The 121,912-nt window shown below is 40.0% G+C and overlaps 5 protein-coding genes and 1 pseudogene across 7 annotated transcripts in view; 4 read left to right on the top strand and 2 right to left on the bottom strand.

Annotated features, from left to right (window-relative positions):
* Nucleotides 1-4,360: 4,360 nt before the first annotated feature.
* Nucleotides 4,361-24,584, bottom strand: smpd1 (sphingomyelin phosphodiesterase 1). 2 transcript variants are annotated; one of them, XM_088321564.1, is made up of 9 exons: nucleotides 24,419-24,584; nucleotides 20,338-20,551; nucleotides 12,821-13,141; nucleotides 11,397-11,677; nucleotides 10,055-10,228; nucleotides 8,394-8,565; nucleotides 8,244-8,320; nucleotides 7,345-7,490; nucleotides 4,361-5,065 (listed from the first exon to the last, which is right to left on the bottom strand). In XM_088321564.1, coding segments are annotated over exons 1-9 (1,767 nt in total). In that variant the 5' UTR covers nucleotides 24,421-24,584; the 3' UTR covers nucleotides 4,361-4,685. The 2 variants fall into 2 exon arrangements, with proteins under 2 accessions (XP_088177690.1, XP_088177691.1); XM_088321565.1 differs by lacking the exon at nucleotides 20,338-20,551.
* LOC148349361 (U2 spliceosomal RNA) lies at nucleotides 21,912-22,082 on the top strand (annotated as a pseudogene).
* Nucleotides 24,585-27,395: 2,811 nt separating the features above from the next.
* On the top strand, nucleotides 27,396-61,110 carry nectin1a (nectin cell adhesion molecule 1a). The gene is made up of 10 exons (XM_088321346.1): nucleotides 27,396-27,720; nucleotides 43,627-43,739; nucleotides 47,899-48,157; nucleotides 50,648-50,765; nucleotides 50,846-51,027; nucleotides 53,193-53,310; nucleotides 53,374-53,525; nucleotides 53,809-53,941; nucleotides 56,512-56,575; nucleotides 58,166-61,110. The coding sequence occupies exons 1-10, from the start codon at nucleotides 27,663-27,665 to the stop codon at nucleotides 58,460-58,462; spliced, it is 1,494 nt and encodes a 497-aa protein (XP_088177472.1). The 5' UTR covers nucleotides 27,396-27,662; the 3' UTR covers nucleotides 58,463-61,110.
* A 2,275-nt stretch (nucleotides 61,111-63,385) lies between these two features.
* Nucleotides 63,386-87,890, top strand: vsig10l2 (V-set and immunoglobulin domain containing 10 like 2). Its single transcript, XM_088321681.1, has 12 exons — nucleotides 63,386-63,434; nucleotides 64,585-64,956; nucleotides 70,399-70,674; nucleotides 71,528-71,803; nucleotides 73,676-73,918; nucleotides 74,524-74,781; nucleotides 76,184-76,474; nucleotides 78,575-78,919; nucleotides 85,338-85,460; nucleotides 85,531-85,555; nucleotides 85,629-85,714; nucleotides 87,757-87,890. Exons 1-12 carry the CDS (start codon nucleotides 63,386-63,388, stop codon nucleotides 87,888-87,890), a joined length of 2,478 nt encoding a protein of 825 aa, XP_088177807.1.
* A 4,216-nt stretch (nucleotides 87,891-92,106) lies between these two features.
* On the bottom strand, nucleotides 92,107-103,394 carry chek1 (checkpoint kinase 1). The gene is made up of 13 exons (XM_088320848.1): nucleotides 103,031-103,394; nucleotides 102,849-102,963; nucleotides 102,659-102,767; nucleotides 100,315-100,379; nucleotides 99,363-99,432; nucleotides 99,112-99,300; nucleotides 97,342-97,446; nucleotides 96,537-96,620; nucleotides 96,387-96,444; nucleotides 95,793-95,961; nucleotides 94,052-94,183; nucleotides 92,475-92,576; nucleotides 92,107-92,412 (listed from the first exon to the last, which is right to left on the bottom strand). Exons 1-13 carry the CDS (start codon nucleotides 103,093-103,095, stop codon nucleotides 92,317-92,319), a joined length of 1,359 nt encoding a protein of 452 aa, XP_088176974.1. The 5' UTR covers nucleotides 103,096-103,394; the 3' UTR covers nucleotides 92,107-92,316.
* Nucleotides 103,395-107,350: 3,956 nt separating this feature from the next.
* The window catches only part of map7d2a (MAP7 domain containing 2a), a 17,445-nt gene continuing 2,883 nt past the window's right edge, over nucleotides 107,351-121,912 (top strand). Inside the window, exons 1-12 of one of the 2 annotated variants that reach the window (XM_088321566.1) lie at nucleotides 107,351-107,578; nucleotides 109,642-109,713; nucleotides 109,942-110,016; nucleotides 110,099-110,176; nucleotides 112,032-112,195; nucleotides 114,433-114,529; nucleotides 115,063-115,146; nucleotides 119,329-119,435; nucleotides 119,500-119,615; nucleotides 120,962-121,146; nucleotides 121,214-121,325; nucleotides 121,449-121,560. In XM_088321566.1, the coding sequence (XP_088177692.1) occupies nucleotides 107,548-107,578; nucleotides 109,642-109,713; nucleotides 109,942-110,016; nucleotides 110,099-110,176; nucleotides 112,032-112,195; nucleotides 114,433-114,529; nucleotides 115,063-115,146; nucleotides 119,329-119,435; nucleotides 119,500-119,615; nucleotides 120,962-121,146; nucleotides 121,214-121,325; nucleotides 121,449-121,560 (1,233 nt within the window). In that variant the 5' untranslated portion in view covers nucleotides 107,351-107,547. The remainder of the gene's footprint in view (nucleotides 107,579-109,641; nucleotides 109,714-109,941; nucleotides 110,017-110,098; nucleotides 110,177-112,031; nucleotides 112,196-114,432; nucleotides 114,530-115,062; nucleotides 115,147-119,328; nucleotides 119,436-119,499; nucleotides 119,616-120,961; nucleotides 121,147-121,213; nucleotides 121,326-121,448; nucleotides 121,561-121,912) is intronic. The other variant, XM_088321567.1, reaches the window with a different exon arrangement.

The following is a 121,912-nucleotide window of genomic DNA, read 5'->3' as shown; positions in this document are numbered from 1 at the left end:
TAATATGGAAAAATACTTTGCTAAAGAGTACGGTATTTTATGAAAGCGGCCCTTAGTCTGGAAAATACGGTGAAGGAGTTTTTACAATTTATGCAACCCTAGATCATTGGGTTGTATCTATTATTAAAGTCGGTGAAAAAACGGAGAAAAACATTAACCAAAAAAATATCAAAATTGAAGGCTCCTCATATTGGACAAATGTGTAATATTTAAATATGAAATGTCTGCATAAATTATTTTGAAAGGGCAAGTTAATACAGGGAAAATTATTTCACTGGTGTAAAAATTCTGTAGATAGGAAAAACTAAAAACTATGCAAAATTTGTGTTTTCGAGTGACAAAACATTTCCGGGGTTGATAGTTTCATTTCTTGAAATTCTGTGTTGCCCGCTTGCAAAGTTCGTTTAGTGCAGGAGTGTCAAACAGGCGGCCCGCGAGACAACGCTCAGAGAAGTGCAAGAGAAAAATGAGCTGCAGGTTAAAATATGTCCACTTGATGTTGCCAAAGCCAGATGCCTCTCACAAACGCTGTACTTGTTTTGCTTTCACTCTCGCTCCCTCCCCTTTTCTCTCACTCTCTCTCTTTCACTCTCTCTGTCTCTTTCTCTTTGTATCTTTGTACCTTCTTTTACTCTCTTGCTTTCCCCTTCTCTCTTTTTCCTCTTCTCTCTTTCTATTTCTCTGAGGATTTATTTTTCTCTCTTACTATTTCTATCTTTATCTCTTTCTATTTGGATTTCTTTTTCTCTCTTACCCCCTCTCTTACTATTTCTATTTTTTATCTCTTTCTATTTGGATTTCTTTCTCTTTCCCCCTCTCTCACTATTTCTATTTTTATCTCTCTTTGGATTTCTTTTTCTCTCTTTCCCCCTCTCACTATTTCTATTATCTCTTTTTCTTTGGATTTCTTTCTCTCTTTCACCCTCTCACTATTTCTATTTTTATTTCTTTCAGCCTCACCATTTTTATCTAATTGTATTTCTCTTTGGATTTCTATTATGGTCCTTTTATCTCTCCTTTTTTTCTTTCTCTCTAATCTACTAGTCCGGCCCCTGAGAGAACGTTTGTTCTATCGTGTGGCCCCCTAGTTAAAATTAGTTTGACACCCCTGGTTTAGTGGCTTTTTTCCTAATAAACAATGTGGTCGAAATGTAGTACAAGGCTAAAATAGTTGTAAGTTCATCAAGTGCATTACAAAAATAATCTGTGTTTACTTGTGCTTTAAAGGGACAGTGTGTACTATTTAGTGCCTCCTAGTAGTACAAAAAAGTTAAATACCAGGCAAAAAATACATGAACCATCATACCAATGTAATTTTTTTTATAAAGATCAGATTTAGGAATTTGTATTTCTTTTACATAGAGGAATCCCTACCAAGATGATTACCTGGCATCATTCTGCTACGCTGTGCTCTTGACACTAGTTTTTGTTCGTATTTGCCAACAGTGCCATCTAATGGTCAAATATTGCACACTAGGGTTTTGAGTAAAGATATATTATAAATAATACTACTTCCGAGTATGGCAGCACGGCGGCGCAGTGGTTAGCGCTTGTGCGGCACAGTTCATGTCATGGGAACCTGTCGTGGGTTCAAATCCAGCTCCAGACTTTCTGTGCGGAGTTTGTATGTTCTCCCCGTGCTTGCGTGGGTTTCCTCCGGGCACTCCGGTTTCCTCCCACATTCCAAAAACATGCATTTCAGGTGAATTGGCCAGTCCAAATTGTCCCTAGGTGTGAATGAGCGAATGAGTTGTCTGTCCCCGTGTGCCTTGCGATTGGCTGGCAACCAGTTCAGGGTGTCCCCTGCCCACTGCCCGAAGATGGCTGGGATGGGCTCCAGCCCCCCGCGACCCTAATGAGGATAAGCGGTACGGCTAATGAGATGAGACTACTTCCGAGTTAAATGGTGTTACTCCCGGTTACTCCTGGGGATCTTGTTGTAAACACAAGACTCGCACTATAGTTGACTTGATGTTTGCATGTCCAATCTGTCTCCATCCATGGTGCTGAATGTGTAGTCCAGGCGTGTCAATATACAGCCCGCGGGCCCGATCCGACCCTTTGGATGACTTAATCTGGCCAATCCGAAACCTTGGGGATAAAAAAAGTGCCAGGACTGTAGATCAGCTGTGTGCGGTAAGTGGCTGTTTCTCCAATATATTACACGTTTTTAGTCCATAAATGATGTCTATGTGATAACACGTGTTTTTGCTCATTTTCCGAAATAATGTTTAATTCAGCAGCACGGCGGCACAGTGGTTAGCGCGTGTCCGGCACAGTTCTAAGGTCTTGGGAACCTCCTGTGTGGGTTCAAATCCAGCTACCGGGCTTACTGTGCGGAGTTTGTATGTTCTCCCCGTGCTTGCGTGGGTTTCCTCCGGGCACTCCGGTTTCCTCCCACATTTCAAAGACATGCATTTCAGGTGAATTGGCCGGTCCAAATTATCCCTAGGTGTGATAGTTGTCTGTCCCTGTGTGCCCTGCAATTGGCTGGCAACCAGTTCAGGGTGTCCCTTGCCCACTGCTTGCTGGGATGGGCTCCAGCATCCCCGCGACCCTACTGAGGATAAGCGGTGCAGCTAATGAGATGAGATGTTTAATTCAGGCATCTCAAACATACAAGCCGCCATAAATATCTGAGTATGTAAAGAAAAAAAAAAGTCTTTTGGTCATTTTGTTTAAAAGTTATGATTTTTTTTTTTAAATAAATGCAAACTAAATACTCTCTCCAACCACTACAGAGCAGTGTAGTTTGTATAGTGTGGTGAGTAGGTTTAAGTGTAAAACTACATCCACTCAACTGTTATTCAATGCCATACGTGAAAATATTTCTTCCCTATTCCAACGTATACATGCTTTGAGGGTTGATGGTTTGCATTTATATATCACTTTTCAAGTCACTGTAGACTTCTCAAAGCGCTCCACAATGTGCTTTACACTTACCCATTCACATACACACTCACACACCAATAGCAGCTTCAGCATATACTACAAAACTTATACTATTAAAATACTGCAAAAAAATATACTATGGAAATAATTTAAAAAAAAAAAATCAGAAATAATTCAAAATACGACAAAATAAAACAGTAATATTACAAAAATACTACAGGAACACTACAAAAACTTAATGGTAATTGTAATTAAGGGGAAGAAAATTGGCTGAGAATGAAACGTATGGCCTCGATTATATTGTAAGGTATTCATTAGTAATACATCAGTATGACAAAACTTTTTCATTGTCACTAATTGAAATTGTTTCAGCACTTTTAAAATAAATTATGGATTTGTTCACCACTAGATGTTGCAAAATAATACATCCCGTTTCATTACTTTTACTGAAGCTAATGGAATAAAACAAAAGCATAAAATGCTTCTCAATAATGTGATACTTACGAGTGCTCCAAAACTAATGTGCAGTAGCTCAGGAGGTAGAGCGCTCGTCTTGGGATCAAGGGATCCCAGTTCGAATCCCGGCTCGTCCGTGTTACATGTCGAAGTGTCCTTGGGTAAGACACTGAACCCCTAATACCCCCAATAAGCAGGTTAACGTCTTACATGGCTGCAATACAAGGCCGCTATTGGGAAATGTGGAGCACATTGTAAAGCGCTTTGGGAAGTCATTGACTTAAAAAGCGCTATATAAATGCAGATCATTTCATTTCATTTCAAAGGTGCAATGCTAAAGTTGAAGGCGGCTAGCTAGCGATAGGTATTTATAACATGTTTTACCCTGGAGTGCTATGTCTAATCTCTTTGCATACAATGTTTCACAATGTTAATATCAATGACAATAATGACAATTCTAATTCTAACTCAAAAGCTGGATCGGAGAAAAGAACGATTAGCAAAAGCTAGCGGCTACGACACAGACGAGTGTCATACAATAACATTGTGAAATGCAAAGAATTGTGTTGCCCAGGAAATGTTAGGCCCACCTTTTGACACTAAAATGAAGTGTTTTTTACACCATAAGTGGAAAACTTTAACAAAGAAAAATCTAATACGATTCTTGGAGCAGTTTATTTATGCATGAAGACACTTCAAAATAAAGCAGCCGTGGACTAAAATAGTAGCTGAGTCGATAGTTTTTTTTGTTTAAATGGCAAAAACAGTGAGTAAAAAAATAAATACATCTGTAGGCGTTTTAGACACTAGGATGCATAGGTGGATGCATGGGTTGTTATTCTTCATTATTTTTAAGAAAAAACTAAGTTGTAATAGTGTCATACTCCAGATAGGCTTATTTTTCATAAAACATGTTTAGGACATGATTCCATTAGCATTAAAAATCCTAAGATTTTTGACCCCACTCATGGATATGTCATGCATCCAAGGGTTAAGGGAAGAAAAGCAGTCCTTGGGTGGTTGACACTACAGTTGTGATGCCACTTTATTTTGCAAACATGATTTTATTTTTATTCACAATTCATACAATCAGTAAACTATATGTCGATGAAAACGAAAATACTGGATATGATGTCAAAAACGACATCAACGTATTGAAATTTGCTACGCTTTGCTAACATTAAAGTGCAGACAGTGGGTTTTTGGTTGATTGTGACCAAATTTGGATTTCAAGTAAACGGAAGACATTTGAATAATTAAAGCGAGGAAACAATCATTTTTAAAAAATGTGACTGATATTCCCGTAAAGAACCTGGTAACGACGCGCCTCTCCGATTCTAACAGAGGGTTTTTCTGAATTTTACGCTATTGACCGAGTCACAGCGCTGCAGCAAATCGGATCTTCCGCTCTGCAGAAAGCAAACCATGGCCGTCTTACACATCTCCTTACACGGTTCCGAAACGTGGCCCTTGTGTCGGAGGAACCAGAATTTCTGGAAAAGGGCTTCGTTCCTGATGAAGCTTTTCAAAAGTCCGTCTAGGTCCGACGGGAAAAGGCTGGCGAGCCCGTAAGCTTCGGTGGCGCGATAGAGCAGAGTCCATTTTGGGTGTTCTGATTTGTGATTGGCTTCTGTTAGGTTGAGGATGAAGGTCTCGTGGTCCAGGACCAGACGGGAGCTTCCTTGGTAGTTCCCGTCCAGGTAATAGACACGGTAACCTGGAGGAGAATCATCCATATTGTTATGATGCTAATTTAAAGTGGTATCCTGCAATAGAGTAGTCACAAAATGCCGCAGCGAGGCTTTTAACTAGGACAAAAAAGTACGATCACATAACACCGATTATGGCTAACCTGCATTGGCTCCCAGTTAGCCAAAGATGTGACTTCAAAGTTCTCTTAGTATTGTACAAAATCATACATGGACTTGCTCCCTCTTATCTTTCAGATCTGATCTGCCACTATGTCCCGGTCCGAAGCCTACGATCTGAGAGTGCTGGTCTTCTGATGATCCCGAGAGCAAAGAAGTCCTCGGCTGGTTCGAGAGCGTTCTCCATTCGGGCACCGGTGCTGTGGAATGCTCTTCCCCCTGAGATTCGATCTGCAACCTCAGTGGAAATGTTTAAATCTAAACTTAAAACTCACTTCTACTCCATTGCATACGAATAACCTACTCCTCTTGTCGGTTGAAAATAGTTTGTGTAATATAGTGTAACAATCTGTGAAGCCCTTTGAGACTCTTCGTGATTTAGGGCTATACAAATAAAAATGACTTGACTTGACTTGACATCATTCTCCACAGGATGTGCTGCATCCAGTTTAGTCATTTTTATAGAAGGCTAACATAGCATTGTGTTCCACCCCGAAGAAGATATCCGGCTTCCTCTTCCTAGTTCATGTGTTAACATTCTATACTGTATCTCCAGAACTTTGACATTTTTATTGTTTAATATCTCGTGCATCCATTCAATATGGTTGGTGTAAAGTGTAAAGAAGAAGCGAGCTGTTTCTTTTGAAATGAAAGTGGAATAAGAAAGCTTGATGCGGTTGAGAAAATGGTTGGATCGCTTTTTTTTCAGACATTTTCTACGACGGAAGAGGACCTCTTGAAGCTTATCTCCCAAAAGTAAGTTGAACTTAACTTTAATCATCTTTATAGAGGATATCATTTTATGAAATGCTTATTTTTTAGTACAAAACAATACAGGTTACTTCTACAAGCTTTAAACCTACTTGCAGTATATAAACCTTAAACATACAAAATATAGCACTGAAGCAACTTCCGAGCGATCGTCCGAAACCTACCTCGTTTGTAAGTAAAGCAGAGTCTGTATACACAAACAATTACTGGTAACCCTGACCGAGTGGAAACATTTGTTGGTCTGGAGAGGGCTGGCCGCCACCAGGCTGTATTTGCCCAAGACACACAACAAGAAATGGTGCCCCTACCACCCTAGTGGTTAAGGGATCCAACCAACCAACCCTGACCCATTATTGACAAAGGGACTATTGAATGCATGCCATTAGAAGAAAAATGTATATACAAGTCACTAGCAATACTTTTATACGTTTGAAATGTATTTCCCTTCTTTTGTAATTTCCCTTTGTGGGTTAAGGTTCTTTTTTCTTGTTTTTGTTTTGAATATGTCTTCAAAGCAAGGAAAAATAAACGTAACCAAGGTTGGGCACTTAAACCCTCAGCTTTCGCCTCCTCCCTTGGGCAAGTTTGGACTCATGTTTATGTGTAATATTATTGTATTGTTCAGCTGTTTTTAGGTTGTTTAATGCAAATGTTTTATTGTTCCCTTTTGGCAATTAGTAGTTGTTGTTTTTATTATTTTAAATTTGACATTCCTTTTAAAATTAAGGAGGGCAAAAATAATTATTGAGCTGACAATTATCGAACTGATAACAGTTTAGTACGAGGTCACAGTTGTCGGCCTAATAAGAAGAATATACTCAATAATTAGTCACCTTCTCCCACACTTATTTAAATTTCATTGAATTTTTTTGTTTTGATATTCAGAGCACTTGGCAGATATCACATCAACCTCCGCCTGCAGCTCTCGCAATGCTTTGTTTTAAAAATACACTTGGATTCCCCTGGTCCGCACCAGTTCTAAATCAGCTGGCAGGCGCCCTGCTGAGGACATGCTGCCGGACGGGGCATGGAAGTCGGGCCCCAATGGGCACCGCAACTGTGGAGTTCCACGGGTAGGGCCCAGTGCAGGTCCAAGGTCGCCGGCAACACACACCCAAACATTCGCCTCACTAAATATAATAAGTCGTATCATATTGTAACACGCAGTGTTTAAAATGTGGAATAAATTCAACTTTTAGTCCGGAATTTACAGTGAAGCCCTCTCTGTTGCATCTTTGAAAAAGCTACGAGGAGCCACTAAGGTGGCGCGAAAGAGCCACATGCGGCTCGACAACCACAGGTTTCTGACGTCCGTTGTAAAAAAAAAAAAATGACAAGCGCTCGATCACAAACTCACCTGGGTTTAAATCAACGTAGGTGGTGACGCTGGGAGAAAGGAAGGCCACACCCAGCGGGCGTGTCAAAGTCTCCTGGTCGTAAAACATCTGGAACTCATCCAAGTGCGTGTGCCCGAAAAACTGGCCCGTAATGGTGCTTTCGTATCTAAGGAACAACACGGTTATTAGCACCGCCTTTTTATACAGTGCAGTGAAAAAGTATTTGCCACCTTCCTTAATTCTGTGTTTTTTGTAAATCACTAAGGGGTCAACACATTAAATACATTTTAACATCGCATTAATAATTAATTGTTGATTCCATTTATGAAAGAAATTAAAAAAATAAATAAAAAGATTGAAATCTATCGGTCCGAGAAAGCCACAAGTCAAGAAGCTATTTCCAAGGCTTTAGGACTACAGCAAACCACTGTCAGAGCCATTATCCACATGATTTATGTATTAAGCTTGAATTGTTTTAGCACCAAGTCCCAAGACTTGCAGTGATGCTAAAGGGAAAAGCAAACACACGATAACCATGGTAACAAAGATTTATTATGCTTGCGAAGATGCATTGTTGTGACCAGCCAACTATTGGGATAAACATAAAAACAAGGAGGCTATTAAAGCGAGGAAATCTAAGCGCATGACAATCCTCTGCATCTGCCTGATACTCCACTGTACCAGCTTAGGTAATTTTTCTTTTTCGTGTATTTTTCTAATGTTATTTACAACATACATGCATAATTGCATGGTTAGAACTTGCTATATACTACTGTATTTTGTTATTTCCATATTTTCATCTTGCGTTTGGAGCCAATTAGCATAGGTTTCTATCCCCGCTTTACAGCAATTTCACTTTGCAACCTTTGAACAGATTCATGCTGTACCCCGGGGGCACTACTGTAACTGCACTCGGTACCTGTTGATAATGTGATAGTAGTTCCAGCTCCAGCTGCTCAAACACAAACCAGGTGGAATATGCCCGATGATGTGAACCTGGCCAATCACAGAAAGAAACACTTAATGACTTCAAGCTCCACAGAAGGCGATTGACCGATTTCCCAAGGACCTTCTCGCCCTTGTCCTCGCTGTCCTGGAGAATGTGAACCAGCCACTGCAGCTGATTGGCCGGATCGCTGGAGTTGACCATCAGCCAGAAGTTCTCCCGAGCGCAGAAGTTCATGTTGAGGGACACCAGACGAAGGCCCGGCTGCACTAAAGCTGTGTAAAATCCTCCATATCTGCAATACAAATACACCAATTAACTTAAAACTTGACTCAAAGAGTCATTAGAGTTAAAGCGTTAACGAGACTGAGACAGCTTTCACTACAGATTTTGAAGAATTGGCCCCTCTATTCCAAGATTCAGCTCCTTAATTAATGCTACTATTCTTTGATTTAAAGTTTGAACTCATCAATCTTAAAGCTTTAACTTCTCAAAGAATCAACCACTCAAAGAATGCATCAATTAATTAATTTGAAGCTTCTACTCCTCATTTAAAGCTACAACTCTTTCATTTGAAGATTTAACTCCTCAATTTTAAAGCATTAACTTTTCAATTTCAGTTTCAATACCTTGATTGCAAGCTACAACTCTAAAGCTACTACACTTCAGTTAAAGTGACAAGTCTTCGATTCAAAGCTTTAACTTCTCAAAGTTTTAACCCAGGGGTGTCAAACCGGCAGCCCGCGGGCCAGATCAGGCCCGTTAAGGGATTGAATCCGGCCCACGAGACTATGCAGAGGGAAGCGCAGGAGAAAAACGAGCTGAATGTTGAAATATGTCCACTTGATGTTGCCATAGCCAGGTGACTCTCACAAAGACGCTGTAGTTGTATTTCTCTCCCTTTTTCTCTCACACTATCTCTGTCTCTTTCTTTGTTCTTCTTTGTCTCTTTCTCTCTCTCTTACTTTCTCGTTCTCTTTCTCTCTTTCAATTTCTCTATGGATTTCTTTTTCTCTTTTTCCTCCTCTCTCACTATTTCTATTTTTCTCTTTGTTCCTCACTTTCCCTCCCTCTCTTCTTTCCTCTCTCTCTCTCTCACTCACTCAGTCTTTCTCCATTTCTCTCTTTTCTTGTGCCACACACTCTTTTTCTCTCCCTCTTTCTCTCATTTCTTTCTCTCTTTTGCTCTTTCTCCTCAATCCACTAGTCCAGCCCCCGAGAGAATGTTTGTTCAATCGTGTGGCCCCCCCGAGTTAAAATGAGTTTGACCACCCTGCTTTGATCTGTCAATTAAATATTTAGATAATCAATTAAAGCTTTAACTCCTCAATTTTGAAACTTCAAATCCTTGATTTTAAGCTTCTACTCCTCAATGAAAGCTACAATTTCCGTTTTAAAACTTCTCAATTAAAGCTAGAACTCTTCGATTTAACGCTACAACTCCTCACTTCAAAGCTTTAACGCCTTATTTTAAAGCTTAACTCTTTAAATACAGCATTAACTCTGAAATCAAAGGATTAACGCTTTAATTCTAAAGCTTCCATTCCTCAATTTTAAAACTTCCATTCCTCAGTTAAAACTTTTGAGAATTGAGAATTTAAACACCAGAAATGTAGGAGTCAAATCTTTAATTGAGGAGTTAAAGCTTTGAATTGAGAACTTCCACTCTTCGGTTTCAACAGAACTTCAGAACTATGTCAATGCCGTATGAATTACTGGTAAGACGCGCATTAATCGAAGACACACTGCGTTAAAGAGTTAAAGTTAATCGAAGGATGGCCCACCTGAGAGTCTTGAGTGCCGGGGCCGGCAGCCATTTTGCCCACTCGTCCGCCATGGTGTTGTAAAGCCAGGCGGACGATCTGTTGCCGTGGATGAAAGGCGGCGGGAAACTGTTGACCGGCGTGCTCTCGTGGTTGCCGATGGCCGGGTAGACCGTGACGTTCGGGCCCAAATGTCTGAGGGAATCATCGTCATTCACTCCTAGAGACTACTATAGACTAGGGCTGCAACAATTAGTCGAGAAAAATCGATAATAGAAATAGTTGACAATGAATTTCGTTTTCAACTGCAGTCGCCAGACACGTTTTTCTAACAGAGTGAGGCATCTCCACATGAATATAATCTCTGTTGAAAACCGCCTATGCTCAAAAACGTCCATCTTGATCAGTAACAGTAAAATGAGAGCGTCAATATCAACTACACGTATAAAAACCTCAAGTTTTTGAGCATTTTAGCCTGGATATGGCGGGAAATAAAAACTACTTGCAAAGTTTGCAACACAGACCTTGCAAATGAGTGACACACGAACATTCAAAGAGCACGTCGGACTGTTGAACAAAAAGGAGTCTGACTCGCCTCGGTAAGACTTAACTAACATTCAAGCCAATACGATTTTAATGACATGCATTGTACATTTTATACACTTGTATTTGGCTATAAAAGAGAGCTTGAGCATTATGCTAGACTGTGCCTGACAAACATATTTGAAATTAAATGCATGCAGTCTGAAGAACTTACGTCAGTTGTTATAACACTTAAAAACATCAGTTGGTAAAACTGTTTGGTTTATGATCACTCAATGTACACTAATGTATGAAAGTTTGGGGTCGCTCAGAAAAGTTTTTTTAAATTATTTTTTAAATAAAAATCACTATTTCTAACATTCTCAATGCGTCATCTATACTTTCTTTTTATTTTGCAACTCTTTTGATAAAAAAGTGTGACTTTTATTGGAAAACAATTGTCTGGGTGGCCTCAAACTTTTGAATAGTACAGTAGTGTATTTCACAAGCTCAACATATTTTTTTTTTACGCTTTTAGCACTCCTTATAATCCTGTTCTTGGTTTACAGGGATAACAATGTCGAGTTGATTTGAATATAGTATTTAATTGCTTAGGTTTTAGATTTTGATCTAATATTTGTAAAAATTTGTAGTACAGTACGTTCAATAAAAGATGTATTTTTCACTGTACCCACTTTTCGTGTGTTTATCATCATTTTCCAAATAATTTAGGAAAAAAATGATCTAATCGCTTCAATATTTGATGATTAGTGGACTATAAAAATAGTAGATAGTTGCAACCCTACTAAAGACTTTAAGGATCGGTTGTGAGGAGTCTCACTTGTGGATGAGCTCGGTGATGACTGTCAACGCCGATAGCTGCTGCTTCCTGGTCTGAGACCAGACGTTGTGGGCCGGTATGTCCCCGGTCCAGTAGACCCAGTCCCAGGGACCGGCGCCGGCCACGTTTTGCAGGAGGTTCTCCACCGTCCGGAGAGGCAGGTCGCATTTGCCGTAAGTCCCCCAGTAGCCCGCCTGCCTGCGCCGACGTTTCCTCGTCTCAGAGTCTTTGCGGCAACAAAGAGGTTCCTTGCAGTCGGCGGAGCTGCCCGCGGCATATTCCTGGTACACAAAAATAGACCGACGATCTTCAGTTAGAACTACAGTGCCGTGAAAAAGTATTGTTTTTTGCATATTTATCACTCACAAAGGTTTCGGTTTATCAAATCAATTTTAAACCAAAAGGTTTACGATAATTGGTAATGAGTCTATCACAACGCTGAGGAGGAATTTTGGCCCACTCTTCTGTGCAAAAATGTTTGAAATCTGCCATATTGGAGGGTTTTCTGGCATGATCTGCTCATTTAAGGTCAAACACCAACATCTCGATTGGATTTAAATCTGGACTTTAACTTGAAAAACCCTTATTGTGTTTTATTGGAGCCTTTGAGAGGTGGACATGCTGGTGTGTTTCGGACCGTTGTCCTTCTGCATGAGCCAAGACCACTTGAGTTTGAGGGCACAAACTGATGGTTGGAAGTTGTCCTCCAACCACAGTAAGTTGTCCTGGTCTCGAGGCACAAAGCAGCCCCAAACCATCGCACTGCCACTACCATGTTTTACTGTTGGTATCATGTTCTTTTTGTCAAATGATGTGCCATTTTGAAGCCAGATTTGACGGCTTCACACCTTCAAGAAATTGAATTTTTGAGCATATACTAGATCAGAGGTCTCAAACTCAATTGGCTTGCGGGCCGCCGCAGCTGGTGTCTGGATGACGAAGGGCAGAATTGGGTTTTCCACAATACCTCTGATAAAAATTCTCCACTGTTAATTCAAGTCAAGTCATGCTTTTATGTGACGCACTTAATCACAAGGAGTCTCAAAGGGCTGCACAGATTGTTGCAAACTACAGACTATTATTACACCATCCCCTGATCTAAAACCTACATGAGGGCAAGGAAAAACTCAAAAACCTCAACATGAGGAAAATGAAGAAACCGTGAGAAGGGACCGGTCTGGCGTCAAATAATATATATATATATATATATATATATATATATATATATATATATATATATTTTGTTTTTGGCTGAATAAATGAAATTGGCATTTTAAAATAGCATTTTCTATTTCCTCAGGTTGTCTCTGTGTGATATTAAAATTGGTTTGATGATCTGAAACCTTGGACAGTGATAAATATACCATAAAACCCCACAGAATTTAATAAGTGGCCAAATACTTTTTCACGGCACTATAGCTTACTTGGTCCCAGTGGATATCAGTGAGAAAAAGCACCCGGCTCCTGGGTGAGCCCGGTTTGGGTGGTGCCAGCGGGGTCACCGGGGGTTTGGGACCCTTGGGCAAAGTGACGTTCCACGGCGAATAGATGTCGAATTTTCCGCAAGAGGGCCCCACCAGGAGGCCGCACGCTTCCGAGGGCCACAGCAACGAGCGCTGCAGCGCTCGGATGAAGTCTTCGCGGAAAAGCTCAGTGATGTCACGGCAAACCTGCACGTCTGCAAGGTGTAGTCGCACACAAGCCTCGCCCACCGCGTGGGCCACTCGCTCTTCGTTCATGTCACTCTGGAGTAAACAACAACAGAAGTTTTTTTTTTTTTTTTTTTTAAACTGCAAATCGAATACAGTAATCCTTCGTTGTATCTTGGTTTATCTTGGTTTCGCTACTTTGCCGATTTGCAAAATTTTCTAGCCCTGCCCCTTTTCTGCCTGTGTCTGCCTGTACATCAATAACGTTGCGGTATGTACAGGTTAAAAAGTTTTGTTTTTTTAAAGAAATGGAGTATTTTCTGTCCTAAGAGGCGCACTATCCAAAACAGTATTTTATCAATATTTTTCATATGTAAGGCGCATTGGACTACAAGTCACATTGAATGAAAACCACTGGAAAATCAAGGGTTGCATTAAAAAAATCAGAAACCAATGAACTTACTGTATTTCATAGAACATGAATTAAAATGATCAAAAACTGATTCATCTCACATTAGCTTCAATTTTGTTTTGTTTTTAGAACTTATTTTCTAGTAAGCTTTTATTTTTATATCTTATACAGGGTTTTTCCACAGATAAACAATATTCTCTAGACAATAAGGAGCACCAGATTATAAGGTATGCCTTCCAAAATAGTTTTCATCCATCCATCCATTTTCTTCCGCTTATCAGGGGTCAGGTCGCGGGGGTAGCAGCCTCAGGAGGGAAGCCCAGACCTCCCTATCCCCAGCAACGGCATCCCGAGGTGTTCCCAGGCCAGCCTAGAGATAGTCTTTCCAGCGTGTCCTGGCAGGTCCCCGGGGCCTACTGCCGGTGGGACATGCCTGAAACACCTCCCGAGGGAGGCATCCATGGGGCATCCTTATCAGATGCCCGAACCACCTCAACTGGCTCCTATCAATGTGGACGAGCAGCTGTTCTACACTGTTTTCCTCCCAGATGCCTGAGCTTCTCACCTTATCTCTAAAGGAGAGCCCAGCCACCCTGGGGCAAAAACATATTTCAGCCACTTGAATTAGAGATCTTACGTTCCACTGGATGCTAACGTTAGCATTGCGTTAAATCTCCGGCTCGCTGCTATCAATAAACAGCAGCTTGCACACCCCGACGGAGCTTTTATCGTCGACGGCGACTTCAATCAGGCATGCTTAAGGACTGTCCTTCCCAAATTCATTCAATACGTGGGCTGTGCAACCAGGGGGGAAAAACACTGGACGGTGTGAACAGTATCATCAAACATGCGTACAGAGCCCCCCCTATGCTTACTTAACACAATGTTGCCTATTTTGCACTACCGCATATTGCACTAATACGATCCCAAAACTGTATGTAAACACCTAATGTAAATATCTTTTGCCTCTACATACTCACACTTTCTTGTGTAAATACTGTGTAAATTAACTTTTATCTTTTTGTTTGTATTTTATTCTCTCAGTAAAATGTGAATCTGGAGTGCCACGTCCAATTTCGTCATAACAATATGTTCAACCCATTTTGTAACAATGATAATAATGGTATGTTCTTTCGATCATGAACCACAGTTCATGCCCATAGGTGAGGGCAGCTATGTAGATCAACCGGTAAATCGAGAGCTTTGCTTTTCGGCTCAGTTCTTTCTTCACCGCAACGGACCGGTACAGGGTCCGCATGACAGCATTAGTCAAATAATTTTTCACATTTAAGGTGCACAGACTATAGTTCACATTGATTAAAACTACTGTAAAAGCAAGGGTTTCATTAACAAAAACACAAGAAAACAAACATATTTCATAGAACATTAGCTAACATGATCAAATATTGAGTCATCTGACAATAAATCCATTTTTTTCCTCTCATTTCTTTCTAATAGGCTCTTATTTTTTTTTTAAATAACAGCGAGCAGATGATGGAGGTACTGTATCTGAGTAAGATCAGGAGGCTTCCTTTACTACAGCCAACCATGGAAACCAGTTCTATTTTTTTTCATGTGGGGGAGCAAACCTTAACCCCCCAAAAAAGACGGCCTGGGCGCTGTACTTGCCCAAGACTCACCACAGGAAGTGGTGCCCCGACGACCCTTAATGGTTAAGGGATCGGTGAACTGTGAAAACGAATATAAAACAGCTTGAGTAAAAATAGGGGCTGACCCTATTTACATACATTTGCATACTGTGTTCCTTTTATGGAACTAATTTCATTGTTCTTTAACAAAACTGGGTCCATAATGTTCAACTCAGTCCTGAAATAACTCAAGCGGCTCACAGAAGGGAATAGAAACTGGCCGTGGGAATCAAAGATGGCGGGACTTATGTTGGCGCCAATGATATTCATGTGTAATCAAGATGGCCACCATTCAAATGATTGAGCATGGTACGCCGGGGGGCAGAATAGCACATCACTGGTGACCCGCCTAACTAAACACACAAAAAGAAAAAATAAGCTTCTATTAAAAAAATTCCACAATGCTAAATAAGAACAAAACCAGTTTAGTGCACGGCACAAAAAGATGAAAAAAAAATTTGCAAATGAGAAAACATAATTCAGAATTTGAATAGAAAAAAATCTTCAATTATTGGTTGTTAGAATAAATAGTTTTTGTTAAAATATCAATCTAAATAATTACAGCTTCCCACGTGACGCTTAACATATCCGAATACAGTAATCACTTGATGTATTGCGGTTTACTTTTCACAGTTTTCATCGTGCATCGTTTTTTGAGTTCTGTTTGTCTAAATAGGTGCCCCGCCCCTTTTCTGCCTTTGTCTATCTGTGCATCAATGACGTACGAAAAAGAGCTTGATAAACCTACATTATGTATGTGCATATATTTTCAAGTTCCAGTTTCTCTAAAGGCCATTGTGTCAACAGAACACTCTAGATCGACAAAAGCACCAAAAGACGCTTTCTAATGCCAACAAAGTTGGACTTCTCTACATTCCAAAGTAAGGTAAAAGCCCGTTTTTGTTTTCCTATAACGCCCACAACCTATAATATAAAAAGTGGCTAGTGTCTTAAAATTATTGTCAGCCCTGTTTGGAATAAATTGTACAGTAGTGCAGCAAGATTGTTTTTTAAATTTGACAGCAGTGAAACTTGTAAAGAAAAAAACATATTTGTTTAACAATTGCTTGAGCCTATAAGTAGGGTTTGTTCTTTGCTGTCCAAATATAATGATTGGTTGGTTGGGTTGGATCCCTTAACCACTATGGTCATAGGGGCACAATTTCCTGTGGCTTGTCTTGAGCAAGTACAGCCTAGAGTATTAAATACAAAAATTGGGTTTGTACTTTGTGGGATTTAAATGTCATAGGTCCTTTTTGGAGTCAACAAGAGATAACTGTATATTATTTTAAAATGGTTTTTTTCTTGGATAGAATAAAAAAAAAAAACTTCATTGAACTGAATTGTCCTATATAGCACATTAAGTCAAGTCATGTTTATTTATATAGCCCTTTATCAGAAGGAGTCCCAAAGGGCTGCACATACCACAGATTATTGCAAACTACAGACTATTATTACACCATCCCCTGATCTAAACCTACATGAGGGCAAGGAAAAATTCAAAACCTCAACATGAGGTTAATGAAAAAACCTTGAGAACCTTGATAATTAGGTAATTTTCCCAGTTCAAGGTGTTTTTCTTGTTTCTTGAATAAAATAAGAAAAAATGTAAAAAAGTAAAATTGTCTTATCTAGCAGGTAGCAAATCATCTTGCTAATTAAGAATTTCCAAAGTTGGTCTTCTTAGTTGTGATTTGTAGCACTCCTCTTTGGTTGTATACACCAGTGTTTTTCAACCTTTTTTGAGCCAGGGCATGTTTTTTACATTGGAAAAAGTTCGCGGCACACCACTAACCAAAAATGTTATAAAATGACACTGAACAGTATGTTTAATTACAATATAATTTATAATACCCCTAGTTTTTACAGCACAGACACTTGACAATGACATAATATTTGCAGAAAATGATTCATAAATGTTTTATAAAATGTTAAATTTTAAAAAGTGATATTGGATAATTTCTCACGGCACACCTGACAATCTCTCACAGTGGTTGAAAATCACTGGTATACACAAGAAAGCGACATCTGGTGGTCATATGTACTCCCAAAAAGGCTAGGGAGTAGTTATGTTTTCTTCCTACCAGTATCCAATAAAATCCTGCTTCTTAGTTGTACTTGTTCGTAGATGTAATAAATCAAAATATACAAATATACAAATATTTTTTGACCAATAACGGCGGTTCTGAAGCTACTTTATGACAGCAATGATTTTCTAAGGAGGATAAACTCTGGACCTACGTACACAACACTGTGTTTTTTAGTTTACTGTAGAAATGTTACTTTCCTGTTTCTTCATTGCTTTTGAGTGTTGTTTTGGCGCTTCTATTACATCATGGTTGGCTAATTCTTGCGTGTGTTTTGTTGAATTGCATTGTTCCCTTTGAAATCGATGCATCAGTCAATAAGTCATCTGATTTTCGGTCTCACGGTCAGCTATTCGCAACAAAGACTTTGCACCTTATGAGGTTGTTGTGTTTTTTTTTGTTGAGGTTGTCAAAAAACACAGCCTTAAAAAAAAAAAATCAATGCTCTCGTTTTGTCTTATCTGCAGTATGTAAACTTTGTTTTCAAATGGAGGGCACAAAGGACAAAAGTCAGCAGAAAAGCAGAGCTGGAAATTTGCCCTCGAGGATACATCGACACCGCCTTACAACGTGTTCAATTCACAGGATAGTTTTTTTGGCCCCTCATTACAGCGTTTCCCCCACTATACTACGTCAACAACAAATAATTTCGTGTACCCAAGGACTTATCAAATTCAAACTTTGTAAGGTCCCGTAGATGCCTACCAATGGTCGAAGTCATACAAAATGCTGCTCCGCTTTTTGTTTGCATCATAAAAATGCAGACATGCTGTTGTCTAAACTACCTCCCACAATGTGTCCCTCTTTATTCAGTTCAGAATCTTGTGTGCAAGTTAGTTAGATGTAATACCGTTTTTCCATACTGTATTTATTAGCTATGAGCCCCAAGGCTTACAACGATGTTAAAGGGAGAAGGAAAAACATTCGGGGATGAACAAAGTATCTATCTATCTATCTATCTATCTATGATAACCATGGAAGCAAAGTCAAACTATAACCGCACCTGCCATCGCCCGAGACACAACATAGCGAATGGCGACATCTTTTGGCGATTACTACAAAGACTTGGGATGATTTAAAAGGCTCAGTACAGCTGAAACTTGCTCATTTGAATATTAGATTGCTTGATTCCAAAGAGGAGTTTTTACCACTAAATGAAGCCTTCCCACTTTATTATGGTAGCTTTTAATGAGCACGCTCTTTAAAGTACATCCACATTGATTCTAGACTTAGTTCGCTTACTGTTGCAATTTAATCTGTAATTTATACATTTGGTTTTAATCAATTAATTGATATACCGACACCAAAAGATGGAAACACACTGGACTTGGTTGTGACTCAAGTAACTCTATGCTCAAATGTGACGGTGTTAGCATATACCATTGTTATCTTTGATCATTATTTTGTTACATTTGAGGTGCTGGCTAAATGTTGTATTAAAGAAACTAAAGGATTTAGCGGCCGCAATATTTGCCGTGGTACATATTCTGCCCTCTTGGATCTTTTACCAGGGTAATTGTTCCAGAGGCTTTTAAGTCTGCTGTCATTAAACTTACCCTTAAACAACCAACCCTTGACTTGGATAGCCTATGTCATTAGATTTGATTAGAGATTGGATTAGATGTTTGATTAGATTAGATTTGTGAAATAGAAACTGTAATCTTACTCCGCTACATTAGGCTACATTGAACCAGTTTCTAAATCCCCTCCACGTAAGTACGTGTCTGTCTGACTCTGCTAAGGAGCATTTAGTTCGTGAAAGACTTTGTTTTCTCTATTGAGATTTGACCACTGACCGAAACAACCAGCAGGTGGCAATTGTTTTAGGAATGTTTCTTTTTACTGCACTGTATGTGCAGTGTATATAGCTGTAGCCTCACACAGACACACACACACACACTTTTTTTTTATGTTTTTTTTTCTTTTTTAAATCCACAGAGGGTCCACCCAAACAAACTCTCTGAGAACACAGACTAACAATTACACAAACCTTTAATTTACTGTTGGATGGACTTTGATGATCTGATTGAATGGTTGTTAAAAAAAAAAAATCAATGATTATACGTTGCTACAGTTACTGAGTACTAAACTAGTTTTTTTACTTTTACTCAAGTAATAATCTGAATGACTACTTTTTAATGCTACTTGAGTCATTCTGAAGTAACAGTACTTTTACTTGAGTCAAATGTTTGGCTACTCTAAACACCTCTCCTTTCAAAGTAAAGTGCTACTTTTGGGTGTCGGCATTCTGGGGTGTAAAAAAATTAACTCAAAAATTAATCAAGGGTGACTACCGTAAATTCCGGACTATAAGCCGCTACTTTTTTCCCTAACTTTCAACCCTGCGGCTTATTCAGTGATGCGGCCAATTTATGTAATTTTCTAACGGCCGCTAGCGGCGCTCGAGTGTTGCTACCATTAACTGCCCTGTCAAAGCTATATTATTATTATCAAAGCTTTGAAAACTCTCTCGGTGTACCGTCTTTCTTTGTAAATATGTGTAGCCCATGTATAATATGTATTTGCAACTGTATATTTTTGTAATGTATTTATTTGTATTTATTTTAGACACTTATTCTGATACGGGTGAACGAAAAATGAGGCGCAGAACAAACGCGGGGTGCCGAGTTTAAGTGGGGACCGCTAAAGGTGAGGGACAGACAAGGAAAGAAGAGGGGGTAAAAAGTTGGTTAAAGAAAAAGGAGTTGCGTAAGTAAATGTGTTCATCTGATATATTTTTCCCACCCTTACCTCTGGAAATATACACTTTTTTCCTTGGATTACTTTGAACGGGACCTGGACTCTGCAGGTCTGCATCAAACCTTAAGTACCGGTATCATTTTCCGTTCATTTTGCCGGCTGTGATTTTTAGACTGTGGACTTTAATGAAGGACATTTAGTTTCAATCGCGGGACTTGAAGTCGGGTTTGGGTTAATTTTGTGTTTGTGTTACATGTTTAAATGTGGGCGCATGCGGCTTATGTACAGGTGCGGCTTGTGTATGTACAAAATCGGTTTTCCTCTTAAAATGTGGTGGGTGCGGCTTATAACAGGTGCGCTCTATAGTCCGGAATTTACGGTATTAACTGTTTTTCAGTAACGAGACCAACACTGATTCTGACTACGTCTTCTTTTTTTTCATACCAAGAGAGCCACATCCAGGATGGTGAAGAGTACTTGACAGACGCGGCAGGAGACGCCGGTCCAGTTGAACTTTAACAGGACAGGTTGACCCGAGAGCAAAAAGTCAGGCGGGTTGGACATCGGATAAGGGGAGCACTGCAACGCCAGCGCTAACAACAAAAACCCGGAGCTCATCGTTGTGGTCCATCTCCTCACCTGGAAGCTTTCAAGAGTCCTGGACAAGAATAGGATGAATGTGTGACCTTATACCTGTCAAGTCATACGTTTTACCCGTACTATATATGTTTTTGATCATTTCAAATTGTGTATGCTGTATAGTAATCTTTCAAATAGTATTTTTTTATATAAATTACTATGATACCTCGACTTACAAATTCAATTGCTTCCAGCAGTGACGTTGTATGATGACACCGTTGTAAATCGAAACAAGTTTTCCTATTGAAATAATTGAAACGGGATTAATCCGTTCCGAGGTCATCAAATGCAGCCAAACCCGCGCGCATGTGCGTCACCTTACATCCATTTCTATGTATTTGGAAGACAAGCGTTTGTGTTATGATCAAAGAATAGATTAGTTATAGTCATGAAAGTAAACATTGAAGAACCAACATCAAAAGGATAACCCAAAAATCATGTCGCCACAAAAAAGTATGGGACTCTCTTCAAGGCGGATATAGAGAATGGATTAAATCTGGGGTCAGGATCCTTTTTGAGCAAAAGAACCATGAAAGCAAAATAAATATGTCTCATATATAAACCTACCTCTCAGCTAATTAAATTGCTCTGGATGCTTGGCTGGTGTTTTAGTTTGGTTTTGTGGATTTTCAATCGTGGACATACATTGTGTAATGAGCTTCCATATACAGGATTCCATAGAGATGTAGCTGGAATGGGGTCTGTTATGACGCTTTTCTATTAAATGGTTCCAGCTCGACTCGCCCTGCCATGGGTATCGAGTACTCTTCGGAGTCTCATTTTCCATTACAATGTGGTGCCGCATGGTACTGTGGCTTGATGTCATCTTCAGCAGAACCAGAGAAACTCAAGATGGCTGTAGTTGCTCGGCGACAAAAGAGGCTAAGCTAACCTGGTAGCTAACATCTGCATGTGCGTTCATGGTAACAAACATAAAAGCAAATCGTTGTTTATATCCCTTTGCTCGTCTAATGCATTTTTGCGCGAGCTTCTCCTTTTCTGGTCTCGGTTGAGTGAGTGTTGTAAGTCAAGGCTTTGCAAATAGGTTTAAAAAAATAAAGATTTTACCAGTATCTGGCTATTAACATAAAGGACATAAGATAAAATTTGCCTGGATTTTACAAGACCGGCATTTTTGTTTATAATCAATTATAAATGGAACGAAAATGCTAAATTGTGGTATCACAATATTGAAATGACCCAAATATTATATGAATGATGTCACAATTTCATACCTGTCAACCTCAGCCATTTGCTCATCTGATTTGCCTTTATTAAATAAGACTTTAGGTCCTCTGGCAGCGGGTTGTTGACTGTTCTTAGGGTAAGGACCAAAACCTATGGTGAAGCCACTTTCAATTAAAGCCATGCCGCAATTAATACATTCAAGTCTCTCTAATGGATGGGATCTGGCGCACTCCATGCCACAATCTGCACAATCGCAGCCATGATCATTGATTTTTGCAATCCGGAGATGGAATAAGAGCTTGCTCTGTCCACTCCACGCATCGGCCCGGTATTGCAGTACCTCCGGGAACGGTGCATTCGCAATGATCGCAGCAAGGCTTTAGGGCTAGGACCTTAGCTTGGCCTTTTGGCTGAGAGTAAGAGTCCCGGCTCCTAGGCTTTGTAGCATATTATGAACTGACCGATAACGGATAATGAATAATGAATAAAGAAGATAGAACAATAACCCTTCAAAAATCCCCCCCCCCTTCACCTTTGGAACGGTCTACCAGAGGAAATCAGGTCTCCAGGGACCCTTGATATTTGCAAGAGGAGGCTCAAGATCCACTTTAACATAGCTTTTAAGTGATCATTTGTATTTAGTTTGATCTGTTTACTTTCTAACCTTTTACTGTATTAAGTCATGTTTATTTGTAATGCCCTTAATTACAAGGAGTCTCAAAGGGCTCCACAGACTATGATCACATCATCCCCTGATCTAAAACCTACATGAGGGCAAGGAAAAACTCAAGAACCTCAACATGAGGAAAATGAAGAAACCTTGAGAAGGGGACCCACATGAGATAATCCCCCTTTCCGGATGACCAGGCTGCAATGGATCTTGCATTAACAAACAATACAATTAAAAATATATATAAAATAATTAAATCATACTTTTTTTTCATACTGTTTTGTTCTGCAATTGTTTTTGTTTATGTTTTAATATGTCAGTGTTTCCTCATTTGAGGGTACCACACTTGGTAGGGTGTGGTTCAATGGCTGAAAATTCCGAGGCCATCTGCTGTCATCCCTATCAGTGTGGATAAGCCTCCCTATTGTCCCTTTCCTCACATGGTTAGTCTGTGCCTTGCCATAATCATATGTTATCTCCTTAACTATTTATATATAAGACTTATAACATTGGTAAAATGGCGGCGCCCTCTGTTGGCTGCGGCTGCATCGGCTCGCTACAACGTGTCAGGTGTATCGACATTTCGTTCTGTGTACATTGTTACAAAGAATGACAATACAAAGGAAATTATTATTATTATTATTATATTGTTTTTATTGTATTTTTAACCATTGACTGTGTCTACGATGTTTTTTGTGTTGTCGGGTGGGCAGGGGAGCGGAGATTCTATTCTCTTTTTGTATGCTGAATGCTTTTATACAGCACTTAGAGTGGCAATTTTCGGTAATGATTGAAATAACCCTTATTAAGCGATAATAAACCACACAAGCACATAGCTGCAGCTATTTACTTACAGGTAAACAGACACAAACAAAAAATAGCGTGAAATGAAGTATTCTTTGAATGTTTTCAAGATGTTTTAACATTAAACTGAATATGAACTTGTAAACTTAAAATTGCACAGGCCAAACAAAAATGTATCTTGGCCTTTTGGGCTCAGAGCTTGGTGTAATAGCTCTGTGTGACAATGGCATTTTCTAGGGAGGTGGAAAGGGAAAAAAAAGACTGTAATTCGCAAAAGTGAATAATATAAATGCAAAAATGATTTCCGATTAGACAAATATATCATAATCGCGACATCCCCAATTAGCATAGCCTTATATTATCTCAGGCCAAATGTACTTATTGAAAAGAGCCATATCTGGTACCCCTGGATTAAATCCCCAACAAAAGGTCCACATTTTCTGCGTTGTGTGTTAAGACGATGTGGACTACTACATGTCATAAGCAACACGAATTTACTGCAAAAAAACTAAGAAAGATGCTGAAGAATTTTGTTGTTGTCTCATCTCATCAGCTGCACCGCTTATCCTCAGTAGGGTCGCGGGGGTGCTGGAGCCCATTCCAGCAATCATCGGGCAGTGGGCAGGGGACACCCTCAACTGGTTGCCAGCCAATCGCAGGGTACACAGGGACAGACAACTCACTCGCTCAGTCACACCTAGGGACAATTTGGACCGGCTAATCCACCTGAAATGCATGTCTTAAGAATGTGGGAGGAAACCGGAGTGCCTGGAGGAAACGCACGCAAGCACAGGGAGAACATACAAACTCCGCACAGTAAGTCCGGTAGCTGGATTTTAACCCACACAGGAGGTTCCCACGACCTTTTTTTTTTTTGTTAAATTGGTAAATAAACTTAACTTATTCACACAAACGATCCTTTTTTATTCTTCATAGTCTGTCTTTCTGTGAGTAACAGTGCTGTATGTGCGGTGTGTATAGCTGTAGCCTCTCATGTATAAATATTCTTTTTTAAAGTCCACCCAAACAAACTGAGTACAGACATACAATTACACAGTCTTGTAATTTATTGTTGATTTGGTGGACTTTGATGATTTCATCTGATTGAAAGGTTGTTTTTAATGTTTATTATCGCCTAATAAGGGGAATTGCAGTCATAATAAGAGGAGCAATTGGCTGAGCTTGACAGTTATGTTAACATGGGAAACAAGACGTTTGACTTACATCGCTAGCAAATGTTTAAGCTAGCGCGACCGGAACCGGCACCGTCGAGTCCTTGTCCTCTCCGGGCAGAACCGAAGTGGACCGAGAAAAAATAAAAAGGGTTCGAAACCCGTCTTGCGACCTCCACTGCTTCACTGACAAGATCCGTTTATTTTCTTCTTCTTACGGAAGTCAGTCAGCTGATTTGGTCACGTGAATCACTCGATAAACAAACTCATCGTCCACGAAAAAAATCCAACATATTATTATTTTATTATGACTTATTATTATTTATGATGGTAAACGCAATGATTTACAATCCTTGTTTTACAGATAATATCACATTAAAATATAAAAAGAATTCAAGTAGAGGGAGCAGACGCAAAAAAAGGAAATATAGAAGAATGTTTGAAACATTGTTTCAAGTAAATGAATAATAATTTTAGGGGTATTTTTCCATATCTGTTTAAGCATTTAATATAAAATATACATCGTCTTGGGACTAAAAACCATGTCGCTAAGCTTTAATACCATCGTGTTGTGAAAGGACTCATAAACCGGAAGTGCACTTATTCCTTAATTTCTTTTTTAATTATAAAACTAAATATATCCATATACATCGAAAAGATGCATTTAAATTAGACTATTTAAAAGGAAAAATATCCTGTGCAAAAAAAACTTTCATTCAGTTGAAAAAACAAAAGATTGTTTTGAATACTTCAAAAACACACAAACTAATAAACTTATGTTAATTTGTATGAATAAAAATCATAGGTCGAGAAATATATTTATCACTAAGAAGCCGGATTTTGTTGGATACTGGTAGGAAAAAACGTTACCGTACATCCCTAGTCCTTTTGCATATGACCACTAGATGTCGCTTTTTTGTGTATACAGTGGAACCTCGGTTCCCAACCATAATCCGTTCCAGAACCCTGTTCGAAAACCGATTTGTTCGATCACTGAAATCATTTTTCCCATTAAAAATAATGTAAATCATTTTAATCCGTTCCAACACCCTGAATGTTTACCTTGAATGTTTAACGTAAACATAAAGCTAACCCAGGCTAATCGTATGTTCGTGTTATCGTAATCTTCTCTACGAAAGATTACGCTAAGAGGAACGTGTAAAAATTAAAAAATCAGGTTGTTTACAAGTCATTTAGCACCTGGGTCTCCACAACAAGTGGTGAGCAGTTCATTGGAAAGGGGGCTCCGTTCCAACCCCCTGAATGTTGGGCTCCGTTCCAACACCCTGAGTGTTGACCTTGAATGTTTAACATAAACATAAAGCTAACCCAGGCTAATCGTACGTTTGCGTTATCGTAATCTTCCGTACGAAAGATTACGCTAACATGAACGTGTAAAAATTAAAAAAAGGATAAAGAGAATTATGAATAGGATTTCTTACCTTTGTGGTGGTCAGCAGAAGGCGCAGGCAAGATCAGACACTCGCACACCTCCTTCATATTTTGCTATTATTTCTTTCTTAAATGGAATAGTTGTACGCACTACTTTTGTTTTTTCACCTGTAGTAACTTTGCCCCTTGCACTGACTTTCTTCGGAGGCATAATTAGGGGCTAAAACACTTGGTACACCTATATTAAAAGCGAAAGCAAAACGAAGTACGTCCGCACGCGATAACAGTTGGTCACGAAAAGAGCGATCTAGACCCGTACGCCGCTCAGCATCGCACCCTAGTGTACGCACTTACGCACTACTGGCGTTCGAACTCCGATTTTTTGACCGAAGAGCGAAGCAAGAATTTCGCGAAATTTTTGGTCGGACTCCGATTTGTTCAAACTGAGAGGCGTTTGAAAACCGAGGTTCCACTGTAAAACCAAATAGGAGTGCTACAAAGCACAAAGAAGAAGACCATCTTTGGATATTCTTAATTAGCTTAATTAGATTTGCTACCTGCTAGATAAAACAATTTAGCTCTTTTTTTTTTTACATTTTTTTCTTATTTTATTCAAATAAAACAAGAAAAACATCTTGAACTGGGAAGCATACTTAATGAGGTTGAGGTTTTGAGTTTTTCCTTGCCCTCATGTATGTTTTATATCAGAGGATGGTGTAATATTAGTCTGTAGTTTGCAATAATCTGTAGTCGCTGTAGCCCTTTGAGACTCCTTGTGATAAAGGGCTATATAAATATACATCACTTGAAATGACTTGACTTTTACATAGTTGCCGCCATGTTTGTCTGCCATGTTGTTGTTGTCACGGCACAGGTTTTCGTTCGCCTTAGACATCAGTGCCATCTAGTGGTAAAATATTAAACACTGGGGCTTTAATAAATTATACAATGTTCAAATTGGTGTTTTACTTGAGTATATTTGTGAAGAAAAAACTGTACTTTTACGAAGCTACATTTGGCTACATTGAACCCGTTACTTAAATCCCCTCTACGAAAGTACACGTCTGTCTCTGCAACGGCACAATAATTTTGTCAAATACCTCGTTTATTTTATTTTTATTTGATCGGCAGCCACAACCACCACCAGGTGGCCCTTGTGAGCAGTGTAATGAAGGTTTTGTGTAATTTATTGTTGATTGGATGGACTTTGATGATTTGATGATCTGATTAAAGGGTTGTTTAAAAACAATAATGAAAGGACCTTGTTACAGTTATTCATTCCTTGAGTAGTTTTTTTCGCCAATTGCTTTTTTACTTTTACTTAAGACTTTATTTTGATAACTTATTTTATTACTCCTAGCTGAGTTATATTATTATGAAGTAACAGCACTAATACTCACCCACCTCTGCTCATAAAATACTGGGGAATTCAATGAATACTGTATTTTCAAGGAGCTCAAACCTATGGGATTTGCTTTAGCGGCATCTTGTGGCAATATAGAGTATTAGAAAACCCGAAATGATTTCGGCAATTGTAAACTACTGTATCCTTGTCATTCATCGGGTGCTGTAGCTCCACCCACTTTTTTAGGGATGGGGGGGCGAGGGGTAAACTTTCTCTCCTGGGGAGGCGATGGATAGATATACAGTATAGCTGTCCAGTCGCTGATCGTCTCTGTCCATGCACGCCGAATAATCTTCCTGCTTTCCTGCCCACGCGCGCCTTAAGCGGCTTTATCTCCACGACTGGTGGCGCGACAGACGCCAATCACAACACGAAGCAGGACGAGAAATCACAGCTCGGATTCTTCACGATTGGGCATCAGCAGTGGCCCCCGAGGGCCCCCACTAGTACGCGGCTGTGAACTCCACTTAGAAGGGAAACTGGCAAAGCTGCTTCGGTCATGGAACATTCCGCACTTTGGATATTCTTGATAACTAATGTTTTTTACGTCTTCTCAGGTAAAAAAATAGACATATATTTGTTGTGTGTCTTTCGCTCTCTCTCTCTCTCTCTCTCTCTCTCTCTCTCTCTCTCTCTCTCTCTCTCTCTCTCTCTCTCTCTCTCTCTTTCTCTCTCTCTCTTTCTCTCTCTCTCTCCCTCTTTCTCTCTCTCTCTTTCTTCTCAGGTAAAAAAATAGACATATATTTGTTGTGTGTCTTTCGCTCTCTCTCTCTCTCTCTCTCTCTCCCTCTTTCTCTCTCTCTCTTTTTCTCTCTCTTTCTCTCTCTTTCTCTCTCTTTCTCTCTCTCCCTCTTTCACTCTCTGCCTGTCTCTCTCTCTCTTTCTCTCTGTCTGTTTCTCTCTCTCTCTCTTTCTTTCTTTCTCTCTTTCTCTTTCTCTTTCTCTCTCTCTCTCTCTCTCTTCTCTCTCCCTCTTTCTCTCTCTCTCTTTCTTCTCAGGTAAAAAAATAGACATATATTTGTTGTGTGTCTTTCGCTCTCTCTCTCTCTCTCTCTCTCTCTCCCTCTTTCTCTCTCTCTCTTTTTCTCTCTCTTTCTCTCTCTTTCTCTCTCTCTCTTTCTTTCTTTCTCTCTTTCTCTCTCTCTCTCTGTCTCTCTTTATTTTCCCTGTTCCCTCTCTCCCTCTCTCTCGCTCCTTCTCTCTTTCTCTCTCTCTCTCTCTCTCTCTCTCTCTCTCTCTCTCTCTCTCTCTCTCTCTCTCTCTCTCTCTCTCTCTCTCTCTCTCTATATATATATATATATATATATATATATATATATATATATATATATATATATATATATGTATATATACACACATCTATCTATCTATCTATCTATCTATCATTTCTACCTCTTTCTCTCTCTTTGTTTCTCTCTCTCCTCCCCCTCTCTCTGCACCTATCCAATCATCAATATATTTATGCATCTATCAATCCACCCTTCTGTCTCCTTTTATCTCTCCTTCTCTCTCTCTCTCTGTTCTTTCTCTCTCTCTCTCTCTCTCTCTCTCTCTCTCTCTCTCTCTCTCTCTCCCTCTCTATCTCCTTCTTTTTCTTTCTATCACTATTGTTTGTCCCTCTATCTACCCCTCTCTCTCTCTTCCTTTTCTCTCTCTCTTTCTCTCACTCTATTTATCATACGTATATATGTCTACCCACCCTTCTGTCTTTCATTATCTCTCTCTTTTTCTCTCTTCCAGTATCAATTTTTAGCTATCCCTCTCTCTCTTTATATATCTTCAGTTGTTTGGATTTTGAGCTGATTGTTCATATTTTATCGATTTTATCTTATCCCTTTTTATTTGCAAAATGAAATATTAACAATTCTTGGATGATCTTTTGCGACGGGAATGGGAAAAAAAGCTAAAGATAAGGTATTTCATCAAGTTTACAGGCAGTTCATTTCAAACAGGCCCCAAAAATAATTGAAAATTTATCGGGATTTCCATGACAAAAATTGTTAAATTAAGTCATCTTAACGGCAACAGAATTTAAAATAATTATTTTCCCTGACACTATACGTGAAAGGCATAGATAGCAAACCGTCCCAAAAAAAAAAAACGAAACAGCGACAACGATAACAACATGGCTGATTTAAGTGGAATCCCCCAAAAAGTAGGTTGTAGTGGGCGGGCTTTTTACATAACTCCGAGTTGAGCCGCTGCAACATCTGTTCTGATTGCTTTTTTCGCCCAAAGTCGCCGATAAAACCTTCTCCATGCCGGCTCAGCAGTAATTTGCCAGAGACTTTACATGGCAAACGGGATTAGAGCTGCCTGGCAACGAGGGCGGGGCCATAAAACACTTGCCAAAATTCTTCACCTGTTTGCTGCACTTACTTTTTTGAAATTTGGCGGCTGGCTAGCAAACTAAAACATCTGTATAATCCACAAAATGGATGCTCTTTGCTGACGCTTGTAGCGACTGCTTTAGCCAAAGTATGAGTTGAGCCCAGGCTAGAGTGGAGATGATCTCGTGATCTAGCATATTTTTTTTTTGTTGACGTCCTTAAAGCTAGCCACCAATGTGATGCTGTTTTATAACGCTGCTAGCAACTGTGTTAGCCAAAGTTTTAGCAAAATCCTGACCAGGGACTGCCAGAAAAGAAGGCTAAATTGAAGCAACGTGATAAAATGAAACTAGCCACCAATGTGATGGTTTGAACTAATGATGCTAGCTACTGCGTTAGCCAAGATATTAGCTAAATTCAGGCCAGGGATTGCCGGAACAGAATGTCGAGAATCCAAAAATCTTTCTTTCTTTTTTAGATTAACATCTCATTTAAGTCCTTTATTAGTTAAAATGAAGCTAGCCACCAATGTGATGCTATTTAAAAATGCTAATAGTGGATGTGTGAGCCAAAATATGAGCAAAATGCAGGCCAGGGACTGTTGCGACGGAACCGAAAAAAAATCCAAAAATTAATTAACTTTAAATTAACGGTTAAAATGAGGCGAGTCGCCAATGTGATAAAATAAAACTAGCCGCCAATGTGATGGTTTGAACTAATGCTACTAGTTACTGCGTTAGCCAAAATATTAGCTAAATTTAGGCCAGGGACTGCCGGAACAGAATGGCGAGAATCCAAATATCTTTCTTTCCTTTTTAGATTAATAGCTTATTTAAGTCCTTTATTACTTAAAATTAAGCTAGTCACCAATGTGATGCTATTGTATCATGCTGCTAGCAACTGTATTTAGCAAAATCCCAGCCAGGGACTGCCAGAAAAGAAAAGACTATCTAATGATCTTTCTATTTTTTGTTGATGTTCTTTAAGGGTGAAGGGAAGCTACCTAGCAATGTAAGGCAATTTACAATTGCTAAGTCCTTCACGGCTAAAATGAAGCAAGCCTCCAATGTGATAAAATGAAACTAGCCACCAATGTGATGGTTTGAACTAATGCTGCTAGCTACTGTGTTAGCCAAAATATAAGCTAAATTTAGGCCAGGGACTGCCGGAACAGAATGGCGAGAATCCAAATATCTTTCTTTCTTTTTCTGCTTATTTAAGTCCTTTATTAGTTAAAATGAAGCTAGCCACCAATGTGATGCTATTTAGTAATGCTAATAGTGGATGTGTGAGCCAAAATTTGAGCAAAATGCAGGCCAGGGACTGTTGCAACAGAATCGAAATAATCTAACAATTAATCAACTTTAAATTAACCGTTAAAATGAAGCGAGCCACCAATGTGATGGTATGAACTAATGCTGATAGCTACGGCGTTTGCCAAAATATTAGCTAAATTTAGGCTAGACTGCCGGAACAGAATGGTGAGAATCCAAAAAATCTTTCTTTTTTTTTCAATTTAACAGCTTCCTAAAGTCCTTTAACAGATCAAATTAAGCTAGCAACCAATGTGATGCTATTTTATAATGCCGCTATCAACTGTGTTAGCCAAAGTATTAGCTAAACCCAGGCCCTGGACTGCCAGTAAAAGAAAAGACTATCTAAGGATCTTTCTATTTTTTGTAGACGTTCTTTATGGCTAAACCATTATGATGATATTCACTATTGCTGCTAGCTACTGCATTAGCCAAGGTATGAGCTAAATCCAGGCCAGGGACTGCCAGAAAAGAATAGAGACGATCTAACATTCTTCCAATTCTATTAGATCAACATCTTCTTTAAGTCCTTTATGGCTAAAATGAAGCTATCCACCAACGTGATTCTATTTTCTAATACTGCTAGCGACTGCATTAGCAAACGTTTTAGATAAATCCAGCCCAGGGACTGCCAGAAAAGAATAGAGACAATGCAAAAATGTTTCAATTTTTTGGGGATCAACAGCTTCTTTAAATCCTTTACGGCTAAAATGATGCTAGCCACCAATGTGAAGCTATTTACTAATGCTGCTGGTGACTATGTTAGCCAAAATATGAGCCAAATCCAGGCCAGGGACTGTTTGAATAGAACAGAAATGATCTAACAATCATTTACGTTTTTGGATTCACATCTTTTTTAAGTTCTTTCCAGATAAAATGAAGCTAGCTTCCAATGTAATGGTATTTGCTAATGCCGCTAGTGACTGTGTTAGCCAAAGTATGAGCTAAATCCAAGCCAAGGACTCCCAGAAAAGAATAGGCCTTAGACATTCAGAAGCTCTTTCATTTTTTTGAGATCACAATTTTCTTGAAGTACTTTAGCTAAAGTGAAGCTATCTACCAAATCGATGCTATTTGCTCATGCTGCTAGTGGCTGCTTTAACTAAAATATAAACCCAAACTCAAATAATGCTGCGCCATATTAAACTGCTTTAAGGGTACGTTTTTGGACGCTTTAATTTTTTTTGATTTCCGATTTCGGTGACTCCCCATCGCCAAACTGAAACGGTGGCAAGTTGGCGTCATGCTAATCCGGCATCTGAACATGGGCCAAGTGCAAGCTCCAGATTACATGCCAACATGCGCTCTCAGACAATGAGGGATTACATGAGATGTTGTGATTTGGAAGCTGAAAAATGCAATCAGTTAAAAGAGGAGCATGCCAGGTTGTCATTTAGGAGAGTGGAAGTTAGCCACATGCTTTTGTTTTTTGTTTGCAATCTGTCCTTTTTACAAATCATGTGATCTGGTGACCAGCTTGCTTGCGTTTAGGGCTGCAAGGAATCGATTAAATCGATGATTAAAAGCGCTGGCTACTAATTTCATTATCGGTTGTTAGCTCGTGCAATATACGAGCCACTAAGCACGTTCAATCAATGCAAATAGGGGTACAGTGGAACCTCGGTTCTCGACCATAATCCGTTCCAGAACCCTGTTCGAAAACCGATTTGGTCGATCACCGAAATCATTTTTCCCATTAAAAATAATGTAAATCGTTTTAATCCGTTCCAACATCCTGAATGTTTACCTTGAATGTTTAACATAAACATAAAGCTAACCCAGGCTAATCGTACGTCCGCGTTATCGTAATCTTCCGTACGAAAGATTACGCTAACATGAACGTGTAAAAATAAAAAAAATCAGGTCGTTTACAAGTCATTTAGCACCCGGGTCTCCACAACAAGTGGTGAGCGGTTCATTGGAAAGGGGGCTCCGTTCCAACACCCTCAATGTTGGGCTCCGTTCCAACACCCTAAAAGTTGGGCTCCGTTCCAACACCCTGAATGTTTACCTTGAATGTTCAACGTAAACATAAATCTAACCCAGGCTAATCGTACGTTCGCGTTATCGTGACCTTCCGTACGAAAGATTACGCTAACATAAACGTGTAAAAAAAAAAAAAAAGGATAAAGAAAAGAATTATGAATAGGATTTCTTACTTTTGTGGTGGTCAGCAGAAGGCGCAGGTGGACAGTGGGGTATTCCCTAGCAAGATCAGACACTTGCACACCTCCTTCATATTTTGCTATTATTTCTTTCTCAAATGCAATAGTTGTACGCACTACTTTTCTTTTTTCACCTGTAGCAACTTTGCTGCACTGACTTTCTTCGGAGGCATAATTAGGGGCTAAAACACTTCGTACACATATTATAAAAGCGAAAGCAAAACGAAGCACGTCCGCACGCAATAACAGTTGGTCACGAAAAGAGCGATCTACAACCGTACGCCGCTCAGCATCGCACCCTAGCGTACGCACTCACGCATTACCGGCCTTCGAACTCAGATTTTTTGAACGAACAGCGAAGCAAGAATTTCTCAAAATATTTGGTCGGACTTCGATTTGTTCGAACTGAGAGGCGTTCGAAAACCGAGGTTCCACTGTATATTGGATTTCGTCAAGATTTCGAGGGATGCAGTACCAATTTGGTGAGGAGGAGGGCGCCTCGAGACTTTACAAATATAAATAGAAATATCTTACATCTTGTTAAAATCCTTTTTTATTAAATATTGCATCATTAGGGCGGCACGGCGGATGGGTGGTTAGTGCGCAACCCCACGCTGTAGAGGTTCAGGGTTCAAGTCCAGATACCGTGGGTTTCCTTCCACATTCCAAAATCATGCTTGTCAGGTTAATTGGCCGATCCAAATCGTCCCTAGGTCTGAATGAGCGAGCGAATTGTCTGTCCCTGTGTGCCCTGCGATTGCCTGGCAACCAGTTCAGGGTGTCCCCTGCTCAGTACCTGAAGACAGCTGAGATGAGCTCCAGCACCCCCTACTGACGATAAGCGGTGCAGATAATGGATGGATGGATAGTATCATTACAAACAAGATTGAGGCGAAACAGTCAAACACTACAAAATTAATTTTCATGGGAACAGAAAGTTCTACAGAAATACGACGAAAAAAAATAGAAAATAAATGAATACAATAAATAAAGAAAAAATAAAAATAATAAAAATGTAATGTATGACTAAACACTAAGGGCAGATTCCTAAGCATATTATGTATCATTTGCACATTGGAAATGTTTATCTTATTAATTTGAAGATTTAACCCGAAAAACAAATTTGTTGAAAAGATTTTGAAAAGCGGTTGTCCAAAATTTTAATATTTGAATAAAGAGGAGGAAATCAAATTGAAAAAAAAAAAATCTGTTTCTTCAATTAATAGAAAAGATAATTGACTTGATTCATCGATTATTAAAATAATCGTAAGTAACCGACCTACTTGCGTTTACATTGAGATCATTTTCATTGTGGCCCAGAAAATCTCTCACAAACTTAATCTTCGATCGGTCACACGTTTTCACGGCGTGGAGATTAAGGAGTTAATCTGCCCTCCTTTTCTTTTTTTTCCTTTTCTTTTCTTGTTTTTTCAATACTGTAGATTACCGTGTTTATTCGTGTGTACGCACATTTTTTTAAATTAAAAAAGAAGTTTGCGCGTCTGTGCAAAGATTGTATCACCAGAACGGAATCAGGACCCAAATGCGTAGCGTTAACCACAAGTTTATTGAATAGAAAGAGTGAGGGCAGCGCCTGCGATCCATTTCTCGCTGGACGCAGGAATTAAGTCGCTCTCGCAATCTGAAAATGGAAGTGGATCTTCCGTCGCGGGAGATCGCGGTGTCAGGGACGGAAAAACAGGTCGATAGCCGGGACAGAAGAGCAAAACGTGGTCTGGATCAAAAATGGGTCGTGGGTCGTAAGTCGTGACGGGAGAGCAGACGTGGTCGGGATCAAAAACGGGTCGTAAGTCAGGACGGGAGAGCAGCCGTTGTCGGAATCGAAAACAGGTCATAGCCGGAGACAAACGGGGAGATCAGGAACGGACAGGTGGAAAAACGGCTGCAAAAATGGGACCTGCGGGAGTCAGGGTCAAAAATGCTTGCCTTGTGACAACATAAGTTCGTTGACGGACTGACAATCGGAGAGAGAAAGGACTGGGCTTAAAAAGGGACAGGGAACCAATCATATAGCCCACAGCGGCTGGCGCCAAATGAGCGGGCACAGGTGATCCAAATCAGTAATCATGACAGATTGATCAGTTTTCAAATATCGCTGACCACAATTGCATAACATTCAGTGTTCATACAGGGGCTTGAAATCCTTGAAAATGCTTGAATTTTGGGTGAAGTGCTTGTAAATGCTTGAAATTGTTGGCATGGGTCTCAACAAGTCTGGTTAGAAATGACGCCGACACTGCTCTCTGGTCCCTTTGCTTTACTATTGCATTTCTTCCATCGCAATTAACGGCAGCTGGTATTAGTTTGTATGGTGTCTTCTGAAGCGCCATTGCCCCTCTATTGGACAGGTGCATGCTACACTATGATATGTGTATTAATGCAAGGATTACGAAACAATTTTTTATGGGCCATGCAAAAAAGTAAGATAGAATTTCCCAGTGGGAAATTGTTATGGGAAGAACTTCCTGCAACTGAAAATATAAACTACATATTACTCTCATTTTTGCCCAACACCTATGCAGGGAGAATATATTTACACATGTATTGCTCAGTTCCACAAATACATTTGCGATTTACCCTAGATCTGAAAAATCATATTTCTTGATCAATGCACAGGCAAGATTTAATGTCACATATGTAAATTTAAGATATTTGTGGATCTGCAAAAATACATGATTCACAACGGATACCTTCTTTTAATGGTACTGGAGAAATTGGAAAAACTGGCTTTGAAAGTCCTCAAGGTGTTTGAATTTGGCAATGAAAAGGGTGTACCAACCTTGAACATTGGATGCAACAGGAATCGAACCCGGGTCGCGGCGGTGAGAGCACCAAATCCAAACCACTTGATACGTTGTTTACTATGAACGAGTGCAAAGGAAATTCTGTAATCGTTTTGGGGGATCCTAAGGTGTATAATACAACCTATTTTTTCAGGTTGTTTTGGATAAAATCACTCATTTCTGTGGGTTCTTTTAATCAAAATGAACTCATTTTTGCGACGCCATTTTGTACAATGTAACTTCAATTTTATTTATAGGTTTTTCAAATGAAGTGATTGTTTTTAACAAATAACAGAAAAAAACAGATTGTCAAAGTATCAATCAGGATTTTTGGTTGTGTGAAAAATATACTATTCCAATTATTTTTTGGGGGGGGGGTTAATTACACAAACATTTGAGTTTTCATCTATGTTTAGGGTTGTGAGGAAAACAATCGGATTGCAGTATTTAGTACAAAACAAGCTCAGAGAAAATTTCTTCGCCGGGGCCATTACAACCCTAAACAAAAGCGCAAAACTGTGAAAAATATATCACCATTGATTTAGATGCCATATGAAAAGGTTTTAGTTTTTTTTCCTCATTATCTCATCACTCTATTATTAGTCACAGTACCAGAGAAAACGTTAGACAATAGAAAAAACAGAAAGGAGTCTTGAAAGATATAAATAAATACACAACTGGTGTATCTGATGATGAATCAGACTTTGAAGGACATTAAACATATACATTATAAATTCTATATTGGTGTTTTGTTTATAGTTTATGTTGTCCATTAATTATTTCAATCCTGGCTGCACATATTCTACAAGATTTTTCACTTACAATGTTTAGAAAAGAATAGAAGAATAGAAAATAATTTATCGTCGTTATAACTGGTGGACTCCACAACAGAATTAACATTCTTTTCTGGTACTGTGAATAGAAGTAATGTGATGATGAGCCAAAATCCAATGCTATGTATTCTATTTCACTGGTGGTCCAGTGGTCAGGTTTCGGCGCTTTCACTGTAGCAACCTGGGTTCAATTCTGTAATGTTTAAGCTGCAAAACAAACAGTTTTACCAAAATTTTAATTTAAAAAATGGTGGTGTGTGTTATACACGAGTATGTGTTATACACGAATACATACGGTAATCCAATCATTTAATTTAGCCAATAGTGCATCAAAAATCCCCGCAGGAGAGCAGGAAATGTCAAGTGGACGGAGATTATTTTGACTAACACGGAGGAGTTTTAAAATAAAATACAGCAATACTTAAGAGCAAGGTCTCAAACTTGCGATCCGTGGGCGATTTGCAGTCCGAAAGACGATAGTTTTTGACCCTCGCCTCAATATGAAATTGATTTAAGTGCGGCCTGCACGGGTTTGATATGGATGCTACCGAGTTAGGATGGAGTAATAATTCACACGCTAATGTTTTGAGATCGAACAAAACTTAATATGATTGGCTAGCTACTTCCTGGTTTGACTTTCGGAAGTGACGGTGAGTTTCAATAAGCTAGCTTGTTCGATCAATCATATTTGGAATGTAATCGCGAAATAATATACTAAAATTGAAACAAGGAACAACGGGCTTCCGGGGTTTGGGAGGACAGTGTCACCGCAGTTGAACTGAAGCTTAAAGAACAGTGGATGCACCTTGCACGTAACTTTGGGTGAGTTTCATTCTCTGAGCAAAGTTGGTTTATTCGATTTTTCCACTCACATCCTTAGTTTCTTAAGTCTTTATTGCTTTGTTTTATCGATGACGACAGTGGGATCATTTTAACTCGTGGGACGCGTCGGCTTTAAGAATTTTGCAGAGGGGCCAAGTCAGAAGGAAAAACAATGATTGATTGATTTGATTTGAAGTATTTGACAGTACTGTGAATGGATCCGATACAGGTCATGAAATTGGTTTTGAGACAGTAAAATTATATAATATGCCCCTTTTTAAGCACTAAATTTGACCAAATATGTTGAAAACCTGAAAAGACAAAAATGCAGGGAAGTTTTTTGTGTTTTTTTTGTTTGTTTGTTTTTATGCTCAACATTTGATTTTTGTAGCAAAAAACTTGACGAATAAAATGTACACAATATGAATACATTGACAAAATGCAGAAAAGTGTAGCAATTCAATTTGTTGCACTTGAGCGCTGTACACTTTAATATGTATCTAATATATTTTATAAAGAATATACTGTGTGTGTGTGTGTATGTATATATATATATATATATAAATATATATATATACATATATATATATATATATATATATATATATATATATATATATATATATATATATATATATATATATATATATATATATATTCACCAAAACACACAGTATGTGTTGCCTTCCGTATAAGACCTATTTAAGGCTTTTCATTTGGTCCAATGTGGCTCTTTCAACATTTTGGGTTTGTTGTTCCAACCTACTTCAATTAAGCCATTATTATCAGACAAAATTACCCTTCTACTCAACACTGATACCAAATATCTAAAAAATAAAGGCCAATTTCTAGACCCAATTTTCTCTTTGTTTTTTAGCAAGACGAGAAAATGAAGGGGTTGTTTTTCAACAAAGCGACCCAATTTTGCTTGTTGCCTTTTTGTCCAACAGGAGACTCGAGTTCATTTTAGATCCAAATGTTTTTGCGGTCTTCGTTTTATCTTTGTAAAAACACCAGTAGTGAAAAACAAAGTCGCATTATTGTATGTTCGTGCGTCTTACTTCGGAAAGGCTTTTCCTCTTTTTTGCGTTTGACGCAATTTGCTATAATCAGGAAGGCCGTTAGATAGTCGGTATGCGATTACTTTTGCCTTGAGGCAAAATATTGTTCTTCGGCTCGTTTATCAAACAGATTTTGTTACAAAACCGCACTGAAGGGAGAACGGCTTGACCTGGAAAACGAGTTTGTGCTCTTAGGTCCCAATTGGTTTCGATGCCTTTTTGTCGGGACCACGACATACTTCATTGTGTATATTTCTATATTGGACTGTGTCAGTCACACGTGTGAACAACATGGCTATTGTTGTGTAACGTTCCCACGCCGTTGCTGTTTTTAGGTCATTGTTGAGGTCATTTCCCATCCCCGTAAACAATGAATGCACCTGCTCGAAGGCCTCTTCTTCTTTTCCTGTGCGTACACACTTATAATAGCACTTTTCTTAGAAATGGGATGGACAAAATCAGTATATTATCTATATTTAGGTACCGGACTGAAAAAGAAAATTTATAATGGCCTGGAGTTTTATCTAGGGCTGAAACTCATGATTATTTTAATATTTGATGAATCATCTATCCATCCATTATCTGTGCTGCTTATCCTCAGTAGGGTCACAGGGGTGCTGGAGCCCATCCCAGCTATCTTTGGGCAGTGGGCAGGGGACACCCTGAACTGGTTGCCAGCCAGTCGCAGGGCACACGGGGACAGACAACTCACTTGCTCTTTGACACTTAAGGACAATTGAAACTGTGGAAACCCACGCAGGCACAGAGAGAACATGCAAACTCCACACGGGGAGGTTGCGGTAGCTGGACTTGAATCCTGAACCTCTGCACCGTGGTGCTGCATGCTAACCACCCATCCGCCCAATTGATAAATCAGTCAATTATTGTTTTCAATTAATCGATTAATCTGATTTTTAAAAAACACGTTTTTTTTTTCTCTTCCGTTTAAACATTGAATTTGTGTACAGATAAAAATATGTGCACAAAACAATACAATATTCTAGAATGTTCAACAATAAAAAAAATTAAAGTGTCAATTACCCTAACAACAAACAAAAATACATATAAATGTGGTGTTTCAGTAGTGTAGTGGTTAGCACTTTTGCCTTGAGGTCCCTGGTTTGGCCTGGAGAGGGATGGGTGTCACTAGGCTGCACATGCCCAAGACACACCATAGAGAATGGTGCTCTATGACCTTCAAAGTTTAGGGAACACCCACCACATACAAATTTATGCTATCCACCTGCAAATACATAAGAATATTTTAATAAATTGCAAAAAAAGAGAGGCTACATTGAAGAAAAATGTGTGTACTTTGTGGAAAATCATCTAATTGTACATTGAATGTTTTATACAGCACTTTGATTTGCACTTCGGTGTCTGAAAAATGACATATATATATAAACATTTGGATTTGGATCAAGATGACCTTGTGCATCAAAATGTGGTCTTGGAGCGCCCTCGGCCGGACCAAAGTGCCACTACAAGCTCGTCGCCAGATCAAGGAAATTCAATGTACTCTCTCAGTTGCGTTGAGTGCATAAATCACACAACACAACAAATCGATGATGAAATCCGTTGCCGGCGCTTTTAATAATCTATTTTAATCTATTTTATTGATTTGTTGTTGCAGCCCTACTTTTATTTAACTCAAAAAAAATGTTTTTTTTTTTGTTTGTTTTTTTAAATTTTAGGCAACATAATAATTTAATCTTTACAAATCAAGAACTAATACAAAAACCAAAACATAAAACTGGTGCCAGGAAATTATTTTGAATATATTAGACATACGATGTGCCACGAAAAAATTTTAATGATAAAAAGTGTGCCTAGGCTCAAAAAAGGTTGAAAAACACTGCCCTACAGGATGCTCTGCATACAACTTAGTAATTTTGATAGTAGGCTAAATACATAATAGAGATACATATGGCATCTGTTGCATTCATTAGGCTTATATAAGGCCTTCTGGTGGGTCCAGACAAATTTTTTGTTTTGTTTTTTTGGTCCAATATAGCTCTTTCAACATTTAAAGTTGCCGAGCCTTGGTTTAGGGTAAAAGAGAATAATCTGTTGGGATATTGGATGCAGGTGCTGGCAGTTCAGCCACTTCCCGCCAGGTTTGTGCCCTTTGATTTTCTACTGGCAATGTCAAGTGCTTCATCCCTCTTGATGCTGCTGGACCTTAGTACTGCCTTTGACCCTGTGTACCATAACATCTTACTAGAACGGTTGGAAAAATTGATTGGTCTCTCAGAAACTGTCCTTTTATGGTTCAGATTCTACCTCTCAGATAGGACGCACTGTGTTAAATATGGTGAAATGACATCTGAGCCATTTAGTGTTACCTGTGGTGTTCCGCAGGGTTCAGTACCAAGCCCCCTTCTTTTCAGCATTTACATGCTTCCATTAGGTGATATTATTCGCAAGTATAATATCAGTTTCCATTGCTACGCAGATGACACTCAACTATATCTTCCGATGGAGGAATCTGCCACACTAAATTGTGGAAATTTGGAGGCCTGCCTCACTGAGATAAAAGAGTGGATGTCACTCAACTTCTTGCGCCTTAACTCGGAAAAGACCGAAATGTTAGTTATTGGTCCATCTAAATGCCGTGACTTGTTCTCAAAAACGGCTCTGAACATTGACACATGTAATATCACCCAGAGTGACTCAGTCAAAAATTCAGGTGTCATATTTGACCCCGATCTGTCCTTTCAAACACACGTTAAGAATATTACTAGAACAGCTTTTTTCCATCTTCGCAACATCGGTAAAATTCGCCCTATGCTGTCTCAGTCGAATGCGGGGATTAAATTTCATGCGTTCGTTGCCTCCCATCTCGATTACTGTAATGCACTACTCTGCGGTCTCCCAAAGTCCACAATCAAGAGCCTTCAGCTGGTACATGCTGCAGATGCTGCAGCGAGGCTTTTAGCTAAGACAAGAAAGTTTGATCACATTACCCTGAATTTAGCTAACCTGCATTGGTTCCCTGTTAGCTTAAGATGTGATTTTAAGGTTCTGTTGGTAGTATACAAAATCATGGATGGACTTGCTCCCTCATATTTTTCAGATTTAATGCCCCCTATGTTCCTGTCAGGAGCCTTCTCTCTGAAAATTCTGGTAAACTGGTGATCCCAAGAGCCAAGAAGAGATCCGCAAGTTCGAGAGCATTCTCTATTCGGGCCCCGGTGCTGTGGAATGCGCTTCCCCCTGAGATTCGATCTGCATCCTCTGTGGAAATGTTTAAATCTAAGCTTAAAACACACTTCTATTCTATAGCATATGAATAACCTATAATTTATGTTGACAATATCTGTGTATTATTTGCCCTCATGTAGGTTTTAGATCAGGAGATGGTGTCATAATAGTCTGTGGTTTGCAATAATCTGTGGCCTGTGCAGCCCTTTGAGACTCTTTGTGATAAAGGGCTGTACAAATATACATGACATAACTTGACTTGACTTTGGGAAAAGGCCAGTTCCTGACCGTCCTTTTTCTTCATCTTTTTTGGATGATGATTTACGGATGGATCTACGTATGTTCTTAAAATGAAACCCACTGGGCTCCACGCTCGCTTACCGGTGTCTGTCCTGCCAAGCAAACAAGTGAGGAAGAGCTTTGGAATGGATTTGTTGTAGAGGATCAGTCAGGCGGCGTGGACACTACTTTACAAATCACGCTTATTTATACCTGACTCTAAGCCCTCACCTCTGACCTCAAGTCGCGTACCCTTTACATCAAATGACCATGTGTGACATGTATCGTCTGAAATCGATATTGTGCGCAGGGCATCACTAATCGACTCAAATTTAGTCAAACTATTAGTGCAACATCTATGCTGCTAGGCAGAGGGAAGAATAGCTCCTGGACTAGTTCTAGGTTTGATGAGTGGTAAAATAATAGAGGAAACACCAGAGTCAAAAATGAATTTGAACAAAAGATGGCAATTTAATGAACAAGGGACAAGACGGTAGACAACATTTAATACAAATTATGATAAAAGAACACTCTCATATGGTTTAAAGTTGAATGTGAAGTTGTCTGGTTAATCAAGTCAAGTCAAGTTTATTTGTCCAGCCCTTAATCACAATGAGTCTCAAAGGGCTGCACAGCCCACAGATGATTGCAAACCACAGACTATTATGACGCCATCCCCTGATCTAAAACCTACATGAGGACAAGGAAAAACTCAAAAACTTCAACATGAGGAAAATGAAGAAACCTTAAGAAGGGGCCGCAAAAACGGGTCGTCATCCCCCTTCCAGGATGGCCAGGCTGCAATGGATGTTGCAATAACAAATAATACACATATTATCAACAGAAAATATAGATTATTCATATGCTATAGAGTAGAAGTGTGTTTTAAGCTTAGATTTAAACAGTTCCACTGAGGTTGCAAATCGAATCTCAGGGGAAAGAGCATTCCACAGCACCGGGGCCCGGTTGGAGAACGCTCTCGAACCTGCGGATCTCTTCTTGGCTCTTGGGATCACTAGTAGATCAGCATTTTCAGAGCGAACGCTCCGGACCAGAACATAGGGCGAAATTAAATCTAAACGGTATGATGGAGCAAGTCCATGCATGATTTTGTATACTACCAACAGAACCTTAAAATCACATCTTAAGCTAACAGGGAACCAATGCAGGTTAGCTAAAATCGGGGTAATATGATCAAACTTTCTTGTCTTAATCTCATTTAATAAACTTGTTTTATTTCTATTTCAGTTTTCTGCCCAATCGTCTACTTTAATATCGGTTGAGAAACCTATTATTAGTTGTAAAATGTATTTTGATGTGCACCAATAGGATTTTAGAATGAACTTAAAGTACAACACTCTTTTTGTGAAAGCCGGAAATATTGCTCAGGTAGTGATGTTTATCAAATCTCAGGCATCCTAAATTGCGGCTCCAAGTAGCTCTAGTCATGTTAATAACTCATGCTACTAGGCTGCTGGTTAGCCGGTCCAGCTATTGAAGAAAATTTCCGTTTTAATCCAATTTAAGTGAAAATACAACCGAGCAGCATGAAATTGGTTAGAATCAGAATCAAATATATGTCCCAGTGTAGAACATTTTATTTGTAAATGAATTAGTGTGTTTATTCCTATATTTTTTATTTTGTGTTGTAGGAAGTCATTGCCAATCTGTAGAAATGGACGATGGCAAATCCGGCTATCTGGGCTCCAAAGTGGATCTTCGTTGTCGCTTCATCAACAGCTCGCCGCCTGTCAAAATATCACAGGTATTTCATTGCTTTAGATCTTCTTAAAGTCTTTCACAGCTTAATCAAAGCCAGCCACCGATGCAATGCTATTTGCTAATGCTACTGAATATATTGGGTAAATCCAGACCAGGGATTGCCAGAAGAGGATAGAGATGATAGAACAAGGTTTCAATTTTGGTGGGAGCAACATCTTCTTTAAGTCCTTTACGGCTAAAACGAAGCTAGCTATTAAAGAGATGCTATTTGCTAATGCTACTAGCGTTTGAGTTAGCCAAAATATGAGCCACATACAGGCCAGGGACTGCTGGAACAGAAGAGAATAGGCCCCAGACAATATATAATTATCTTTCATTTTGTTGCAGTCACAATCTTTTAACTCTTTAGAGCTAAAGTGAAACTAGCCGCCAATGTGATGCTATTTGGTAATGCTACTAGTGTTTGCATTAGCCAAAATATGAGCCACATACAGGCCGGGGACTGCCGGAACAGAAGATAATAGGCCCCAGAAAATATATAATGATCTTTCATTTTGCTGCGGTCACTATCTTTTAACTCTTTACAGCTAAAGGGGAACTAGCCGCCAATGTGTTGCTATTTGGTAATGCTACTAGGTTTTGCTTTAGCCAAAATATGAGCCAAATACAGGCCGGGGACTGCCGGAACAGAAGAGAATAGGCCCCAGAAAATATATAATGATCTTTCATTTTGTTGCGGTCACTACCTTTTAACTCTTTACAGCTAAAGGGGAACTAGCCGCCAATGTGTTGCTATTTGGTAATGCTACTAGTTTTTGTATTAGCCAAAATATGAGCCAAATACAGGCCAGGGACAGAGAATAGGCCACAGACAATATACAACAATCTTTTAATTTCTTGCAGTTATAATCTTTTAGCTTTTTACAGCTAAAGGGAAACCAGCCGCCAATGTGATGCTATTTGGTAATGCTACTAGCGTTAGCCAGGGACTGCTGGAACAGAAGACAATAGGCCTCAGACAATAAATAATGATCGTTCATTTTCTTGCAGTCACAATCTTTTAGCTCTTTACAGCTCAAGGGAAATTAGCCGCAAATGTGATGCTATTTGGTAATGCTACTGGCGTTTGCGTTAACCAAAATATGAGCCAAATACAGGCCGGGGACTGCTGGAACAGAAGAGAATAGGCCCCAGACAATATATAATTATCTTTCATTTTGTTGCAGTCACAATCTTTTAACTCTTTAGAGCTAAAGTGAAACTAGCCGCCAATGTGATGCTATTTGGTAATGCTACTAGTGTTTGCATTAGCCAAAATATGAGCCACATACAGGCCGGGGACTGCCGGAACAGAAGATAATAGGCCCCAGAAAATATATAATGATCTTTCATTTTGCTGCGGTCACTATCTTTTAACTCTTTACAGCTAAAGGGGAACTAGCCGCCAATGTGTTGCTATTTGGTAATGCTACTAGGTTTTGCTTTAGCCAAAATATGAGCCAAATACAGGCCGGGGACTGCCGGAACAGAAGAGAATAGGCCCCAGAAAATATATAATGATCTTTCATTTTGTTGCGGTCACTACCTTTTAACTCTTTACAGCTAAAGGGGAACTAGCCGCCAATGTGATGCTATTTGGTAATGCTACTAGCGTTAGCCAGGGACTGCTGGAACAGAAGACAATAGGCCTCAGACAATAAATAATGATCGTTCATTTTCTTGCAGTCACAATCTTTTAGCTCTTTACAGCTCAAGGGAAATTAGCCGCAAATGTGATGCTATTTGGTAATGCTACTGGCGTTTGCGTTAGCCAAAATATGAGCCAAATACAGGCCAGGGACTGCTGGAACAGAAGAGAATAGGCCCCAGACAATATATAATGCTCTTTCATTTTCTTGCAGTCACAATCTTTAAGCTTTTTACAGCTAATGGGGAACTAGCCGCCAATGTGTTGCTATTTGATAGTGCTACTAGCGTTTGCGTTAGCCAAAATATGCGCCAAATACAGGCCAGGGACTGCTGGAACAGAATAAAATAGGTCTAGACATGATCTAACCCAATGTTTTTGAACCTTTTTTGAGCCAAGACACATTTCTTTAATTGAAAAAAATCCCTCGGGGAACCCAACCAGTCCGTGCCATTGCATTTACGGTGAAAGTAAATCCAAATAAAATAAGGCTTTTGATAGACCGCACAGGCACACAAATTGGATAATTAAATTAATTACTATGCCGCAGTACAGTGGTTTAAAAAGACTGATCTAACCAACTTTTATTTACTTGAGATCAGGATCGTATGGTTCTATACAGCTGAAAGGAAACTAGCAGCCAATGTGAGGCTATTTGCTACCAATGCTAGTAGCTGCATTATCCAAAATATGAGCTAAATCCTGGCCAGGGAATACCAGAACAGAATAGAATCGTTTCCAGATGATCTCTATGAATTTTTTCCGGATCACACTCTTGTTGAAGTCCATCACAATTTTATATCGTCAGATCGCGGGAAGAAAATAAATAAGATAAAAAGAAATGAGCATGTCTTTCCCACATCCTCAAAATACAGAAAGTAATCAACACAGCCCAGTAGATCATTGACTGCTCTCTGCTCAGTCGAGAGAACATTGCTGATTTACAATACCGCAGCAGAGCCATCAACATTATAAAAGACTCCTCTCATCCCGGCCACCACCTATTTGACCTGTTGCCCTCTGGAAGGTGCTACAAAACAAAGACTAACAGGCTCAGAGGCAGTTTCTTCCCCAGGGCCATCACCACCTTAAACAAGCGCTCAAAAATGTGAAAATATATAAAATCTTTCGACGTATTTTGGTGTTTTTGTTGCTGCTATTGTTATTTCACTACTTTTACGATGCACTATTGCATTATTCAGGCATGACATATTCTCACCTTTAGCAGAAATTCACCATTTTGAAGTAAAAAGGGAGACCTATGTGAATTGTGTAGATGCGAGGAGAAAACATTTCGAGGTGCAGTCAATCAAGCGTTTCAGGTGGTGCGTTTGAATTAAAATCAGTGTAGTTCACTCAGGCAGGAGTACTGTATTTAATCGTTTCTAACTCGCATCAGATTTGATCGTATTATTCATGGTTCACGAATCCCTTAACCACCAGAGTCATAGGAGCACTTCCTGTGGTGTGTCTTGGGCAAGTACAGCCTGGCGGGGTCCATACCTCTCCAGGCTGTTTTTTGGGGGGTAGGGGTTTGTATCTCTCTGTTTATCCCCTCTCTCTATTTTCTCCCTTTCTTTGCCTCTTTATGTCCCTTTTCCTTTCCTTCTCTCCCTGTCGCTATTTTTCTCTATCGTTCTCTTTTTTTCTCTATTTGCCTCTTTTTCTTCTTTTCTCGCATTCTTTTTTCTCTTCTCTATTTCCTACTCTTTATCTCTCTTTTGCTTTGTCTCTTTTTCTATTTCTCTGTCTCTCTCCCTTTTCCTCTCTTTCTCGTTTTTTCTTCTCTTTTTCTCAATATCTCTTCTTTCATTTTCTTCCTCTTTCTTTCTCATTTTCTCTCTTTCGCGGTTTCCACTTCCTTTCTCTGTATCTCTTTTTCTCTGTTTCACTGTTTTCCCCCTTTCTCTCTTTCCTCCCTTTCTTTGCCTCTTTCCCTTCCTTTTCCACCCCCTCTCTCCCTTTCTCCATTTTCTCTATCTTTTTCTATTTGCCTCTTTTTCTTCTTTTCTCGCATTCTTTTTTCTCTTCTCTATTTCCTACTCTTTATCTCTCTTTTGATTTCTCTCTTTTTCTTTTTCTCTGTCTCTCTCTCCCTTTTCCTCTCTTTCTCATTTTTTCTTCTCTTTTTCTCAATATCTGTTCTTTGTTTTTCCTCCTCTTTCTTTCTTGTTTTCTCTCTTTCGCGGTTTCCACTTCCTTTCTCTGTATCTCTCTTTTTCTCTGTTTCTCTCTATTTTCTCCCTCTCTCTCTCTTTGTCTCTTATCTCCGAGTCTGGCCCCCAGAGTTGTTTCTACCACGTGGCCCCCGAGCTTAAATGAGTTTGACGCCCCCGCCATAATTGTGAATTTCCCTACGGGGATGACTAAAGTATCTATCTATCTATCTATCTATCTATCTATCTATCTATCTATCTATAATGAATCAAGATCTCAGTGGCCGTGGAAAGCGTCCTCACACTTAAATGTATTTCAATTAATTCATCTGGAATTTTTCATCCGATGACACCGTAAGGTAACCTGGCAGAAGCTGGTGAACGGCTCCAAGCAGAACATGGCCATCGCCAACCCGTCTCTGGGGGTTTCGGTGGCCCCGCCCTACAAGGACCGGGTCACCTTCAAGAACGGGGCGGTGAGGAGGCGGACGCCCTCCTTGGAAGACACAACCATCACTTTGTCCTCGCTCCGTCTTTCCGACGAAGCCACCTACATCTGCGAGTACACCACCTTCCCCGCCGGGAACCGGGAGAACAAGGTCAACCTGACCGTATACGGTAAGACGTTAGATTTCGCCTTTGACGTCCGTACCCGTCCGTGGCACTTACCTACTTTATGAAGGGGTAACAAACGTCAATTTCAAATTTTCCAGGCTATAAGGAGCATCTAAAAAACCCCAATTCGCCAGAAAGTACACCTGAGAACCCAGTGTACCTCATAAACCAAAATATACAGTGTATAGTATAGGAAATTCATACAGTATTTGTACAGTTTTCACTCACAAAGATCATCAAACCCATTTTAAATAACACAGAGACAATCCAAGGAAACACAAAATGGAGTTTTAAAATGTTGATTCCATTTTCTAAGGCACGAAAAAAAAAAATCCTGGCCCTATGTGAAAAAGTACTTGCCCCCTAAAACTTATAGCGATTTGGGACACCTTTGGCAGTGATAACAGAAATCAAACATTTATGATAATTGGTAATGAGGCTTTCAAATTTAGGCCCATTCTTCTTTGCAAAATTGGTTTTCTAGCATGGACTGCCCGTTTAAGGATCGTTGTCCTCCTGTATGATCCAAGAGCGCTTGAGTTTGAAGGTAATAACTGATGTCAGGACGTTCTCCTTCAGGATCTTCTGGTAAACACCAGAATTCATTATTCTGTCAACCACAGCAAGTTGTCCTGATCCTTTCCCAGACCCTGACACTGCCACCACCATCCTTTTTTGGTGGCATCCTGTTCTTTTTTGTCAAATTTTGTGCCATTTTGACGCCAGATGTAACAGGAAGCAAACCATCCAAAAAGTTTTTGACTCATCCGTCCGTCCACGTAATGCTTGTCTATAAGTCTTGAGGATAATCAAGATGCTTTTGGCAAATGTGAGACAACTCTTTTGTAGTTTTGTGACAGCAGTGGTTTTAGCCACTTGCTATTTCACAAAGGAACAGGTAGTTTTTTTTCTTTTGCCTTAATAAATGGAATCACAATTTCAAAACTGCATTTTGTATTTTCTTGGATTGTCTCTGTGTGATATTAAAACTGAAACCTTTGTGAGTGATATCTATGCAAAAGACACAGAAATCGGGAAGGGAGTAAATACTTTTTCACGGCTCTGTACAAATACTGCATGAATTTCCTAGCTTACATACGCACCTTTTTCCTTGTGAGACTCAATAATCGTAACTGGTTCAAACTTGATATCGTGCGTGTCAAGGATAAAACTCGACATTGTATCAAAATGAAGAAAAGAACACACAGATTAGGTTTTTGATAGCCTTTCCATCGGAGGCGCCTGCTTCCAAAATCGGCTAAGGAAGGAATAACATTCCGCCTACGGCTAGTCTCATTTATCGGAAAACACAAGAATGAAACAACACATCTGATTGGTTTAAACAAGATTACATGAACACGGGAAATAAATCTGATTGGTTTGGGAATCACATGTTTAAATGCAGTGTATAATGTTGGTCGCTAGATGACGTGCGAGTAAAATAAATGAGCAATAAGGATAGTGAAACTTTGTAACACAATGGGTTTCTGTAAGAAGAAAAGAATGTAGGGAGGCAAGCTCTTGAGCAAACTTCCCGTCAATAAAGTGAAGGCCATCTTGATTAATAGTTAACGGGCCCCAAGAGGATACAATTGTTGCAAGAATACAAACAGGACCTGGATATAATCTTTGGCTTCGTTAAGCCACTTTTGAGGATAACATCATACAAAGCCACATTCAAACTATAATCAAACTACAATTTCCCTTACAGTGTGCAAAAGTACTTTTAAGACGCCAGGCAAGGAGCTCAAGTTTTCTAACTAATATCTGAAAGGCCTTAATCTGACACGGTGCCAGAAACACTGATTTGCATAGTACATTCTGATAGGTTAAACAGTTTCTCCACTTCTTCACCAATGCTTCAATAACGTTCCGAAAGACGGAAACAGAAAACAGGCCGTCTTTCAACAAAATACTATACAAACTTTTCTGTTTACACATGCATATTAAACCAAGGTTATTGATGCACAGAAGAAAAAGTGGAGGGACTGTTTAAACTATCAAAATCCACTATGCAAATCACTGTTTCTGGCACAATAAATATAGTCTAATGAGATACGCTGAAATGCCTTTTTGTGTGTCATCTGTACCACTGATGGTCTAATGATAAAATGTCGGCGCCCTTACCTTTGTGATCTGGGTTTGATTCCTGATTTTTATCAGCGAAATACTTACTGACTGATTAATCAAGCATATGAAGATACCTTGAATAAACACAGTATTTCCTACGCTAGTCTCCCTTGAATGCGTCTTATAGTCCGGCTTACCTTATGTGTAAAAACATGAAAAAAATACTATTTTGGAAGGTACACTTTATAAGTGGAAGATTCAGTACTCATAGGGATAGATATTCCCTGAGAAACTATTTACAGGCATTACTCTGGCATCATTTTGACAAAATATCAAATCTCCTTTGAAAACACTTGAACTGAGTCAACAAAGCCCTTTTTCATCTCCAGCCTTAATGTCAATTTTTGTTGTTGTATGGTTTAGTTCGTCCGACCACTCAGATGAGTCTGTCCACGCCAACGTTGGTTGCTCGGGCGTCCAACCTGAAAACGCCGGTAGCCTCGTGCGTCTCCGCCAACGGAAAACCGGCCGGTGTCATAAGGTTTTTTTTTCGCTATTCCCAGATCGTTAGTTCACCATAATCAGCAGCTAGTTAGCTTGTTTTTGCCATCCCATTGATAGGTGGGAGACAAGGGTGCCAGGCGAAGTGAGCACCCGAGAGTACCGAAACTCGGACGGCACCTTCACCATCCAGAGCGACTACATCTTGGTGCCTAGCCGCGAAACGCACAAGGAGACGCTAACCTGCGTCACTTCCTACAACGAGGAGATCTTCACCGATAGCGTCACACTCGATATTCAGTGTAAGTTTCTATATTTATTTTTGGGACTTATTAGAACATGTACGACCATTTTCGTCTCGTGTTTGGAAGAAAAAAAAGGTAATTTTAGGACATTTATTTATTAAACATTTGTCACGACCAGGACAGGAAACAGGGAGCAGAACCCACTCGCGTAACGTTACTCACAGTTTATTGGGGAGAAGAGGAATGAGCGCACACTCGATCCGGGGATCGTTGGTCGCGGAAGTAGATTGATCGGAACGAGGAAGTGGTCAAAATCAAACAGATCGGGGCGAGAACAAAACAGGAGCAAAACACAGGCAAAAACGGAGATTCACAGGGCTTAGCAAAACAAGAGCAGACAGAGTTTAGCAGGAGTTTCGCAGACGCTCCGACCCCAGGCAACTGACAAGACAGCGTTTAAGTAGTCAGGGAGCAATCTGTCAACACGTTTCAGCTGGTGTCCATGGGCGGGGCCAATTGGGCGCCGTGGCAACTGTGACAGAACCTGGCGCCACATGGCGGGGACCAATTGGGCGCCATGGCAACCGTGACAGAAAAGTAACACAGTTGGAATCTGACTGTTTCATTAAAGCATCTCAAGGACCCGTGGCGTGATGATGCAATGCGATTTCTGCCCATTACTCTGAATGTCAAAGTGAAGAAATTTAATGAAAGACAAGAAAATGGCAAGGGCCACCAATTGGGCACCATGGCAACCGTGACAACTTTAGGTAATAATGCAAAAGAAACGAGCGTTAGCATCTATCGAGTGAGTCTACTTTACTCACGTTTAAGGTCCAGGACACTGGCATGAGCTGCTAAATTACTTAGCATTAACTGCATTAAGTGTAGCTAAAGCTAAGCTAGCCGGTAGTGGATTAATAGCAAAAGTACGCACTACCGATGGAAAAGAATAGCATAGGCCCAAGACATTGTATAACAATTTTCAATTTTCTTGAGATAAAAAGTACTTTACGACTAAACCGAGATAGCTACCCACGCTGCTAGCGAGCTGTCAGCGAAAATATGAGCAAAATCCAGACCACGTACTGCCTGAACAGACTCGAAGAAAGCATGATTTTTCTGAGATCACCATCTTCTTACAGCTAAAACGAAGCTAGCCACTGAAGCACAGGTGTCAAACAGGCGGCCCGCGGGCCAAATTAGGCCCACTAAGGGATAGAATCCGGCCCGCGAGACAACACTCAGAGAAGCGCAAGAGAAAATAAGCTGCAGGTTGAAATATGTCAAATAGATGTTGCCAAAGCCAGGTGCCTCTCACAAAGACACTGTACTTGTATTTGTTGTATTTTTTCTCTCTCTCTCTCTCTCTCTCTCTCTCTCTCTCTCTCTCTCTCTCTCTCTCTCTCTCTCTCTTTCTCTCTATCTATCTATCTTTCTTTTCCACCCCTTTTCTCCCACTCTGTCTCTGTCTCTTTCACTCTCTGTGTCTCTCTTTCTTTCTCTCTGTGTTTTTTAACCTCTTTTGCCCTAACTTCCTATTTTCCTTTTCCCTCTTTTCTCTTTCTCTCTTCATACCCTTCGCACTTTCTTTTCTCTTTTCTCTCCTTCTGTCTTTCTATTTCTCTTTGGATTTCTTTCTTCCTCTCCCTTTCTTTTCCCCCTCTCGCACGACTTTTTATCTTTTGTTTCTCACGCTCTCTCCCTATCTCTCTTTTTCTTTTTTTGTCCTGCGCTCTCTCCTTTTCCCTCCCTCTTTCTCTTGTGTGGGGCCCAAGTTAAAATGAGTTTGACACCCCTGCACTAAAGTGATGATATCTGCTCATGCTGCTAGCGACTGTATTAGCACAAATATGAGCAAAATCCAGGTCAGGGACTGCCAGAAGAGAATACAATAGGTACCAGACATGATCTAACAGTCGTTCATTTTTGTTGTATTTATATTAAATCATGATTGATAACCACAAAAAAACAAAAGAAAAACCTTTAGTATTAAAATTAAAAAAATAACCCTGGAAAGTAGAAGAATTGCAGCATTTAGTTTTTCTTGCATTCATTACATCAAATGAGAGCTACCAATAAACTCTCAGCAGAGATTGTATTTATGTAGAGATGCTTCACTCTGTCGGGAAAACTTGTCTAGGGACAATAGTCAACAGTTATATATTTATATCGTCAATTTTTGTCAGCAATCTCGACTAATTGTTGCATCCCTATTCCAGATGAACCCGACGTTCTGGTAGACGGCTACGACGGGAACTGGTACCTGAACCGAGAGAACGTCCAACTGAGCTGCCAAGCCGACGCTAACCCGGCTGTTTCCCTCTACCAGTGGAAATTGTGAGTGAAAGAAAAGGTTAATTTTGGAAAAACCTCTGAAAATTTGTGATAAATTTGGTTCAGGATCAATGGGTCGATACCGGGCAGCGCCGAGATAAGCGACAACGTCCTGATGTTTAAAGGTCCGGTGACTTACGACCTGCAGGGCACTTACGTGTGCGACGCCACCAACAGTATCGGGACGCGATCGGGTTTCGTGGAGGTTAGCGTTATAGGTGAGACGCCGTTTTGTGTTACAGCAAAGGTTTACTTTCATACGTAACAGCTACTATTTTTTATGGGTTGTTTTAGCTAATAAGTTTAGGATTGGCATCATTTTGACAAAAAACTCAAATCTCCTTCCTACTCACTTGAGCTGAGTCAACAAAGCCTTCTTTCATCTCCAGCCATTTTATTCCAGAACTCACCGCCTTTTGCTTTGCATCACAATAAAGTGTATTAAGGTTTACATTTAAAAAACGAAAATGGATTTTGACACCCTTTGCATTTCCTTTCCAGACAAACCGCTGCCGCAGATCGCGACTGGTGATGTCATCAGCGTGGTGGCCTTATTGTTGGCGGCCGGAGTGCTAATGGGAATTACCATCACGGTGCTCGTGCTCAAGATCAGGAGCAGAAAAGAGCACGGCTCGTATGTACTTGCTTATTTTTACCAGGTCAAGTCAAATAAAGACAGACCTGAAGCCGAGAGTTGTCATACATATTCAGTCATCCCTCGATTTCTTTCTGGGGTAATGTTCTAAAAAGATCCCTGTGATAGTCAAAACCAGCATAGTATAAACCTTTATTTGTTTAATTATTTATTAAATAGTCTATTGTACATTAAAACCAAAGAACAAACACAATTTTCAGGCTCAAGTATTTCTTTGACAATAAAAGTACTGTGCTTTATAAATGTTTTCTTTTTACAAATAGAATAGAATAGAATAACCTTTGTTGTTATTGTTACAACATGGGATATATTGTGTCAACGAAATTGGACGTGGTACTCCAGGTCCACATTTTACAGTGAGGATAAGGAAAACAAAGAGATAAAGTAACAAAGACGATGTTTTAACTGTCTTTGTTGTATAGGCTTTGTTTCCTTCAGAGGGGGGGTGAATGAGGGGGTGAGGGACAGACAGAGATGGGCGGATCCAACTAGATGTATGATCTTACTGTACACACGGTCCAGTGTTTTTTCCCTAATTGCTCAGTTGAATGGATTTGGGAAGTACAGTCCTTAAACATGCCCGATTAAATCTTATATAACTTGATAATAAATGAATAAATTAAATAACAGCTGAATCGTCAAATTGTAATTTTAAAAATGAACTTGCCGCTTCATTGCACTACTACATCGAGGACACTATCCACTTTTCTTCAAATGATATTTTGTTGCCATCATGCGGAGTTAGGTAAATCTGCATTTACTTTCTGGCAGGCAACCCAAAAGTTTAAAGGTGTTGTCTGCAACTTGAAATTTCGATACTCTCTACCGCCATCTCCTGGCTTAAAGTCATGATTGCATATGCATCAGCTTAATCCTCAAGTACTAATGAACTCTTCTTTTTTTTTTATCTTTTTGGGGTTTGGATTTGAAAAGGGGTTTTCTTACTTTTACCATTTTCAGGCTACACTAACAAAAAAAAAACAGGAACGAGCATAAAATCACTCTCCAGCCCTCCTCCCTTCTTTACTTCCTAATGTGTTGCGAGTCCTGGAACTGCGGTTTTAAGGGTAAGATACAAACAGATAGGCGCGGTGGAAAAAAATATACATAGGCTTTTTGAACTCAATTGTTGACACAAGCTTAATAGAGAAAACATTTTACTTTCAACTTTTTAGAGACGCCAACGCACCACACCTTTAAAGAGCCATTTTAGACAAAAGAAAATTATGTCTGAAGCCTCAAAACATGAAAATCCTTATATTAGCCTTACAAGGAAGGAAACAGATGCTATATCTACCTTTATTCATTGGAAAACATTAAGAATGTGTCCTGTTGGCCCCTTCTTCACAAACCATAGATTTTTCCATCATAAAACATTTTTGAAAAAGCGCCATGGAGCCACTAGGGAGCGCCAAAGAGCCGGATGTGGCTCCAGAGCGAGTTTAGCGGGTCGGAAGTCAAGTCAAGTCATTTTTATTTGTATAGCCCTTAATCACAAAGAGTCTAAAAAGGCTTCACATGTTATTACATAGACTATTTTTTCAGTCTATTATTACACCATCCCCTGATCTGGAACCAACATGAGGGCAAGGAAAAACTCAAAAACCTCAACATAAGGAAAATGAAGAAACCTTGAGAAGGGACCGCACATGTGGCATCCCCCTTTCAGGATTACCAGACAGCAAAGGATGTTGCAATCACAAATAATACAGAGATATTGTCCACGAAAAGTATCGGTTATTCATATGCTATAAGTCCAACTTTTGTCGGTGATGGAAAGCATCTTCCTCCACCTATTGTGTTTTTAGATATGATGTCTTTTAGAGAAACTTGAAATTGGAAAAAGATTTATGCATACACATTGTACATTCATCAAGTTGTTTTACAACTCAGACCGCAACGTCACTGATGCATAGGTGAACACAACTAGAAAACGGGCGTGGCGATTGTTCAGCCAATCAGAATGTAGAATACGATGCACGATGAAAATCTGCAAAGTAGCAAAACCGCCATAAATAAACTGTGATACAGCAAGGGATTACTATATAAGTGGAGCGGTAATTCTTATAATTTAACAATTGTGGCAGAATTATCACATTATGAATATTAAGAATACAGTAAGTATGTATTACTGTGCTGAGTAGATTCTGAGTGAGGCATGCAATTCTTTTGCCTCAAGGCAGAGGGAGATAGTGAGGCCAAAGTATCTGCTTTGGTGTGTACTCAAACCCCAAAAAATTACTGATAGTCCTAGCAACCTGACAGCAAGTCAAACCATAGTCATTTTTTACCTTGATACTGATGCTTTAATTTAAAAAGAGCAGTGCATTGACTTCATTTATTAGACAATAAAACACCTTTTTTAATGCTAGACTTTCTATATTGCTGTTTTGTTCTCCAAATCCAATGAGGATCGAGATGTAGCTTCATTTATTTAAAAAAATACAACTGTCACGTCACTGGTTTGGATCCGCAATCAGTTTTTTTCTGATGTATTCTTATAAATGAATTAATCCAAAACGTTTTTCTGTCTTTCATGTTTCGTTCAGAGATGACTCTGCAACCAGGAAACTGTCTCAGCCAATCCGCAAAAGACCCATGGAAGATATTCAGGTGTGCATCTTCAAACTATAGGGGAAAAAATTCTGCCATGTGTAGAAGTAAATGAATACATAAATAGCTACAAATGCTTAAGACATAATTAAATCACAAATATGACATGAATACAATGAATTCATAAGTTTATTCATTTTGTCATATATGTAATCATGTATTTTCTCGTGTGTTTTGTTGTGTATTTGGTCACGTGTTTTGTCACCCCAAAAAATATTTGAATAAGGAGGCATGAGCTTTTCACCTATTGCTAGATAGATGTAGAAGCCGATTTGTTCATCTCAGATCAACCAATAGGTGAAAAGCTCATAGTACTGGGCCGCCCGCTAATTTGAATAACATCTTGTTGTGAGGAATATATAATAATAATAATAATAATAAATATATATATATATATATATATATATATATATATCTCATCTCATCATCTCATCAGCTGCACCGCTTATCCTCAGTAGGGTCGCGGTGGTAGTGGAGCCCATCCCAGCAATCATCGGGCAGTGGGCAGGGGACACCCTGAACTGGTTGCCGGCCAGTCGCAGGGCACACAGGGACAGACAACTCGCTCGCCCATTCACACCTAGGGACAATTTGGACCGGCCAATCCACCTGAAATGCATGTCTTTGGAATGTGGGAGGAAACCGGAGTGCCTGGAGGAAACCCACGCAAGCACGGGGAGAACATACAAACTCCGCACAGTAGGTCCGGTAGCTGGATTTGAACCCACACAGGAGGTTCCCAAGAACTTAGAACTGTACCGCACATATATATATATATATATATATATACATATATATATATATCTCCCACTTGGAAATCACGGAGGGGACTGAAATTTTTACTGTAGTTGCATGTCTACTGTGAGAGATAAACTAAAAAGAAAAATCCAGAAATCACAATCAATCCTGATTTTTTTAACGACATGGAATAATACATAACATATGCCACAAAATAGACAAAAGACTCACCAAAGTACATGAAAAAAATATATGATAATACCCAACCAAAAAAAAACCATGACAAAATACACAATATGATACACGAGATAATAGACTACAAAATACACAACGAATGAAAAACCATGACAAAATACACGACAAAATAAATACCAGAATAAATAAACAACTGAATACATGACATAATACGCTACAAGATAAATACATGAAATTATCCACTACAAAATACCCAAACAAAGAAAAACCATGACAAAATACACAACCAATGAGATAATACACAATAAAATACACAAAGAAAAAAAAAACCATAACAAAATACACGATGAAATACACAGACCACAGATTATTGCAAATTACAGACTATTATTACACCATCCCCTGATCTAAAACCGACATGAGGGCAAGGAAAAACTCAAAAACCTCAACATGAGGAAAATGCATGTCATATATTTAGGTATAAAATCTTTTTTTAATGGTTTGATTTATTTTTATGGCATATATTTTTAGCTATTTGTGTGTTTCTACATTTATTTGCACATATAGAAGGATCGCACCTCCATATAAAAGTCGTATGGGCGGACAATACAAAAATCCCACGCTAGCACTAACGGACTAATGCAAATGTTCCCGCAGCATTCGGGTCGCTTCTACGAGGAGCTCCCCAACACGGCCGACTACGTGAGCTACCGACTGGCCTGCAACAAGGAGGACTACCCGGAGCCGTACTCGCCCCCCATCAACCCGCCCCTGTCCTACCTTCCCCAGCATCCCTACCATTCCCCACAAGCCACTACCAGCAGCAGCAGCACCAGCTCCTCTAAGAACACCTTCTCGCCGCCCTCGCATTCCACCAGCGCCATCTTCAAGTACCCTTCGGTGTCCCCTCCTCCCCCGGGGACCTACAAGTTCCCCAAAGAGCAGTACGTTTGAAGGGACAAACCTTTTCCCGGGACCCAAAAACTCTACTTGGACTTGGGTCCGTAAGGCGGCTCTAGGACTTTTCGGGATTTATTTTTCATTCTGTTATTTGATTTTATGATTTATTATTAGGGAAAGGGAATCATATAACCTCTTAAAAAGGGAACAAATATTTGTCATTTTTCGTGCGGCTCACCAGCTTTCATCGAACCTTTTGTAAAAAAAAAAAAAAAAAAAAAAAAAGAGATAAAGAGATACATTCCAGTTTTTGTCAAAAGGGTCCTAAACCTGTCAAGTTTAATTGTTTTTGTAAGGGTTTTCCTATAAAGGGAAACACACTTTGTATTACAATGAAGCTTGTCGGTCGGGAACGCCTGCTTTACAGTTATCGAATTAACCAAGAGAGGACGCCAGAGGTCCCCCACAAGAATTGCCTTTTCAGCTTGGTCTTAAATGTAAAATGTTGGATCCATCTCTTATTCGTCTCAAATTCTCAATTCCTTCTGAAGTAAAAGTAGCGTTCAAATTATGATTTCTGGCAGTGATGGTGTACACACATGAAATTCCTTTATGAATTATGATTGAATTACAACCAGTCATGTTTCTGTAAACGATTCATGAAAATGGTGATTTATGACCGAAACCATTTGCATTCCTGAAATTCATAACATTCCAAAAAAGTATTTATGAACTATGATTGATTTATGACCTACCCTTGCTATGTGAATGATTTATGAAAATTATGATTGATGGCCACAGTTTGTACTGCTAAAATTATTTTAGGAATTATGACTTGATATATGATCTGTATTACATATGTGAAGGAGTTATGTAAATAGTAATTTATGGCAGTAATTATGTGTTTTCCTGCAATGTCTTTATAAATTAGGATTGATTTATGACCTGTATTATATATGAGAATGAGTTATGAAAATTTGGAGTTTGCCCAAACCATTTGTATTCCTGAAATTCCTTTATGAATTGTGATTGATTTATGATCCATATTATTTAGTTGAACAAGTTTATAACAATTGTAATTTTGGACCAAAATAATGTGCATTCCTTAAATTCCTTTAGGAATAATGACCAATTTATGTTCCGTATTATGTATGTAAAGGAGTTGTGAAACATATGATTTATGATCATAAAGAGGTGCATTCCTGAAGTATATTTGAGTTATCATTTATGTATGACATATATATTCATATTTAGGTGAATGTGTTAAGAAAATTATGATATATGCCCAAAATGATTTGCAATCTGTAAAGTCCTTTATGAATTGTAACGTATTTAGGATCTGTTTTATGTGAATGGGTTATGAAAATTAAGATTTATGATCACAATAATGTGCATTCCTGACATCTCTTTATGAATTATGATTTATTTATGATTTGTCATATTTATCCATGCCGCAGGATATTAAAGCCCCACCCTTCATAAGATTTACAATTTCAATCTGAAATGTCAATAATGCAATGAACTCATTTCTATTTTATCAATTCATAATTGCAGACATATATCATAATTCATTAAAGAATTTCAAAAAATTATAGGCATTTCAGTAATGCATGTGTTTACATTCATAAATCTTATTACCAATAACTCATTTGCATGAACATGACGGGGTCATAGATAATTCATAAAGGAATTTCAGGAATGCTAGGAAAACCAAGAATGCATTAACCATGTTAATAATCCTCAGTATCATAATGCTTTTCTATAAATGTGATGAATCCTAAACCAATCCTAATTTATCAATGTGTTTCAGGAATATCACGCAATTCGGGAAGTCATACTATTGCAGTCATAAATCACAATTTTATCTTTTACTCATTCTCATAAACATGATGGGTCATAAATCATAAGGGAGTTTTAGGAATGCTAAGAATGCAATAACCTTGTTGATAAATCCTAGTTTCATAATGCTTTCGTATACAAGGAATGGGTCCTAAACCAATCATAATTCATCAAGGGATTTGAGGAATGTTAGGCATTTTGGGAAGGCATATCATTGCAGTCATAAATCATAATTTCATAACTCATATTTATGACAAGTCATAAATCATAAAGGAATGTCAAGAAGGAATATAACTACAGATGTCAATCTTCAGTTTCATTGTTCTTTGACAGTTTTGACAGCTGATGGATTGTAAACAAAATTTGACAGGACTTGACTTGATTTATAATGCTTTTGTATAAATGTGACAGGTCTTAAACCAATCATAATTAGTCAAGGCATTTTAGGGATGTAAGTCATTTTGGGAAGGCATTGTGGTTGTAAATCATAATTTCATAACTCATTTGCATAAATATGAAGGGTTATAAATCAGAGGGATTTCGGAAATTTTAGGAAAACTTATAATTGCAGACATCAATCTTCATTTTCATTGTTCTTTCGAGTTTTATGACAGGTGATGGATTATAAAACAAAACTTGACAGGTTTAGGACCCTTCTGACGAACGCTTCATTGCTATACTCCGTCTCTCTAAAAACAAAATTGATGTGGAATATCACAACTGTAAATCCTAACAGTCTTCACCTTTTCTGTTTATTGTGTTTGTATTTTGACAAGATATTTTTATTGAAATTTGTGTTTCTAGTTTGAGTATCATTGAAATCACAATTTGTAGAATTTCAATTAAAAAATAATAATAAGAGACTTCCTGGTTGTAGGTTCATGTAGAAGATTTATGATCACAAGTATTTTTTTTGCAGAATTTGTATTTATTCAGCATTCACTTGAGCCCAAATGCTGTGAATGTATTCATTACAGATAAGTGGCCTACATTCATTTGAGAGCTACTTCTCAGTTTACCTGCAAAGTAATACAACGTGGTAGTGTCTCCTCTCTACCTCTTCATCATGTGCGTGAGGCATCGGAGAGCTCAGACAAGATATAATTTGAAGCATTTATGTTCCTCTGTAGAAAATATTTTGTTTTTCTATAAAAGTAGTAACACGACCTGGTTGTATCTCCTCTCTTCCTCTTGGTAATGTGTGCGAGGCACTGGAGAGCTTAGCTTGTTAGAAAGATTCAAAGCATTTATGATCCTCATTACAATATATTATGATTTTTTTTAACGGAAGTAGTCGCAAAATTTGTTCATGTCTCCTCTCTACCTCCCTGTAAGTCTCATGTTTTTTCTATTCAGGCAGTAGCACAACTTGGTCGTGCCTCCTCTCTAGCTCTTCATAATATGCATGAGGCATCGGAACGCTCGGCCAAGATAAGATTTGAAGCATTTATGTTCCTTAGTAGAAAATATTTTGATTTTCTATAAAAGTAGTAGCACGACTTGGTTGTGTCTTCTCTCTACTTCTTGGTAATGTGTGCGAGGCACTGGAGAGCTTGGCTTGTTAGAAAGATTCGAAGCATTTATGATGTTCATTACAATATATTAGAATTTTCTATCGAAGTAGTCGCACAACTTGTCTCCTCTCTACCTCTTCGTTATTCAAATATATTTGTATCTTCTAATAGAGAAGTACAATTTGCTCGTGTCTCCTCTCTACCTTCCTGAAATTCTAACATGTTTTTATTTTCTATCAAAGTAGTAGCACAACTTGGTCGTGCCTCCTCTCTAGCTCTTCATAATTTGCATAAGTCATCGGAACGCTCGCCCAAGATAACATTTGAAGCATTTATGTTCCTCAGTAGAAAATATTTTGATTTTCTATAAAAGTAGAAGCACAACTTGGTTGTGTCTCCTCTCTACCTCTTGGTAATGTGTGTGAGGCACTGGAGAGCTTGGCTTGTTACAAAGATTTTAAGCATTTATGATCCTCATTACAATATATTATGATTTTTTTATGGAAGTAGTCGCAGAATTTGTTCATGTCTCCTCTCTATCTCCCTGTAAGTCTAATATGTTTTTTTCTATTTAAGCAGTAGCACAACTTGGTCGTGCCTCCTCTCTAGCTCTTCATAATATACATGAGGCATCGGAACGCTCGGCCAAGATAAGATTTAAAGCATTTATATAAAAGTAGTAGGACAATTTGTTCATATCTCCTCTCGACCTCCCAGCAATTCTAATATCCTTTGATTTTCTATTAAAGTAGTAGCACAAATTTCGTCATGTCTCCTCTCGAACTCTTCATAATGTGCATGAGGCATCGAAGAGCTCGGCCAAGATAAGATGTGAAGCATTTATTCTTCTCATTCGAAAATATTTTGATCCTCGATAAAAGTAGTAGCTCGACCTGGTTGTGTCTCCTCTCTACCTTGGCTTGTTAGAAAGATTCTAAGCATTTATGATCCTCATTAGAATATATTACGCATAATCAAAATGTATTCTATTTAATGATGATACTAGAATATTAGGCCAGGGTGCATAGAACACAATTCACCTTAAATCAGCATGAAAAGCAAGGGTTTGTTTTGTTTTGTTTCCCTTTATGAAAAAATCTGTCCTAATCCAAATTTGATCAACTGCAGTTACTCTTTGACCTCTAAAACCGAAATCTCCCTAACGTATTTGAAAAAATGATTAAAGTTGAGGGCAAGTGATCTCATACAGCGGATTATCGTCTGGTTTTGATCTTCGTTTGCGAAACAAAAAGAGCACAATCAAACCAAACATAGAAATCTGCCTCTAATCCCAAAGTACGCAGACTTTTTTGTGCAAGGGTGCCGTGTCGGCCATTTTGCATAATGGATGAGCGCAAAGTATCAATCGTGTCATTCTAACCCCGCTTGAGAACGATAGAAGATGGAGAGAAAGGAAAAAAGCGTAAATAATTCAAGCCAAATCAGTTGACTCCATGGCTTGGGCTAGTCAGTGTGTGCAATTGGATTCTTTTGGAAACTCTTGGGAGAGACGAAGAGGACGAAGAAGTTATTTGGGCTTTAAAAAAAACAAAATAAAATCTTTATTATTATTATTTTTTTTTTAAATAAAACACTTTTGTTGCCTGAAGATCATGATGCTACCATGCTGGTTCAATTGCTAGGGCTGATGTCTCTTATTTATGCTGCCAATTGTAAGTACATTCAATTTTTACATTTAAAAATTGGGTTTGCATTGTCAATGAACAATTCAATTTTTTCAGTGGTAACATTTCGGTTACATCAAGAAGGTCAAACTCATTTTGACCAAAATGTAGAAAAAGCACTCTCGCGGGGGCCGGAATAGTAGTTTAAAGAGAAGAAAAGAGAGAGGAAGGGGAGGAAAATGGAAAGAGAAAGAAATATAAAAAAAGAGAACGAGAAAGAAAGACCAAGAAAAAAAGAGAAATAGAATAAGAAAGAGAGAGGCAAATGGATAGAGAGGAAGAGGGAGAGGAAGAGATAGCCCATGAGATAAAGAAAGTGATAAAGACAAAGGAGAGGACTATAATGAGTGAGGCAAAGGGATAGAGAGAGGGGGAGGGAGAAAGAGAATAAGAGATTGAGAAATACAAAAAGAAAAAAAAGACAGAGACAGAAATAGAATCAAAGAGAGGGAAATTGGGAGGGAGAGGAAAAAGATGGGTGAAAATAGAAAACGAGAGGGGGGAGAAAGAGTGTAAGAGATAGAGAGAGAAATGAATATAAGAGAAGATATAAATATAAAACGAAAGAGAACATGAGAGAAAGCAATATAAAAAAAGAGAAGAAGAAACAGATGAAGAGAGAGAGCAAGATAGAGATGAAGAAAGGGAGAGAGAGAGATGACGAAAGAGAAAGAGATGACGAGAGTGAGAGATGATGAAAGAGAGAGAGAGAGATGAAGAAAGAGCGAGTCAGAGATGAAGAAAGAAACAGATGAACAAGAAAAAAAGGAAAAAAATGAGAGAAAGCAACATAAAAAAGAGAAAAAGAAACAGATGAAGAGAGACAGAGAGCAAGATAGAAATGAAGAAAGGGAGATAGAGAGATGACAAAAGAGTGAGACAGAGATGAAGAAAGAAAGAGATGAAGAAAGAAAGAGAGATGAAGAAAGAAAAAAAGAAAAAAAAAGAGAAAGAGAAATAGAAAACTCAGGAGCAGGATAAATTTAAAGTCGTTTACAAATACAAAGTGTTGCATTATAGCAATATTTATACATCCAAAATGGCGAACCTCTAGCGTAGGCACGTCAGATTGTGCTTCGCCAACTTTTGGGCAAAAAAGAAAAAGAAAATGTTTATTCTGCTTTGCGACCATTTCAAGACCTTTGTGCTCGTCTTCCTCCAGCGCAGTCCCTAAACGGCGAGGTCGTGTACAAGGAGTCTGCCGTGTTCGGCGTCTTGGGCAAAGCCGTCATCCTCCAGTGCGGCTCCACCTTGCCTGACATGTTCTTATGGAGTTTCACCAAACCCGGTACAGACACTTTAGAGTCGGTCGTTTACGATTTGGGCCGAGGAGCCAAAATCCAGAAACTGGCAGAAGCGCTCGGGAAGGTGGCGACCATTTTGGACAGCGCTGACGTCAGCATTGATCAACTTCCGGTGGCCGCGCAAGGCTTGTACACTTGCCAGGCTTTTTACAATATGGACGCCTCACCTGTCGTCTATTACTACTACGTGCGCCTCACGGTAAGAGGTAAGGCGTCCAGGAATTGTGGAGCGAAGAAGGTGAGGGTTTATTTTGATGCCTTATCCAAGGGAACGCATGACGGCGATCCCTATCTAAGGTTCGTCGGAGTTCTTTGCTGCTACCTAGCGGTCAAATGCAGTACAGTGTTCCTGTACTTATCATTTGCGTTGGATAAAAACATGAATAAAGTCAAACAATTTAAACAAATTTGCTGTTATATCCCGTTTTAGTTAGACACATTCGATTCACCCAGGCGTAAATTGAGAAAAAATGTATAGAGCAAGGGTCACTCTGAGACCTACTTTGTGTTACTAACTAATTTGGCGCAAAGGGCAACCATTTTGATATGCAGGGTGTTCCAAAATATTGAACACATTTTGACATGGAATATCTTAGAATCTATTAAAGGAACAGTTCGTGATATTTGGTGCCTTCTAGTGGTACAAAAACTTCCATTCAGTAGAATTATCAGTTTGTAATACTAAACTGAGCAGGGGTTTGAACAATTTTATTGACACTTTTAACAGCAATTAAACACATTCACAATTTCCTTATATCATTTTCTAACAATATGAGGTTTGAACAATTTTTATCGACACTTTTGACAGCAATTAAATACATTCACAATTTCATTATATCATAATCTAACAATATGAGATTTGAACAATTTTCATCGACACTTTTAACAGCAGTTAACCAATGTGTACAGGGCAATACTATTGTGCAGGGGCACAGCTCTGTCTTTTGTTATTTTGTAAATACTGAAGGTTTTTAGCTCAAGTGACCGCAACAAATATTAAAGAGATAAGTTTATGGTATACTGAATGGTTTAGTCATCTTGAAGATGCAGTGTTTTACTTTCGTACCCTTCTCCCAAACAATCTCTTGTTCAAATTGCTAAACTACCCCCTGAAATTCGATCTGCAACATCAGTGGAAATGTTTAAATCTAAGCGTAAAACACACTTCTACTCTATAGCATATGAATAACCTATACTTTATGTTGATAATATGTGTATCATGTAGGTTTTAGATGAGGGGATGGTGTCATGATAGTCTGTAATAATAGTTTGCAATAGTCTTTGATCTGTGCAGCCCTTTGAGACTCCTTGTGATTAAGGGCTATACAAATAAACATGACTTGACTTGACTTAAAAGAAAACATTAATTTGAATACTAGACAAAAATACCAATTTTTATGAAAAATCATAAGATGAGAAAGAAGTATTATTTTACACAGTGGAATCCCTACCAAGAAGTCATTGCCATGTGTGTCTTAAATCTTGCTTATATGCCGTATTCTTTGACACTGGTTTTCGTTCGCATTAGACAATACAGTGCCATCAAATATTACACCCTTGGGCTTGAAGAACATAAAAACACATCCGGTAACTTCAGGAAGCTTGTAATCTAAATTTTTACATGAAATATTCAGAGATGTTTAATTTTAGCTCAATTGGTCACATGACACACATCAGGCCGATGGTCAAATTCTTCCCGAATGTGTCCCAGGATTGCTTTGTCAATGGTTGCAACAGCTTCTGCTATTCATGCCTTCAGCTCGTCCACGTCTCATGGAATAGGGGGCACATAGACCAATCCTTTCACAAATCCCCACAAAAACAAATCACATGGTGTGAGGTATGGAAATCTGAGTGTCCAGGACATGAGATTGTGATCATTCTGACCAGACCATCCATCTGCCTGGCAGTGTTGTGCTCTGAACCTGACTAACCCTGAAGCTCCAGTGTGGTAGCGGCCCATCCTGTTGGAAAAAGAGAAGACTAGACTCTTTCTCCCTCAATTTTCTACTAACAGTTTTCCACTTTGTCAAGGTGTGTCTCACTGTTGACTGTTGCTCTTTCAAAGAAGAATGGTCCTAGGACAGCTTTCTTCGACATAGCACAAAACACTACCACCTCTGAGGAATCTCGCTGCTCCTCAAAAAGTTCGTATGGACTCTCAGCACCTTATATGCGAGTGTTATGCTTGTTGACTTTGCTCTTTACATGGATAGTTGCGGTGGCACGGCAGCGCAGTGGTTAGCGCTTGTGCGACACAGTTCTGAAGTCATGAGATCGAACCTTCCTGTGTGGAGTTTGCATGTTCTCCCCGTGCTTGTGTGGGTTTCCTCCGGGCACTCCGGTTCCCTGCCACATACCAAAAACATGCAGTTCAGGTTAATTGGCCAATCCAAATTGTTCCTAGGTGTGAATGAGTGAGTGAGATGTCTTTCTCTGTGTACCCTGCGACTGGCTGGCAACTGGTTTAGGGTGTCCCCTGCCCACTGCCCGAATATAGATGGGATGGACTCCAGCACCCCTGCGACCTTACTGAGGATAAGCGGTGCAGATGGATGGATGACATGGATAGTCGCCTCATGGGTAAAACAAGCCGGTCGTCAAATCCGTCATTTTCAATCTTCTGTTTCATTCCAAAGCAAAAGTAACAACAAGCTGGTTTGTCAGTGTCCTTCAACTGTTCAACTAACTGTAGCTCGTGTCTTCTTTAGACACGCAAAGGGTTGTTAGAGGACACTAAAGTACCATACTGGCTCTTGTGATCCATTTACGAGGTCTCTATGAATTAACTATGGACTTCCTCTCTGATGGCTCCTTTCCGTATTTTCTTCAAAACGCACGTTGAACAACAGTCCATGACTGAGTTTTTGCAAATTCAAGCACACAAAAAGGCCTTTTATGGGTGATTGAACACTGATGATGGGTCTGAAAAGAAATTAAAAAGTCAATACCCTTACCTTTAAGAACTTTATTAGCTTTAAAATGATACAACTTTTATCTCACTACCAGTCATAGTAAATGAGAAATGGGGACTTCAAATGTGGCCAAGACATTTGGAACACCCTTTTAATTTATAAAATAACGTTGTTATTACAATGTGTCACTGTGTTATTACCAGTTTTTACCTATTAGAGTTGCGTTCGCTGTAATACGGAGAAGTGGATCCCAAAGAAGTGGACACAGAAATAAGATTTAGAAAATGATTTTTTTATAGAGAAGTGGGTAGAACAAGACCACAAAAGTTTCTGAATTTGCAAACATTAAAGGAGTCAAGGTTACATCAAAGTGGACTTTGCGACTCATCCCTGCAATAAGGTTAACACAAACTAAGTCAAACAAAAACGGGAAGTGACACAGAATGAGTATTTACAGGGAGATAGAACAATGACAAAGTCAAGTCATGTTTATTTGTATAGCCCTTAATCACAAAGAGTCTCAAAAGGCTGCACAGACCACAGATAATTGCAAACCACAGACTACTGTTACACCATCCCCTGATCTAGAACCTACATGAGTGCAAGGAAAAACTCAAAAATACGCCTAGTCGGCGAGACTATGGATTACGGGAGTTAAGAAAGCTTGTTATGTTGGCAATGAGCAAGAGTGAATAATAATCCTGGAATGCAGTGGAGGTTGCGTATGCTCTTATGTACTTCCTAGACTTATTATTATTATTATTACTCGAGTGCCAATCAAGCAATTGTGTTATCTACATTACAGTACTTCTATATAATTTTGGTGATGGTTAGATAATTTTGTACTGATCATTTTGTAAGTAGCTCGCATGGTGAAAAAGTGTGAGCACACCCTGGTAAGGTTTATCCAGTTTCTGGACAGATTTAAAGTATTCGAAAGAGCTTTCAGTGTTTGGATTATCTCAAGTGGCAAATCTGAAGGCTGACAGATGAGCTCGTGACCTTTGCACCGGCTGCCCATCTTGAGCTTAGAATCTGAGACGGGAGATTAAAAAATATCTGGCTCAAAACACTACAATACTCTGAAAATGTATTATAATGGTTGGGGGTGGGTTCAAAGGGACATTGGGGACTTGTCTGGGAGCCAAAATGTGGTTCTTTTAGTTTTTTGTTTTTGTTTTGTTTACTTTTTTTTTTTAACAAAAAGACAGGATCATTGGGAAAGGTCAGAACATAGTTGTTTTTGTTGTTAATTTTTGACGGATTTGAGGCTGTTGGGTGATTTTTTTCCTCTTTCCCAGGTCTGGTAAGCAAGCCATGCCCAAGAAATTACAAATACAGAGAAATGCGCAATTAAAATGACATTTAAATGATTTGGATGTACTCAATATTTTATGAAAAATCTGTTTTTATAAGGGAGGATGCCACAAAGGGACACTAGGGACAACATACACGCCACCCTTTTTACATTTAAAAGCGATAAATTTTATTTGCATGCTCTATTTTTACGCGTGAAACACAAGCCGACTCCGATATATTAAAAAATACAAACGACATGTGCTCGTTTAAAACCAGAAGTGGGAAACTTTTACAGAAACTGAAATCTAATGCTATTGTTGGAGCAGTTTATTTATTAGAATTAGAATTGTCTTTATTTTTATTGATACCAACATTGTGATCTGCAAACTAAGTGGAACTGTTTAAATCTAGGTTTAAAACACACTTATATTCTATAGCCGATGAATTACCTATGTTTTATGTTGACGATGTCTCTGTATTGCAACATCCATTTTGGTCTGGTCATCCTGGAAGGGGGATTACCTTATGTGCGGTCCCACCTAAAGGTTTCTTCATTTTCCTCATGCTGAGGTTCTGAGTTTTTCCTTGCCCTCATGTAGGTTTTAGATCAGGGGATGGTGTAATAATAGTCCATTGTCTGTGATAGTCTGTGGTCTGTGCAGCTCTTTGAGGCCTCTTGTGATTAAGTGCTATACAAATAAACATGACTTGACTTGAAACATTAAATGCAACAAGATAAGACATGGCACTCCAGGGCAAAACATATAATAGACCTTAAAAAGAAACGGGATAATACACTATCAGTATAAAAAGGTCAAAAAAAGAATTACAACATCGTGCTTATTCATGCACAAAGGCTTAGTCTTGCTTCAAAACAAAGAAACCGTAGACCATAATACAGTACTAGTCTCGAGTCAAGATTATTTGTTTTTGTTGTAGTCCAATGAGTAAATGGGTATATAACCATGTAAATTGATAGTCTAACGCAAAAAGCGGTAGTCTAACGTGTAAAGTGGTAGTCTAATGTGTAAAGCGATAGTATAATGAGTAAATGGGTAGTCTTACGTATAAAGTCGGAGTCTAACGCGTAAGGCGGTAGTCTATCGCTTAAAGCGGTAGTCTAACAAGTCAATAGGTAGTCTTAACACGTAAAGCGGTAGTTTAACGAGTCAATTGATAGTTTAACAAGTAATGTTGTAGTCTAATGCATAAAGTGGTTGTCTAACGAGTAAACTGTCTAACGCGTAAAGTGGGAGCCCAACGCGTCAACCTTTTTTTTAAATTATCAGTACTTTTTAAGAACTTTTTGTCTAACTGTCCAAATTAAAAAGTCTGTTTTTTTTGCTAAAGATCAGAGGGTGTCTGTTTTTCTATTTTTCAAGGTGGTTTGTGGCTGTGAGTGATTTTTTTCAATGGCCATTCTTTTCCTTCCAGTTCCGGTGAGCAAGCCACACTTCCTGGCCAGCGACGATTCTCCGGTGGAAGGGTCCACCATTTTTCTGCAATGTGACCTGGACAGTGGGACAGGGCCCATCCAGTACACCTGGCACCATGAAAACCGGCAGGGAAACGTCTCCACCGTGGCTCAGGGCAACGCTAGCTTGGTCAACGTAACGCAAGTCAACCGAAACCACACGGGTTGGTTTCGCTGCGTGGCTAGCAACGCCGTCAACAGCGAGCGCTCGGATCAGATTTGGGTGGACGTTATCTGTGAGTAGAGAAATAAAGATGGTCACAATTCTATCCATTTATCCATCTACCTTGGTCATATCCCTCAAGAGGGGTGACTGACAGCAAGACAAACACATACAATAACCAAGAAAATAAAAAAGGGGAAAAAATAGCAAAAAACACACACAAACAATTTTGGACCATGGCCAACCCAAATGCCCAAACACCCAAACAAGTTAAGCACCTCGGCACCGAACTTGGTCATGCTTTCGTCCCTCCAGATGGAACGGGACAAAAGAAAGCGGCCATGTCACTCGGGTCAGGGTGACACAAAACACTCTTTTGTTCAAAAGCAGGACCCGACAGCTTTCACTGGTTTACCCCTGCCGCATCATACAGGTGCCCTGCCCATCCCTTAGAACGCATCCAAACGTCCCACTATCCTTTTACAACACCTTTCCACTCATTCCTATCACCAATAAACATTATCATGATTAGTGATTAGTGATGGGAATTCCCACTCTTTTCAGAGAAGCGGTCCTATTTGCTCAGCTCCCAAACTTTTTGTGTTTTAAACCAGTGGTCGGCAACCTATTCTGTTCTCTTTTTAATGTCTGACAATATTCTCGTAGCTCGACCCAATATTAACATTAGTAATAATAATTAGGCAACTAACGATAATTTTTAAAAAAAACGATGTTTTTTTTTTTATTACTCGATAACTTGGAAGGAGCATTTCGTTAGTATTTATCTATAAAAAATCATATCTTTTGATAGAATTGAGCTAAAGACTTGCTTTCATATAGTCAGAAATTTATGGCGGGCCATATGTTTGACATGCCTGTAATAGATGGATTGCTTTTCCACTGATGACAAATCGGTCTTTTCCCAGTCGGCCCGGACATCCCCCAGATCGACGTGACGCCGTTCACCGTGACCGAGCGCGGATACTCGGCTCTGGAGAGAGAAACGGTGTCGCTGCAGTGTCAGGCCCAGTCCAACCCGCCCAGCCAGTACCTTTGGCTCTACAACAATTCTCAACTGCAACCGGGACCGAGGCTTACCATCGCCAAAGTCCTGCGCCTTCACACAGGCGACTACGCCTGCCTGGCGCAGAACACTTACCTCAACACGCGCTCCAAGAAGACCATCAGCCTCACCGTCTACTGTGAGTGACTAGTGCCAATGATTCGCTTCTGTCTCCACGCTAGCAGGAAAAAACGCTTCCTGTACCAATCTTTTCCATTTCCCATCTGTCTGAATTCCTTCTTGGTCCTCCTCGAAGCTTTCCAAAACACTCACAACACACACGCAGATGAATAAGGAGGCCCTCCAGCCCGGTTCTTCTATGGGACAGTCGGGGGACTTGTCAGGATCCTTCAGAAGGTACCCCGCTGTCATGTCACAGTCATGACGAGTGGCAAGGAAGGAGAGGAGCTTGCCATTTTCCCGTTTGAATTTTTGTATTTTCCTGCTAGATCGAGGTTCACCAACCGTTCTAGAACAGACGGTGAGCCCCGGGATACGGAATCCCTGCATTATGACAATTTACGCTTTACGGTGTGGAATGAGATGTTTTTTAAGCCCGTCATTACAGCATTTTCCCTACTGATAAGTTTAAACTTCAGTAGACACTCAAAATAAAGAAAGAAGATGTCACTTGGTTTTGTACTTGCAAGGAGGACAGGAATTCTAACCTGTTCGAGAGGCCCTCCCCTGAGCCCTTTCTTTTAATTACATAGCCTTACAAAAGCAGATTTGCCCTAAAGGATGTCCTAATCAAAAACAGCAAAATAATTGGGCGATAAAAACAAGGATGTAATACTAAAAACAACAAACAAAAGTGCGTAAGGAAAGTCAAAATCAGGAAATCTCCTTTGCAGGTGTCCAATATTAAAAACAGAATAAACTTCCCACCCACCTTACCACATAAACAAAAAATTGTTAATTTGTGTCGAACTAAAACTTTGCAATGTATGTCCCTAAGATGCCTCTCTCAGGCTCTCTGCTATTGGTCCACGCCATATCAAAAGCGAGTGTGCTACTGGTTGGTGTCGCGGTGAAATGAAAATGAAGATATGGGTTTGGCTGAATTAGCTCCCACAATTACTTTCTCTCTTTTCATGTGTAAATACTTTGCGAGTTGGCCGGTGATCCAATACTTTTTTTCTAAAGGGAGAAGCAAAAACATTACTTGCAAAGAAGCTACGCAAATGCCTACCAAGCGCTTCGTTTTGCTATTGTGCTAATGCGAATGTCAATGCTAACAGGGAATTAGCAGTAATTATCTTATTCAAGACATTGAATTTTCGGCATCTTTTTTTTTTCCCCCACATATATTATGAAACGAGTTTGTATTTTTAAGCTACCGGTCCCAAGAATTTCAGTGATGCCAAAGGCAGAATCAAAAATATGTTAACCATGGATACGAAGCTTGTAATGATCATATACAAAATGGCACACGCACCGTTACCCTCGCAAAGTCACATGGCTGAACCAATTGACAATTGTGATGACAAAAAAACTGATTAATAAGGTAATTAAAGCAAGCAGGCCCTCTCGGTCCACCACTGCTATTTTAATTTCACTATTATTTTTTTAGCGCAACAAGATGTACAATTACAATTCAACATGTATTGTGCTTTTTGTTTGACAAGTGAATATGCAAATAGGCTCCACTTTAAGTGGTTGTCCATGTGCGTGTGTGTTCAGAAACAAACAACAAAAAATTAAATGAAAAGCAACATCATCAGGCACACATCTAGGAAAGCAAACATTTTAAGCTTTTGAATTATTATTTAAGGGAAGACATTTTAGGAAAAATTGCGCCACCACTGCTGTAAAGACTGCTATTTTGTTATTTTTTTCTATTTTTTTATTTTGGATGCCGGGGTTCCCCGCTATATGACAATTTGCTATCCCCACCTCACAATGGATTCATGATGTATCCCGTGGCTCTACTGTATTCTTCTCTATGAACATGGCTTGCTAACTCCACACATCCTCAGCTGCCCTGTTACGGAATTTCTTCTCTTTTCAGATGCCCCAGCCGGCTCTCCTTCTTGCTCGGTGGAGCCCGCCCTCAACCACACCTCCCTTCAACTACTTTGCTCATGGCCTGGAGGTTTCCCCCCGGCTTATGTGGGCTGGGGTGAAAAAGCCGAGGCGGATCATAGCGAGGTTTTGCTAATGTCCCAAGAATTGGATGGAAACAGCAGTTCCTTCACGTGCACGGGATCCCACCAGGCTCTCAACCAATCGGTTGAGTGCCACACTCAGGCGTGTGAGTACCGTTCGTAAATGATGTCTTGGGAGTTCCCCTTTCAGGATCTTCAAATGCAGGGCTGGGCGCGTTACCGAAAAAAAGTAATTGGTTACTGTTACCAGTGCTGGGAGTAACATATTCCGCATAACGCATTACAAAGGAACGCGCCCCTGAATGTCCTTTTTTTCACAGACGGTAGACAGGATCAGACCAACCCTCACCCACGTGCAAATTCATGATACAATTTAATCACTTTAAATAATTGAATTAAATCTATCAAAGGATACATGTTTTGACATAATTTCATCATTTTTGATGACATTGCAAACAGGTAATATTTCAATAAGTTTTTGTTGTATGGAAACTCAGATGAACGGAGCCGCAAATAAATGAATGAGGAAATCCCCCTTCCAGCATGACCAGGCTGCAATGGGTGTTGCAATAACAAATAAAACATTATATTGTCAACATAAAATATAGGTTATTCATATGCTATAGAATACAAGTGTGCTTTAACAGAACTACTTTTCAAATGCAGTGACTGGTAAAGGTTAATAATTACTAGTTTTCTGTAACGCGGCCAACACTGGGCAACGCTGTCCTGATGTATGTTTCCTCGCCAGATCTCCCCCCTTCAGAGCCGGTGTGTTTCGCGTACATGATCAGCAGCAATCAAGATCTGATGTTGACATGCTCCTGGGACGGGGGAGCCCCCAATGCCCTGGTGTGGTGGCAGGGACCTCTGGGCCTGGCCACACCCAAGGAAGAGAATGCCAACGTCCTCAGCATTCGCTATGGCACTGCACATGGCGGACAACCTTACGTGTGCCATGCCAAACATCCCCTTCTGGCCCAGATCAAAACCTGCAGGCTTACTTTGGGTCGGTTGGCAAAGTCATGCATTTGCACTGTAAATAATGTAGAAATAATTTCCAACATTTAATCCCGAAAATATCATTTTAAGGTGGCTAAGTCACTTTTTATGTAGTTCACATGCTAAAAAAGAGTGAACACCTCTGAATTAACGAATGTACCATAAAGTCCGGACTACAGAGCGCTCCTGATTAAAATCAGCATGTCTAAATTTAAGGAAATAAATCAAAACTTTGTTTTTGTACAAGCCACATCGCATTTTAAGCCACAGGTGTAAACAGCCGTATAAATGAACAAGTTCACGTCCATTTCTCATATTTTAAAAAGATCCACGGGGAAATGTCTGGTCCAGAAAAGTAACACAAGGTGCCGTGATTAAGACACTTGTTTGTGGACTGTGTCGGCAGCGGTCACTGTCAATTTATCCTTCTCGACCGAAAACTGTAATATCATATGACGCAGTTATCAGTCCGATAACTGTCAGCCCGATAATTATCATGTACTCTACCTTCATTAGCAAATAGATTTTGCATTTATAATGATTTTTATGTAGTTATAACAATACTTGGTCTCCTCTCTATCACTTGTCATGTGCGCAAGGGATGGGAGAGCTTAAGATATGTTGCATGGCTCAACATGTGTAAACGCTGCTGTGATTGTACATGTTTCTGAATTTTATTCAGTACAATTTATTGAGTTGTTTTGAAAATGTTTTTGTTTTATTTTTGTGTATCTGTTAATCCCAATTTCATCGATATTGAATGCTGCGGTGTATAAATAAGATTAAACAGTGTGGACACGCTCTACTAACAATGTCTTAATCGTTTCACAATGTGTTACTTTTCTGTACTGATTCTGCCAACCCCATTATCTTGGCTGTGGTTTTTGCTGGACAGTGGGTAGGGACAGTTGGAATCTCTTTCATCCATTAATGCGAGTCACAAGGCATTTTGTTACCTAAGGGAGTCATGGTTGCCCTTGCCATATTCTCGTCTTTCACTGAATTTCTTGACTTTGACATTCAGAGCAATGGGCAGAAATCGCATCATCACGCCACGGGTCCTTGAGATGCTTTAATTAAACAGTCAGATTCCAACTGTGTTACTTTTCTGTAGTAGACATTTCTGCACTGATTTTTTTTAAATGTAAGATATGTTTAAGAAGAAGTTCATTTTTTAAGCCTGTTAAAGCCTATGGCCTAAAATTCAGTGCGACTTGCAAAAAAGAAAAGCTGAGTTTCTTCCTCCCTAAATTTGTTAATTGCGGGTGGGCTCTGTAGTCTGGTACTCACCGAAAAATGTGTCTCACTGAGTACAAAATTTTGAACTTCTCAAGTTTCTAAGTAGCTCACATGCTTTCCAGGTTTACCTTGTACTAGTGAGATGTTTTCCCTTTTGTTCTGAATTTCAGAGGCCCCCGTGTTGCTGACCCAGCGTCGAGTAGTATCGGCGTACGAGGGGGCTGACGTGCAGCTCTCCTGCAACCTGAGGGCCAACTACCTCCCCAGCAGCCGCATTAGCTGGTTCAACAACCGCGGTTGGGATGTCCGAGACACGTCTAAATATGCCCTGCTTCGGACGTCGGCCTGGGCCAACCTGACGGTGCGAAACGCAGACCACAGCCAAGACAGCGGCGAATATCGTTGCACCTCGCGTAATGCTGTGGGTGGAGCACACCTCAACGTCACTCTGCTGGTTAAGAGTAAGCATCTCCAGATTATTTTCTTGTGGCAGTCAGTTTATGGCTCGTTACTGTAAAAAGTAATTAGCTACTGTTACTAGTTACTTCATTTAAAAAGTAATTCCGTTACCCGCCGGATTACTGACACACAAAAGTAGTGTTGTGGCTTAACTGTAAGTCAGCAGCTTTGGAACTGACAACAGACATCTGGCAGGATGTTATGAGGTAATATTGATACCAAAAAAATCACAAGTTGTTGACTAAGCGAGTCGATTCCGGGAAAAAACACTTTGGAATCCGAGAAAAGCATCACGTGATCTTGTTGAAGACAGTATAAATGCCAGAGTCTCTCGGATGGACTTCGAACGTGGCTTAAATGAATGTGGCTGAATAAAGGACGTTCCCTCTCTGTCACATTTCTGTCTCTGCGTATATTTTGGGGCAACGCCAAACGACGTCCTCTACAAAAGTAGCTTGCTACTCTGAATATAACTATCTAGTTACAAATTACCGAATCGACTCGAATAGAAACTGAACCCTAAAACTGCTTTAAAATAGCCCACAATAAAATAAAAAGAAGAAAACGTGTACACCAACCTGTGGAAGTTCTGAACCTTTATATTTCCTGGCTTGTGCAATCTTAAAAGCTTGGAAACTGACATTTAGACAAGACAGTCCATACTAATTTTGTCTATGGCAGGGGTGTCAAACTCTTTTTAACCCTGGGGCCACACGACAGAACAAACATTCTCTGGGGGGCCGGAGTAGTAGATTAGAGAGAAAGAAAAAGAGAGAAAAAGGAAAAGGAGAAAGAGAGGGAGAGAAAAAGAGGGAGGGTGGGACAAAGAAAGAGAGAAAGAGAGGAAGAGAGAGAGAGAATATAGAGAGATAAGATAGAGAGAGCATGAAAAACAAAAGACAAATAGTGAACGGGGGGGTTAATACAGAGAGAGAGAGAGAGAAAGAAATCCAAAGAGAAAAAGAAAGAGAGGAGGGAACGAGAGAAGGGTAGAAAGAGAGAAAGAGAAAACAGGAAAAAGAAAGAGAGAAAAGAGAGAGTAAAAAGGAAAAGATAAAGAGCAAAATAAGGCATAAAGACACAGAGAGAGAAGGACACAAAAAGAAACAAAGAAAGAGAAAAGAGACAGAGAGTAAAAGAGAGAGAGACACTGAGTCAGAGAAAAATTGAGAAAAAGAAAGAGAGAGAGAGAGACAGAAAGAGAAATAAATACAAGTACAGCGTCTTTGTGAGAGGCACCTGGCTTTGGCAATATCAAGTGGACATATTTCAACCTGCATCTCGTTTTCCTCTTGCGCTTCTCTGAGCATTGTCCCGCGGATTCAATCCCTTAGGGGGCCTGAGCTGGCCCGCAGGCCGCCTGTTTGACACCCCTGGTCTATGGGCTTCAAACCACTCGAATATTTCATTGCTAAGTCCTTTTCAAAATGTTTCTCTTTTTCAGGCATGGAGTATTGCAAAAATAATTTCACAGAGAAAAAAGAACAAAATTCAGAATTGTTTACCATAAATTATGTGTTTATGTCTGCCCCTCTTTCCCATTGATTTGATGCTCCTGTATAAGCCAAGCCCCCCTCGCCACGTGCTGCCTACCATTCGCTACTGGTGACTCAAAAGCAAATATATGCATACAAGCTAACCCTCTAATATGAATATTTTATCTGATAGTTGTGAATACAGCTTGGATGTGAGCACAAACGGTAGGGAGAATATTAATAGGGAGAAATTCTTGCCCTCTGTGGTTGACACGGTGCCACCATAACTCTATTGAGTTTTTACTTTGTAGGTAAGCGTAAACTTGTCAACTCCACATTGATGACATGATTAGCCGTGTGTAATGCTGGTAGACTCACGATTCATTTACCTGTGGCACTGATTAGTTGGCATTGAAATTTGCGAACCGTGTTTAATTTGTAGCAGAGTAACGCACCATGTTGTAACAACGTTTGGGTAACAATTTTTTTAATACAGTCACAGTAATCGTTACAGAGAACAGTAATTGCATTCCAGGAACGTTACTCCCAACACGAATTATGACTAAATATGGACGGTGAAATATTTCAATATGACAACACAGTGGTTCCAACACCTCTCTTTTTCAGAGCACCCCATGCCACCCAACGCCACGCTGATCCGGGCTGTGTACGTGGGCCGCCTGCGCCACCAGGTGGAGCTGGAGTGGGAGATGGAGGATGCTGCCCAAACAGGCTGGACCGGATTTCTGGTGCAGCATCGATGGCTGAACCAGCAACCGGGTAGAAGAGAGACCGGCAACATGACGGACGAAGGCAGGATGAGTACAGCCATTTGGCATCAGGCCGTCATCCAGGATCATCAAGTCAGGATTCACACGGTGGGCGGGCTGACGCCCACCCTGAAATACCAGTTTCGGGTGGCGCCTTTCAACCACAGAACCGTTGGGTTTCCATCTGAAGCTAGAACACCAGGTAGAGTCAGAAGAACATACAAATCCTTAATTGTAATCCCAATTTAAACAGGCAAAATATGACAAAATTGTACATTTTTTTTGCATATATATATATATATATATATATATATATATATATATATATATATATATATATATTATTGGTATAAAGTGGGACCTCGCTACATTGCGGTTTGACGTTCGCGGATTCAGAGCTTCGCTGTCTGTAATGGTAAAAAAAAAAAAAAAAAAAAAATTCTTTTTGCTACCCTGAATATAACTATCTAGTTACACACGGTTAGCAGCCAGGCTAAATTCTTTTTTTTTTTTTTGAAGGTGCGCCGCTACTTCGCGGAATTTCACTTATCGCGGGTGGTTTTGGTCCCCATTAACCGCGATAACCGAGGTCTTACTGTATTCCAATTCCAAATGAATGTATTTTGAAGACGGCACGTTTTGTCTTTGTCATCTTGAGCTGTGACATCATGGGAGGAACACCAGTAGCGTAGCAAGCCAGTCGCCACAATGTTTTCAAGTTAATTTGCGAAAGTGTTTAAGCGGAGTTTTGTTAGTTTTTTTTTAGGAGAATTCCTAGGGTTTGTGTCCTAGGTATATGCAGTAATGGTACAACAAAGGGCGAGCAGCCAAAAAGGGGAAAACCTTTTGGCTGCCCGCCAAAAAACTACAAGGAGAGAGGTCAACTGGGGTTAACCGGATTAACAAAAGGCAGACAGTTTTGACAGAAAAAATGCAAGGCTGGCCGATCAAAAACACGCAGGCTAACCAGAAGCCAACAGCAAACAACAGCAACGGTTACAAATGCGAAGCCGGATGGGAATAAACAAACCAAGGAACACAGCAAAACCAGCGCTAACGCCATGCTTGCCAATCAAAAAACACACGGTTAGCAGCCAGGCTAACCAGGAACCAACAAAAAAAAATTGGACCATAAACCACAGCGGCATTACGTTCAGCCCGGCTCTTTAAGAGAGAGAAGCAGAAGGACAAAGAAGAACAATGACGGGTGGATAATGAAAAAATTAAAAAGTCAGACTGAGAAACACCCGGCCTCACCCGAACCTAATTAATGACCTTTTAGACCCAACCTGCCCCAAATTGTAAGATCTTACCTCTGCTTTTCATATTGTGGATTAGCCACAGAACAAGTATGTCAAAATAAGATTTTAAGCATATATATTCCTCATTAGAATATTTATGGTAGCCACAGTGTAATCTGGTTGTGGCTCCCTTCTCTACCTCACCGTAAATTGACTATTTTTGGAATTTCTAAAGCAGCAGTATTATCTCAACTTGGTCGTGTATCGTCTACCTCTTCATAATATGCGCAAGGCACCTGAGAGCGCAGCAGAGATAAGATTTAAAGCATTTATGTTCCTCATCAAAAAAAAAAATCGACTTTCTATTGAAGTAGTAGCACAACTTGGTCGTATCTCCCCTTTACCTCTTTGTAAAGCGCACGAGGCATTGGAGAGCTTGGCCATAACCATGGTTGGGGAGGGTTCCTTTAACTGGATTACTTTCAATTACTTTTGGATTACTCCAATACCAAATATGCTAATAAAAGACAAAAAAAACTAAATATGAATAAAATTACTAAATTTTGTGCAGGCTTGGGGAGTAACGGAATACATGGAACGGCAAAAATAATGTTGGCAAGCTGTTTGGATTTATTTTCATTCTGTTTCTGTCGCATTTTATGTTAGTTTTGCCGGAGATCAAAGCCAGGAGAGAAAGCTTAGCACGTGTTGTGAGTCAAGTCAAGTCAAGTCAAGTCAAGTCATTTTTATTTGTATAGCCCCAAATCACGAAGAGTCTCAAAGGGCTTCACAGATTGTTACACTATATTACACAAACTATTTTCAACCGACAAGAGGAGTAGGTTATTCGTATGCAATGGAGTAGAAGTGAGTTTTAAGTTTAGATTTAAACATTTCCACTGAGGTTGCAGATCGAATCTCAGGGGGAAGAGCATTCCACAGCACCGGTGCCCGGATGGAGAACGCTCTCGAACCAGCAGAAGACTTCTTTGCTCTCGGGATCATCAGAAGACCAGCACTCTCAGATCGTAGGCTTCGGACCGGGACATAGTGGCAGATCAGATCTGAAAGATAAGAGGGAGCAAGTCCATGTATGATTTTGTACAATACTAAGAGAACTTTGAAGTCACATCTTTGGCTAACTGGGAGCCAATGCAGGTTAGCCAAAATCGGTGTTATGTGATCGTACTTTTTTGTCCTGGTTAAGAGCCTCGCTGCGGCATTTTGTACTAGCTGAAGAGACTTGATTCTGGACTTCGGGAGACCGGAGAGTAGTGCATTGCAGTAATCGAGACGGGAGGTAACAAATGCATGAATTATTGTTTCCGCATCAGACTGAGACAGTATTGAACGGATTTTAGCAATGTTGCGAAGATGGAAGAAGGCAGTTCTAGTAATTTGCTTTACATGCATCTCAAAGGATAGATCAGGGTCAAATATGACACCTAAATTTTTAACTGATTCACTCTGTGTGATGTGACATTTGTCAATGTTCACAGCAGTTTTTGAGAATAAGTCCCGGCATTTAGAAGGACCAATGACTAACATTTCAGTCTTTTCAGAGTTAAGACGCAAGAAATTGAGTGACATCCACTCTTTTATCTCAGTGAGACAGGCCTCCAAATTTCCACAGTTTAGTGTGGAAGATTCCTCCAACGGAAGATATAGTTGAGTGTCGTCTGCATAGCAATGGAAGCTGATATTGTACTTGCGAATAATATCACCTAATGGAAGCATGTAAATGTTGAAAAGTAGGGGGCCGAGCACTGAACCCTGCGGAACACCGCAGGTAACATTAAAGGGCTCAGATGTCGTTTCACCATATTTAACACAGTGTGTCCTATCTGAGAGGTAGGATTTGAACCACGAGAGGACAGCTCCTGAGAGACCAATCAATTTTTCCAACCGTTCTAGTAGGATATTGTGGCGCACTGTGTCAAAAGCAGCACTAAGATCCAGCAGCAGCAAAAGTGATGAAGCGCCAGAATCCATTGACATTAGGAGATCATTTGTTACCTTGATCAGAGCTGTCTCAGTAGAGTGGTTAGCCCTGAATCCTGATTGCATGGATTCAAAAAGGTTATTCTCCGATATGAAAGCATTCAGCTGCTGTGCCACTACTCTTTCGAGTACTTTAGAGAGGAAAGGTAGGTTTGACACAGGTCTGTAATTACTTAATATTTCTGGATCAAGGTTGGGTCGTTTCAGTGTGGGTTTAATAACGGCGGACTTAAAAGCTGCTGGAACTACACCTGAGGAGAGTGATGTATTTATAATATTTAGAACTGAAGGCCCAAGGACGCTAAAAAGACTTTTAATAAGTGAACCTGGGAGCGGGTCGAACTGGCAAGTTGTCGGTTTGGCCGCATTCACCACTTGTTTGAGATCATCAAGTGACAGTTCACTAAAACCGGCCATTTTCCCAGGGCAGCCACCCTGTCGTGCATCTGTAAATTTCAGTCCTTTAATACGTGTGGTACTAACAATATCTTTTGCAATTTCTTCCTGTATGCATTGAATCTTCTTAGTGAAGAAGACCATTAAGTCCTGAGCAGAGTGTGTCGAACTGTCTGCGATAGGCTGTTGCCTTGTAAGCGATGCTACAGTGTCAAAAAGGGCTTTGGGGTTGTTCTTTTGAGACGCAATCACCTTCGAAAGGTAGGCCGATTTTGCAGAGGCAAGGGCCGCTTTATACTTTAACAAGCTGTCACACCAGGTTTGATGGAAAACCTCAAGCTTGGTAGCGCGCCATTTTCTCTCCCATTTCCTGCATTCTTTTTTAAGGGTTCTAGTTTCATCAGTAAACCAAGGTGTGCGTCTTTTAGGACGTGATTTTAGTTTTATGGGCGCTATTGAATCCAGCACACTAGTCAGGGTGGTATTGAACTCATTCATGAGTGAGTCAATCGAGCCATTGTATTTAGGAAAGGACGCAACTGCTCCAGGAAGGAGTTCAAAGAGCTCAGAAACTGTGCCAGTGCTTATATTGCGTCCGCTAAATCCCTCAGCTTTATTAACTCTACATTTAGTTAGCACCTCAAATGTCACTAAATAATGATCAGAGATAACAGTAGTACACGGTAGCACCATAATGTTTGAGGTTAAAACTCCTCGAGTCAGAATCAAGTCTAGCGTGTTCCCATTTTTATGGGTTGGCAAGTCAACCAGTTGAGTAAAACCAAATGCATCAATTAGAGAACTAAACGCAATAGTAAGTGAACTGTGTGGGGAGTTCATATGAATGTTAAAGTCTCCCATAATTATAATGTTGTCTGCATAGGTTACTAGTTCAGACAAAAGTTCAGCAAATTCGTCTAAGAAAGTTGTGTATGGCCCAGGTGCACGATAGATAGTTATTACATCAATTGACAATTGAGGGGACCGCATCACAAGAGCCTCAAACGTTTTGTAATTATTAGAGGTACGTGTATTAAATTTGAGCGATTTTTCAGAGATTAGCGCAACACCACCACCCCTTTTCAGCGTGCGTGCTATATGACTACTCTCGTAGTCTGGGGGAGAGGCATAATTTAGCGCTAAGCGCTCATCCGGGCGTAACCACGTTTCACAAAGACCCATACAGTTAAGTTTATAATCACGAATAATGTTATCAACAAGTAAAGCTTTTGGAGCAAGCATTATTTTATTCATATTTAGTTTCTTTTGTCTTTTATTAGTATATTTGGTATTGGAGTAATCCAAAAGTAATTGAAAGTAATCCAGTTAAAGTAACCCTACCCAACCCTGGCCATAACTGGTCGCATGGCTCAGGCTTTTGTCATTGTATTAGCTTCCGACATTCCATATGATTTCTTATGGTGCTAACATTCCTTTTTTTTTTTGTTATCCACTCAGGTGAAAGACTCGAGCTGAAATCACACACAAGCACATGAAACTTTCTTCCTTTTTTCTTTTTCTGTTAATTTCCTCCTGCTTTGCATGGCTGATTCTTTTCTAAGCCACTGCTGATTTGATTGTAGACCTTTAATGTCATAATGAATCATATGTTGAAATGACAATTTTGACTCACACTATCTTAACAAGAAGTCACATTTACCAAAAACGACTAACTACCCTTGTTAGCATGCATTCCGAAACTACTAACTTCAGCATACAAACGTTTTACAAATAGTATAAAAACTCACCTTATTTATTCAGAACACAACAAGAAACCTTTTAAGTACCATTGAGATTGATGTTTTTTTTTCCAGAGGCTATGCTAGCGAAACCCAGCAAATCGAGGCGAATGCTAGTGACTTGCTAATGACTTGCTTACATAGTAAGAAAATGTAACAGCAAGCTCGGTCTATAATTTCTCAGTAGTTGTGTGATCGGGCCCAAAATTATTCCCAAAAAGCGCCATGAATACAATATTTTCAAGTACTATATTTTCCAGACTATAAGGTGCACCTAAAACGCCCAATCGGCCAGAAATTTCAAAGTGCGCCTTATTGTATCCCGCAAAATACGGTGCATAAGATTAGAAATGCATACAATATGTATGTGCATTACTACATGAGGTTTTACAGTTTCCTGCCGTATTTGTGCAATTTGCGATCAGTCAAAAAACATCGCTTCTCGTAATTGCAAAGCATTGTATGCAAAGGGAATCGAGGATGGGTCATGGCGGTGAGAGACTTAACCGCTATCATCACACCATTTTTCTCACAGTGCCAGAAACTAATGTTAAACAATAGAGAAAATAGAAATTTCATCCTAAAAGATATAAGCGCAAAGTCCGATACACCAAAGAGATACAAATAAAGAGATACAGAGAGGGAGCAAGAGAGAGAAGAAATAGAGGGACCGAATAAAAGAGAATAAAAGAGAGATACAAAAGAGAGAACAAGAGAAAGGAAAAAAGAGGGTGGGAGAATAAATGAAAGAGAGAACTAGAGAGAAGGGAAAAAGACAGTGAGAGAATGATAGAGACACAGAGAGACAAAGAGAGAAGAAATAGAGTGATACTGAGAGGGAGCAAGAGAAAGAGAGAAGAAAGAGACTGAATGAAATATAGAATAAAAGAGAGATAAAGAGAGATAGAGCAGGACAGTGAAATGGAGAAAGACAGAGAAAAAAAAGAGGAAAAACAAGAGAATGAAAAACACAAAGAGAGAGATAAAAACACCTGCCCATCAGTTTTTGCCCTTGCGTTGAAGCGCAGATTTGAGTTTTTTGTGCCTTCATAAATGAAATCAACATTTCAAACGGGTCTTTTGTATTTCCATGGGTTTTCTCTTGTGTAATATCAGAATCGGTTTGATGATCTGAAACCTCTGTGAGTGATCAATAATCAGAAATTGGACAAAGACTTTTACATGGCACTTTAGTACGTCAAATCCGGTATTTACATGGGCAATTTCAACGGATGTGTTGCAGCCGAGCCGCGCTCCAACAACTTACCGGCCGTGATCGGCGCGGCCATCGGGGGAATGCTTTTTGCCGCCATCGTTACGGCGCTGCTGCTGCTCTACATTTTCCGCAACCGCAACAACAGTCCTCGTGAGTCCCGCTTCCACTCTTTCCTTCTTGCCGAGTGTGCCGATTCTCAATTTTTGACTCTCTTTGGCAGGACTACACGACATGCTGTTCGGCCTGTGAGTGAACGCGGCGTCAAAGTCGAAAAGTCGGATCGATGGATGATAGGATTGTCTTGTTTTCCTCCTGAAGGCGGCACAGCCAGTCCAGGGAGAACATCAACTTCCCAGAAGACGAGGCAGTAGATGGACCGGAAACCGCCAGCTCTACCGGCCCAGGCAAGTCTAGTCCAATTTGTCTAGCCCTATTTCTTTGTCGAGCTTTGAAGTCCCCTTTGCTTATCGAGCCCCTAAGTCGAGTCCCATTTCTATATCCATCCCACTAGTCAAATCCCATTTATTTGTCGAGCCCAACCTTTTCGATGTGGCGTGCCACTTTCAAAAGTCCTTGTAAATCAGGGTGCCACCCAAGATTAATGACTCGCACAATCATTTTTTTATATCCAACAGAGCTGGCATTTTACCCCAGTCCACGTGCATATTTAATGAAATCGTGTAACTGACCAATTTTATCTCCACTATTCTTGTTCATCAACAAACTAGAAAATTACTGTGAGCAACAAAAGGCCTGTCGACATCCATGACTTCAACCATTCTTCATCAACAATGAACTACAATCAAAAAAACAAGTGATGGACAGCTACCATACCATTCATCAATAAAATTGTATTTCAAAACATGAAACACACACACACCTTTAACATATTCGCCATCAGTAAATGGTTTTCCGTGCTTTGCCATGCAGTGAGCAATCTGATAGCTTGCTTTACTGGTGGCGTTTTTAGCAGTGACAAAGGTTCTCAGGGTATGTGTTTGTTTGCCGTACCTGGACACAGAGCGTTTTAATGTCTCCGCCTTTCCAGACTCGTCCTTGAATTCATGTTCATGTTTCGTCTCGTAATGACGTTTAACACTTGACGTGCGAGGTACGATGCTCTCGAGGCATAATGCACAAACAACACGGTCATTTTTTGCACAAAACCTCAGTGATCTGTCCATGCTGGCTGAAAAGAATGAGATTTTTTCGCTGGAGGAGCTGTCGTGATTCGTTCATTTATCGCGCGCTGGTGTTTCTGTGGGAGGGTTAAAACACCGATCTCTCCACCTCTTTGAGGCACCGTGCAGACACAAGCTCACACACAGAGCAAGGGGGGATGAGGGGCGCGACTGTAGAGCCACTAAACATCACAGCGTGCAATGAAAATGTCTAAATTTCAAGTAAAAATGCGCATTTAAAAAAAAAGATATTACTTTGACGTGCGCTCGCGTGCCACTGGTTAACCCCTCGGGTGCCAATGCTGGCATGCGTGTCATAGGTTGCTGACCCCTGGTCTGGCACCTAGGTCCCATTTCTTTGTCCAATGCCCAAATGCATTCATAGAGCCTTTATCATTTATTTTTCGCCTATCTGCGTTTATTTTAACTTTAGCAACACATTAGGAAGCATGAATGGGGGGAGTTAGTGTTTAAATACTCGTCCCTTCGGGTTTTTGTTTAGAAAATGGTAAAAGTAAGAAAAGGCCTGTCTCAAACAAAGTCTAAACACCAGCACTTAGCCCCAAAAAGATTAAATAAAGAAGAGTTTTTTCTTCAATGCATGTTTAGTACTTGAGGAGTGAGCTGACTGAGGTTGCGATCCCGAATTGAAGCCAGGAGATGGCGGCAGAGAGTAACAAAGTTTTAAATTCTGGACAGCACATTTACGTCAAGTCATTTTTATTTTAATCACAAAGAGAGTTAAATTGATTTAAATCGCATTAGTGTTCTTAGTTGAGTTCTTAAAAGGAACAAGCATTTAGTGTAGATGGATCCAATCGCCCTGGTTTTCTAGTTGTATTTTTTCCACCTATTTGAAGGGCAAAAGCTAGAATTGATGAAAGTTTGATTAGTGTTTGGTTTAAAAAACTTGTACACTGTACATCTGATTAGCTTTTCAAATTATTCAAACTCAAATATTCCCATGGGAGGAGTCGGCACCCCAGCTTGTGAAAAGAACTTCAGAAGACAGAACTTCAGGAGATAGGAGAATGAGAGGGACAATCGAAAAGGAGGCTCGAGGAAGCCTCGAGCGACAATAATTCGCCTTATTCTTACCCCAAAATGTACCCCCCTCTGGAGGAAAACAGATTGTGACCAGGACAATTCAGACATAGCCACCTAAGGGCGCCCTTTCTCTCTTTCACTTTACTGCTCTTTGAATGAGTTTTTAAATCCTGGCTTATACTTCAGGCACATTTGCTGATCTAAATTTTTTTCTCCAGGTCTAAGAATACCCCGGGCGGCTTCCCCCTTGACCACAGCCGGCCAAGCTCCGCCCACGGGGCAAGCCCCGCCTTCGGAAGACACCGAACCCGTCAATGTCACCATCACCGTCCAGGCAGCGGGATCCTCATAGAGCAAGTTGCAATGCTAACTCTTCTTACAATTTGAGTTGCTTCTATGATCGTAGCTCAAATTGCTCACATAACAAGTGAATGGTCCCAATATGAAATAACTAAAAACGAATTAATCCGGTCCCGTCCTCCCAAAAGATTCCAAGTAAACAGCTGTAAAACACATTTTCCAGATTATTGAAAACTCATTCAAATTGTAGTTAAGCATACAAAAATTAGATTAGATAAATATTATTATATAAAATGCAAGTTTATTATAAGCGCCGTAAGAAAAGTGTGCACGTGCTGTCACGAAGATTACATACTTGTTGAAGGATTTTATATTTTATCTATTTGACTATAAGGGATTTTATACAAGTTACATGTATTGAATGCAATGAAGATTTTTCACAGAGGAGGCTTAAGGTCAATGACAGGTCGCGCCGTTCCGAATGCGAATGATTTGTTTAGTTCTGTTGTTAACAGGAATCTGATGGAGAAAGCCAGACGCACAAGGACGTCAGGCATTGTTTTGATAAGCGCTTTGCTGATATGAGTTTTCTTTAGACATTGCGACGCCTTTCGGCGAGAAGGTGGTGAAGCTGGCACCTGACCTGCCCCATGGGAGGAGTCGGCACCCCAGCTTGTGAAAAGAACTTCAGAAGACAGAACTTCAGGAGATGGGAGAATGAGAGGGACAATCGAAAAGGAGGCTCGAGGAGCCTCGAGCGACAATAATTCGTCTAATTCGATGGGATTCACTCAGTTAAATACTTTAAGAAAATAAATCTGCCCATATTTTCCCCAAAAAGAAAAGAGCATGCATTGTTGGGTAAATGAAGGTTATGTTTGGTTAATGGAGTCAGATAACTCATTCGAATAATTTGAAAAACGATACATTTTTAATGTATTCAATGCCTAACACTGTCAACTTATACATTTTTCCCGTACTTTATACATTTTATACTGAGGTTTTTTTTTCAATTACATCTCGTCTTGCCCTTTTCAGCTTTTATCCTGATCGTCTCTGTCACTGGAGGCAAACAAAAACATCATTTTAGATTGCTAAAATTGTTGCAGAACTCTCAATAGTCTGTCTTGCTGAGTAAATAGGTGCCGCGTTGTGTTTGTAAGGTTCATCATCACTTATTAAGGAGTATTTTCAATCATTAATAAGCAGAACCAATAGCAGGGGTTGACAGGTATGAGATTGAGAGACTTTTGAGGATACGTAAGCACTTACTCTACATTTAAGGTTACTGTAACTTTACATGAAAGTTCAAAGAAAACATTGGAACCAGCTCATTCTGGCGGTGAGCAGTCAAAAGTGTTGAGTGGTCTTTAATGGTAGCCCGTGGGACTGCTCGTGATCTAGATTTTCCTTTTGTATAGCGAGGTAGAATTGTTTTTAAAAACAAAAAAACAAGTATACCAAAATGATCATGTTAGGGGTTGCTCGTATAAAGAAGTACCACTGAAAAAAAATCTACAATATTGGCTAAGTTTTGAAACGGAATATGTTCCGGGTTGGTGGTTGAGGTCCGAATTGATTTTTCCAATGAAAAATAACTTATCCTATGAATGTGTTCTGGCCTGGATGAAGGATCCACTTATTTGGGGGAAAAAATATCTATCTAACCGGCAATCAAGTCCTCATCATATACTGTACATGTATATAATACTGGTATTATTAACAGGGTTGGGTAGGGTTACTTTACCTTGATTACTTTCAATTACTTTTGGATTACTCCAATACCAAATATGCTAATAAAAGACAAAAGAAACTAAATAGGAATAAAATGATGACTCACAACACGTGGTAAGCTTTCTCTCCTGGCTTTGATCTCTTTGATCTCCGGCAAAACGAACATATAATGCGACAGAAACAAAATGAAAATAAATCCAAACAGCTTGCCAGCATCATTCGTGCCGTTCCATGTGTTCCGTTACTCCCCAAGCCTGCACAAAATTTTGTCATTTTATTCATATTTAGTTTCTTTTGTCTTTTATTAGCATATTTGGTATTGGAGTCATCCAAAAGTAATTGAAAGTAATCCAGTTAAAGTAACCCTACCCAACCCTGGGTATTAATAATACCTATGGGATTTTGGAGGATTCGGCAACCATGCTGGAGGGGCATGTGGAGAGGTAGACGCCCATCATATGCATAGGTTCTGATTTTATCGAAAATACAAGATAACTGGGAGAATCGTGGTATGATTTAAAGAAAATTGTGGGATAAAAGGTATTCAACTTTGTGATAGCATTCTGCTTTGCAGGGGGAAGGTTCACACGGTTCACTAACTTCACCTCCCTCCAATGAACTAAACAGTGTTAACCAGCACATCTGAATTTGCACACAAGAATAATTTATCAATGAAATATTACCTGTTTGCAATCAAACAATTTCAGAATATGTGCATTAAATATGATGCTTTAATTCAATTATTCAAAGGGACAGTGTGTAACATTTAGATAGATAGATAGATAGATAGATACTTTGTTCATCCCCGAAGGGAAATTCACATTTCCAGCAGCATCCCTGAGCTGAGAACAATCGAGAACAATCGAAAATAACACGGGAGCTGCTGGAGTGGCTGCCATTCGTGACGGCGCCGGAAGAAAAGATTCAATTTGAATCATGTACAAACAAACAAACAAACAAACAAAATATTCATGTTTCAATAAGTGGAGTGTTAATAAAATGGGGGGAAAATAATTTCTGATACTGATATAACCAGGTAAAACTAATTTTAAGTTACCTGTCCAAATGAATGTTGTGCCATCTCACCTTTCCCACTCTCTCTCCTCTCACCTTTCCCACTCTCTCTCCTGCAGTTGACTTGCTGCTGCTCGCTCCTGAAACTAATACTTACCTCTTTGTGTATTGTGCAGTCCCTTCTCAAGTTCCTTCATCTTCCTCGTATTGAGGTTTTTGCTTGCCCTCGTGTAGGTTCCAAATCAGGGTATGGTGCAATAATGATATCTACTGGTGGATGACTGAGGTAGTACTGGTAGATCCCAAAGGTATTCAGTGCATTGTATTTGTTGGGAGATTTAGTGCCTCCTATTGATACAAAAATCTTTCATTCAGTAAAAAAACAAAAACATTGATTTGAATACTAAGAAAACGTACATTAATTATCATATCAATGTTAAAAAAAAATCATAGGTTGAGAAATTTGTAATTCTTTTACATAGTGGAATCCATACCTAGTGGTCCACCATGTTTGTCTGGCATCTTTCTGCTCGCTGGGACATTGTTATTTTGTTCACATACAGAAGTGCCGTTTAGTGGTTAAATATACACCTAAGGACTTTAAGGTGATTGAGTTATCAGGTGGAAACTTGATATCTCTTATTTGTGAAACAGACATTTTGGAGTTACCTTGTCAAACTCACACAGCAGCTAAAATCATCGTCCTACCAACATCTTGATAACAGGTCCATCATCTGATTGGCACACACATTAGTCCAGTATATCACACCAACACTTTATCCCACAACTATCATGGCGCAGCTACAGGACAATAAGATTCAGGAGGGCCCGCCTCGGGAAAAGCCTGATGCCCGCTGCTATCACCCCCCCTAAACAACAGGCCCTGCTGACCGGTTTAATGAATCAACCCTCGTTGTCCCACACTGTCATATAAATGTTTGCCATTCTGCTTTTTTTGTTATGTTATTTTCCCCCCCAGTTGAGTCGGTGGAAGTGAATTTAACTAAGAGGACCAATAAATCAAATCTAATCTTAATATTTGTTGGGTCTAAAACGAACACTGAAGTGTGGGAGAGCTAAAAAAATATTGGCTAACCGTAGAAGAAAATGCACCAGGCAACGACTTAAGTTTTTTAGCCAGTTGCAACCAGGGAGATGAGATCTTTCCATATTGTCTCGCTCAAATCTCGATCTCAATCATCCCCCGTCTGGTTCTGTGATTTATTGAGATCGCAAGACATGGAAAAGTACTGGTATGTTGAAACAAAGACAAAAGACCACCCCCTGGAAAGTACCAACACCTTCAAACAAAGACAAGAAGACTAGGAGATGGCCAAAAGGAACATCAGACTGATTAGAAATACACACCTTGAGTAAATATGTTTAAGCCTACTTTACAATATTAAAACTAATCGTGTATTTTATGAATTTCTTTTTACCACTAAGAGGCGCTAAATAATAAATAAAGTCCCTTTTAAAGCTCTGTAATGGCCTAACTATCCAGTCCCTTTTCATATTTTGCAGTCTGCTTACCAAGTGTGAGATTGTTAACCATGGACATCATTTTATTTCAACATCATTCATGACACATTTTCAACCATAAACCGGAAACCAACAGGGTGACTTCAAATATTTGATTTCAAAAACAAAAACAATGCAGAAGGAAATGCACAAAACAAAAGGAAAAACTCGAACACCTTCTCTCAATCGTCGGCTAACATTTATCGCTGTCAAGTGGAAGGAATGGCAATTTTCTGAGTGCAGATGATGTCTCCCAGATTCTGCTTGATCTTCAAAAAGAGTCGTTTAAACTCCAGTCCGTCGCCCTGAAGGCACCAAACAGCCAGTTTGATATCATTCCCAAATAGATAAAAGAAAAAACACTCACCTTAGACAGCCTGAAGTCTAGCAGAACCTTCTGGTTCATATTGAGCAAGTGGACTTTGAAAATCAGCTTGTTGTTGCGTTTATCCGTCGTGCTCACCGTCACCTGAGGGAAGGAGAAGAAAAATAGGTCGAAATCATAGGGTTTGTGCACCTTTTTATGGCCAATTTCAAGCACTTTCTAAGGACTTTCAGAGAAAATGTTCCAATTTCTACAGTACCGTTAAGAAAAATAAATTTGGTGTGAATCATGTATTTTGCAGATCCACAAATGTAACTGCGATTTCCATATGCAATTCTTATTCTTGCCTCTTTATCAAGACATGATTTTTAGATCTTGAGTCAATCACAAATATATTTGTTTTTCAGACAAATCTCTTCCCAAAAAGGTGTTTGGTAAAATAACTAATAAGTAGCCTACATTTTCAGTTGCAGGAAGTTCTTCCCATTAAAATTTACCACTGGGAAATGCTACCTTCATTTGTCATGGCCCATAAAAAAATCCATACGAATCCTTGCTGTAATACCTATTTCATAGGTGTGGCATGCATCGGTCCGATTAGGTGAGACCTGTAAGAGTGGATGCCGCTTCATAGAACAATGCCATACAAACTAAAACCAACTGCTGTTAACCACGAGGAAAGTAATGCAATGGCAAAGCGAAGTGTCATTTTCAAGCAGATGTGTTGAGAAACATGGCAACAATTTCCAGCATTTACACTTACACCAACATTCAACATTATTTAATCCTTGAAAACACAACCTTAAAATTCAAGCATTTTCCAAGGGTTCCTATAGTTTTAGGCAAGTTAAATTCAAGACATTTCAAGATTATTTGAATGCCCTTTGAATTCGGATTTATGACCAAGTCGACAAAAAATAAATAAATAAAAACGGAAAAATATACATATATTTCTTGCACACAATACATTGAGCTTCATTCACATTACCAGTCACAGATTTTAGCCATGGCGACTTGTCGGACAGCCATTTCTCATTAAATGGACACTTTTCCATGGTCTAAAGTAGGGCGGCGACAACTAATCGATAAAACCGATTAGAATCGATAATTAAATGCGTTGGCAACGAATTAGATCGTCGATTCGCTGTATCACGTGATTTATGAGCCACCAAGTACGTTAAAATCAATGCAAAGAGTGCATACTATTCCATTGTGACATTTTCCGTTGACGGTCCAAAGGAAACGTCTCTATCCGAAATTGCTATGTGTATTGTGGGTAGACCCTCTGAAAGGCCCGACTGAAACCACATCACCGTTTTGATGGTTCCCTTATTGTGGTCACACGATGTTGCAACAAAAGTAAATGAGTGAGTTATTAAAAAAGACAATTGACGAATGTTTCCAAATCTTTTAAGTTCAAACAAATAGAAATCTTATTAATATATTCACTTTTTTAAGATTCAAAAATTGGATTTGAGACATTTCAATGCTAAATAAAGCTTTATTTTTCTTATAATGAATTCAATGCCTTTTAAGACTTTTCAAGGATCGGCGGGAACCCCGTTTCAGGAAACCCGAGCCCCCATAACCCACGCGAACCCCGAAATCATCAGTCTTACCTGATTGCAACAGGTGAGCTTGTAGCCGAGGGCCAAAGCGCAGCAGGCTCCTTTTAGCGACGCCAAGGACGATTCGGCGTCGGTGGAGGTGAAGAATCGCGTCATCCGCCGCACTAATCGTTGCCACGGCGTCTGCCGACACGAGAGAAAGGTCAATACAGTGAAACCTTGGTTTTCGAACGCCTCTCAGTTCGAACCAAGCGGAGTCAGACCAAAAATTTCGAGAAATTCTTGCTTCGCTGTTCGGTCAAAAAAAACCGGAGTTCGAACGCCGGTAATGCGTGAGTGCGTACGCTACGGTGCGATGCTGAGCGGCGTATGGGTGTTTTAGCCCCTTATTATGCCTCCGAAGAAAGTCGGTGCAAGCAGCAAAGTTGCTACAGGTGAAAAAAGAAAAGTAGTGCGTACAACTGTTGCATTTAAGAAAGAAATAATAGCAAAATATGAAAGAGGTGTGCGAGTGTAATCCTCTCCCCACCGTCTACCTGCGCCTTCTGCTGACCACCACAAGGGTAAGAAATCCTATTCATAATTCTTTTCTTTATCCTTCTTTTTATTCTTACACGTTCATGTTAGCGTAATCTTTCGTACGGAAGATTACGATAACGCGAACGTACAATTAGCCTGGGTTAGCTTTGTTTACGTTAAACATCCAAGTTAAACATTCAGGGTGTTGGAACGGAGCCCAACATTCAGAGTGTTGGAACGGAGCCCCCTTTCCAATGAACCGCTCACACTTGTTGTGGAGACCCGGGTGCTAAATGACTTGTAAACGACCTGATTTTTTTATTTTTACACGTTCATGTTAGCGTAATCTTTCGTACGGATTACGATAACGTGAACGTACGATTAGCCTGGGTTAGCTTTATGTTGATTGTAGTTACTGATTAGGGGAAGGAAATGTGGAAAACAGTGATTACACAATTAATGTACGAGTGTTCACCGTTAAAAGTGCTGCTACAGTGAAAGGTTTTAAAAATAAAGATATATTTTTTACTTCTTAACAGTATAATCATCTTTCGTAATTGCATAGTTAAATGACTATCGATATTTATGTAGACTATTAATATTTTTCATTTATTTTAGTATCTGGCCATTTTGAAGCCGTTAAGAGAGGTGGCTTATACGTGACGGAGGCTTATCCACGAGTATATACGGTACTTGAAGCTGTTCTGGTTTTGCTGGTCATTTTGTTTTGGAAAATAAACAATAATAATAAAAAGGGGAATATATTCTATTAACTCTGCTTTAGCTGAAAAATCCTTTCATATGATACATTTGAGAATTGGACATTTTTTTCTTGTTTGGGTCGCAGCTTGTCATTAAGGAGGAATGGTGGGTCTTCAAGTCAGACCAGTTGAGAACCAATGGTCTCGAGTACTTCTGGAGTGCAAGATTAAAAAATGTTATAAGTGTAATCCAGTTAATATTGTGAACAGATTTTTTTTTTAAAAAAGAGCAGAATAATCCGCCATTTTTATCCAGGATGCACCTGAATGAAAATTTGGGGCCGAAAACGTTCGGTTGAAAAGCAAAAATAAAATACGGGGGGTAAAATCGTAGCTGTATCATGACCAAACTCAGCCCCCAAAGGAAAGCCAGCTTCAGTAGGCTCGCCTCACCTATGACGCAACATCATCTCACAATCTTTATTTTGGAGTTTTATTTTTTTCTTACGGCCAAAAGCAAAACTGTACATTCGGTTGTTTCTGCAGCAAAAAAAAAAGATGTTGGGAATCACCTGACTGGCTCCTGGCGTCCCCAGCAGCTGACTCCCCAGCAGCATGTGCTCGGGTTTGGTTGGCTGCGAGAAACTAACCTGGCCATCCGATTGGCCGATGAGCAGCATGGCTTCCCAGCCTCCCACCGCGAGGTCGGGCTGAGAGCTGGAAATTTGGATCTTGTCCTCACTGCGACCAAAAAACAAAATATCATCAAACTGCTACAGTGCTATGAAAAAGTATTTTCCCTCTTCCTGATATCTGCATTTATTTTGCATATTTATCACTCACTAAGGTTTCAGATCATCAAACTCATTTTAACAGAACACAGAGACAACCTAAGGAACTATAAAATTCGGTTTTGTAGTTCCTTGTAGTTCCGTTTGCAATCATTTCAATGAGAAATCAAAAAGCTATTTTGATGAGCGTTGATATACGTTATATATATTTTTAATAATACAAGTTTATGAGACTCTGGGGGGACCAATGAAAAGCCGGCTACCCGCCAGAGTCTTCTAATGTAAGGGAAACACTGTCTCTGTATCACGATTCCCATTACATGCTGAAGACGTTCCTACAGACACATACAAGCACCCAAAAAGAAAGGAATTCACCTGCTAACCCGGGGTAAAGCGTTTGATTTCTTGAAATTCCCAAGGGGTTTCTTTATTCCTGCCACCCAAAAAATAAAAATTTGATATATATTATATGTTCAAAATTGCATTGAACTTCCATGTTGGGAAGCCAGCTTTTGGGGGACTCACCTTCCGTGAACCAGCCATCTTTCTGAATGGCCTCAATGGTGATGCGGTCCTCGGGATTGGACGCTAATACCTTGGATAACAGACCTTCCCCGCCACAGAAGAAAATAAGAAATAATTGAATACTCCAGGGGCCACATTAGCAGCACAGCAAAATGTTCTTGAAATATTAACCAGGGTTCGTACAACTATTTCATGGCCAAATTCAAGCACTTGTTAAGGACTTTCAAAGCCAATTTTCCAATGTCTACAGTACCATTAAAAGAAGAAATTCAGTGTGAATCCGGTATTTAACAGATCCAAAAATATATCTGCAATTTGTATTTGTGATTTTTAATCTTACGTGTGCAATTATCAAGCTAAATTATTTGTAAATTGTGTTCCCATACAGGAGTTGGGTAAGATGTTGGGTAAGTTGCAGGAAGTGATACATAATCCTTCCACTAATACACAAACGGTAGTGCCCTGTTTGAGTGTAGCATGCAGTTATCCCGTAGGGGGCGATGATGCTTCATAGAATGATGCCATACAAACTAGTACCAGATGCCGTTCATCACGATGGATGAAAAAATGCAATGGCAGAGCGAAGCCGCCCGAGCACAGTGTCTTTTTTAAGCTGACTTCAATTTTTCTTTATCTGTCAAGTCAGACTGCAACAATTTCAAGCATTTACGAGGACTTCTCCCAAAATGCAAGCATTTTTCAAACCTTGAGAATGCAAGAAATTCACGCATTTTTAGGGACTTCAGGCACCCGTACGAACCCTGATTAACCCAAATAACTCGAGAAGAAAAGAATGTGGACTTACAGAGAGGCAGCGGTGATATTTTTTTCCACGGAGACAAGTACGTTTTTTTGCTGAGCCAATCGGAATATTCCTGACAGACTGCGGCAGGTTGGTCCCACGGCAGCTCTGGACACGAAACAAAAACATCAAATTCAACTATCAAAATCAAAGTATTTGCATGACTCGATTCAAATAAAAAGTAGACACATGAGAGTATAGGAGGTGTGTTACCTTTAATGTTCTGTTCAGTTAGAGCCAGTTAGTTTTCCAACATTGTTTTTGGTCTCCTCGTTACAGGACTGTAATTTATGTTCTATCCATGAGTATCATGTTTTGTTCTGCTACAGCTAGTTGATGTTCCAACATCATGTTTCATAGTCAAGTCTTTGTGACGCCCTTAATCACACAGAGTATCAAAAGGCTGCACAGATCAAAGACTATTGCAAGTACTATTTGTTTTGATCTATCTACACACGAGTACATAATATCCCGTGTCATTTACTTCAACTTTTGTTGTTAGATCTAGTTTGCCTTACCTACACAGTGTCGCCTTTCATTTTTTGTTCCGTTGGAAGTAGTTAGTGTCCCAACATACTGTAACTCATGTTCTCATCAGTTTATTTTGGCTACGTATCGGAATGTTTCTTTTGTCAAAAAATGTGTGAGTGTTCAAACATCATGTTGCTGTATTGTTTACAGTCTGTTCACACATACGTACATATCCTGACTCATTCCTTTCATATTTTGTTCTGTTAGAAGTACCGGTAGTTGGTATTCCCTCAGTCTACTGCGTTCCCTTTCATATTTGTTCAGTTAGAGATAGTGTTCTATCATATTTCATATACTCATTAGCCATTGTGTCCACATGTAGGGATTTTATAAGACATATACCTTTCATGTTTTGTTGTTACAGCTAGTTGGTGTTCCAAAATCATGTTTCGTGCTGCTCTTGTATTTTTTTTTTTAATCTATTCACACATACGTGCATACCCTTTGTCATTTATTGTTGGTATATCTACATGTCTTCCTGCGTCTCTCAACCTTAACGTTTTGTTGATTTATCAACAAATGTCGCATCGTCTAACTTTCATATTTAGTTCGGTTGGAGCTAATGTCTGTCCGAACATATCCTGTGTTCCTTTCATGTTTTCTTCAAGGGTGATCCAACCATTTTCTCAACCGCATCAAGCTTTCTTATTTCACTTTCATTTCAAAAGAAACTACTCGCCTCTTATTCACACTTTACAACCAACCATATTGAATGGATGCACGAGATATTAAACGTTAAAAACGTCAATGTTCTTAGCGCGCTGTAGATAAAGTATAGTATGTTTACACATGAACTAGGAAGAGGAAGCCGGATTTTTTTTTTCGGGGTGGATGCTGGGTGACCTCTCACAGCGTCACCACACGCTGGTAGCGGCGGAAAGAAGCACTACAGTAATGTCCTCCTAAAAAGGTGCACAATACCAAACTTGCAGCAATGTCAAAGTATTTTTCGACATCCGGAAAAAAAGGTTTATATCTGCGGATTTTTGTAACTCGAATGTTGGAAGTAGGGGAGCGTCTGTATTCCTTTCATGTTTTGTTCCGTTCAAACATGTTGTTATTAGATGTTTAACCCACATCTTCTTCTTTCATGTTATGTTCATTAAGATCTAGTGACATTCAATTATTCTACCCAATCCTTGCATTTTTCCGTCTTCAATTAGACTGCACGCAAACAGCTTGAAAAACAAATATAAAACCAACGTCGCGAGACCCGGCACACCGTTCGACGACAGTCTTTACCTCCGGCCAGCATGGCCGTCAGCACGATGCCACAAGACCAGATGTCGGCAGGCTGCGCTTTGTACCGGCTCTGGTTCAAGAGTTCGGGCGCCACGTAGGGGAGCGTCCCACACAGACGATTCATGGGACGCTCCTTTCCTTTGAAGCGAAACATGGTGGCCAGGCCGAAATCCGTCAGCTTCAGGTTGTCTAGGAAGCAGGAGGAATGTCGGTCCGAATTCACACAACTGAAGGAAACGTTTTCATCTTACCTTTGTCGTCCAGCAAAATATTTTCCGGTTTAATGTCTCGATGGGTGATGCCGATTCTATGCAGGTACTCCTGCAAAGAGTATAAATGGGAATCAGGGTTCATACACCATTTTCATGGCCGTATTCAAGCACTTTTTAAGGACTTTCAAAGCCAAATTTCCAATTTCTCCGGTTCCATCAAAAGAAAAATATTAGTTTTGAATCAGGTACTTTGCAGGGGCACTAATGTATTTGAGATACATAAAGGCATTTGATTTTTTTCTATCTTGAGCAAATTGTGAAAAGATGTGCTTTTGAGGCAAATATCTCCCTATATACAGGTTGTTGAGTAAAAATGACAGTAATATGTAGTTTACATTTTCAGTTGCAGGAAGTTCTTCCCACTGAGAAACGCTACCACTGCTTTTTTGCATGGCCCATAATAAATGTCCGTCATTGATATCTGGGTTCCTACAACTTAAGGCAAGTTAAATTCAATACTTTTTAAGACTTTTAAATGCCTTTTGAAATCAAATTTAAAACCAAGTCGACAAAATAACACAATTGAAATGGACAAAACTAAAAACACATATTTCTAGCACACAATACATCGTCCTTCATGCACATGAACTGGCACAGCATTTAGCCATGGCAAAAAAAGTTTGACGGACAGCCACTTCTCATTAAATGGACAATTTCCCATGGTCCAAAGTAGGGCAGCGACAACTAATCGATAAAATGGAATCAATAATTAAATGCGTTGGCAACCAATTAAATCATCGATTCATTCTATTACGTTGTGTTACGTGACGTATGAGCCACCAAGAAAGTTAAATCAATGCAAAGAAGAGTGCACACTATTCCATTTCCGAGGATATTCCACTATTCCGTTGTGACACAGGGTTTCAAGCAGGCGTACAAACCCTGGAGAATCAAGAGGATTAAGCCAACACAAAGGAGTTTGTTTACTCACCACAGCAGATACCAGTTGCTGGAAAAATCGGTGAGCGTCTTTCTCGTCCATTCCTACATCTGGCTCTAGAAACACAAATTTCAGTTTTGGGGGGTTAATAAGGCACATATTTTGCCGATTTCAAAACTTTTACAGTACCTGTGAATAAAAAACACAATACTGCAGGGGCCGGGAACCTTTTTGACCCAAAGAGCCATAATAGCACCACTTTTTCTTCCTCCTGCAGTTACTTAAATTGTTGAGGCTGAGTACACACTTTTAATGGCCAAATTCAAGCTCTTTTTAAGGACTTTCATTTTAAAGCAGACTTGTTGAGAAACATGGCAGCAATTCCAAGCATTTTTGCCCAAAATAATGGTTTCAAAACAAGGTGCAAGCAAAGTTCCTGACAAATGTCACAAAATACTGTACTGCAAAAGAGAAGGATACATACGCGGTTTTCTTCTGCACACACAGCGCTGGGCCAGAGAGAAAAAGGAGAGCTTGTGCTGGGTGCATAGTTCCGCCCACCCCTACTGCTCAACAATCAAATTACTCTGGGTGCTTGGCTGGCATTTTGTATGTTTACAGTTTGTTGCATATCTTTTCATCGTAAAGTGTCTCTACAGTGAACATACATTATCTAATGAGCTTCCATATAAAGGATTCCTTAGCGATCTACTGTTATAACCGAGTCTGTTAGTGTGACACGGTGACTGTAAACTGTAGTTGAAACTGTGCCCTATATCTATGTATATCTGTATATAAACTGGTCCGAATCCCATCCAATCTCAGTATTGCTTTGGCTTTGCAAGTCTGAAATTACGCTACTGGAGCAATACAGAGAAAAATTGCTCACCTCAGTTATACTCATGAAAAGAGCCATATCTGGCTCGCCAGCCATAGGTTCTCGACCCCTGCAATACAGGCTTCCGAAGTTCATGTGACTTTTGAAGGAGCCCAATTGTATTACAAACAAAAATGGAGGAAGATATTGTGAAATTGCATGTAAAACGCCAGGATCTGATGACAACTCGTTGCTTTTCCTTAAAGATGGGTCTTTGTTGTTCATTCCACTCAATTTTGGAAACCCCATCAAGTTTTGGTTGCAAGTTGCACGTCTTCTTTCATTGTCGCTTGTAGTCCGAAATGCAGGCTGCTTTGAAAGTCAAAAATTCTTCTGATGTGTATTTTAACAATGTCAGGACGAGTTACAAAGAGCAGGTTCCTGAAACGCAATTACTTTACGCGCAAGGGAAAACTGTAAAATGTTATAGATAACATTTTTAACTCTCCTTTCGTTATAACTCAGTGCTCTCCTGTGTTATTCCTTTACTCCATAAAGGCAAACTACCAATGTCCGCTGACTGCTGAACACACTTACATCACTAACATTGTCACATATAACCATCGGTCCGCCCACAATACTTGCTAAAGGGTGGGCATGTGGAAATGTATCTACAAATCAGATACTGATATGCTGGTGCCATCTCAAGTAGAGCAATGATTTTTGGAGGGGGTATATTCCCCCTACCCTATTGAATCGCATCCAAGCGGAATTTACAACTATAAAATAAGCTACTCAGGGGGCCAGCTTATATGCGCATGCGGTATTTGGTTTTGCGATACACAATACAACAGGTGTCTCCAACATGGTGCCCCCTACGGGCATCTGAAGTCCCAGCGGACCTTTTCTGAAAATAGCTCCCAAGTGCTGGGTCATTGTCATTATGATTTTCAAGTAAGATGATTTTCATTTTAGTGGTTGACAGAGTCTATTCAACCCTACTTTATATAATTGACCCGGTTATAACATGGAAACAACATAGTAATAACATGATAAGTTGTTATTTTAGAAATGGATATCCAACTGGCCCTTTGCGCTAATTGGTAACAAAGTAGCTCTGAAAAAAGTTGGCGACCCTAGCAATACACCATGCTTGTCATTGTAATCCTGTGCAGTCCTTTGAGACACTTGCATGCTCTCCCCGTGCTTGCGTGGGTTTCCTCCGGGCACTCCGGTTTCCTTCCTAAAACATGCATGTCAGGTTAATTGGCCGGTCCAAATTGTCCCTAGTGTGAATGAGCGAGTGAGTTGTCCGTCTCTGTGTGCCCTGCGAATGGCTGGCAACCAGTTGTGGATGTCCCCTGCCCACTGCCCAAAGATAGCTGGGCTGGGCTCCAGCACCCCCGCGACCCTACTGAGGATAAGCGGTGCAGATAATGGATGTATTCAATAGATATTTGCAATCAAAAAGTGTGGTTTGAATTTTTGGCCCTCTGTGCAATTGAGTTTGACACCCCTGTTTTAATGAAACCCTATATTGGGAAGCTTCTATAGAATTCAGATGAATCTGTGCCTCACCAATGCGGTCGAAAAGCTCGCCCCCTGTGCAGTACTCCAGAAAGAGAAAGACGGTCGTTCCTTCCTTGCGATGCCCGAAGAAGCGCACAATGTTGCGGTGGTTCAGCATCTGAAAAATAGTGTTAAAAGAAAATAAAATACCAGCCAAATGAATGAAATCCATTGCGATTTTCGATCAATCGCATCTTACCTTGTGCACGCAGATTTCCTTCTTGACATTTTCTGCACACTCGTTGGCCTGCAAGGTGTCGATGACTTTGACGGCAACCGCCTCTTGCGTTTGGCGATTCACCAGCAGCCTCACTCTGACCACAAAAACAAGAAAACACATTTAGGAGTGCTTAGAAAATACGAAAATACGCGATTTCTTACTCTCCATAAGCTCCTTCCCCGAGCGTCTGTACAAGATCCCAGTCTTGCACAAAAGGCACCGCCATAGTAGAAAAAAGTCCAACATACCAAGCGGGCACACTCTAAAACTCGATCTTATTAGACAACTTTCAAAAAGTTAAAATATGAATGTCATTGTTTTAGCCTTGAGATATTAGGTGACGTTAGAACAACTCTTGAGAGTTGGCAGGGGATTGGCGCGCTTGAGTTTGTGTAAGGTTGACGTCCGGTTTTGTGTTTCGTACTTCCGGTTTACTTCCTGATTCTTATTTTTTTCAATGCTTTATTGAAAAAAAAACGCATACAGTATTCATTACCGTACAGAAATCTTACATTAGAGCAGGGGTGTCCAACTCATTTTAACTCGAACATTTTGTCGGGGGCTGGGCTAGTAGATTAGAGTGAAAGAAAAAGAGAGAGAAAGAAATAAGAGAAAGAGGGAGGGAAAAGAAGAGAGGGAGGGGCGGGACGAATAAAGAGAGAGAGGGAGAACGCGTGAGAAACAAAAGAGTTAAAAAGAGAAGTCGTGAGAGAGGGGGGAAGAAAGGGAGAGGAAGAAAGAAATCCAAAGAGAAATAGAAAGACAGTGTTGTAGAATATAGACTTGCATTTGTAGAATAGATTTGCATACATTTGTTCAGGAGACTTGCCGACATGTAGAAAGACTTGCTTACAGTTGGGAGAAATGTTGCTTACATCTCGGGAAGGTCTCGGCAGACGATTTAGTATAAACAATCCTCCTTAAGGGAGGACAACAGATAACGGCAAAGGGCAAGGTGACATAAACTGGCATAAACTTAAAAACACTTCCAAATGAGGACGGAACCCTGGGCATGTACACGTGAAAAGGTGTAGCGTGAAAGGGGGCGGGGCTAGACCGGTTTACACATGCTGTGTTGAAACTATAAAGACCCACGCATATCTGAGATTCGCTGAGTTTCTTGTTGAAATTGTGTATCAATAAAAAAGAGCTTCCTCTGACGTCATTTGATTCCCGCATTCTTTGAACACGTATGAGACGATTTATCTTCTTCAACAAATTGGTCTTAACTTCATCAACAGAAGGAGAGAAAAGAGAAAAGAAAGCGCAAAGGCTAGGAAGAGAGGCGCTAACCTGCTTATTGGGGGTATTAGGGGTTCAGTGTCTTAATGGATAGTATGTATTGTTTGACTTCACATTGAAATTCCTGATTATTACTGATCCTTTTTTTTAATTTAACAATAATATTTGTTGAAAATTGCAAATATAAATGGTAAATGGTCTGCATTTTTATAGGGCTTTTCAAGTCAATGAAGACCTCCCAAAGCGCTTTACAATGTGCTTCACACTTACCCATTCACACACACACTCACACACCAATAGCGGCCATGCAGCCATGCAAGGCACCGACCTGCTTATTGGGGGCATTAGGGATATCAGTGTCTTGCTCAGGGACACTTCGACATATAACACGGAGGAGCCGGGAATCGAACCTGCGACCTCTTGATCAACATTGGCATGAAATAGTCAAACAACAATACAAATTTAACCATTTTTAAGGGATACAAAATGTGCTGAGAATTACAGCGAAAACGTAAATAAAAAAATTAAAGTTAAAAAAAAAAGAGTGACCTAAGTTCAGGGTTTTCCACAGATGGCTGACAATAGCCTAACGGAGCCAGTGCGAATCTCATAATCAAATACTATGCTACAACATTTTTGGATTGTTTAATATAATAATTAGTTTTTTATCCATTCAGATTAGTCATTGTCTTGTGTTAGGAATTAAATATATTAAAAATGTATCGTTTACCAAATTGTTCGAATTGGTTATACGACTCCATTAACCTAACACAACTTGCGTTCGCCTAACAATGCATGCTCGTTTCTTCATGGAAAAATGAACAAGAGACCGGCATGTCCACACGGGAGCAGATTTAATTTCTGAAATATAAACTAGGTGAATTCCATTGAATTAGCCGAATTAGTGTCGCTCTTCGTCGAGCCTCTCTCTCGATTGTCCCTCGATCTTCTCCAGTTCTTCTTCCCAAGTCTTTTCACAAGCTGGCATGCCGGCTCCTCCCATGGGCGTGCTGACTCCTCCCATGGGCGTGCCGACTCCTCCCATGGGCGCGCCAGGTGCCAGCTTCACTACCTCCTCGCCGAAGGGCGTCGCGATGTCTAAAAAACTCATCAGAACAACTTCGTCACAGAGGCTCCTCTTGCGTCAGCCCTTTTCCCAGTTCCTGCTGTTTTCTGTAAACATTATTCTCCACTAGGTTGCAATGACCTGCCCCGCAGCTCAGCCAGTGAATATATTTTGCATTTAAATGTAATTTGTATTTGATCGTAAAAATCCCTTATAGTCAAAAGTATATGTAACCGCGTTGTACGTGTCCCACCAAAGATCCACATTCACGCTGGACTGGATGATGAGGTTTTTATTATTACAGTTTCTGCAAATGGATGAGTCACAACATTAGCTTTTTCTGCTGGGTTTGATCTCTTTGTAGTACTCTGGTAAAACTGACAACAAAGCATATCAAAGAGCTTTCTTTTCACTTTACAGAAAATACATTTTTACATCTTTACATTTTAACAAGATACTTTTAACAAGAGATCGTATAGTGGATTTTTAACGTTTACAATGAATTCAACATGTTTTTCTTTAGTCTGAATTTTAACCAACATCATCCTTTTTTAATGTATATGAAAAAATAGGAATATGTATGTTCTCCCCGTGCTTGCGTGGGTTTCCTCCGGGCACTCCGGTTTCCTCCCACATTCCAAAAACATGCATTCCAGGTGAATTGGCCGGTCCAAATTGTCCGTAGGTGTGAATGAGCGAGTGAGTTGTCTGTCCCTGTGTGCCCTGCAATTGGCTGGCAACCAATTCAGGGTGTCCCCTGCCCACTGCCCGGAGATGGCTGGGATGGGCTCCAGCCCCCCCGCGACCCTAATGAGGATAAGCGGTACGGCTGATGAGATGAGATGAGAGGAATAAAAACAATAATGAGTATAAAAATGGGTACAATTTACCTGCAAATGGATGAGTCACAACATTAGCTTTTTCTGCTGGGTTTGATCTCTTTGATCTCTACAAGGGGAATTAATATTTAGTAAAACAGAAACAAAACGAAAATAAATCAAAACAGCTTGACAATATCAATCACATTACTATGCATGGTGAGAGATTTGTCAGCTGGGGTTATAATGTTTAAAATTAACTTATTTTGTGGAGCACCAAAAGATATGTCTTACCTTTGTAGTACTCTGGTAAAACTGACAACAAACCCCGCCTCCTGGTCACATGTTAGAAGCCAAAACCAAACCCCACCCCATACCAGCAGATGGCACTGTTGGACTCAGCATTGCAGGACATTTACCAAAAACTATACACATATTTTAGCAGGAATTTCAATAAAATAAAAGTTATTATTACACCCGTTACATATATATAAAAAAATCTTTCACTTGTTTAAATAACAAATTTACAGCAAATTTCTTTTCCACATTGAATGACACATATGTCAAATACTCGAAACTAATAGCATTATCTTCCTAACTGCTTACATATATGGTTACAACACAAAGAAAGAACACCTAAGACTTTTTCTGTCTATTAAATACATATTGATCAAGTGGCGGGATCGATTCCCAAATTATACTCTTTTGTTAGTGGGTGACTTTGCCAGTATTCTGAATAGTTCTATTGATAAATTTGCCCCTTCTATGCCAAATTATTCCAAATAATGGTTTACTGAGTAAATTTCAGTTGGTTGACATCTACAGAGAGACAAATCACGATTGTAGAGGGTACACATCAATTAAAGGATCTAGTATCAGTAAGAGTGGGATGATTTACACCCAAAAACAACAACGACCAGATGATGAAGATGCTGTATCGGAGTCAGATCAGGAGGTTTCTCCTGCTACTGGTAAACATGGAAACCAGTCCGATCCCTTTCATGTGGGGGAGCGGACCCCTACCCCCCAAAACAGCCTGGAGAGGGATGGGCACCAACAGGCGGTACTTGCCCAAAACACACCACAGGAAATGGTGCCTCTCCAACCGTTAGCGGTTAAGTGATCCGTATGAGTAACAGATCTGGTTCTAGAAAATCTCAGACTGTTTAATACAGGATTTCAGTCTTTAGTGACCATAAAGCCATTTCTATTCCCTTTAAATAGCCATTGGGCCAAATAGTAATTTCATTCTTTTGAATTTTTCTGACAGACGCTCAACATTCGCGTCTTTCTTCTTCTACTGTTTCTCCGTAGCAGGACACTACCTCACTCACTGCCCCGCCCTCCCCTTTTCACCCCGCCCCCTCGATGCTCAGCCGCTTTTATTAGAAAGTCGTAAATGTCATTTCAGCATCACTTTTGGCAGATTTTCGTGTCCTCGCCATGACCTTGACGTCTCCATCTTTGCGCAAATTTTGCTGACGTCGGCAAAAGCCGCAGCGGCTGGTCGGAGCCTTTTTCTTCCTCATAGATCAATATTTTTCAATAAAACATGGCAACGTCGTCCGATCCCGTGGCAGCAGGTAAATATTCGTCATTTTCATTCCAAATTGACAATGAAAGACTCTTGAATGACGTATGTTTTTACGTTTTTACTACGTGCGCACGATGCAAACAAAAGGACGCGTGCATGATGATGCAGCACGAAAATGCGTCCTCATTTCCTTGCAGACAGCCTAAATTATTTTAGCTTATTTATGACCCGTAAATTGAGTATTTGGACCTCTAAAAATGGTCGGGTTGTTGTTATTTCTAAACAGAACGCTGATTGTTATTGTGATGACGTCACAGTGCCGTCGAGGAGGCGTTAAGAGCATCGGCGAAGCTCTAGAGAGCAATTCTGTCCCATTTTACACTATTGTTAGCTCAAATGTTTTAAAGAGACGCCAGAAGACCTGTTTAATTTATTATTTTATTTTTTGCCCTCTGTTGTGGAGGTTTCCCTGCTCTTAAACATGCTGTACCTTTAAGAAACAAAATGCTGTTGTCAGTGCTGTTCCTTTACACATTAGATTTAGAATGGTCCATATTGTCGTTGATAACGACTCAGTGCTCATTGTTTGCAACCAGATTGGACACATTAATTTCATTGCACTATTATTCATCATAGAGTCATTCTATCCAGTTTTACACAATTTTTCTGCTCAAATATTTCAAAACAATCGTTTTCAGATGTTATTTTTACATACCTGTCCACCTGAGGCTACTGCTCCCCCTATAAATGATTGCAATCTCCGTTATTAAGCCATAATAAACCCTACAAACCCTACAAACGCCTGTTTACTCACAGCAAGACAGTTTTTGTAGAATAAAAAAACATGATTATTGTCTAAAGTTTATTTGGTTTACCAAATATAGAACAAAAACAATTATTTTAGCACCTTTCTTAGTTCTTTTCCCACTTGCAGTAAAATCCCTATTATTATTATTGTTATTTTTTAAATCCTTACAAAAATTGTTATTGACACTTTCCACGTGATGTCACATTGCCTTCTCTGGCAGAATGAGAGCCATGACGGACGGCAAGAAGCACTTGAGCGCATGGCAGTTGAATGGGCAGTTAAGTTGAAACAAATACCAATAACCACCACTTTTTACGATAGTGGTTTGTTGGTGTGCCAACCGGCAAGATTCTAAGCCCGATTTGTAAATTTATCGTATCCGTTTTGATGAAGACAGAACACGGCGATGTTTATCTGAAAATAAGACATTATTTCAGGATTTGCAGCAGCATTTTAAATGGATACATTTGATTTCTTTCAGAACAATTTTATGTTAATGGGAACGGGTGTTGTGGCTAACTTTGACTTCCCAGCAGAAGTATCTCACACCCCTTAACGTGAGTGCGCACTCTGTTTTTCCTATGCTTCTTATCGCTGTATTTCGACAGAACAAGTGTCACAATCGTAGTCTCCATTACATGTTTATTAAGGAATATTGACTGACTTGATTAAAACAAAAAAAACTAGTGCACATTTGCATCAAGGGGAATTATCGATCGACTCGATGTAGCTACTGCAGTTTAGTAAAATTTTTAATAAAAATGCTAAACAATTTGAGCAGCTTTCCGTTATAGTCAATTTGAGATTTCATGGCACCCTGGGTAAAGCATATTAGCATCCACATTTAACATTAGTGTCTTACCATTACCATTATGAGCATCGCGTACTGGTAACCCAACCAGTTACGAAGAACTGGTAAGCATCAATGCTTTTATAAGCTTTTAGATCAGCACTGGTGTATGTGGATACTCCATTTACAATATAGGATGACTGTATGAGTCTGTAGTTAGCATTGCTAATGCTACCGCCTGTTTCTCTAAATAGCGCTTTAGGTGTTGGAAATGGGGGGGTTTGATGGACACATCGTTTGGGTTGAGCGAGGGGGCTGGGAATCCCCTCCTCATTATGTTGTTAGGTCACATGTGTGCAAAGGGTCAATACAACATACACCATTTGAATTCCCCTGCTCTTAAACATGCTGTGCCTTTAAGAGGCCATAGTTTTCCCAAAATGACCTCCCTTGGTTGGCGCCCTCTCTTGGCAGGTAGCATGCCAGATTTTGACATTTGCTTTGTGCTCTTTAGTAGCGAGAACGGCGTCTCCAAGTGTCCCTCGACTCAAAGACCAGAGATGTCCAACCACACCTAGAAAAACAGGTAAGTCGTTTCAATTAGTGTTAAGACCAAATACATTATAGGGACGGGGTGTATTATTAACCTTTTGAAAAGAAAAAATGTTGATGCTTAATCAGATTGATTCTCTGAAGTTTGTATTCTTGCTTGTGCTTTTTAGCACTTGTTTTTCATGAAACTACAAAATAAAGTGAAATCGAGTGGACAAATTTACAGTGTGTCCCTTTAACTATCCTTTGTTGGTTGTTGTAGCCGCTAACAACTCTGACAAGAAGCTTCTTTGGAATGGACACGCGTCACCTTCACACTCGCTTGTGGGCAAAGCCAGTAAGTGTCATTTTCTTCTTTTTGTTTCTTGTTCTTGCAAAGAACTGGTACAGAATTTGAACCACTTTCTGGACGTTTTCAGCGGCAGAGGCCATTTTGAAGACGGACGACCGGATGCGATTAGCCAAGGAGAGGCGAGAGGAGCGGGACCGAAGCCTCGGTAAGGTAGCGACTCTCGTCTATCCTCTTATAGCATCTCTGGGAACTGACTAGGGTATTCCTCTGGTGAATTGGACCCCACGCGACCTAATTGCTAAATGGGAAGCTTCGTTTTTAGCCTAATCGCTTGAGCGTTTTCCTCCCCGAGTTCAATGACGTGATGAAGGTTGACTGCCAGGGGAATGTCCCGCCTTGCAGCTAGGATCACAGGAAAAAAGACAATTGGCCCACTTATTGGATGGGAATGCTGACCCCAGTGACAAAAAATATATATATTTTACACTATCATTCAAAGGTTTGGGGTCACCCATACAATTTTGTGTTTTCTATGAACAAGTAGAACTTTTATTTATCAAATGAGTTGTCCAATGTCTGCGTTCTTTTGCGCATATGAATATCTTTCTTTGGTTGGTCACTCTCAGGTGAGGCTTTTTCTTTGACACTCTACTTTGAAGGTCAACATTTTTGAGAACAGGAGGAGGACCCAGATGCGTAACGTTTCTCACACAAGCTTTATTTTACGGGAACGGGGCAGTCATGCATGTTAACACAAACGCCAGTGATTCGGCGATCGCTGGGCGTAAGAAGTAAGGCAGAAGTCTGGCGTGGAACAACAGGAAGCCAGAGGCCGACGAGTTCACACCAGTTACACGAGCAGATGGGGTCGAAACCAGACAGGACGCGACAGACAGGATTGATATCAAATATAGGAGACTGGAGACAGATATCAGACAGGACGAGACAGACGGGATCGATACCAGACACTGGAGACTGGGTTTCGTTAGCAAACGGGACGAGATATACGGGGACGATACCCAATACTGGAGATTGAAGCAAGGTATCACACAGGACGAGACAGACAGGATCGATACCGGACAGGATACACAAGCAGGATACCGGACAGAGTCAAAACACACGTCTTGCGGGTGCAGAGGTTCGTTGACGGACTGACAAAAGGTGAGTGAGAGCACTGAGCTTAAATAGGAGGGAAGCCACTCGGTCAACAAGCCGCAGCTTGCGCAAAACGGGCGGGGTCAATTGGGGGGAATGGGCAACCGTGACGGACACTGGTGTTTTGCTGGTACTATTTAACCAAACTGTTTGTTGAGGACCTGTGTCTAATTCTCAAACTTGAACGCTTGAATGTGCCTCACACTTGTCGTTCTACTCTGGTTAGAGCCTGTTTTTGATGTTCTCTGAAATGGAGTAGTACACACTGTTGTTGGAGATCTTCAGTATCTTGGCAATATTCCATATGGAATAGCCTTTGTTTCTTAGAACAAGGATAAGATGTCTAGTAGTTCCACATGACATTTCTCTTTTTCTGGCCTTTCTGAAAGTTTAGTCACTCTCACAAATATGATTTTCCAGATAGTCGACTAGCTCAAAAGAAGGTCAAATTTATAGCTTCTCTAACCAGCTGAACTGTTTTTTTAGTAGAGCTATTTTCAGTGCACAAGGGTTTCTTATCATCCGTTAGCCCTCTAACGTAATTAGCATACACAATGCACTATTAGAACACTGGAGTGCTGGTTGTTGGAAATGAGGGTGTGTTCTGATTGGTTTCATGTTATCTTCATTGAAAAAACTGCTTTTCTTTCAAAAATAAGGACTTTTCTAAATGACCCAAAACTTTTGAACCATACTGTATGTACAGCTCTCAAAACTGTAAAAGAAAAAAAGCTAATGTAATCCGGTAACCAGGGTTGGAATTGGGGGGATAGGTCACCTAATGTCTCCCAACAACACATCAGTTGGGTTGAGTGAGGTGGTTGGGAATCCCCTCCTCTGTATCAATCTTCCAGAAAGAGTCAAGAATGTGACTATGTTTTTTTTTTCTATTTTTTTGGGTTCAGTAGTGCGCGAGCAGCTGATGCGGGAGAAGCAGCGTCGATCTCAGCTTCATTTTCAGCGCACACTGGAGGAACGATGGAAGCGTTTGGAGGAGATGCGGCAAAAGGAGGAGCAGCGCCGAGCGGCTGTGGAGGAGAAACGGAGGCTGCGATTGGAGGAGGAGAAGGTCAGTTAGCACCATGTTGGGCAATCTCTTTTGTACCACAGACCGGTTCATTGTATTACAATATTTTCTCATCAACCATCGACATCGAACATGTTTGAACCTTTTCTTAAATTACAATAACGATAAAAACAAAAACAAATAAAACATATACAACTATAACAAACTTAACAATAACAATGGCTATAAATGTCAGGACGAGAACGGAAACAGGACCCAATTGCGTGACGTTTACCACAAGTTTTTTTGAAGGAAAGAGGAAGGGCTGCGCCCACGATCCAGTGTTCACTGGACGTGGGAAGCAAGTCGCTCTCTGATTCAAATGGTGATCCGAACACGGAAGTGAATCTTCCGTAGTGAGCGATGGCGGTGTCAGGGACGGAAAAACTGGTCGGTAGCCGGGACTGGGAGCGCAAAGCGTGGTTGGGGTCGGAAACGAGTCGTAAGCCAGAACGGGAGAGTAGACGTAGTCGGGGACAAAAAGAGGTCGGAAGCCGGGACGGGAGAGGAGACGTGGTCAGGATCAAAACAGGTCGTAGCCCATGACAGACGGGAGCAGAAACGGGACAGGTGGGAGTCAGGGTCAAAAAAGGCTTGCCTCGTATACACAGAGGTTCGCAGACGGACTGACAACAGGGGAATGACAAGACTGGGTTCAAATAGTGACAGGAAGCCCATCAGGCGGCTGTTGGCGCCAAATGAGCGGGCACCGGTGAGTCACATCAGTAATCATGACAATAAATCCACTGTGTCTCACGTTTCTGACGGTAGAACCAAATGCAGAAAAGCTGGAATGGAGGCAGCTGCGCTTAACAAAAAGATGGGATTTCTTAACAAAAATGTGGAACAACAAACAAAAACATACCAGGTCTCAAAACCGCTAGAAAAGTCTCCAAACTAGAAACAAAAACCAAACCTCACGTGGTGTCAGAAAACATGATAGAAGTGGCATGGAATTGGCAAATGCAATGACCCGACGCAGTGTGCTATCCAAGCAGTCAATATAAAGTTGGGATAACTAGGGAGAGGTGTGTGGATTTTGGGCTCAGGAGTGTGCAGTTCCAAACCCGGTTGGTGCACTCTGGGGGAAGGTGCCGTACCAGATCCTGACACTGTGTTGTCGGGTGGAATATTTAGATGTCAATCATTCATTTTTTTGAACCGCTTATCATAATGAGGGTTGCTGGGGTGCTGGGCCCATCCCGGCCGTGTTGTTGGAATAGGGGGGGGGGGACCTGAGGGCCTGAGGGCACAAGAACAACATGCAAACTTCACATAAGGAGGCCTTAGGAATTGAACCAGGGACCTGTGAGGCGGACCTTCTAACAGCAACAAGTTCTGGGAACTATGGAAACGTTTAAAACAAAACCTCACGTTGATCTGCGTGCCAAGTAATTAAAGATACAAACTCACTAAATGAACCAACCCTGCGAAAAGCTTGTTGGTGTTGTGTTGTGTCTGTCCCGTGTTCTTGACTTATGGATCCATGCTTCCTCCAACTCCATTGCCAAAAGTTCCAATCATTCTATCACGATGTAGTTGACCATTCTCCATGCTGATTGGCTATAAGCGCAAATGTTTGGTTTGATTAATTCTTCACTGTATCTCAAGCAGGCAGGAGTCCTTGTGACAACTGCACCCGCCCATGTAAACCACACATTTAATTCAAACGTAGTCCCTCAAAACCCCGGTTCAAGTTCAGTCCAAAACAGCAGTGTCTATAAAAATAACGGAATCTATGTTATGGTTTCTGAGTTGGACCCAAAAGTGGACACATTAACAGAGTTCAAAAGTTTATTTTGGGGTAACAGAGAATGAACAAAAGACACTCCACATATAAGAGGAGAAAAAAAAATTAGAAACAAAAAACAAAGTCCAAAGAACATTCACAGCTGGCAAGAATCAAGAAGTTCTGGGTAGATTAGAGACAGGCATCCAGGACTCAGGCAACAGCAACAGGCAGGATGTCCACTTGGAAAGAAAACGATCCAACAGAGGAAGCTGTTGGTGCAGTTATTTTATACTGGGTTTTCAGGTGTGGATGATCGGAGGCAAGTGAGGGGGTTTTCCAGTCCGTTTGTCCGGTGACGTGCTGTATCATGACAACTTAATTTTCTTCATGTGCGGCCCGGTACCAAAATACCAACGGCCTGGTACCGATCATCAGTACAGTGGTTGCCTACCACTGAGTTAGCCGAATAACCCACAAGTATGATTTTATATTTATATCTTGTCTTTAGGAGCGAGCGGAGGCCCTGCTGAGACGTTCTGTGGAGCGTAGCCTCAACCAGGAAAACCGACAGAAACGCTGGAGCAGATGCTTACTTGTTGGAAACGGTGGGGATATTTTTGGGTCAAATAATTACTCGACACTTATCCTACTTACACTTACTAAGGCATTTGGCATTGAAGTAGATCCAAACCAGATCGCCATGATAACTTTCCAGATAGGAAATGGGCAATGTCAACGTGGACATTCCTAATGAGATCCACTGTCCAGTCAGTTTTTTAGTGGATTGCTTGTTTCCTCTGGGATTTGTAAAAATGTGTTCCTTAAAATTGTGATTTGTGTACACAAAGCTGGGCATGTTGTTTCTTTAAATTGTATTTCTAAAAATGGAACTCAACATAGAAATCTTGTCTCAGTCCATTTAAACTCATACCGCTACTCTCGCTGGATGCACCGTATGCCAAACCGGTGCTAACATAGGCTGGAAAGTGGTCTTTAAGAATGCACTAGTCAAAACAAGTGTTTTGAAGAGCGCATTACCTGCCAAGCTAATCCAAAATTTGAATCTTCGTGTGGCTATGAAAAGGAGCATCAGTTAAACATGAGTAACGGTGTGCTGTGCTTTGCCTGCTACCTTTAGGTGACACCGAGAATGCATCACCTTCTTTGTGTGCCGCCCCCTCCCACGGCCTTGCCTCCCCTCTTCCTGCCTTCGGCGGATCTGGTAATGTTTGCCTGGCCTCTCCCAGAGGCCCCTCCAATCCACTCCCCAATTGATGTCCCTTTGCAACACTTCCCATGATATTGCCCGCATTTGATTGCATCGTCAACAAAGGCTGCATGCGCTTAAGTCATGGGTCCCCTAACGTTTTCCTGTGAGGGGCACATAACTTTCCTCTTCTCTGATGAGGGGCCGGAGTCAGTTTGTAACAGAAAAGTGTGACGATTGCAGGAGTGCAGAAATGTAAAAAATGTTTTCTAGAAAGCCGCAATCAAATAACCCTTCTGGTGTCACGACCAGGACAGGAAAACAAGAAACAGAACCCACTAGCGAAACTTTACTCACTTTATTGGGGAGAAAAGAAAGGAGCGCACACTCAATCGAGGGATCGTTGGTCGGGGAACTAGATTGATCGGAACGAGGAAGTGGTCAAAATCAAACGGATCGGGGCGAGAACAAAACAGGAGCAAAACACAGGCAAAACGGAGATTCACAGGGCTTGGCAAAACAAGAGCAAAACACCGGAAAAAACATAGATTCTCAGGGCTTGACGTATCACAACAGAGTTTAGCAGATGGGGGGTTTGGGGTTTTTAAGGGTTATTGTTCTATCTTCGTTATTCATTATCCATTATCCGTTATCGGTCAGTTCATAATACGCTACAAAACCTAGGAGCCGGGACACTTACTCTCAGCCAAAAGGCCAAGCTAAGGTCCTAGCCCTAAAGCCTTGCTGCGATCATTGCGAATGCACCGTTCCCGGAGGTACTGCAATACCGGGCCGATGCGTGGAGTGGACAGAGCAAGATAGTCAGCCGCATGCCAACACTTAAAGAAATTCACTGTCGTGTGGCTATGAAAAGGAGCATCAGTTAAACATGAGTAACGGTGTGCAGATGCTCCGACAACAAACGACTCCAAGGACAGCGTTTAAGTAGTCACAGGGAGCAATCTTTCAACGAGTTTCAGCCGGTGTCCATGGGCGGGGCCAATTGGGCGCCGTGGCAACCGTGACAGAACCTGGCGCCACACGGCGGGGACCAATTGGGCGCCATGGCAACCGTGACATCTGGATTCAAAAGTCTGATAATAAATACTAACAATCTTAATGAAATAACTAATAACCAAATAACCCTCTCTGGATTTTTGCAGAAAAAAAATGCCAGAATTTAAATAATACTCTATTTATGAATTACATAATAACCAAGTAACACACTCAGGTTCTAAGTGAAATAAAGTCAATGGAACATAAAGTTTCTGTTGTGCTGTCAGTTGAATTTTGTACTTTTTTGCGAACGCTAAATAATGTGTTTTTGATGTGGTCATAATGGGGTAAGAGTCGTAAAGTGGGGCAGGAATAACATCTTATTGCTCATGTGAAGTGAAAATATAAGGCATGGATGCCATATCTTGGAGGTCTTCTGTTCATATATATTCTTATAAATCGTTGTTGATACCCTGTGGGGGAAAAGTCGTAAAGTGAAGCCAATTTTTTGATTGCTCACAGTAATGTGATAATATCTCAAGGCATGGTCGCTGTATCCCAGGGGTCTACTGTGTTTTTACAGTATATTCTGAGAATTTGTTGTCGACGTATAGAGGGGTCGGAAATACATCTTATTGCTCACTGTAAAGTGAAAATGTTATAAGGCAGGGATGCCATATTCTGGAGGTCTAATGTACATTTATATTCCGAGAATTTGTTATCGATGTCACGTCGTGGGGGAAAACGCCATAAAGAGATGTCCAAAAATGTCTTATTCCACACCAACAAGTGAAAACATCCAAAGGCGTGGGCATTATATCCAGGGGGCGTACATTGTAGTGTTAATCTGTGGAACACTATTTAACCTTTCAACCAACAAAGACACCAGACCATATCATAAATTGCTGCTCACAACATTTCCTAAAATCAGCAAAATGAGCTTTGGTAAGCCGCTAAATTTTTATATATTGCACATGTATATTGCACTTGCCCAAAATAGACATGGCTGCACTTTGTAGGGATTAGACTTCACAGATGGGGACAGATAGACCAGATGTCTGTCCTGTGGGACTGTGAGAAATCATTTTGGAGTTGTTTTTTTTGCTTGTTTAATAAGCAGGACAACTGTGATCATTTCAGTGAAATTTATTGAATGGCTCAAAGAGTCATTTAAAAAAAAATCTGACTGTCAATTGGGGCTGCAACTAACGACTCGTTTAATATCTGACTAGTCACAGACTGAAAGGATTAGTCGGATATTTGGATGGTTACTGATTATTTCTTAAATTAAGCATGAAGTGGATTTAGTGGTAAATGCTAATATAAAAAAGAAAACTGTCATGAACCGGAACAGGAGTATAACCCAAATTCGTGACGTTTCTCACACAAGTTTTTATTTTACGGGAAATGGGGAGTCATGCACGTTAGGCAGAAGTCTGGTGTGGAATGACAGGAAGCCAGAGCCCGACGAGATCGATACCAATTGCCCGCGCAGATATCGGACAGATAGGGTTGATCCCGTACAGGACAGGACAGACAGGATTGATATCGAAACAGGATATCTAAATTAAACAGGCCAAACTAGACGGAAACGAAAACCGGAGAGAATAATAAACAGGACAAAAATAGACGGGAACGATACCGGACAGGAAACGCAGGCAGGAAGCCAGACAGAGTCAAAATCCACGTTTTGCGGGGCAGAGGTTTGTTGATGGACTGACAAAGGGAGAGTGAGAGCACTGAGCTTAAATAGAAGGGAAGCCAATCTGTCAACGAGCCGCAGCTGGCGCCACACGGACGGGGCCAATTGAGCACCATGGCAACCGTGACAAAAACCAAGAGGAGGCACACTAGCAGCAGTAGAACAGTAAATAAAACAAATACGATGCCAATTTTGTGAAGTACATTCATTGGTCAACTGCAAAGTCTGTGACGAAAGTACTTAATGTATCTTAACAGTTGGAAGTAAAACGGTTTTAACAATTGAATTTAGTTCTTCGAACTGCATGCATTTAATTTCAAATACATTTTTCAAGCAAAGTCTGGCATAACGCTCGAGCTCTCTATTATAGCCATATATACACATATAAAATGTACAATGCATGTCATCAAAACTGTATAGGCTCGAACGTTACATGGATCTTACTGAGACGACTCAGACTCCGTTTAGTTCAACTGTCTGACATTTATTTTATATGTCCGTGTGTTACCGATCTACCGCCATGATACGCAAGGTCTGCTTTGCAAACTCTGCAAGTAGCCTTTATTTTAACTTATCCGGGCTAAAATGCTTCAAACTTCAGAAGGTTTACACACGTAGTTGACGTCCCCATTTCTGTATGTTTATGTTTATGCTGGAGACAGAGAGGCTAATGGTTATTGCGCACCTGTGAGTCTCTGCAGAGATTATACATTCATTTGGACAGGTAACTTAAAATTAGTTTTACCTGGTTATATCAGTATCAGAAATTATTTTCCCCCCATTTTATTAACACTCCACTTATTGAAACATAAATATTTTGTTTGTTTGTTGTACATGATTCAATTGTTTGTTTGTTTGTACATGATTCAGATTGAATCGTTTCTTGTACATGATTCAATTGTTTGTTTGTTTGTACATGATTCAAATTGAATCGTTTCTCCGGCGCCGTCACGAATGGCAGCCACTCCAGCAGCTCCTGTGTTATTTTCGATTGTTCTCAGTTATTTTCGATTGTTCTCAGCTTAGGGATGCTGCTGGAAAAGTGAATTTCCCTTCGGGGATGAATAAAGTATCTATCTATCTATCTATCTATCTATCTATCTATCTATCTATCTATCTATCTATCTATCTATCTATCTATCTATCTATCTATCTATCTATCTATCTATCTATCTATCTATCTATCTATCTATCTATCTATCTATCTATCTATCTATCTATCTATCTATCTACTCATGTAAAGAAAGATGCCTCACTCTGTTGGAAGAACGTGTCCAGGGACAATAGTCCACAATTAAATTTATTGTCGAGTATTTATCTTATCTTTCTCTTCATTCATTTGAAAAGTGCTATATTAAATGGAGACCATTTACCATTTATCAATTTTTGTCGACAACGATGACTATTCATTGGAACCCAACTATCAACTTGACGTTTGCAGACAAGACTCTGCCCTTTCGCATCTCTGGAATTTCATAAGGTTCCCATGTGTCCTGCAGCGCCGTGCAGCCCTCGAAGGGCATGCGCCGGCAACTCCAGTAGCCAGGCGAACCCCCAACGAAGCCACCTGGAGAAAGGTCCCCATTCCACTCCCTGCACGCCAAAGGTAAGGAAAATCGAAAGCAAACTGACCTTGAACAAAAGTCTTCAAAACTTGCTTCCTCACTCAGAAAGAGCGTCTGCAAGTGCGAAGAGGACAGGCCTCTCCTGGCGGCCACAACACAACAATCAGATCCCAAAGGCCTGCCAACATCACCAAGACGACAACGTCTCCCACCGTCTCCAAGTCAGATCTCAATTGGAAAAACTGTCATAAGTTTATAGTTAGTTATATTTATGTAGTCATAGTTGTAGTAGACACTCAAAGAGACAAGATGTCAATTAATTTTGAGCTTGCAAAGAGAACAGGAGAGGACTGTACAAAACCCTCAAGATGTATAACATCTGGTACATAGGAACAATTGTTAAGTTTATAGTTTAACATACACTCATAATAAGGACAGAAGACAATGTAGCAATTTGGATGGCCACAACTAACAAAAACTTTATTGACTTAATTAAACTGAAGAGTAAAACAAAACTGCTTAAACCTCTTTTCAGACAAAAGCTAATTGCTCAGTACAGCTTAACTGTGTGACGTTAGCTGATTTGATAACATCTATGAAATAGTAATTATGCCAAAGTTTGTGTCCCATGTCTCCCTCCTAGTTACTTAAGAGTGTTGATGCTCATTTTGACTATCATTTTTGTCCTAATTGACGGTTTCAAAACAAGGTGCAAGCAAAGTTTTTTGTAAAAATGTCACAAATACTGCAACCGAGGATACCAACCTATTTACCTTTAGTGTTGACGGCGCTGGGCAAAGGAGAAAGAACACGAGCATGCTGTGTAAATCTCTCAGCTATGCATGTGCCACAATCGATGCTGTATGAAGCAATAAATTGTAAGAATCAAACTTGTTCTATTTTATCTTCGAGCCATATGTACTCATGAAAGGAGCCATATATGGGTCGCGAGACATAGGTTCCCAACCCCTGGGCTACACAAAGAATAGGTTACAAAAAGCATATTAGCCCTAAGAGATGTGGGAAACAACAGCAACACCATTTGCTAATAGTGACAATGATGTAAGCAGCGCATAATAGTCAAAATAACAAACAACAGTGCTCAATAGTAGATAGATAGATGGATACTTTATTCATCCCCATATGGAAATTCACACTTCCAGCAGTATCCTTGTGTTGAAAAAAAAAGAAATAAAATATATAGAATACAAAAATGCACAATATAACGTGTTGATATAGAGTATTCAAATAGTGGTACGGAAAATACACACTGTAATAAAAATAGGGTAATATGCAAATGTAGGGGGTGGAGTTTAATGTGGGCTTTTATTCCCCCGGGTGGAGTTAAAGAGCCTCATGGCATGAGGGAGAAATGATCTCCTCAGTCAAAATTAGGAATAACCCTGATATCTTAAGCAATCTACTTTGCAGGCAGTTGTCCAATCCTAAAAACAGAATTACTATGAGCAGAATAAAAACAAATCTGAACAAAATGCATACAATTATTCACCTAAGAACAAGAGAGGACTTTGTGAACAACTGATTTTTTTCTCAAACGTGTGTGCAGGCTGGCTCTTGGCAACGTCCCTGCCTGCCCACCCAAATCTCGGTCTGCTGGGCCTCAAAGAGTGCTCTTGGCCGAGGCGGTGCCTCAACACAAGCAGAATACAGTTGAAGGCGACCGGGAAAAATCATCTGAAGGCATCAAAGCGGAGAAGGAACACAGTTCTCCAAAGAATCACAACAACGGAGGTAGACAGATATCGACATTTTCCACTCAACGAATATTTTTTTAGCTTCTCATGCACGCGTGCCGCAGATTGGTCGCCACGTAAGCCGGCGACGGGTAAAACTGACGCGGAGGAGGCTGGCAGGATGCTTGCAGAGCACAGATCCAAACAACTGGAGGAGAAGAAAACCCAGCAAGAAAGGTGGGAAGGGAATTGCCTCAGGGCCTGCAGAACTGAATGTGAAGGCCGTCGCGTAGATTTCTGACCCTGGCAACAAGTTATTGTCTCCATGATAATGAAAAACCTTTGTGGAATTTCATGCAGGGAGAGGGAGAAGCAGCAAGAGGACGGTCGGCCTAGGTCAGAGGAGTCCGTTTCTGTCCTGCCAACGTTAACACATGAGATTAGGCGGGACAAGGAGCTCATGAACTTTGAGGTACTGCAACCTTTTTTATTAATCATATAAGTTTTTGAGTAGTTTTTTGATATTGTGCCAATTACCAAGGTGGGTGGTATTGAGAATGTATTGAATGGATCCGATAGAGGGTAAATAAAGGGTAAAATCGAACATTACCAATCTGATACTTTTTGCTTAGAACTGTCATGATCATTGAATAATTGAACCCTCCCCCCTTAAATTCAGTTTAGAATTTTAAAAAACACAGCAAAAAGATTTTAGGCAGTAAAATTTTTACTTTATTCATTATAGAATATATAAATACATTGCAAACTTTAACAGTATCAATACAAATATTTCCATTACAACGGTTTCAAAACGAGAGAGTCAA

The sequence above is a fragment of the Urocampus carinirostris genome, chromosome 17 (assembly GCF_059441175.1).
Source record: "Urocampus carinirostris isolate Australia breed hairy pipefish chromosome 17, RoL_Ucar_1.0, whole genome shotgun sequence".
NCBI lineage: Eukaryota > Metazoa > Chordata > Actinopteri > Syngnathiformes > Syngnathidae > Urocampus > Urocampus carinirostris.
Note: the sequence above shows the minus strand (reverse complement) of the source record. Positions and strands in the feature narration are given on the sequence as shown.

What these genes read in the sequence shown, in the direction of transcription:
- chek1 (XM_088320848.1), bottom strand. Translation starts at nt 103,095, where the DNA reads ATGGCGGTGCCTTTTGTGCAAGACTGGGATCTTGTACAGACGCTCGGG. An exon ending in GACGGCCATGCTGGCCGGAG is followed by an intron (nt 97,447 to 99,111) that starts GTAAAGACTGTC and finishes TTTCGTGTCCAG; the next exon opens with AGCTGCCGTGGGACCAACCT. An exon ending in TAGACTTCAGGCTGTCTAAG is followed by an intron (nt 92,413 to 92,474) that starts GTGAGTGTTTTT and finishes TGGTGCCTTCAG; the next exon opens with GGCGACGGACTGGAGTTTAA.
- vsig10l2 (XM_088321681.1), top strand. Translation starts at nt 63,386, where the DNA reads ATGCTGGTTCAATTGCTAGGGCTGATGTCTCTTATTTATGCTGCCAAT. An exon ending in CGTGCGCCTCACGGTAAGAG is followed by an intron (nt 64,957 to 70,398) that starts GTAAGGCGTCCA and finishes TTTTCCTTCCAG; the next exon opens with TTCCGGTGAGCAAGCCACAC. An exon ending in AACCTGCAGGCTTACTTTGG is followed by an intron (nt 74,782 to 76,183) that starts GTCGGTTGGCAA and finishes TCTGAATTTCAG; the next exon opens with AGGCCCCCGTGTTGCTGACC.
- smpd1 (XM_088321564.1), bottom strand. An exon ending in GCGAGGACAAGGGCGAGAAG is followed by an intron (nt 8,321 to 8,393) that starts GTCCTTGGGAAA and finishes GTGATTGGCCAG; the next exon opens with GTTCACATCATCGGGCATAT. An exon ending in TACTATCACATTATCAACAG is followed by an intron (nt 7,491 to 8,243) that starts GTACCGAGTGCA and finishes GTTGTTCCTTAG; the next exon opens with ATACGAAAGCACCATTACGG.
- nectin1a (XM_088321346.1), top strand. Translation starts at nt 27,663, where the DNA reads ATGGAACATTCCGCACTTTGGATATTCTTGATAACTAATGTTTTTTAC. An exon ending in AAACCGGCCGGTGTCATAAG is followed by an intron (nt 50,766 to 50,845) that starts GTTTTTTTTTCG and finishes TCCCATTGATAG; the next exon opens with GTGGGAGACAAGGGTGCCAG. An exon ending in CGTGGAGGTTAGCGTTATAG is followed by an intron (nt 53,526 to 53,808) that starts GTGAGACGCCGT and finishes TTTCCTTTCCAG; the next exon opens with ACAAACCGCTGCCGCAGATC.